This window comes from Phoenix dactylifera, chromosome 9, assembly GCF_051530095.1.
Source record: "Phoenix dactylifera cultivar Ajwa chromosome 9, Ajwa_hap1_PhDact_Kaust_v1.1, whole genome shotgun sequence".
Classification (NCBI taxonomy): Eukaryota; Viridiplantae; Streptophyta; class Magnoliopsida; order Arecales; family Arecaceae; genus Phoenix; species Phoenix dactylifera.
In genome coordinates, this window is record NC_143198.1 from 29798608 (window position 1) to 29942786 (window position 144179).

The 144179-nt window shown below is 38.6% G+C and overlaps 8 protein-coding genes across 21 annotated transcripts; 2 read left to right on the forward strand and 6 right to left on the reverse strand.

Annotated features, from left to right (window-relative positions):
• The first annotated feature begins 3553 nt into the window (after window positions 1-3553).
• Window positions 3554-9280, forward strand: LOC103708945 (putative galacturonosyltransferase 15). 3 transcript variants are annotated; one of them, XM_008794061.4, is made up of 7 exons: window positions 3554-3649; window positions 3734-4094; window positions 4192-4247; window positions 4943-5122; window positions 7493-8056; window positions 8143-8463; window positions 8574-9280. In XM_008794061.4, exons 2-7 carry the CDS (start codon window positions 3884-3886, stop codon window positions 8850-8852), a joined length of 1611 nt encoding a protein of 536 aa, XP_008792283.2. In that variant the 5' UTR covers window positions 3554-3649; window positions 3734-3883; the 3' UTR covers window positions 8853-9280. The 3 variants fall into 3 exon arrangements, with proteins under 3 accessions (XP_008792283.2, XP_088561045.1, XP_017698778.2); XM_088704919.1 differs by lacking the exon at window positions 3554-3649 and having other exon boundaries at window positions 3688-4094; window positions 8574-8854; window positions 8969-9280; XM_017843289.3 differs by lacking the exon at window positions 3554-3649 and having other exon boundaries at window positions 3688-4094.
• Window positions 9281-13727: 4447 nt separating this feature from the next.
• On the reverse strand, window positions 13728-14270 carry LOC103709022 (protein S40-3-like). The gene has a single exon (XM_008794176.2). It carries the CDS (start codon window positions 14268-14270, stop codon window positions 13728-13730), a length of 543 nt encoding a protein of 180 aa, XP_008792398.2.
• Window positions 14271-20026: 5756 nt separating this feature from the next.
• Window positions 20027-21145, reverse strand: LOC120112300 (protein S40-1-like). Its single transcript, XM_039131147.3, has one exon. The coding sequence runs from the start codon at window positions 21027-21029 to the stop codon at window positions 20688-20690; it is 342 nt and encodes a 113-aa protein (XP_038987075.1). The 5' UTR covers window positions 21030-21145; the 3' UTR covers window positions 20027-20687.
• Window positions 21146-28146: 7001 nt separating this feature from the next.
• Window positions 28147-66972, reverse strand: LOC103708947 (alpha,alpha-trehalose-phosphate synthase [UDP-forming] 1). Of its 10 annotated transcripts, none has more exons than XR_015969032.1 (18): window positions 65521-66447; window positions 65136-65233; window positions 64587-64975; window positions 61452-61566; window positions 61166-61267; window positions 58182-58332; window positions 56787-56875; window positions 53422-53470; window positions 49564-49664; window positions 43262-43449; window positions 41443-41560; window positions 36098-36277; window positions 35895-36017; window positions 35725-35812; window positions 35502-35632; window positions 32430-32658; window positions 31222-31320; window positions 28147-28912 (listed from the first exon to the last, which is right to left on the reverse strand). XR_015969032.1 is itself a non-coding variant. In XM_088704922.1 (18 exons), exons 2-18 carry the CDS (start codon window positions 65969-65971, stop codon window positions 28451-28453), a joined length of 2934 nt encoding a protein of 977 aa, XP_088561048.1. In that variant the 5' UTR covers window positions 65972-66037; window positions 66684-66972; the 3' UTR covers window positions 28147-28450. The 10 variants fall into 10 exon arrangements, 8 of the variants coding, with proteins under 8 accessions (XP_088561048.1, XP_038987076.1, XP_088561047.1 ...); XR_015969033.1 differs by having other exon boundaries at window positions 28147-28933; XM_088704922.1 differs by lacking the exon at window positions 32430-32658 and adding an exon at window positions 66684-66972 and having other exon boundaries at window positions 65521-66037.
• A 20886-nt stretch (window positions 66973-87858) lies between these two features.
• Window positions 87859-91885, forward strand: LOC103708948 (GDSL esterase/lipase At5g45670-like). Its single transcript, XM_008794072.5, has 5 exons — window positions 87859-88216; window positions 89634-89758; window positions 90533-90778; window positions 90921-91173; window positions 91375-91885. The coding sequence occupies exons 1-5, from the start codon at window positions 87961-87963 to the stop codon at window positions 91596-91598; spliced, it is 1104 nt and encodes a 367-aa protein (XP_008792294.1). The 5' UTR covers window positions 87859-87960; the 3' UTR covers window positions 91599-91885.
• A 1640-nt stretch (window positions 91886-93525) lies between these two features.
• Window positions 93526-95771, reverse strand: LOC103708950 (HVA22-like protein f). Of its 2 annotated transcripts, none has more exons than XM_039132160.3 (5): window positions 95617-95743; window positions 95006-95062; window positions 94815-94937; window positions 94464-94710; window positions 93526-94296 (listed from the first exon to the last, which is right to left on the reverse strand). In XM_039132160.3, exons 3-5 carry the CDS (start codon window positions 94925-94927, stop codon window positions 94270-94272), a joined length of 387 nt encoding a protein of 128 aa, XP_038988088.1. In that variant the 5' UTR covers window positions 94928-94937; window positions 95006-95062; window positions 95617-95743; the 3' UTR covers window positions 93526-94269. The 2 variants fall into 2 exon arrangements, with proteins under 2 accessions (XP_038988088.1, XP_008792295.1); XM_008794073.6 differs by having other exon boundaries at window positions 93527-94296; window positions 95036-95062; window positions 95617-95771.
• Window positions 95772-101118: 5347 nt separating this feature from the next.
• LOC108511379 (uncharacterized) lies at window positions 101119-110976 on the reverse strand. Its single transcript, XM_017843291.5, has 3 exons — window positions 110684-110976; window positions 110014-110602; window positions 101119-104640 (listed from the first exon to the last, which is right to left on the reverse strand). Exons 1-3 carry the CDS (start codon window positions 110713-110715, stop codon window positions 101596-101598), a joined length of 3666 nt encoding a protein of 1221 aa, XP_017698780.3. The 5' UTR covers window positions 110716-110976; the 3' UTR covers window positions 101119-101595.
• Window positions 110977-115072: 4096 nt separating this feature from the next.
• Window positions 115073-143875, reverse strand: LOC103708951 (serine/threonine-protein kinase 12-like). Of its 2 annotated transcripts, none has more exons than XM_039131152.3 (12): window positions 143386-143875; window positions 140002-140076; window positions 139787-139882; window positions 135073-135158; window positions 134819-134939; window positions 132524-132603; window positions 132282-132344; window positions 132031-132149; window positions 120533-120618; window positions 117579-117700; window positions 116747-116858; window positions 115073-115561 (listed from the first exon to the last, which is right to left on the reverse strand). In XM_039131152.3, exons 1-12 carry the CDS (start codon window positions 143587-143589, stop codon window positions 115454-115456), a joined length of 1272 nt encoding a protein of 423 aa, XP_038987080.2. In that variant the 5' UTR covers window positions 143590-143875; the 3' UTR covers window positions 115073-115453. The 2 variants fall into 2 exon arrangements, with proteins under 2 accessions (XP_038987080.2, XP_038987079.2); XM_039131151.2 differs by lacking the exon at window positions 143386-143875 and adding an exon at window positions 141755-142395.
• Between the last annotated feature and the right edge of the window lie 304 nt (window positions 143876-144179).

A 144179-nucleotide genomic window follows, 5' to 3' on the forward strand; every position in this document is an offset into this window, starting at 1 on the left:
AACACATGCCTGCACGGATCCTCACAAAGAAAAAGTATTCGACTCCTCCACTTTCATTGCTAAGACACAACATGGTCACTGTCAACTCCCTGGTTCAGATTTGGGCAAGGAAAAGCTACTACAGCATCCTGTTGCACAGATACCTGCAGCAGTAGAACCAGCTAACTAAGCTATACCCACTCATACAACTAAAATCCACAACCTGACAAGGACCATACATCATGGGTGATTTACAAGATTAAAATACCCTGTACAAAAGTAACATCAGCAGCACTGCTTAGTGTCAAAACAGCACCCAGTCACCCTATGCAATCAGCCATGTATCCCAGGTAAGTGCAGCCAGATTTAAGAGGTATAGCAGGGTCCCCTACTGCAATCAAATGGTGAGCAAGAACAGCTGTCTGCCCTTTGAACATACTCTTGGCTTTCCTAAGGAAAAGAGAGCCGAGCATATTCAGAGCAGTGGAAAAGACAGAGAGATGTAGAAAACCATAAAGGCAACCCAACCAGCCAGTAGCAGACGTAAGGAAACATTAACTCTCCCAAGCCATCAGGGGAGTTAAAAGCGAAACTACTGGCCAAGCACAACATACTGCCTTGAAAAAGTGCACATGACTGGATGGCCCCTTTTGTGGCAAGGATTTCTCTGAAAGAACCAAGCGGATGTTTCTTACTCACTTCGCTAGCTTGTTTTTTTTTTTTTTTTTGACTTTATTGGCTGCATTCATGCATGTGTCGCGTGAGGCGCCGTTGTACCAAAAAGAAAGTTTAATTAAGTACCAATGATGGCGAGCACTGACCCGGAACATATTGATTTAGAACCCAGATAAAGAGATCTGAATGGTGTATATGATGGTTAGTGCACTTACTATGAGTACAAACTGATGTGATGACAAAATAGGGTCCAATTTTAGTGCTACACATTGCCCCTTAAGTCGAAAATGTAGCTTTAATACCATTGCCCAATGACAAGTTTCCAATTGAGGCTAATATATATCCTCATTGCAGTATTTAGCCAATCGAAATAGGTTCGGTGCTGGAAGTGGTTGTGGCATTTTCTTTTTTTGGTTGAAAAAATGGGGCATGGCTATGTGCATAGGTGGTTGGCACCCTTGAATGCAAAAATTTTTGTGGGTAAACCCTAGTTTGCAAGGAATCGTTTGTGAGGATTAATTGTTGCTTCAGCATTGCATTTGCTCTTGACTAGGTGGAAATGTGTATGATTGGACTTTATAGGTGCCACAATAATATCTAGATCCTTCCTTAATTGGATGGAGCATATTCATTAAATTATTGCTCGACACAATGATACATTGATGCTCCAATGGCAAATCAGCTATATGCAAGACGAAGAAACACGACGACCCACTTGATTTTGTCTGTTTATTGACTATGATCTGTAAAACAAAGTTTTATGCCATGAGAACCCATATTATAAGTTATAACATCATTTGAGGCAATATTCTATGTCTATTGATAAAAACAAGCCACATGCTTCATAGTCAGGGCCATTCAGGGCCACCAGTTTTGTGATACTTTCTTTTGAAACAGGATGCAAATAGAGCTGTTTGTTTTGATATGAGTTATTGTAGAATTGTTCTTCCGGGAATAAAGATTGATTGCCAAGACATAAGTTATGCAGTGAGGAAGAAAATCCTAAGCATGAAGGCATACAATTAGGCAAAATATTACTAAAGGATTCAATGATCAAAGGTGGATGGCAGTGTTTGATGGCAACTTTGCTGTTTGATCATTTTAGGTTTTAAAATCAATATAGACAGATGCAAGGTGGTGTTACCTCCTTTAAAACACTTCTTTCAATTACGAGAACAAGCAACTTGTGAAAGCGAAGGCAACAAATTTGATCTTACAGCAATGAATGACATAATGCCATGTAATTTTAAAAGAATATCATACAGCATTTTACAGCTAGAAAGTAGTATTTAGAACAATAAAATTGGTCGATTTGCAAGGAGTTTTGGTACAATTGACATTATAAGAATTCTTGGATGGCTATATTTTGTTGCTTGAGCAGCTTAATTATTTGTTATTCAAACATTTGGTCTTACATTTTTACTTCTTGAGAACTTGGATGGGTTAAATGTCCAGTTCAGATTGGGTGAGAGTAGGATTCAAATCTAGGTTGTAGTATCAGTGACTTCACCGAGCCAATTAGCACCCTCATTGTCCTTATTGTGTCAAGTCACAATTTTGTAATACAAAGAATAATATTACCTCATACAAAGAATAAAACTCCTTAGAATATGAATACTATTTTGTATATTGAAGCAAATTAATTTGTATAAAAAATTCTTTAGGGCATCGATTACATGCACATGAAAGTTTCTTTGAGCCCATCAATTGTAGCTTGGCAGCTTCATAGTTAATTATCTCTGCATCAAATTTTGTGAGGTATGGAAATCTCACTCATGATGTCTATTAGGAGAATTTTTCATATCCTTAAAACGGGAGGTCAAAATATTACTCTTTATAAAATATAACTAAATGCTAACATTCCATTATATCAAGGCAACAAAAATTGTATGGTTCATTTTTCATTTTCAGCATTTAAATCTTCTTAGTAACTTGCACAGCTTCCCACAATCAGAAAATTTCTCCATTTATTCAAGTCCAAGAAATGATGCAATTCGCGAGATTGAGTTTAACTTTCAAGCACAATCGAGACAAATAATCCATGGACAATTATTAGCCATAATTCATTTACGATGGGATAAGATGCAATAGAAGCTGTCCACTTGGTCTCCCTCTCAAGACCCAAAGGTTAAAAATAAATTCCAGAATCGAGACTTGAGCTATTACCCTTAGATCTTAACCACAAATATAGCAAGGTGTTTCCTACCCCTCCCTCAAGTTGCCATCCTCCCATCTTAGGATTAAATTCCAAGTTTGATTCACCCTCGTATCATCAATAATAGTGGGTGGCTGCTAATCTAAGAACTCATTTTGTTCCTCGAAAAGAGAGAAGGAAAAGTATGGTCAACAAAAAAATAGAGAAATGCCTTATATTTAGTTGGAGTTTTTAAAGAAGAGGTGAAAAATGGTTTTTCTATAAGAATAAGCGCACATTTTATGAAAAGGAAAAATTTATATTAGATATGAAAAAGTTCAATTTCTAAAAATTAAGATAATTTTTAAAAAATATTTTTAAACTTTTAGATAAAATAAAATAATTTTTTTAATTAACGCATAACATATATTTTATATAATTTTTCTATAAATAATAGATACTTAAATAAACATAAACTATTTTACAATATGCCACTTTTTTATAATCAATTAAATATATAAATATTATTTTTTTAAGTATTATATACTGACACATCAGCTTTTTATATATATATATATATATTAGTAAAAAAAATTCTTGCAAGCATGGAGGAGCGTTTGGGTGTCATTTTCGCAATTTTGTCGGTGGACAAGCCCACAATTTTGCCAAATTTCAGGGGGCAATCTGGAAACCTGGTGCTTTTTGCGTCGAAGGCTCTCTCCACAATTTTTTTTTTTTTTTTTTTTTTATTTTTTAGCAAAAAAAAAGTGGGCTCCCTGCGGCTTTTGAACGCGGCTTCTGTCGCCCCCTCTCTCTTCCCATTCCCACTCTCCCCACTTAACTATACTTTCTAATCCCAAGGTTAATAAATACTCAATTCAACCCCCCTCTCTCTTCTCATATTCTTTCGAGATCTAATCTAGTATTTTTCCTATCGTTTTCCAGCTTTGGACAAGGGAATGCGGGGGAGGAAGAAGAAGCGGAAATCTCGATCGCCAATAAGTTCGGACCTGGTTTCCTTTTCTTGAAACTATTCGTGTTTATATTAGCAGGAGACGGGTCATTGGAAACGAAGAGATCGAAACGAGAAGAGGAATGCAGTTTTATTCCTGGTCGGAGGAGCGGAGAGTGACGATATCGAGCTTGGGATCTTGGGAGGTTATGAAGTTTAAGGGATCCAATCGACGGTTCTCCTGCCGCTCCGTTCTGCCCAGTGTTCTCATAGCAGGGATTTTGCTCCCTTTTCTCTTCATCAGAGTAGCTTTTCTCGCCCTCGATGCCGCTGCTTCCATTTGCCACCCCATCAGTATGCGATCCATCTCATTTATTCATTATTATTTTATCCCATAACTTGTTAAATTGTTTATGCAACAACTCATTCTTGTTTTTTAAATTGAAATTAGGTTGCTTGGGGTGGAGGTTTGGGCCAAGGTTTCTCAGAGGAAGCGATGCATCGAGGGTGAGTTCATCGTTATTATTACTTTTTACCACGGCTGTATAGTTTCCCCGTGGGTGAGTTTTATTTATTTTTTTAATTAGAGTTTTTTACCATAAATATCCACCTAAATATTAAATTTTGCAGCAGTGCCCTTCCAAAATTAATATTTGCATGTATACTTATATAAAATACTTAATTTATTATTCTATTATTTTTATTTTTATTTTTCAATATGTACCATGCTATCTAATATTATTAAAAAAATTAACGATTACAAATAAAAATAACCAAAATATTTTTAATGAGTAGATGTATAAAAAAAACATTTATAAAACGGCATGATATCTACGTGCCACTTGGCAACTTAAAGAATTATATTATTTTTATCTGGTTGATTATTTTTTAAATATGTTGTAGAAACAGAATGAAATAATAAAAGTAGCAGCATTATAATCCTTTTCTGGTACATATGCGTATATATCTTCCTTCAATTTTCTTTTATGCTGGCTTTAAATTTCTGATCTCGTGGGTGGGATAATTTTTTCCTTAATATATATGGAAAGGTTGTTATTACATATTCCTTTTTATTTTTTTCACTGCTAAAACTACCTCACATTTTTTTTTTGCTACATAAAATACTTCACTTTCAATTATTTGATTTGTTCTTGTTACATCCTTGGCTTTCATCTGATGCTTACAGTCACCGTGGTTAGCAGGAATTTGCGATGGAGTTGAGAAGAGTCTACGTGCAAGGGGCAGGAGGAGGAGGGTATATAGATCGAAAGGTGGTGGAAGCTGCACCGGATTCGTTGGAGGACTTGATAGCAGAAATGAGCTCTTCCTCGTCCTATCATCAACTTGACGTCAAAACATTTGTGTTAAAGACCAAGGCCATGGTACGTTCTCCACTTGAAACTCTCTTGTTTGGCTATTTGACGAACACTTAATCCAAACCTCTAATTAAATATATACCCTTTTGGCTCCACCTGACCAATTTTTTGACGAAAGATCCTTGCACCCATCTTAGTAATTAAGATGACCTGCATGCTACACTACGCTGGGTCATTGACCATTGAATGTTTTTGTGAAGGAATTCTCCTATGAAATGATGGACCAGCCCCCTTCATAACTTGTTTTATGATGGTTGCTAGTCTTTGGTAGGAGAGCAGCATTCACCACTGCAACATGTTTTTGGCGTGGGCCCTACTAGAAGAATTTTTTATACTTTTTATAGGGAAACTTGAAAGCAAGTTAAATGACCAAGGGCATCACCACAAACTGCACTAAACTAGTTACATGGTGACATCATATTCACCAAAGAGAACTCCTAAATCATGGAGCCGATGTGGTTCTATGCACAAGAAGCTACCCAATCAGTAACACTGTAGATATAGGCTGCCTTACAATATCTCAACATGGAGATCATGCATTTCAAATCTTTCAAGTTAGGGTGGATATCATCATGATCGGTCCACAATCCTGGGATCCAAGAAATGACTAACTTTAAAAGATGGTTAAATGAGTTGCCATGTAAGTTCTACTAGGCATGTCCCAATCCATTTTCCTTTCGGTACAGTCCATTACCCAAGAGCTTTTTTTTTTTTTTTGAGCAAAATAAAGTAAAACAAACTAAATTAACTAGTACAAAGTCAGTTATACATGGAAGATACGGTTTCTCTGAACATAGGACCATGTCTTACGATCCAACACAACCAGTGGTTGCAGTGTCTGTCGGATGGAGAACATCTTGAGTTGGTTCTCTCGGATTTATTCTAGGCAAAAGCTAGCGGGACCTCATCTCTGGCAGCATGGTCCATATCAACTTATGAGTGCTGGAGTTAAATTATATGACCAAGTAGACTGTACTCTGTACTGGAGTTTTTGCCAGTTTGATTAAATTCGCCTCAGATGACACTGCTGAGCCCCCAGCAGTTGGGTCATGCGATATTATTGTGGCATGAATCTACTAGTTGGTTCGCTCCATCAGGTAGTGCAAACACGGGGACCATGAAAATTATTTGCCCCCAATCAATCTATCTTGTCTCCATGTTGACTCCTTGGGGGTAGAGTTCTGCTGGATGGAGTACGGCACATTGGAGTTGGCCTGAGCCGAAACTTTGAACATGGGTTTTGTTTACCAGCCCATCAGAGCTCATGCAACGATATATGTTTTATGTGAGTCCTAATTTTGTTGGGAGCATTGTGTCAGACTTGACGAGTAGTTCAAAAATTTATTTCAGTCATATATTATGATTTTTGTCCAATTTGTTTAACATCATTTCTGGGCTCCGTAGACACAACTTGCATAAAAATCATGAACTAGTATGACCTTTTACAGACATGAACCAGATGAAATCCAGCTTTGTATTACGGGCTTCTTTTTCTTGTGCACACGGACAGGCTTTGCTTATCAAATAGTGATTGTGGTTACTCCAGGCTTAGGCCTAGTGCAAATAATCTTGAAACCCTCACCTCGTCGATGATTTTGCTGTAAATCATCTTGAAAGTTGTCGGAGGATGATCGATCTTTGTTGCACTGCATTTTCCAGACAATTGAAAACCAGTCTGGCAGTATGCAAATTGCAGGCAGATTTAAAATAGAAATATTTGTCGCTGAATTATGGGCAAATTTTTGAGCTATTCTTGCATAATCAAAGTGACCGAACAACATACAATTATCATGAATTTATGTTTCATTCATGAATTATACATGATAATTCAATACATTGTCTGTAAATCAGTTTTGCTATATGTTGTTGGTGATGGTGGTGACTTTTTTGTTGTTGTTTATCGTTCTTGTCTCTTATGTGCTTGTTTTAACTTGAATTAATATAGGATACTTCAGTTATTTTACAATTTTCAATTTATTTAAGTTTTAGTTTTCCGTATATGTTTGTGCTAAACTTTTGGCAAATTCTCTGTATATTTTCCCCCTCCTTCCAAGAGCCAGCTATTGTACGAAATGATCATGTTGAAAGAAGAATGTAACCCTTTTCTTTTCCCGTCATTAGTATCAGCAATGGAACTGTGTCTAGTTTTTGTATACCTAACCGATATCTTGAGGTCTTTATGTCAATTTGAGAGATGTAAACCAATCTGAATAATTCAAGTAGGCAAAAGCTTATCTTGTGTCTTAAAGCTGTTGAACTTGAACTATGCATTAGTTTTGGTTTCCTCAATAATGCTTTCTAAGTTGATCTGATAAGTTATTTTCATTCTTAATATTTAACAGTATGTATATCTAATGAGCTACATATTCCAAACAGCTTATGAAGATGGATCACAAAGTCCAATTGGCAAGGCGCCAGGCATTGTTCTATGGGCACCTGGCTTCCATTGGGATTCCAAAGAGCTTGCACTGCCTCAGCCTGAGGCTGACAGAGGAGTATCTAGTGAATGCTGTAGCCCGATCTTCACTTCCACCACCTGAATATGCCTCCTGCCTGACCAGTGACTCCTACATTCACTTTGCCCTTATAACTGACAATGTACTTGCAGCTGCTGTTGTTGTCTCCTCCACCGTCAGAAGTTCTGCTGATCCTGAGAAGATAGTGTTCCACATCATTACTGATAAGAAGACCTACGCTGCAATGCATGCTTGGTTTGCCCTCAACCCTGTCCCTCCTGCAATCGTGGAGGTCAAAGGCCTTCATCAGCTCGATTGGCCTGCCGATGTGGATGATATGGTCATGGAGACAGTCGAAGAGATCCATCGGAGTTCATCGGCCTATCATTACATCAGTAGAGCAGATGAAGAATTCAGAAGACTTGATGCATTGAAACCAAGCACATTTTCGGTCTTGAATTATCTGGGGATTCATCTCCCAGAGGTAAAACCATCTCATACACAATACATACTTCTGATATTTGAATCGTTGCAACATTAGAACTGATTGTTAGTGACTGTGATAACCAGCTGTTTCCGAAGCTAGAAAGGGTGATTCTCCTTGATGATGATGTCGTGGTGCAGCGAGACTTAACCCCTTTGTGGGATTTAAATCTCAATGGGAATGTCGTTGGTGCAGTTAGTGCACAAAAGAGTGATGAAGGGGGGGACAGCCATTGCATCGGGAAGAAACTTAGTGACTACCTAAACTTCTCAAATCCTATGATATCTTCGTTATCATTGGTATCGAAGAGAGATCAATGTGCATGGTTGAGTGGCATGACCATTTATGATCTTCAAGCATGGCGATGGACCAATATAACACCGGCCTATCAGCATTGGCTTAAACATGCAAGTTCTTATCTTCATCAATATGTTTTTATTGCCTCAAGAAGTTGCTATAGCTAAGGATAGTCTTTGTACAAGCTTTTTTATTTTATTTTTATTTTTTTGCTATGCAGAACCGTGAGTCCGGATTTGTGCTGTGCCATATGGGATCACTCCCTCCAGCCTTAATAGCTTTCAATGGCCATGTACACCCTATCGAACCATCTTGGCATCTGTCGGGATTGGGTTCAAGAATGCCTGATCCTGAGCTTCTGGAATCTGCTGCTGTTGTTCATTTCAGTGGACCACGGAAGCCGTGGCTGGAGATTGGGTACCCAGCACCACGAGAAATGTGGAGAGCCCACTTCAACCACTCCAATGAGTTCATAAGGCGCTGTAGAGTTGTGGAGTGAAGGTATATAACAGGCTAGTGAAGGAAAGAATCTCTTTCTGATCTCAATTACTCCTTGGTTTGCTTATTTGATATCATAGAACATACATGGTTGATAGTTCAATTTCATTTTGGTAGGCAAGAGTTAGCAGACTTTAGCAGAGGGAAGAAGGGAGATCCTTCAGTCTTTGCTCAGGCTAGCTTTGTATACTGGTTACTTGTATGAGTGAAATTTAGCGAAGTCATATATAAGGATGGAGAATACCCGATGGTCCCTTCATGGATATATATCTATATATATATGTATATATAGGAGAATACCCAATGCACCTTTATAAGATCTTCAGCTATTTTGAGGTGGAAATGCTCAACCGACGGTAATCCTTTCATTCATGTACTCGAATGATGATTCATATTAAGATTCTATTGTTATTGAATGACATTTTCATATGTAGTTTTTTTTTTTTTTTCCTTCAGTGCAAATTTGTATTCAGCTTGGGTAGAGGAAGTATGATGTAAGCCACTAATCCCCCTTCTGATTGCAAGGGTTTGAAGGGAGTCCTGGCAAACAAAAAAGAAAAGAAAAAGAAAAACATAAAGTGATGGGATGTGCGGTTACTGCATCTAGACCTTAGATAGCTCTGTCACACATTATCAACTTTCTATTCATAAACAGAACCTAGTAATCAACTAATATCGTTATCTGTGTTTTGATGGTTTATCGTGAGATTGCTTCGTTATTTTGTTTTCCTAGATCTTAATCAATCAAATATTGGTCAAATTTCTGCATAAGGATCTGATAACCTGCATGCTATCATTTTTTAATAGAGTGTCATCCAAACACCAATTGAAATACTGCTGGACCAAATAAAACTGCTAGGTTTGAGAAGGACCAGGCTTTATGCAATCATCCTGTTAAGGTGGTGCTGAAGCTTTAGTCCTATTGTTTAGCTGAGCCCGAGACCATCTTTTTCCTTTTCTGTAAGCTAATTACTGGTGAGGCCTGGCTTAAGTAGGCCGGCCTCTGCTTGTTCTCTTACCAAATGAGCTAGTATGAGCCACTTGGTGAGCTGAGTCTGAGGATTTCATAAACAGCTTGATTCAATCGAAGCCATATGGGCCACTATAAAGCTGCTTGGCGCTGCAAACTTTACAACAACCAATGACCAATTTATAAGACCAAATTCAGATGTGCTCTGCTTAGTGATCCAAGTTTCATTAGACAATGAGATAAGACCAATTTAAACACTTAGAAAGCACCTCCTAAGATGTGTGAACACAGAACCGGGTGCAACCGCTGAAATATAGCGAACTTTGTTTTACATTATTGTATTGAGAAGGACAACCTACTGGCCATACGAATTGAACTGATACCTCTGTCTAAAGCTAGACATGAAGCATGTGTTAGTACTGCTCTTAGCTAAATATATTTTAAGCTCTCTATTGAGATTGACAGTAAACTTGTCTCTTCTGTTGTTTAAGCCAAGCAAGAGCTCGTTAACATCATGCCCTTAAGCACTTCCCCACACGGCTTTCTCTGTCGTAACTTCTTGCTTGGGGGTTGGTTGTACCTCGTTTTTGACATCAAGGTGTTAAGAGGCTTCGAATATTTGGCCGTATTGGGAGCCCGTCAACAACTTCTGCTGAGATCGAAGAATGATATTAAGTTTTTGATGTGCCAAACACTGTTTTAGAAGGAAGAGAATTGGGAGCGCCAGTCACGTAAGCCAAATAGAATCAATCTTTTCAAACTTGAGGATAAGGCTGGGGTCGTTTTCAGGGCTATGTGGAGCTTTGGAATTGTACATTGTAATGCGGAATTCACTCAGCTTATTGGAGGAGAGGTTTCCTCTCGTTTGTTGAGAAAAAAATGGGGAGGTTAATACAAGTTGGACTCTTTGGATGAGCTAAATTTTTTAATATCATACACCCGAGTGGTATGTGCATTTATTTATTATTCATTACTCGAAGTATTCAAATGGAAGAGGATAGAATGGATTGTTAGGTAGAAGAGAAGTGAAACCATTACTAAAGTTTTTGTGCAATAGGAGGGGCAAAGCTCGACTCCAAATAGATTACATTAGCAATGTTTATGTCGTGGTCTACTAATGCTCTCTTAGCTGCCCTTTGGAATCATTTGGAAGAAAGTTCGCTAATATTAGTGTGCCGAAGCAAAGCTCTTTATCATTTTTCTTTTTTTGTGCGCGCGCCGGTGACGAACTTTTCTCACGAGGTGGTTTTATAGGGTCTTGCTAAACCAACCAAATCAAAGTAGCCATGACATTGCTTCTTTGAGGTTCAGGTTATATCTTTCGTGCAAAATAATGATTTCTCTTTGGGCAGAACGTTGACCATCGGATTATGCTCCGCACAAATCCCAAAGCACTCCAAACTTCTGCATTGATTTGCTTATAGAAATCTTAATGATCCAACGAAGGATTCATGCGAAAGAAGGTTTATTCCATGCAAAAGAGATGGTACCTATCTGCTTCTTTGCACCTTGTAAAATATACCCATAAGCCACCAACAATCAGGTGATATACTTGCTCAATGAAATATATAACCGATACAGTTTCGCAACTAAAGGTTTCAGGCAACCCTCATGACTGAGGTTTTAATCCAAATCAAATATTCAGAATCAGATTCAGTGTGCTTCGGATTCCTCGTCAGATTAGATTTGGCCCTGTCATGTTTAAATTGCACTTGGGCCAAATTCCACTAGCAGTTATGCTTTTGAACATGGATCCCATTATTATTTTTGTGGAAATATTAGTTTAACTATTTTATTTCGTGTAATATATTATGAAAAATGTAACTCTTATTGTTCGCCCCCATGAAACAAAGGAATTATGGTTCATTTGGAAGGGCAAAAATGAAAATTTTTCCAAACAATTCCATGTTTCCACTGGATGAGGTTGTATCTTTCATACGGAAGGATTCACCTTTCTTCATGCGAATCGACTCTTTGGATCGCCCACCGATCCCTTGAAGAAAAATGATGAAGTTTGGAAGATCTGTGTGGCGGGTGATCCAACGGTGGATTTGCACATACGACCCCAATCTGTTCCCCATGGACCATTTTTCACCTCCATTTGTCAGTCTTTGTGGAATTTATGGTGGCCGCATGTCAATGACTTTTTATTTTTATTTTTTTCAGTAACCATATCAATGATCTTTCAAAATTTGGGTTCAATATCTCTAAACGTAAGACTCATATAATCAAAGGAAGGGGGAAAGAAATTAAGGTGGATAACACCAATGTCACGCTTTGGCTTGCATCTTTCCCTAGGAAAAACTAGGTTTATTAATTCTCCGGCAAGATAACTGTGGGTCGCATATATATGATGTGTCCACGTGCATGGCATGCACATATAATTAATTGCCTATGTGCAGTTTCATAACTGTGGGCTGAGTTGGCGGCCTGAACGTTCAAATCAAAGGTAAATGAGTAACGTTATTCACAATCTCTATGACATTCCCTCGTGGCAACAACTTATCTTCATCTGACTTTAGTTGCTTAGCTTCAGTTGAGCTCCTCTCCAAATTATAATTCTGCAGGTCGGTCATATGTATCATATATATGCCCAAATAAATTAATCAAGCTAATGCTAAATGCTATTTGACCAAATTATGTCCCCCCCAAAAAATCCATCCAAAGTCAATTACTTCTGCTAGCCAGAGAGGAAAAGATTTAATTAGCTTCATAAGTTACATTTGGAAGATTGTCAAACCAACCACGTTGCCCATCCATGTCATGATCTAAAAGTAAATTGATTGGTTCTATATATATATATATATATATATATATATATCAGTTCTTCCCTTTTTTTTTTCTCATAAATTATTTTTATTATTACCACCGCTACTGCTATTATTATTCCTTTGTCGCATAAGCACCAGGTATTAGGCCACAAACATTACTCCCATCTCATAATAATGGGCGAGACTAGAGCTTATGGAGCTGTGGCCGGCCGTTGACGTACTGTATGCAGACGTGGAAAACCTCGAGGTCACACGTGGTGCTGACGCACGTGTAATACTTTTTGCCTAGTTTAGGCTGATTAGTTTTCACCTTAAACCAATTCCAGTCAAGGAGTTTGAAGTTTTGAGTCCAGAAGCCAACAGCAAATAATTAATTGAGAGGCCAACGCAACGATGGTAACTAGATTTTAGTGTTCCCCCTGAGACGAAATCCTCCCTTCAAGGGCACAACACCTGAGAGTAATTCAGTAAGTTTGAAGTCGTTCATGCCGTCAATCCATCTCTCACGTACGCGTGCCAAGTTTGTTTATAAGTAAAAGAAAGCTCGTTGAATGGAAGCTCTCGCAGCACAACTGTATTGCTTCCTTCCCTTTCTTCCCATCGACATATAGAACCTTAATTAAACCAGAAATAAAGTAATTAATTTACGCAGAAAACTCGCTGAATGGAAGCATTTGCTTGCTTAATTCCTTGCCTTCCCATAGCCAATAAAAAGATTACAATTTTAAACCATATTGAGACAAGAGCTAATAAATTAACTCAAAAATTCAAATGGTGCAGCTTGAAAAACTTCGTTGCCGCTTCAAATGAGATACAAAGATTCTCTACGCTGCATTTATTCCAAAGGAATTAATTACCATCCAAAAGCGGTTCATCCGTCGCTCACAATCAGATATTTATATGTAAGTCCATAATGACAGGATCGCATCATTAATTCCGTTTCAAAACTCTGTTACATTTCCTCACGCTTCTACATCTACATTCTTCCTAAACACATCGTAATAATAATAATAATAATAATAAACGAATACGAATGCTGACTTGAACCGTTCCACATATCGATAAGTATAAGCAAGGAAAAATTAATCACTATAATACAAAGTTCTCCCGTAATTTCTTTGGATTTATGCTATTGTTATCTCTCGAGGAACCCGGTCATCCGGAGAATGGCGTTCCTGACTCGGTAAAGATCCCGTCCCTTGAGCGTCCTGCCTTTGCCGACGCACACCGAGAACGCCATCTTGTCCGATGTTCTTCGGGCCACGATGATGTGAGGTGGAATCCTCTCATCGCTGCTGTTGTTGCCGAAATCATCATCATCATCATCATAATCTCCATCCATGCTATTGTTGTCAGAATCGTGGAAGCTGCACCGCGGCGCCCACGAACGACTTGCACCAACTCTGGCCTTGGGGGGGATGTCGACCGGAGCCGACTCCTTCCGTCGAGCTTGCTGCCGGGTGGATGGTTGCTTCTCCAAGACCGTGTCGTCGTCGTCCTGGTGCTCGCCGTCGGACCACAAAACATCATCCTCCTGGAACTCTTCCATTAATTGGTCTTTGGCTAAGAGGCTTTGGTGCATGGGGGACGAGGAGGGGAGTTTATAGAGGTTCTGGTGGGGCGGGGAGTTGGGAGTCGGCACCTTGGAGTCGTCGTGAGCACACTTCGAGCTAAACATGGCGTCATCCGGTGGAAGGAAGGGATTTGAGGAAGGGATTTGAGGAAGGGATTTGAGTGTGGCATCCGGCACCGTGGCGACGCTGCGTGGGTTCCAGCTCTTAGGTTGGGCCCACCTCGCTCCTAAGAATGGTCGCTGTTTCTCCGCTTATTTGATGAAGGAATAAAGGATTAAAGAGTTGCTTGAAGGGAATCTTCTTGGTGATTCCCACAGGCTAACGTTTCCACAATATAGTCGCTCCGGGCGTGGTCTTTTTTTAATCTTTTCGTGTTTTCTTGCAACGATGAGGTTTAAATGGCGTAATTGGGCTGTTCATAGTCCACGCCGAGTGGTATGCTGGACCATAGCCCAGCAATCTCAATTCTCCATTTAAACATCGTTAAAGTGGGCCCATTGATGTTTGGAAGGAAAAAGGGTTAAAAAAAAAAAACAGAAGACCGACTTGAGTCTTATTGCTTGGAGTAGGCATGGGTCCTGTGGAACCCTGAATATGCACCAGATCGACCAATTTGTAGGTCAAAAGCATATCGAACTACACCATGTTTGGCCCACTTTTTAATCAAAAAATTGGCAACGAGATTTATCATTTCTGTATCAAAATATTCTCATCATTTTATTTATTTATTTATTTTTAAAGATTTTAGTGGCTAATCCCTACCTTTTCTATCTTATATGCATTCGAATCAAGCAACCATGGGACTAATATGGTGGTGGCATTTGCAAGGGAGCATCGGATACTATCATGCAGCTAAGAAACTTGCATTTGAAGATATTGACCGGCAGGAAAGCTTATGGAGAAATGTTTGGGCAAAAGAGGAAAAGAAGAAATGTTTGGGCAAAAGAGAAAAACCAAGCTACACATAGAGACCTCCAAAGAAGAATAAAAAAGAACAATTAATTGACGCAACCCAACAGAATGATGGAAAACAATTAACTTATGGTTATGTTTCCAAACACAACTCAAGACTTCTAGTACATGCATTCCCACTAATTGCATGTAATTAAGAATGCATAGAAATATGAAGGGACAGTATAGAAAGATGAAACCATGGATAAATATATGAATATATTAATGATCGAGTCTAGATTAATTATGTATCTAGATTATTCCAACAAGAAAACTCAACTTTACTAATTTCAACATGCATGCCTTCTTTTTGCTAAATCAACATATATACCTTCAAGAAAACAATCCAAAGTGAACCTCCAAATGGGAGGACATCTATTAACTTCCTAGCAACCTAAGCTTATTCGGGGATTTAAAGTAGCCAACAGATTTGTGTCTCAATTTTTCATAAATGGGACTCCAAGTTCCAGCTTCACATATTTTTGTTTAGGCGGGAGCATCTTCTTTTGCTGCCACCTAGTTCAAACTTTTCATTTACAAATCCATGCGTGATATCTTAGGGACAATCATCTTTTCGGCTTCTAAGTAAGGTAGAGTTGTCACCATCCGTTATTAAGGCATCGTTTGACAACAGAATAACACAATGATCGATCATCTTAGAAAAATATAGATGCCTACCACGTCACCTTATAATTAACTCTGTCTAAAGCCAATAAACTGGAATAACAAGAAGGCATGCATCCGCAACTTCTTGCAATGGATTGAAGGTTGAATGTAGCCATTACTATCACTTTATATATCCAAATATTATCAAACCTAGCCTAGATCTTTGTTTCTCAGTTCTTTATACAAAACCTTGCATAAACAAAATATTTTATTATCAAATTAACCTAGCCTAGATCTTTAGCCGATGGAGCGCTGCTAGAGGTCTAAGTGTCAGTTATCCTGATGGCGATAGTTATCAACAAAATATTTTATTTATTAGCATGTAACAAATACTTTAATTATATATATATATTTTTATTTCATGCTCATTCATGGGCTGCACTTTGCTATCAACACAAGTGGTGGGGGAGCATGCATGATAGTTTGGTAGTTACCATAGAACATAGTTGACGAGTGACTCAAACTACGAAGATAGGGTCTTTTTTTTTTATATAAAAAAAAAAGAAACCTAGTCCCTCAATCTCTAAGTAGATTTTAAAGCATTATTTAAGGTAACAAGTAGAATTATTTTAAGCAAAGTGAGAATGAGAACTGAAGATATTTGGCAGGTCCAGCAGTATTCATAAGAACTCAGGAGGCTAATGAGAACTAAAAATATGTTTGTGTGGCAACCAAGTGGCTCGTCCGAGTCGGCGCACCCCACGGCCCCTGCCCCGGCCGCGATCCCTTCAGCCTTCCGACACCGCCCAAAGGAATCTCGGACGCCGGGAGCAGTCTTCAGAGCCCATCTCGTTAGGTGCCAACTGCTCACTGTTTTCGTGTTCCAAACTCTATTGCCTCCTCGAAGTCTCCTTCCCGTTTCTCAAGCGACATGCACCCAATGGCAATATAAGAAAACAAGCAACCACAGAAGGACATGGTGTATGCACGCACGCTTACTCCATGGCACAGCTTTGCAGCAACCCAACACCGCACACTTGGACGTCTTCTAGCTCAGGTAGAAGCGTACGGTCCACAGGAACCTACGGTCCACATGCAGGAACCCTTCTTAGCCCTTTTAAAGGAAAATGACCTTGCTTGCAATGATTGAATGTGAGATAGGGACTGCAGTACTCATTTTGAAGGGAAGACGCGGTTGATGCATGGAGAGCACGCGATGGAGTACTTCTCCTTCCCATAAATGTGATTCTTGCATCATCGGTTGTGAATTATTCTCTCTGCTTTTGTTGTTTTCCTTCTACAGTCATCGGATGAGAGGAGACGGGCGAATGCCGGCACTGAAACCATCCGGCTTAATACAAGTTCGTAGGTCCCCATCTATCAACACCGCTCAGTTCATCCATTTTTTGGACGAGTTATTTTTGATATGTGTTCATGCTGAAAACTTTGCATTTCCTTTCATTCTTCTTCTCGTAGAAACGACATTAGATGCTGTGTTATGCTGCAAATCAAGAGTCACAAATGCATAATTTTGATGATGGAAAGGGGAGGCAGAAAGGAGCCACCTGGCTTTTATTGAAGATTAATCATATTTACAATATAGATGAGTTATATTGTCAAGAGAAGAGGAACTGATACAAGAAAAAGAGGTTAAATAGTTCCGAACTAAGTGTCTGATGATCGGTAAAGAAAAAAACCTCATCCAAACCAATAAACAGAAGCATTTATTGCCAGAATGTTCCAAGCAATTTCACAAAGATTTTAACAAAAAAAATACCAGAATCTAGAATGGCCACAAGCTCCAAATTTTAGGAAAACTTGAGAAAGCCTTTGACACAAGAAACAACCGATTTTCCACCATCAATTTGCATACCACGTTCGGTACCTTCTCTGTAGCATAATATAATACAATCTGCTGGAAGACATGAAATGATGAACAGAAGCTGTAGCTGAAGAGGACAAAGTTGCCATCCTTCAATCATCATAATTAATCAGTATAGTAGAAGTTTATAGGGACCTCCATCCCTCCATAGTTTGTTACATCCATTTCTATTGCTATGTTAATAATATCAGAAAGCCGGTGGTTATTTTATGATGGATGCTATACATGCAATTCTTGCATGAAATCAGTTAATAATCAAAAGAGGTGATTTTTGTCCTTTGGTTCGATATTTTAGAGGAAGTAAAATGCAATTTAACACTCTACCTTTTCATCTTCCCTTGTCTTGGCGTCTCGTAGGTAGCTGAATAAATCAACTATTTTAATGCTTAAGGCACACGAATAATTTTGATTACATTCCTTTTTTGTCAAAAATTATCCAAGGATTTAAGAACTAGCAATACACCACAAACCTAGCAAGTGGCCATAATTGGCGACATTCTATCTAATCTTAATTTCAAATTGAATATCAATCACTCTTTCTTCTACTACATAAATCTTTTTATTTTACAACAATAGCCTCTATGATTAACCTATAATAACATCAAAGCAACATGTAGCTTCCATAAGCGATCATGGTTGTCCCAAATAGTCTTAACACGTAAACTTGATTAGTTCCTAAAAAGTAACGATTGGTTCCTTAAAAAATAGAGAAAAAGGGGATAGGTTAGTTTTTTTTTCCTTTCAAAAAGACAAAAGAAAGGGAGACCTATTCATATTAAAAAAAAATTAAGTCTAGAATTTATGGAATGCACCTTCCAAGAATCAAACTCAGAATTCCTAGTTGGATAGGTAGAGTAGTCTGATCACTTGCTCAAGCACCAATTCACATTAGTTAAGATTGATATTCATGTTCAATATTTCAAGATTAAAATCAGTAAGGGAAGGAAGATAATAATTCGAATTAGGATATTAATTTTTTTTAATCTAGAATAATGGTTCAAAATGGAAATATCGTTCATGTCCATCAATGTTGTTTTGTCGTTCGCTAGCTTGTCTTGTCCTCTCCTCTGAGAACTATTACTCTGATGGGACAAAAGGCGTACTATAGAGTCAAGGGGGACGCATCTACTCAAGATGACAATTGATGAGGTTCCCATCATTTGCATATTCGCACTTTGCACCTAATTGGCCTCATACTAAATAATTGAATAGGTGAATAATACCATAATAATTCTTTATTTACTTGCCTGTTACTCATTTGAATGAATAAGAGTTTGTGATATCCAGCTTAGTTATAATATTTGATCTTCTTGATCATCCATACCAAATTGGCAAAGCCCAACCCAAATTTCTCTCGATCATCAATGGTAATGGATTAAGCAGCAGCCTGTCCTACAAATAATAATAATTGATGACGACCCATTGAACGGCAAACGTTAGTTAGTCCGTCATGGTCGACAATCTTCTGAGTTATAACAAGGCTGCAAAGCAATGCCAAAATGACACGATTTTGCCATATTCTCGTTCAACCTCAGTTGGAGTCACCAGATAATGCCAAGTTTCATGCAATTAGTGGCCAACGCAGCAGCCTTTCATTTGCTTTTCAGCACAAAATTTTAGTGCTTTTGGGACTTCAGAGCTGCGGTAACTTGGTATCATGTCCTTCCCTTATTTATTCGAGGCCATGTCTCCATCTCTCTGCCCCCCCAATCAGGCAAGCAAAGTGAACAGCGACTAGGACCAGCGTCAGAAACTGGGACCAAGCGCCAACGCCAAACCTAGACAAACATGCCACACTGCTACACGTTAAATCCTCCATTTGGCTTTGTGGCCTACCGGACCTGAGCTCTCAGTGGCACGATGTCGACGTTTTCCTATCAACCGGCCCGTCTCCACGACCAGAAGTTCGGCGGAGGAAGGCTTTTCAAACAACACTAAGCAGAGAACCATGCATCAAACTCCCTATAAACCTTCTCCATAACTTCCTGTAACTCTTCTATCTTTTTTAAAGAAGAAACTGGCACACCAAGATACAGGACTTATATAGTTGCACAATAAAAATATAAAGATTTTTTAAATCACTTATAAAATTATTTATTTTTTTTTGCTAAAATGGATGTATCATACACGACAGGTACAAATACATCCAAAAAGATCAAAAGATAATAAGTTCCGAAGTGCATCGGATAATTCTCTTTTTTCCGGTTAAAAGGTTTTTCCGGAATGTTTAGCTACAAAGAAGGCTACCTAATCTACTGCCCCGTTAGCTTCACGGAATACATGCTTTGCCTGAAAAGCCATCTCCTACTCACCATCGTCCGAATATCTCTGAGCAGTAGGTGGCTGTCGCCCACCCCACCCACACTCTGCTAGATTCAATCAATAATTACCGCTGAGTCGACCAATGAGCCTACTTTTATAAAAAAAAAATTTATTATTTATATTTATTTATTTTTTGTAAATTCTTTATAATTAGTTTCCACAAATACTCCTTTTCCTAATGGGCCGGATGGCTTTGCCTCCTTTTTCATCAAAAAAACAAAAAAATATAACTTTCCTCCATTGCAAAAGCTAAAGACCTCGATGATATATATCCAGGATAACTTTTCTACCGGAATGCAAGCCCATCACGGGTGACAACAAGTTAAAAGAGTTCGAATCGTTCGCGGTCCAAGTTTAAACCAGAATGATCTTGTTCTCATCCACTACCAGTGTGTTGCAGAATGGTAGATAAATGTTTGGAATCAGGATGTACACCACAGAGTCATCAGAAATAGTAAAATATCGCGGAAAATAAAGGTTTGAATTATTCCCTTTTCCTCGAGAAAGGCTAGAGAGGGCTGCTTCCCCTTCCATTTCGTTAAAAAAAGAAGAAGCAAAAGCTCTGACTTAAAAAAAGGGGAAGCATTTTTTTTTAAAAGAATATTTTATCCATTAATTTGGTTTACTTTACTATACAGTACTTGAATTAGTTTGCACACCGAAAATAGAGCTCTCCACTCTTATTTTTGTTGGCCCGCTCTCTCTCTCTCTCTCTCTCTCTCTCTCTCTCTCATTGCGGTCTGGACTCTCGCGGCGAGCTCTATCCCTCGAGGAAGCCTGTCATCCGGAGGACGGAGTCGCGGACGTGGCTCAAATCCCGGCCCTTGAGCGTCCGCCCCTGCCCTGAGCACACCGAGAACGCCACCTTGCCCACCGTCCTGCTGCGGGACACCAGAACGTGCGGTGGGATCAGCTCCGCAGGTCCCTCCTCCTCCCCCAAGCTCTCCCCCGCCTGCCTCCGCCGCGCCCTCGGTATCTCCACCGGCGCCGCGGACGACGCCCTCTCCCTCGTCCTCTTGGGCGACGTATAGCCGTTGGATGCACCCATCGGACGGTCGTAGTTGTCCGGCCACATCACGTCCGCCTCGTAAAGCTCTTCCATTGCACCACCAATTATTTGTCGAGCTCCCGCCTCTACTGGAAGAGAGGGGGTGGCGCGTGGGGTGGTGGGGAATTTATAGCCGCTTGGGGCCAGCTTCGGCTATCGTATAAAACGCCCTTATGCTTATGGTGGAGAAGCATGCGTGACATTGGCCCTCCATGTGGTGTGGACCAATTTTGCCGGGCCACGTGTCCCATATGTCCTATACGGACATTTATAAAGGACCTTAAAATAATTGGAAGTGTAGGTGGCAGCATCTTTACACGATAAAATAAGTCGTCCCTCATGACACTTAAGATGGGTTAGAGCACATAGATCCATTAGTTGGCCGTTTGTTTGATTGATTACTTAAATAAAGATGAGGAGAAGGGGAATAAGATGTGTAAGAAGGAAGGTATAATGAGGTGCTACTAAGTAGCTAAAAAAACAACATCAAAAAGAGAGTTCTCATCCAATAAGAAAAGAGCTACCCACCATGGAATGGAGGACGGTAAGGTAAGATGGAAGAACCGTGGGGGTCATGCTCATTTGCGTCGAACCAAGCGATGACGCGTGTTTGCATGCAAGGGGCTTCTTCGAGATAAGATATTGTAATAACATCAATTGAGAAGAGCAAATGATAGAAGCAAGAGTAGAGAAGAGAAGGGAGGGGTCGCCATCGCCTAGCTATATGTATGGGGTTGGCTTTTCTTTACTCCTTCGGGACCACCTAATTATGTCAAAGCTTATCCGCAAGCTTAACTTGTAGGACTGATGCACCGAGGAGGACAAAGCATTTAGTGTAAGGATTTTTTTTTTTATTATACTAAAATAGATATTTTATACATTACGTGTACGAATGTATTCAATAGAGTCTGAAAACAAAAAATCACGAAGTGTCCGAGACAACTCTCCTTATCCGGCTCACTTGGTATTCTCGGAATGGCTGGCCACATAGGCAGCCACTCAATCCGCAACTCCATTAGCCTCTTTAAATATATGTTTGACCTGGATTTAGTATAAGGCTCTGGAGTTTGGTTTCTGTTTTGGCCGCTATAAAAGCTGTATATATATATATATATATATATATATATATATATATATATATATATATATATATATATATATACTTTGGCCAAGTATTAGTTAATGACGGTATCCCAGTCTGATCCACCAATATAAAGTACTCAATCCCTTATTGCCCAATCCAACAGCGGATAAGAATCTAACTCAGGTTGCAAAAAATATCGGCAATTATATATAGATAGAGACAGGGGCCGGGTAGGTTTGTGAGCAAAATTGAGGGATGATGAATGATCAATACGCTTTCTCGAGCTTTTGATGGGTTTGTTGGTCTGAGTTTTGACAAAACTGGCATGTTAGCGATCCCGATAGCAACTGCTATTTTTGGACTTTCTCGCGGTGCGGTGAGATGAGACGAGAGGTGATCCCTAAAATATTCCGCATGGATAAGTATTTGGAATCTCCAACATTGTGTCCTTTTGTTAATGTTGTCTTAATCTTGCTAAGTCTGCACCAATCAAAACGATAGCCTCGATCATGTCAATAGGCCATCCGTAAGGCTGACTTTGAAGGGGTGTGGTTTGTGTTATATGGGCAATAAAATCTTTTATTTCACAATGGCCTGGCTGCAATTAATTAATAATAAATTGTGAGATATCATTTTTTTTTTGATGTAAATGAAGGCTAACGTGGTTAACCGACCATATAGCCAGCCACCAAATTAAGTTTATTAACTGAGAAGAAGATATATGATTTTGGGTGCGATCATACCAACACTAACGCGCCAGATCTCATAAGAAGATATACCTTTTTTTTGAGTAAAAAAAATTGTTCATAAATTGACCATAACATCATGGAAAAGTGATTATCTACAAATCTATAAGCCCGTGGGAGGAACTCAGCCTACAGCGACCGTAAAGTGAATTTAGAGTGTACACATTTTGTATGTAACTCGGTACTTTTAAAACTGAAGTATTCGTTGCCTTGTCAAGCAAAGGGAAACTTTTTATCATTGAGAATTTTAGAAAGAAGTGATTTGGGGTTTATTCCAATATATGGTCATGTCCTTCTGCCTAGCAATCAGAACTTCAGGTTTCTAAGTATTGTATAAGGCATGTTAATGGGACTGGCTAGCTAGTAGTTCCTCTTTCTTAAATTCTTTTTGAGATAAAGAGAATGGCCCACTTACACTATAAATATTACATAAGTCCAAGCGCTTGAATCCTTGAGTTTTTGGTCTACTTGTGTCATATGGAGAGTGCTTTTGATAAATTCTTAGTAAAGATTATTGGAGAAACTCATTCTTCTAGTTATGAAATTTGGTTCAATTGGCTGTTCTGTATAATTAGAAAGTGTTGGAGGATTATACCTAGAAATTATTATATTGTTGTTTTTATAATTTTTAGCTTAATCACTTTTTACTTTTTTTTTTTATTGTATGTAGTCTTTTTATGATGTACATCTCTTGTTCTCAATAAAATTTGGGTGGCTTTTTTTTTTGGGCCTCACGTATTATCAAAAAAAAAACTTGGGCCGAGACCGTAACCAAGGAGAACGCCACCTTGTTCGACATCACACCCGAGGAAAATAGTTGATGCGCCTACTGATGCATGGGTGCGTTGGACAGTAATGATGATGCCTGAGAACTCCTGCCTAAGATGTTGGCACGTGAAATGAGAGTTTTGGCGTTTTACAACATAATTCCATCGTGAATCGCGTCAAGCCCTCATGCCGAGATTCCTTTATGTAACGATACTGGTCCATGTGTGCCTCGAATTTCCACTCGAACGCCATCTTTTAGAGATTTCTAAGAACATCTGCTGACGGTTCTCAGATTCTTATTAGTAGCTTGGTCTGATTCCAATGGATGAACAAAAATCCTTTAAAACGCGCATTAGAAAAATTCGTACGAGCGAGCTTTAATTTTTGTCCATTTATCTTATAACTTTAAAAACATAAAAAAAAATTGGGAAAACGCGTGTGAAGAGTTGAGGCTGTCTGCCTGCCCCCATTGTTTCTACCTCGTCGAGTCTCTCTTCATCCGTTCGTAAGACTTTTCTCCTCCATCTGTCTGTACAGTTTTTGATTCGAATGAAAATGAAAACTGTGAGCACCCGTGCGAGCGTGTGTTTAGTCCCACATCGGTTATTCGCTGGATAGATCTTGGATACTTATACAAGATCAAGGAACTCAAATAATACCCTCCAGCTAGCCATTTTGGATGAAGTTCTGGATTGTTACAAATGGTATTAGAGCCGATCCGGCCCATAGCCTATGTAGTACTGCAGTGTCCCCTAGTCTACATAGGCTATAGGCCAAGTCGGCTCTGATACCATTTGTAACAACCCAGGACCTCACCCAAAATGGCTAGTCGGAAGGTATTATTTGAATTCCTTGATCCTATATAAGTATCCAAGATCGGCGGAAACAGGTTATATGATGCCTCAAAATTATTGAGGCGAGAAAAGTACGAGGCGTTGCTGCACCTGGGGGCCGACGACAAATGGCCCCTGAAGCCCAAACCGGGGGAACCGCGAGGCCTCAAAACTATTCAGATAGCCGGCAGGACAACGGAAATGTGAGAATGTGGCTCTGGTGGTACGTGCATTTCCCTCCACACCTGCCTATCATGGTAGGCAAAGACGTGGCAATACCTTAACATCCATATATTTATTTTATGTTTCTTAAATCTTAATACATACCTACATACATACATGTATACATACAACCAGAAGAAATGGTTAAAATAAAGCGTTAGCAAGTCCTGCTTGCTGGATGGGGATGAAAGAGGCTTCGTTTACAAGCACAATTAAGCGGAATTCAATCCAAAATTTTCAACATAATTTCAACAGTTATCCGTTAGGATGGTTAAGTGGAATTCAATCTTGATTTTTCATGATAATTTCAAGAGTCGTCCATTGCACTTTCACTGTCAGAATTAACTGTACGCACACCAATTAGAATCAGCTGAGTCAAATACCTGGGAAACACCTCTCAGGGTTCACTGTTAGTTTAATCTGGCATGCCCAAAATTTGCGACATAATACGGTCATGCTACATAGAGATATGGCCTGCAAGAAGATGAAGCCCACAATCGTAATCAGCCCACAAATCCATCACAAATAAAGTATAGCACAATGATCCAACTCCATCATCTATCAAACACATCCAGAGCGACTAAATCTAAATTTAAATACCAGAATCTATAAGCTAAAAAATTTTAAAAGTCATCGACTATAAATTCATAGTCAATTAAAATACTATTTTTTTTTTTTTTACAAAATCGCCAAGCTTACTAATGTGAACTCCAAGCCTGAACCATTATTTATTCCTAGTAACTTTATTCATCTGAAAAAAGAAAAATAAAAAAAAATATAAACTATACAGCTCCGTAAGTAAACCTTTCACTATATTACCGAATCAAGTATAAGTTTTTACATGCATCAATAAATCATTTAAAGAAGACAACTATCATAAAAAAATAAATATTTTATAATAACAATATAATCATAAATTAATCATGCTATTGCACATGTATAATTCATGCAAATTACATAAATATGGTTCCCAATGTATCAACAAAATCATATGTCATGCTAACTTTATAAATGCATAAATCATTTATCATTTTGCCATATCATAATTTATATAATTTTCTTAAACTAAACACTAAAATCATCTTATACCTGTAACAAATATGCAATCAACATCATGCCAACTATTATAACCCGTTGGCAGGGTCGTATGCTAAGCTGCTACAATCTAATAGCGAGGGCCATATAGCAAGCTACTGTACCTCACTGGGGAGGACCGTACTTCAAACTATTGTAACCTACTGACGAGGGCCGTATGCCAAGCTACTATAACCCATCACTGGGCGCAGATTACAGATGGCAGAGTGCTCCGGTCTGGTGCAGTGGGTACAGAGCAGGTTGGAGGGATGGAGGGCGTCCTCTCTATCTATAATGGGAAGATTAACACTGGTCAGATCGGTGTTGGGGTCCATGCCGGTATATCTCATGAACTTTTCTCAGCCAGTAAGTAGTCCCATCACAGCGGGGAGGGAAGTAGAAGATAGACCTAGGCCTTACCTCAACTCCGGTGAGTGTTGGGGCAACAATTCTGGCGAGCACAGTGATCTTAGGCAGACGACGCTCAAGAAGAAAGAAGGGGAAAGAAGACGACAGTGGTAGGTGCTTGAAGGAATGTTGGGAGGGCCTTATATAAAGTGGACACTAGGATTTTCAAGCCTTCGGCAAAGTCCGAGAAGGAGTCCTCTTCATGTTCGAGCAAGACTCTGCCCTGCTCGGAACCTTCAACAGGCCTTCAGATCGTTCCAAGCCGGCTAGTGGATCAGGCCTAGTTTGGGTTTATATAGGCTGGGATTCACAATCTTCACAATATCTCGTGTAATGAAGCAGAACCGCTGGATCAAAATATTAAAAAGGAGTAGAAATGCAGAATAACATGTCATGCCTGCAGTCCGTGCAGAGACTCAGTACAGCTTCCCAATGGACAGGGAAGACTAGAAGATGCTTGAATCTTCCTAATGTTTATGACTAGCCCGCATAATGCCATGCCTGCAAAGAATTGCTGTGATATCTCAGTTTGAGCACCTTCAGAGTTGCAATACGCGTGAAAAGAAAAACATCTAACTGTGAAAAAGGATGGTTAAAAGCTATCACTATTGGAACTTCGATTAGACCGCAAATTTTCATCAGCCGTTTGAAAAAATTACCAAATTTGTCTTAGAGAGTGGACTATCATCTAAAATTTCAAAATTTCATATTATACACTTTGTAATATTTCTAAGTTGCCTAGGTGTTTTGATTATGCTTTATCCACCCAAATACCCCATATTATATTCCCCCACCTTCAGAAATCCATCCAATGAAACAGAGTTCGACAAGCACCTACCAATTTATTGAGGTACCAAACAACCTGGAAACCGGTAGTCACTAAAACCCTTGCCCCTATACATAAAATGTCTAACAAACAACCTCAAAATTCCCTAGAACATTACTCAAAATACTATATGGACTAGAAATAAACCCCAAAATACCACCTTCACTGGAAGAGAACAAACCTCAAAATACGAACACAGTGGCATCAATTGTGTTGGCACCACGAGCCAAGTGTTGACCATCCAAAATGTGAAGAATCACGAAGCCAATCGTCTCTTGCACTGAGAAGAATACCAAATTACTGAGTATAAATCTTAGCCATAGTTATGCAATTGTACAAGTAATTAGGCTAATATGATGTGTCTCGATGCAATTGTACAAATAATCAGGCTAATATGATATGGTCTCCTGAAAGATGAAAGGTTGAATAAGATCATGTCAAGGATGTTCAAATATTTTACTTAGAATGTCCTCAAAAATAAAATATTTTACTCAGAAAGTAAGCACCCCATTTGCAGTATTTCACACAATCCGAAAGTAGGACCATAATATTATCAATAGAGTTAACCTTATCTGGCCAAGAATTCTCTTGATTTTTGATACAGAACGACTCTCCTGTGAAAGTTTTAAGAATTTGCAGTATCCAGCTTCACCATCATTTTGATTGCCCCAATCATGGGATGCGCATAACCTGTTGAACACACAAGGAATTAGGGCAGACAATACGATCTTTGCCAGTCAATTCAGCCTGCCATCAATTAGAATCAAAACAGTATAAATAATATGGTTACCATAACCAGTTTTAGTACAAAATCTTCATAAAATAATAATACCCCTGTATCAGTTCCTATCTTCACTTCTGTTGTATTCTACAATTTTCTTTACACGACTATAATCTGGTCTGAGTGATCATGAAAGAAAACAACAAACACCAACAATTTCATCACACAATATTTTCCCCTGGTGATGAAAACTTGGATCAAGGTCCGTCACTATGATACAAGTAACATGGAGCTCACTATAGTATAGCCCGAATATTGCAATTATTAGATATAAGATTCAATAGGCCTATTAAAGCTCAAATAAACTTCCCTTTATAAAAACCACCTTGTTCTGAAAGCTCCTCTTAGGCATGTACATGTGCACAAGTATCGATTGCATTCTGAAGGCGACAACACATGATTGAGCCACCAACTTTGGCAGAATAGGCATACACAAATTGAGCTTTCATTTCATCACATGCATACTATACCCAGGACTCAGAATTACATCAGCAGGTCTTCATGGCACAATAAGATGCAGCACTATTCTATACAAGATCTTTTATGCAGTACTTCCAATGAAGGATCATGTATAATTTTTTCCATGATTTAACAAACATTTTGAGCCCAGTAAGACAGTTCAAATACTCTCTGCCTCTGTAGATGAACAGGAAATTGCCTCGGAAGACTGGAGGAATTAATATTTCCTTCTACCAAATGTTTCAGCTTTAACCTCTGCCCAATTTGATGACATCTAACCAGCATGATTTGGATTAGACATTGAGTGGACACCTTGACAAGCTGCATCTGCCAACTCCTTGACGAAGTAGACCACATCATCAGATGAGTTAAGCAGATACCTTGCATTTGACCGCTTCCGACCAACCGCACAAGAGAAGTAGTTGTCTCCCTTGAGATCAAGCACCGAGGATCCCTCACGCCATGACATGCTCTCTTGAGGAGATCGCCATCCAACTGAGGTGTTGTGATTTGTTGGCATTCTCCTTTCAGATCTGAGAAGAGTCCTTTGATTCTTATGACTTGAAGTCCTTGAGCTGTTCTTATAGCTGTTTGATGGCTTCTCTGTGAGCTTCTTGTCAGGAGGTGGCTTGTTACAGTCATCTGACTGCTTGTTACTATCATTTGATTTTGATCTTGAGGAATTTACGGGTTCGGATGGAAGTTCTGGCTCAAAGAAGGTATAGATGTCCTCATCCTGTACCACAGCACCCGCATCCTGTGAATGAAAATTATTCTGAAAGCTTGTGCTTGTCACGTTAATGCTGTTACCAAATAGCAATGGCAAGAAAACAATATTTTTCGTCGGCATTGGATGTCATAAAGGCTGTATTTCGAGGGTTGAAATTTCAATATCATGATTCTATCCTCCTCTCGATTCAAACTTCTTTTAATTTGGCAGCCGGAGACTATTTTAGGTGTTTGGTTGTCAAGAAAGTTTAAAAAATTTAATGATTGAGGGAAATGGCAAAATGGAAAATATTATGCAGAAGATATCTCAAATGCCTAATTTAAGAGAGTTTTGAATCCAACCAAGCAGTTAGTTTTAAAAAGTAATTGTTTGTGATATTAAAAGCATATAAAATCACAAAATATTTGGACTTCTTGTTTTTTAGAACAGTATTTTGACTTTCTTTTTTTTTTTTCCGAACAGCCATATGCAGCCATAAAAAAAGACAGTAACTAACCAAGCCAGTTAATTATCAATAAAAAAGTTAGAACTTTCATGAACAATCAGCTGTGGCAACAGTGCTTGTGAAAGATAAAAACTCAAAGGTAATAGACAAAATGTCATGATTTAGAATAAACAATTATGGTAACATGTAAGATTAATTTGATTTTTTTAATAATCATTGAATTAATCAACACTGACAATGAAAAGTTGTAACCAATGCCATCTGCTCTAACTGCAAAGAAGCATGCATCATATGCACTATCAGAGTAAAATATGAAGTTTATTTTTCCCCTTTTTTTTTTTTGGAGGGAGAGGCATGGATGATCCCTGGCAGAATTACCCCCATCCTAATACTTGGGAAAACACCTCCAAGTTTCAAACTCGGAATCTCCGCCATTTGGAGGGGTGCAACCACCGTGCTAGTTCCTAGTTCACTATAGCTTCGCATTCATCAGACGCAAACTTCTGCAAATGTCTAAATACATCCAATGCATTTTATGAGGAAGAAAGACAAGGATGACCTGACTCTAGATTACATAAATAATAATTATACCAAACCTTAAACTAGAGCTGCGAGCAGAAAAAATGCTATTTTGACATTAAAAAACTAGAACAACAATGAGCAAAACTTAAAGCTGCAGGTGTGAAAATCTGAAAATTAATACCAAGCTGAAGAAATTGAAACATTTTGCTTTGATAGTAGAAATAATTTATCTCCAACAACCTTTATGGCTTTCTAAGAATTTAGTCTTTAATAGTCTAGCGAGAGAGCAATGCCACAGCCAAGGATGATATGTTATCAACACAGGAATCACAAGCAGCGGAAACAACAAACAACAATAACAACAACAATAATTTTTTTTTTTAGTATCTTACCTAAAACAGGAAAAACAGTCTAATTTCTGTTTTGACCTTGTTAAAGCTAGTTAGTCAAAATCTAATTGTCATGGCACATATTCATAACCTTCTATATAATTTTCAAAATATCAAGTTTATGTCAAGCACAATAGGTGATATTATTTTTTTTATCCATTATGACCAGAAAAGGTTTAGCTTCTCAATTCTTTAAGTAAACCAAGAATTCACCAAATCCAGTATTTAAGCAACAAAGCGATCGTTTTCAACTTGTAAAAGCATTGCAGGAAGCCTAAGGAGCTAGTGAAAAGTAAAATATGGTCTCTAATTTCTGACCAGCCTTAGGCCCATTGCTCCAGGGTTTTCCCAAAGCTCACCTTGGGCTATGGGCAGGGTTAGTTGGAAATTCCAGGCTCAGAAATTTGTATAATAGAAAGAATTATTGAAGAGAGAGCGACCCTTGGTGCAATAGTAAGGTTGCTCTATTAGGACCTAGGTGTCATGGTTTTCTGAACATACAAACAGCCTTTCCACATGCTATGGTAAGGCTACATATGTCTAACCTTCCCCAGACCTCGCGATGGTGGGAGCCTCATGCATTAGGATGCCCTTTTTTAGTAAGAATTATTGAAGAAGTATATTAGGCTATTAGCATTGTTGCAAGCTCACTTTCATTTCAATCATCCCTTTTTATCAAACCTACTAATTGATCTTGAGCAATTGTTTATGCAAGTTATAAATAAAAAATACGTTTACTTCCTACGAGGATTAAATGATCTATGATTTCATGATTATAAACCAAGGGACGTAATGCCATTTCTTTTTTTCTTAAGTTTTTAAGGAAAAAATGATGTTATTATTTTATTTTTTCCTAACTTGACAACAAGAAAATTACATCGTTAAAAGTCAAATTAACAAAGGCAAAATTTCATCTACACTACCATGACCAAAAATCAACTTATTATAAGAAGAATTACCTTTCCAAGAAAATGACCAATACACAAAACATAATCAATTGGTGTGACCATGCTTCTGCTATGAACTATTTCTCCCAATATACGATCAATTGCAGCACCCTGCATCAACAAAACAGAGATTAAAAACAATGAGTCTTCTGAAGGAAAATATATGAACATCTTTCCCCTGATATTTTAGCTGCATATTAAATTCCAAAACTCAAAAAGCAAATGATTTAGAGATCCCTTACCTATGCACTCCAGAGATTTGCTAACTTTCAAATGCAACATACTTTTGGTTTGGAAATACAAATGTTGCTGAATTTAAGTTCAAATGTGTTTTAAAGATGTCTAGATCATGATTGACAATGTGGCACTGCTTGTTATTCATCTCAACACTGTTCAATTTAGATGATCCATCATGTATTTCCTACTGATAGCATTTGGGATTAAATCTCTCTCTCTCTCTCTCTCCCCCTCCCTCTCCCTCTTCACACACACACACACAAACATGCATGTGCTCGTTTGCTCCCTTGCCCATGTGTAAAATTACCCATTATCTTGCCACAAATATTAAGAGTCCTAAATCAAATGTCCCTAACTGAATCTAAAGAGAGCGATTCTCATTGGACTCAAATATGACAACCTAAATTCATCTTCAATACCTAAACAAAGCAATGGATTTTACTAAATTCATCCTTTCTGATTCATCCATAAGGAAAACACTATTCGCCTAAGCATTATCATCACAACACAAACTGCAGGATGATTTGCCAGGGACAAATAATTGCTGTTCAGCAAACCTAAAACGACACTTGAAGGATCAAGGTGATGAATGAATAGTTAAGATAGAAGAAACATGCTTGAAAGGGCTAATTGAAAAATTGCAAAAATCCCTTGCAAACTGTTTGCATAGGCATGGTCATCACAACAAAAACTGCAGGATGATTTGTCAAGGACAAATATTTTCTCTTCAGCAAATATCAATTTAGAAGTATCAAACATGAAGGATCAAACATGAATTACAAAAGGTCAGCTAAAATAGAAGTAACATGCCTGAAAGGTACAATTAAAAAAATTTCAAGAATGCTCTGCAAATTGTTTGCAAATGATAAAGTAATGGTCCATGTAGAATTTATGTCTTATACATAATATGTTTGTCCAGATAAAAATACTTTTTTGTGCGATTCTATCTTGTAACTTATGTAAATTTGTGACAGGCAACTTACGTCAGCATCAGTGGGCTATGATAGCTGCATATACTGCACTGTCGCCCTGTAATAGTTGATTTCTTGAGACATTCAACTACTGGATCTCTATGTACATAATATATAGTGAAGTGCCCTCCTGGGCTAGCTTTGATCAAGTTGCTCCTCAGTTGCCCCCAGTGCTTCAATGCTGTCCCCAATCACTTATAACCCGAACACCAATGGCTATAACGACCTTCTTTTCCTCCTCCTGGTGAATGTAAACCTCTCTTTAACCATTTGTGAACTATTGCATTTCTATCCAAAACCCCCACGTCTATGGCCTATAGAGAATACCCATTTCATTCTGATTTGACTATACAATCCTCAAATATCAACACAACTGTAACTTAAGGAGGAAGATCTGACGAGTTGCAATAACAGAAAAGTATACAATAAATGAAAGGAAGTGCGTACACCCAAAAATACAAGAATATATGATCTCATGTGATATGCAATAACATACTTCAATGCATTAGATTGCTTTTAATACTGTTTTCATTGTGCATGAAAAGCAACAATTGGAATTGAATGTTAAAATGAAAAAGCAAAATAATCATATAATATATCTAGACATGCCAAAAGCACACCAATACATTGATGCTATTGTGTGCCGGTCCATGCCATGTGTTGGCACGGTACAATATTGCATGTATGATGCCAATCCATGGCCAACACTTAGGGCTAAAACCGGATCGAATACAGATGGGTAATCAGTATATCCATATCCATGTTTGTTTTGTTTAACGAATACAAATATAGATACGGATATTAGTCAGGTGCAAAAATTCATATCCATATTTATTTAAACGGATATGGATACAAATCGGATATTGAAAGTTTGGATATAAATATGGATATAAATATATAATTGAACTTTATAACCATAAAATCAAAGAAATTACTAAGTGGAAGGTAAATCAAGTTAATAGCATGTTAATGTTGTCATTTATTTTTCTTAAAAGTTCAAAATTACTACATAAAATTAATTGGGAATACAAATAGAATCAAATATTTGGATATGGATTGGATAGTTGTCTATCCATATTCATATCCATTTTTTTGATGGATACGGATAGTAGTCAGATACTCAATTTTATATCTATATTTGAATAGATTCGGATACAGAAACGAATCTGGACAGATATTATCCAACCCACTTTCACACCTACTGACACTGGCACAATATGCGGCACCTAAATCCTTGGTCCTGCATCCATACCATCCAGATCCTTGCTCTCATCCACATCTTCTATCATAGCTATTGCTTCACAAATATATTGCCCATATATGATTCTTAACCTCTTTATTATTATTATGTATATTTTAATGTGCCTTTTTTATTTATAATGTATAAAGCACATCTTAATTATATATATTACACATTTTTTAGAAAAATTATATATAAACATGATTTAGATTTTCTTACATTCTTAGTTTTATTGGAATTCTGACGATCGGCCTAAAGGGCAGTTTCTTCCATGTTCTTTTCGGTGTTAAAAGAGAAAATCCTTTTGGATAGGCAACTAAACCTTAGTTCCTCTGTATTTCTTCTCTACAGCAGATTATTGAGCAATCAAAATCAATACGAGGTGAAATTAAGTCATTATTGAGTTGAATGTTGAATAGAAAATTTTCTTCAAAGTTATAAGATAATTTAAATATCGCGGAGCTCTCGATCTACACTTGTAATAAATTTGAGCATTTGAGTGCAAGCATGTTAATAAACCCAACATCAACATGTAACCAATCCAGTAACACTCTGAAACTTATGGTTTACTGTCAATTGTTTATTCCTTAATATATACCTTTTACTATATCTATTTAAAGCACATAAAGATTATGTATTTGCACAAAACTGAGATCGAACCAAAAAACTGGATCGATCATGGAATTGCAGAATTGGACTCAACCCAATTGGAGTGATCAAATATAATTCCACCCAACACATTAAGTGAAAAAAATTAGACCTTGCAAGTGCTCAAATAGAAGTTTAAGTCCAAAATGAGTAGTCAAGAGAGTGATTGCAATATGAGTTGAAAACATAAACTTAGACATATCTCAGGTCACATCTAGATCAAGCTAACTTGACTAACACCACCAGACAGATTCATATTGAACTAAAATTCAGAAGGACTACAAATCGACTTCGAAAAATAACATAAGCATGAACCTGATAATTTTAGCTCTTAATTTCAAGATTGTACTATTTCATACTATTTTTTCAAAAAAGAAAAAGATTCAATTTATCCAACTCTTTCTTTTTATTTAAAATAGAAGCCAATCCTTTTTTCATGGCCACATATTAGAAACTATATTTATTGGATAATCATGGAAATGCACATGCATTAGAACTAGTAATAGAAAACAATGAAGGACTGCTGTGTTTTATGGTTTAAATAGTACAATAAACAGGGACCAAGCAAAGATGTTGGACATCATAGAGATCCAGAGTACAAGAAAACATAGCTGTGTCTCCTGAAGCAATATCTATCCATTAAATCTATAAGATTGCATGGTTCCACTTCCTCTCCTTCTCAAACAGTGGCATTTAAATAACAAATTAACTAGTAATGGTACCAGCAATCTAGGGTCCTAGAGGGGCACTAGAGACAGACCTAACCTTCGGCCTTTTTTTTTTTGCACAAGTGGCTGCCCAAGGACTCAAACTGGCACCTTTGCGCCAATCAACCAAAGCCTTCTATCATTATATGCCCAAGGACTCAAACCCAAGTAATCGAATAACACATTATATGCCCCAATTTGATGGTATTACTAGAACTTGCCTTCTTGTAAGCAATAGCTGTGAATTGATTCTATTATATATCAGTGCATAAAAATATTCTACTCAGAGTGCAACAAATTCATGCAAATAATTAGAGAGAAACTACCATGCATCATATTCAAGGTAGAAAACATATATTTCCTGTGCATCATACATTCAAGGTGCTCTGTAGATCTAGTGCAGACAAAATAATTACTGGAACATTACTTGTTATACTTAAAAAATATTCTGATGTAACTTTGTCAAAAGGGATGCATATATTGACATACCTTTGTAACTCCAACAGATCGAACCTCAACTGATCGGCTACCTTGGACAACATCAACAGCAGCATTAGAAATTGGGCCTGTCCACAAATGCTGCAGCATATCCCTTGCCTGAAGCCTTCCGAATTCAACATCTGCAATGATAACAAGAAGAAAAGGTTGTATGAAATCATAAACATTCCATGCACTAGTATAACAATCATTTTACTAAAGATCAAAATCACACCTGCATACTTATAATTCCATACAAGTGAGGTCTCACGATGTTCAAAATGAGACCTAGGTGTTCTCTCGGTGAAATACTCAAAAACATGCTGGGAAATTTCAGTTAGCATCACAAATCTAGTTCAACCAAAGATATATCCAATGAAACAAAAACCTGAACAGCACACACACCTTTACACTGTCAACCCAATCCATATTTAGATGCTCTGGCATTGTTGTCATCCATTCTCCACCTGTGAGGCGCAAAAACATCCCATTTTCCGCTGCCAGCCACATGTTGTACTCTCCAAAGTTCTGGAAAAAACTCAAAAAATGTTATCCCGAAGATAACTGTTGGAAAATATAAAAACACAAACAAATTTCTGAAATTGTACATCATCTAGGACACTTCTGTCGCTTCCACTGAGAACAACAACAGTTGTCTGCTTATCATTGCAAAGAATTGTCAAAGGTACTTTCATATCTGGATGCAATTTAAGTTCCATCTCTTTGATTTGGTCGCCACCTCTTCTTCCAAAAGATTCAACTGGTTCTGTCAATGTTGCATTGAAACCCTACAATTTGGCAGCATACGCATCCACCAGAAAAAAGAATCAGATTTACATCATTTATGAACCTAAGTAAAGAAGAATTAATAATCAGCACTCTTGATATCCTCAATTCAGAATTTGGAGGGAAGAGAAAATAGCAACCAGATGATTTATTATCGACATAAGAGTGGGAAATGACTACTTCCATCATAGTTCTTTGAAATTAAGTGCATTGAAATTGAGTAAGAAAAATGAAACTTTAAGAACTACAAATAAAGGAAACAAAATTTCAAAGTCAAGAAAAAAAGGTTTATTAGCATGCAAGGTCAGCGGAACTGTCCCCAACCGGGCGGTTGCGGCCGTCCAGAATCATACCGGTGGCTCACCGGTACGGTTCCGGCTACGAAAATGGAACCCGTTGCCGAAGCCAAAGAAGGAGAAGAAAAGAGAGAGCTAGTGGAGGATGGAGAGAGAGAAGGTGGGATGCCGGCGAAGTCCGACGAAGGCCAACGAAAACACAACTTTTTAAGGTTGTGGTTAGCCCCTATTTCATTCGAAACAAGGGCAGCGGCTGCGGCCTCGCTTCACGCAGCCTCCGCCGGCCTCCAACCTCTGCCGGCATCCGCCACCCTCCTCCGGCCCTCCCTCTCCTGCTCGATCTCTCCTCCTCTCTCCCACGGTCCCTCTCTCGGTACGGGCTCAGCACGGCCCGCACCGAGTCATCCCGCGGAAAACCGGTACGGTGCCCGATACTGATTTCTCCGACCTTGTTAACATGTACACTAAAAGTCGAGAGATGACTTCAATTTCTCTCACCATTCAATCTATATATACTTCCAACCATGGCTCGCCATCTCAGTTTCAGACCCTATACCTGTACAATGCTGGTGCAGTGTCGGTATGCCCAGTATGGTGGCTAGTTTAGCATACCAAGAATTGATACAACCCCTACATCGAGTCTTTCTTTTGTACCAATAAGGTATTGTACACCCATGCATCGGTATAGCAAACCTTGCTTCCAAGACTAGCATCTGAGGTGACAAGGAAATATCTGAAACCCCATCGATACAACCTAGACCTAGATGGTTATCAGATGGTGGCACAGGTAGCATAGATTGCCGACATATTATTGCTTTTGCTCACCTGGATCTAACCAAATAAAAGGAAAGAGAGAATGGTATTTCTAATAGGATCAAAGTAGGGACAATAAAAAGGATGGCATTCATCTAAAGTGTTGTGCGAGTAATAATCACAATTGAAAAAGAAGATCGAAACAATTTAAGGATGAGCATCATAGGCCAAAGATGGAAGGCAAATAAAAGGGATAAGGTTTTTTTTTGTTTTTTCCTAGGAGAGAAATGCAGTTAGTATAATCAAAAACATGTTAATGGGGTATTGTTTATTTACCTTTTTAATGGAGTTGGCACAAGTTAACCACTTATCCACTTCTTACAAGTTAATTTCTTCATTAAGTCCTCGTCCTACAGCATTTCTTGTTCAACAGAAATAAATGTTCCACATCAAGTTCAAGATAAATACCTCCCGTTCTTAATGTATCTTATAATAGTTTGACCACCCTTGTTATATAAAAAAAAACCTTCTTTCAGTCCATAGTAGATTTTTTGTAAAGATCCATCATATTTCCAAATTGAAAAGCTTATATTCAATCATAATGCTTATGGGAGCATCATCCTGATGAAGCATAGCTCATATTAAACATTTATAATGGTTTTTCCACAGCTTATGCAAGTGCTCAAATTTTAGCACATGATTCTGGCAGTGTTCATAGAACCTTTATTTGTTTAAGGCATGACCATGGCACCAAACTTCTTGAATGCACGAAATTAACAATTTTAACTCGCGCCAAGCTTGAAAAGCATGTACATGTGTTGGGCAAGTCATGGGTTAAAATGCACAATGGGGTGCTTTTAAGTGCTTTAAGCAATTTGCTCATGGTATTTTAGTAGATATGCATGTTTAAGTCAAACTAAAGCATGCACATACACTAATGGCACAAATATTATCAACCATGGTCCAACCTTGACATAAGTTGTGGAATGAACATGTGGATGGAATGCAACATGCCTTTGGTATAGGCTCATAATTTTCAATACTAAAGTTCAATCTTGGTACAGGAAAGTTCACTACATTCCCAGATATTTGCAGCATGACTAAGAAGTCTTTGCATACTTGACATGAGGTTGGATGGTCCACACATCTAATCAATAAAAGGGTCCACTAGGTGCAAGGAATTTCAAGTGAAATATCAATTAGACAGCTTAAGGCTACAAGGAATGCGATTGTGGCCCTTGCACAAATAGCTAGGTCGATTGGCCTAAAAGCAGTCCACACACATGCAGCATTTGATCCTGGAGTCCATGCAAACATAGGTAGGGGTGTGAAAAAGACCGGCCAAACACAAACCCGACCCAGACCGGTCTCTTCGGTTCGGTTTATATTATTTTTTTTTAAATTCAATTTGGTGTCAGTTTGTGAAAGTCTTGAATCGAAAAATTCAGTTTGGTTTTGATTTGAGTTTTCAGAGAACTAATTCAAGCCGACCCAACCCATGTGTAAATATATATTCAAAGTTTCAAACCGACCCAATCACAACCAGACCCAATCGCAACCAGACCCAACCCATATGTGTGTGCCATTCATTTAAAGCTCTCTTCCTCAAGGAAGAGACATCAAGGAAGTAGCTTAGGCGTATCTAGGAGATACCCTGTGATTTGAATATCTATAAAGTATCCAAAACCTTTCTCAAATTTTCAAAAATAGGATACTCAATAAAAGTATCTGACATGTATAAGTACCCAACAAGTATCTCACATGCATCCTAAAAGTATCAGACATATCAGATACTGAATAAGTAGCTGACATGTATCCTAAAAATGTCTGGGAAGTATCGGTATCAGTACGTATTTAATACAGACATGGCATATAATTGAAGCATGGATACAAATCTAGTATTGGTTCTTGGGGAAGCACCACAAGTAAATGTTAGAGTTGTTATGTGCGTGTAGAAGTAGGAAACCCTAATTCCTCAGCCCTAGCACAAAGCATTGTATCTTTCTTTTAATTTAAGGCATGCAAAAGCACCTACAGAATGGAGACTTTCAACCAAACATTAGCACCTACTGAGTTTGAGCTAAGATTTTTGATTTTTCATCACAGACTTGCAAAATTCAGATCGACCTTCTCACAACTGGTTGCATATCCTACAAAAATTAAGGACTACAAAGGGGTGCACATGTGGGTGGGGGGATGTAAAAAATGGTTATATGCTTCTTCAATCTCCATCTTTTAAAATTTTTCATATCTATAAATACATTGACTCCTTAGGGAATGATCCATTATCGTTCATCTTCTAGAGATGCTTGGATTAATGATTGTGTGCAACAAGGTTAAGCACTTTTTGTTGGACCATAGGGACAACAGGCTGGGACCAATTATGGGCCAAGGATGGGCCAGGACATCCTTAAATTGAACAATCCCAAATTGGACATGAGCAAGTTTGGCTTGAGCTCCTTAGAGGCAACCCAAAACTAGCCCATACAAATATCTCAAAACCCGATCCTAGCTTAGATCTACACGATCAATTTAAACTCAAAGCATGGTTCATGGAATTTGGGAACTAGGTATGGTCAAAGGCTTGCAACAAATGAGAGAGTGGTTAGCTAAAACACCAACCAACCAATGATGCTGCAACACACATAAGCAAATGTGTATTTGTATCATGGAGTGGTAATAAGGAGCCCATCAAGGTGATGGTAATTGAAGAGAACAAAAGCATGCGGACACATGAGAGGAGGATAATGAGAGGATAGGGGACAAGAGGAGAGAGAAATGGGAATAAAATGAGGATAAAAGATGAGAATATGGAAGATATAGACAGCGAAGAGATGATGATTCATAAATCTGTATTTGAGACAAGATTAAGCAGGGATAGATTGAGGTAGGGGAGAAAAGTTTCTCTAGTTCAACAGAAAATGATGTATCTGGCTTGCAGCCTGATTTCAATTCAGGACTTCATCATTAACACATGGCCCAGCCCAAGGGTGACCTAAGGTCCAACAAAGTGGGTTTTAGATAGGCTCAGGCCTACTTCCAGCCCTAGACCGAGCTATGTTGTGCACCATTGTGTAAAAGACCAAGAAAGCAACCCTTCCTTGCTATTGGGACAAATTAAGGAGAACTTGAATACCAAGATGCATTGCTACTTGCCATGTCTAGCCATTCAAACCTGCAAAGGTGCTGATTGCAATTAGTTCTTTAGTCATCAATTGTCTAGAGATCAAAAAAAAAGTTGATGAATCTGCTCTTTACACATCAATCTTGTCGTGCCAACAACTAGCCTCAAAAATCATCATAATTGCTACTGCTCACCTTCAAAATGGATTAAGAGAATAAGGGATCTTCAATACTTGAAAGACTTAAAAATAATCTTCCTCCATCTCCCTCCCTCCCCCTCTTTGTTATGTCGATACGGGCCTGGCATGGAATGGCATGGGGGTGTACCGAACCATGCCGTTGGGTAACCAATACGGTCACCAGTATCGGCATAGGAATCCTTGGAACAACTATAAGTGTATCCTAAATAATGCACCTGTCAGTATTTTGAAAAGGTAGTGTTCTATTTGAGTGTCACATGTTTACTACCTACACTAATCAAAGTAAATAATCACTCCTCATTCTTCTTGACAGGTTCTAGAGTGTTTACATCTCTGTGAACATTGACAATGACAATTATGATAATAACGTATAGATAACTTTTTCGGGAAAATAACCATTTCTTGAAATGCGTAAGGTATGGATGTGCTATGGAACATTTCGGTTATATCATTCAATTGTTTTGCTATCCATAATGGGCAGTGAAAATCGATCTACAACATAGTTGGAAAGTGCAAATAAAAGTTTGAACTTTACTGCTGGTATGAAAAGTAGTTAACTTTCCATTTTTTTTAGTGTGTGCCAGGACATTACTTCTCTATAGGCTTGATTATACAGAAAGAGGCATGTAATAAGAAACATAGCAAAAGCAGGCAAAACATTTTAATAATTGATAATTACACCTAAAGTATCTCTATGTGTCCTTCATACAAAAGGATGAAAATGAAAGGAAATACAGGTCATGAAGTAATTGTCAATTCAAATAAACAAAATATATAACATTAGAAGGAGAGTACCAATATGAGTAATCGATTCTTAGACTGCAAATATCGTCCAATTGCTATCTGGGTAGGAAGTACAGGGGGAACTTGTCTTGTTCTAATTTGAGCTTCAACAACTGTATCATTTAGTTCACTGAAGGAGAATGGTGAAATGGTAAGAGCAATTTCAAAATGAACCACAAGACAGGTATGTTCAAATATAGAATTTGTAAAAACATATATACATGTTCTGCAGAAAATATAGAAGAGAAAATTCCATCAAAGGACTTGTTAAATCACCACTAGATCAATCAACAAAGCATATAAAAGCCTGTGGTAGCATTACAAGTGATCAAATTAATGTTTTGCAATATAAAAGGTCAATGGCCCATCCAAGTCGATATTAATAACTAGTTAACTACTATGCTGTAATATATTGTAACAACATTTAAATAACTAAATATAGTTGAAAAAGAAAAAGTAAAGACTAAAGACAAACTAACAGAAGACAAGTCAAGAGTGGATCAGATGAAGCCTTCTAAGGTAGTTTAGGGATGAGGAAGATTAAAAAGTTTTCATCTACTAAAACAGAGTCAAAGGCAAATTGAAGTTTGGAGGACTTAAAAAAAAAGTCATGCAAAATCAACAAAGTATTATAGTATATACTTCAATCAACAGTAGGTTCACAAAAATATCACCCACTACACATATGGTAGATATAATGTTGAGATGATGTTCGTGTTTATCATAAGCTAACATGATAGTTTTAGTTCATACTATACCATGTTAGACAAAACATGTTAGTTAAACCTTATGTAGGATGTGTAGTAAGCAACAATAATCTACCTGATATGAGCTAATATGCAAGATTGGATGTGCATTTTTGTGCTCAGGTTGCTTTTTGTCATTTGTTTATTGATAATTATATGCATGCACATATATTTCTCCAGACAGACTCTTATCTAGAAAATGAAAAATTTCTTACAACTTTGCCTTAGAATCTTATTTTCCTTCTTTCATCCAATATAATGTAACTTTAAGTTAATTACTGTGTTTTGACTTCTTCTTTTGTACCATAGTGAGAAGATTGGGGCATGTTTAAAATACTTAATTCGTTAAGATGGGCAAAAATCAAGTTGGAGGATCTAACGTGCATATTTACTTTAAGAAAATAGTTATAAACAGCACGAATGGAAAATTATGCAGCTGTGTCAAGTGGACCACTAAATCTGGATTGTAATCACACGACATCAACTGATTGGACCACGATAAATTTCAATAAATCCAGATATAGCATTTGGCTTTCCATATCCTTCTTTAAAGTGTCCATCAGCAACTCAAACCAGGAAGAAGATGTTGCTCCAGAAGTAACACTTTTAGGTCTTGGGAAAATTGCTCAGGCTAATTGTATGAACCGTTTGATGGAGTAGAGCATATTGTGATAAAATTTAGGATAATGCTGGTTTCTCTCCCATTCAATGGTAATGAGTGGAAAATGCCAGAAGTAGTCTCATTTTTGTTTCTTGAGTTTCAGTGGATCAATGCAAGAATGTGAGAAAGTCAAGTCTGAACCATCAAATAGTGCATAGAAAGTTATCATTATATCATAATGGCAAGCTAATATGGATGTTTTCTATTGCTATCAAACAGAAGAAAAAATATATGATCACTCTCCGATGCACACCAACCACCACACACAACAATCATTTTCCACCTTTTTCATTATGCAATTACCTCTAGATATGTCAAGCAATAAAAAAGAATGCACTCATCTGATCATAGGCACATATTGAGCAATGTCCTTACAAGAAGACCAGATTGCAGAGTATGATTTAAGAAATCACTGGATCCTTGCCTTACAAAAGTTTCTGCCCAATCTTGGGCGGTGTGTGTAGTCACATGTGCATAATTATGTCTATGTCGCTTTTCTCTCTCATCAGCAGGCATATTCAATGCATAGCCAATTGAGGCAGCAACTTCCGTGATGTTCCATGGATTTACAAGGAGGGCACCAGCTCCTAGAGATTGAGCTGCCCCTGCAAACTATATATCAGACTAACATAAGGCCTAAGATAACTTCAAGAATGATGCCAAAAGGAAATAATGAGAACATGGAAAACAGGGTCACAGAAGAAGAAGGAAAATTAAGATTATCCAGCGAGATAGCGAACATCATGATATTAAGTCTTAATAATCCATCAAGAATAGTGAGCACAGATGATTATACTAACATTGATATACACATCCATGACACATGCACCGACAAAACTAAGAGTTACCAGAACTTTAAAGATGAATGAATAAAACACAGGTTATTGCATTCCATATCACATTTTTCATCATCTGTCCATAGTAATGCAAAGCTGGATAACAAAACTTAACACAAAAATGAGATAGAAAACAAAACTATAGAATTTCATGCAGAGATTTCCTAGATTTCCTGTGTTTGTTAAAATTTCACCAGCTTTTACAGTTTATCCACCGGATATCCTAAATGCATACTAGAATATTATCATTATGGAGTTTCTTTCAACAACTTAAGCAATTTAACATAGATTTATTTTTCACTGACATGGGCCAAGATGTGTGGATTGGCTTGGTTTTGGAGAAGTGGTGGTCGGGGGGGTGTGGGGGGGGGGGGGGGGGGGGGGGGGACATACAGATGTTATTTCTCACAATGAATTCAAGATAGCCAAAATTTCTTTTAACAGCAAGGCTAAAACAATAAACATATGCATGCATATAATTGTATAATTATGACCATTAAAAAATACCTATTATATCGAGTTGAACTTAAGGACTCTAGGTCATTGTTGCATTAACTGGCTGTGGCTGTAGTCTACAAATCTGAGGTGTTGCATACAGTAAAATACTAAAATGTGATGAATTTTTTAAAGAACATCAGATAATTTCCAAGCATGATGGCATAAATCTAGATGTAATTCAACCTAGGGTAAAAGGGCATCATATTAACTCTTGAAAGAGATAATCCAATCATTTTGAATAAGATTCTTCAAGGTGAACCAAATCTTCCTGATCACTGTTACTACAAGATGTAAACAGAAATACATGCATAAGAAAAAATTCCATAGCACTATGGAACAAAATAAGAAAGCCCAAGGTTGACCGAACCAGTACTAGGACCAGTACTAATTGGCTTCAGGTTTGGTATGATACCGATTTAGTGTTGTGCCAACACATGGTACACAGTGGGATGCCAGTTCGGAACCGGCACGCCATCGTTTTGTTTTTTTCAATTTTTTAAACTTTAATGAAAAGCAATCAATTTTTTTTTTTTGGTTTTTTGAATGATTTTAAATATAATTTGATGTTTGTTGATGTTTTTTAATGTTTCTATCATCCGATACATCCTAAATAATGCTTCTTGATATTTTGAAGTGATTTTTCTCCATTACTGTGGTACTGCTTCGAAACAATACTACTTTGGAGAGGCAAAAACTTGGCACAAATGCATTATCAGGTTCGCTACCCCCGGCCTTTTGTGTTAACGTCATACCGAAACAAAAATTTAAAGAAAAAAGCTAGTGATCCTGTCTTTGCATGTTAGGAGATGCAACATGAAATATTCTAAAATCAATTAGTAAGATACAGAACATTCAATGATAAAATCAATTATATATATTTAAAGTACAACATACATACCGACATCTAGATTCTTGTTGAATGGTGATATCTCTGATAAATATCCGAATCATTAGCATAATCAAGAGGCACATTAGTCTACCCCTCGAATCAAGCGACAACATAGTCCTGTACGCTCATCCCATAAGGTATACACTTTGAGTTATAATTGGTCTCGGATCTCTTACTGAAACTCTGGCTCTGAGAGCTATCCTCTGACTAATAATACGGTTGTGAAGAGCCCATTCGAATATGTCGGCGGAAAAATCCGATCTGTAAGGTGCTCTAGGTTGCGTTTGATAATAGCCTTTGGAAGATGATGTCTCAAACGCACCATATCCATATCCGTATGGCTCATAGGCCGTTTGTGGCTATGAGTAATAGGATACGGCATATGACTCGGAACTTGATACGTCCATAGATCCTACTCCACGTGCGAGATCATCTATAGCTGCATCTTATCCTCCTGAACAACTTCGAGAAGCCCGTCTCTTGTATACAATCGTATCCTTGCAGGCTCTACCAGCTCATGCACCATGATCCCTATCCTGTGTGGCATGCGTAAAATAAAACTCACTAGTAAATTGAGAGCCATCCTATAACTATGTCTCATGGTGGTCTCATATCCGCTCCCTTTATGGCCACCAGGTCCATGATTACTAAAATTGTCATCGCTGCTCTTCCTAGTCTCTGAATTTAAGTAAACTAACACCACTCTCCATCGGGGCTTCAACTATCTTTTTTTTTCTTTTAGGCTACACTAAGCAGCTACCTACTTTCCCTTCATGTCTCTCTTTACTCGGCTATGCTGGAAGGATGGATGTCGCCCTCCTAATTGAGTCGATCAGGTAGCATGGTAGCCTCGTCTAGGCACTCTTGATCATATCTCTAGGAGAATGCCTTGGGCATATAGTCATGTGATGGTGACCCCTGTGGCATAGCTGATCAGTTGGAAATATGCATGGAATGTTACAATCTGATTATTGCTCTACATCTATCTTAGCCTCGCTGGCTATAAAACCGGATGATCGTGGAAACAATCTTGGCTCATCAAGCTCCAGCTCATGTTGGCCCACAAGCCATCCGATCATGGGATCATTCTCATCTTGAATAGAAGCATTGTGGATCGGATTTGTATACTTCAGCTTTAATTCCTCCCAAATGCACCTCAGCCTTAATCTCAGATTGTAGTCAATATATACGAGGTTGTTGAGGTGTCTTTGTGTCAGACAGTTTCTCTGCTTACTGTGGGTGAGGGCGAAGATAGACCGATTGCATTTAAAGCCAACTCGAGGAGACCATTTGAGAGAGGATCTGGATGACTAGCTGCTGCTTAAGATTTCTCACCGACAACCAAAATGAATCCACCATTTAGCTGCGAAAGCATTAAAAAAAATTATATGCATCATATTAGTAACTATAAAACTACTTAGATTCATATTTTTTTTTTAACTTATGAAAACTGCTAAGACTCCAAAGCTGTCAGTGCTCTCCCTAAATATTGTCGTCTATGAAAAAATGTGTTATAATATATTAACGATTGAGCATACGAGTTAACTCACACATGCAAGTTAAGTTAACTTACCTCCTGTAGACAGAGCTGTGACTTTTGGATTAGGCTCCATCTTGTAGATCACATTATGCAAGACAGCCAGAAGTTTCTTGTCCATATTAATCCGAGGTATGGTGTATTGGAACCTCGATTTAGGTAGTAAGCTGTAGATAGAGTTCGTAATTATTTTAGTAAAATTGTACAAACACAAGAATAATTAAATTTTTAATGTTCTTGCTTACCTATTAGATACAAGTCACTACCTATCCGGTGGTCCCAACGCCGCTCAATAATGTTGATGTACTCCTGAGCATGCTTCGAATCTGTCTTTCTGATATGATTCTTTGTCCTCTCCATCATATGATATAGGAAGCCATCTAGGGATACCTCTCATTGTCTACAGCTCGAAGCACTTCGTATAATGGCTCGATAGCCTTCATTATCTTCTCGACCCGCTGCTAGAACATTTGTCTCATTACCAAGTTCTCCATATGGCTCCCCTCAATGCCGACTATCGCAAATCTGCTCTCTTGCCACTCGATACTACCAAATATATGATGCAAGCTTACTTTCCTTTTAAAGAGGCTATCAAGTGCAATGTAATTAATAGCAAACAGTGTCATGCTTGGTCTAAAGATCTCCTTGCCTACGTATCTCCTCATCAGCGATGGGACCTATATGTGGTTATAAATAACTCTGGTAATGGAATCGACTCTCTACTGCCCATGAATCTTCCAAATCTCTATTAACATGAGATCGATACAATATGCATCACATGAGATCCAAACAATATATGGTCACCGCTCCATCAAGTCTTTCCAACGACCTTATATGGTGGCCCGTTATTAGTGATGACCTGCACAATGTTCTCCTCTCCTACCTAATCAATCATCTCCTCCATCAATCTAAGGATGCACATGGCATTATGCACATGATCGAAAGCATCAACAGACTTCTAGAAAACAATCTTCATATCATAATATGTCAAGAAGTTGATTCGTCTAGCAGGACCAGTCCAACCATCACACATCATCATTAGTCCATATGTGGGCCACTTGCTCTGGTATGAAGCAATCACTTCTGTAGCTCCTTGTTGTTGTCAAGAAGCTCGCCATAGATGTCCTTCGATTCTAGAGAATTTACACCTAGACCAGCAACTTGTACATGTTGGTTGTCGCATTTGCTAGGATGTGGCTAAAGTCGAACTAGAATCCAATAGCTTACCATATATATTTTTGCTTGTCCTTCATCATAGTATTAAGTATTAACCTTCTGCTGCTTCGAAACTCTTTGGGGGCAGGCATGTAGATCTCAATCATAGATGGTGAATTCTGGTGGAATCTTTCTAGAGAACTTCTTCCTGCTACCAAAAGCTTCCAACATAAACGCAATACGGCCACTTTTGATGGCCTTCCTAACTGAGATCCCTTTGAACTATAGATCTGCCCTGCCGGTCGCAAAACCAGAGCTCGATTTGCACTATGAGGATCCAAATTGAGCCTTACGTCTGGCCACCTCATTCTGCTGCCATTGATCATTTAGGCTCATCTAAATGGGAGCCTGGATCTATGCCTTATCATTTAGAGCGAAGGTCTTCTCTCTTTAAAGTGATAGAAAGGTGGCTCCGCTGTTTGGCGGTCCACCGCCTTGTAGAAAATCCTCTCCTTTCCTGCACTGAAATCAGCGAAGTACTTTCTCATCATCTACTGGACCTCTTATAGGCATTTCTGACATATAAATACGTCGAATAACCACCAGCTAGGCGTTGCTTCAACCTGATTACCCCTCCTTCCTTGAGCTATGTATTGCACCAGTTATACCTTCAATGGTGCTAACCCGAGAATATTTGCCCATGATCCTAACCAATATCATGTTCTAGATCCTTCTTCCTCAATGGATCCATTCCCGCAGGTTTATTAAGCATGTCAGTTTATTAATTAATTAAAAATAGTAAAATTTTGTTATAATAAAAAATATTTTTTTACTTCAAAAAATACTTATAAATTATCTAATACTTAGTACTATTTTGAATTTTTTTATTTTATTTATATATTTTAAATAAATTTTAAATTAAAAATAATTTAAAATATAAAAAATTCAAAAAATATTTTCTACTTCGAAAAATGCTTCTGAATTATCTAATATGTAGAAATAATTTTTCATATTTTTTGGATTGATTATATATTTTTAATAATTTTTAAAATAAAAATAATTTTTTAATAAAAAAATATCAAAAAATTAATTTAAGCTTAGATTCTTGTAGAACCCTACTATGGATACTATATATTTTCTCAGCCCTTGGGCATACATCGAAGGCTACTTATTTCTCAATTTTATTCAAATTTGAGCTTAGGTCACTATGCGCAAGATCATCCAAACTTGAATAAATGGGCACCAAATTTAGATGATGAATAGAGTGCAATACCCCTAAAGAAGATTCTAATTTTATGTTCATGTTTTGGATTTTAGTTTATTTATTTTATTTTTAATCTAAATATATATATATAATTTAAAAAATTATAGATTTAATAAACATTAAAGAATTTAGTCTCATTATGTAGATCATCTATAGATCTACAACATATCATAAATCATGCCAAAATCAAAAATTTTGGTATGCCCTTACCTTATTTTCTAATTTTGGGGGGGGGGGGGGGGGGCAAACCGATTCAAACTTGTGTGAACCGAGCTAGTTCTACTCCAAACCAGCTGGTTTGGAGGGGTTGGTGGCCTTTCTCGAAAATACTGGCTAAATCATGCCAATTTCGTGATGGTTCGGTTTGGTACAGGGTGAATCAAGCAGTTCAGCCATTTTCAACATACTGTGGCAAAGCCTCTTGCTATCTAAAGTAGTGTTCGTGCATCACTTTGAAAATTGTGACTAGGTGGAAAAAAGAAAACTAATTCAATTTATGAAATGAAAAATTAGGCAAATGCAACCGGATGAAGTTGTTGATACTTACTTCACTTAATACAAGAACGCCTTTCTTTTCGCCCTGGCATGCCACAAACTCATAACTTACAAGATTCATCCCATCTCTCAATGATGTTACAAGTGCCACATCTATAAAAACATATAAAGGGTAAAAAAATTACAATTCAGACATTAAGCAAAAACATCACCCTAGGACAGAAACACAAACCAGAGTCCAAACACAGCTATGACTAGCAACATTAATGTCTAGAAAACTGATGTGAACAGTTAAAGGCAACCAATCTAATCGGACATTCTATTCTCTAATGGTTGGATGGTCAGATGGTCCAAGAAATGACAACCGCTGTAAGCATTAAGACATATTGGAAAGGAATTTTGGTCCCATTTCATATGATTACTCCTTATCAATACAACATACAAAAAAGGAGGCCTACCATAACTGGTATTCACTGGATTTCTTTCTCCATATATCATTGCTGTCTAATTTATCTATCTTATGAACAAACATTAACTAGCAATCTAGAAAACTTTCTCTACAGATTAGTACCGGGAAGTACAGGATCTTTCAACTTGCAGATTTAAAGCAAAATGACTGCTTGTTTATATATCAGATGTTGAAGCGAAATAAAACAAATATTCAATAATTGTATTAGCAAATAATGGACACTGATTATGTTTTAGAAAGATGTAACCCAATTGATCAAGTTATGTATTTAATTGGTGAAATCCAAGATGTCTACAACAAGACATGAGTGTAAGTGATAACGCATCCATAAGATAAAACCATGTTGTCCTAGAATGAATAAATAAAATGCAAGTATCAATTTATTGCATGGAACCAGAGCTTTACTTTCAATATGTAACATAGAAGCAAAATTGTCATCTATAAATTTCACCATCATTATGAAACTCAAGTATTGCTGCAACTCAGTTGGATAAACTTCTCCATATGTTCACTGTCCTGAATTGATACGGACACTTTCACAGTGTTGTACTGATTTCCATTTTGTCTAACATGGGGTGAATGTGGGCTGTGTCATGGCTGATAGCCACATTATGCATAAAGGTGACTGGAGCCTATTTGAGCGTCAGGTGACTACCATATGCAATTGCTAGGGAAATAAGTTAGGGAATAAAATGAAAAAATTGTTTGTTTATGAATGGCCAATTCCCCTTGTGGGAAAAAAGATAGAACAGGTTCAGGCAGCAGACTTGTTCTATTTTTTTGAATCCTTAATCCTTTTCTTCTTTCTTCCAATTTCTTCTTTCCTAATATTCAACTTCATTGCTATTATCTTCACCAACAAATCTTCTTATTTGGTGTACATATAACCTATGCATGGATCTACTGACAAATCCTTCAAAATCAGCAAAAATCCTTCCCATATAGCTTATGCAGTTCGGCCAAGTTCAGCAAAAGACTCTTTTCTTGCTTTTACCATCATCCTGTTGTTATTCAAGACCACTTTTAATTACCAAAAATTGTTCCTTCTAATCTCTTCATTTTCCTCTCTTCTTTGCACTTGTGCTTTCACCTTTCCACTCTTTTCCCCTTTCTTCTCCACTATATCCTCTCTATCAAGTAAAGTCAAATCGTGCTGAACCAGCTGGATTAGGGCATTACTGAACCGGACCAGTCGGTTACCAGCATAGTTTGCTCTTCAAAATAGCTTAAATACGCATCTCTCTCTCCCTAGTTCAAAAGTTGAAACCCTCGTCCCCGTTCGAAGACGAATCCAATGAGTCTCTCCCCGTCTCTCCCTCACTCGCTCTCTTAGGGTTCCTATTGCCAGATCTGGAGCTCCCGAAACTCTCCATTGATGGATCCAGTGAGTCTCTCTCTCTCCCCTCTCTCTCTTTCTCCCTCTCCTTCCTCTCCCTTCTCTCCCTTTTCTCCCTCTCCCCCTTCTTCTCCCTCTCCCCCTAGAGATCCTTCAAATTAAACCATTAAATAAGCATATTTCTCAAATGACAATAATACATATAGGCATATTTCTCGGAAATCCTAGCTTCCTTTTCTTATTTTTCCAGAGGTCTCTGAAAACCAACCAGATAGCATCACTTCAAGAAACAAAGCGTTGGACTTTTTTTCATCAGATACCATTACAAGGACCACAATGATATGACATTATTGTCTATCCTAAACATCAGAAAATTATTTTTAAAGAGATGACATACATATCCATTGATGGAAAGTTTAATTTCCTTTACACACTAAGGGCCTTTGGCATCATTGTTGTCTTTATGTTTTTGTTTCTCTACAGATTAGTGAAATATCACATGGAGATTGATGGTAAAGATAGAATTTGCACAAAATCTGCTATCCCTAGCTTCTATTTTCACTCTTTTTTTAAAATAATAAACCTTTACTTCCCAAAGCTCTAAAAATTTGACAAACAATTTTACAAAAAAAAGGGTTCACCATAAACGTTTAGTCTACTTCATTTTTCTTCTTCAGTTTTCGAAAACAAAACAGAAACCAAAAGCAATACCAAGCATGCCCTAAATTTTTCATAAAGTGGATAATCATTCAATTCAGGAATGCTAGCATCCATTTTACCTCATCATCAAATACTAAGTCCACCGGCTCTTATTTACTATACCCAAGCCTTCTAGTGAACTTGATATCAGAGCTTCAAGATACTCATGGCAAAGCATAGTTTTGAGTGATTACTCAGGTCCTGTGGACAAACTAAAATGTGATAGGAGTCCCCAAAGTTAAAAGTCTAAAACCAGCATCTATAAGATGATAGTTTAAATGCTCAGAATATGTACCAGTATTTTGCATATTTAAAAAAGGATAGTCTGCCCAACCCTAGTTGTCGACCCGCTCAAGTGCAAATCAAACAGATGGCAATCCAGTCATAACAGATGTTTGGTGACTAGAGAAGTGTTCTTTAAAAACTACAAACCGAAAACCATATCATCAGAGATCTACAGGTGAAGGATCCAATGAATCAAGGCCCACCAGTTCAAAATAACAGCCAAAGATCTTATAGTTGGATATCGACATGTGGGTACATGTTTCGACAGGAATCCACATCTTCAAAAGTTGCCATGTAAAAAGCAAGAGCAATAGCCTCTTATGAAACAATAAGAGGGGATAAGTTATCAGTTAGAATCAAGGATTTAAAAGTGTCAATAGCCAGGATGGCATCATGCTAGTACACATGCCAACATCATGCCGATATAAAAATAAAAAAAATGACTTAATCTCCTTTTCTAATTAGAAAATGTTATAAAAAGTAATAGGTGACTTCCCAACCAGAGGTGCCAGTAGCCTGGCACAGTATGTGCAGGTCAACATAGACCAGCACTTAAAACCTTGGTTGGAGTCATAGTTGAGGAGATACTATGAAACAATTATTCATAAATCTTAAATATATATGGGGATGTATATATGGACACGTCACAAGAAACCATAACTAAGATTTCAACACCCTAAAGAATCTGAGAGGATCTCTTAATACCAAGCAAATAACAGGATGGGATATCAGCCATCTCTCTTCATCAATCCTACTTGGTGGAATTTATTCTTCTGGATAAGTTTCCATTTTAAGAATTTCAGGGCTATGATTGCAATAATTATCTGCATAATATATTTAAATGCTTTCTTGCATTTCAGTGATAAGACCTAAAAATTGCTAAAGCTAACTACCCTCTATAGCAATTAAGATTATAGAAATTAAAAAAATATATTCAAGGAAAGAAATTTCTTTTATAATCATAGGGTGGACGTCAAAGATGACACCTAATGCATGGCCATTGTCAATTTTCATCCATGAAAGCTAAATTCATCTTCCACCCTACAAATTCATTGAAATATTAGACACGCAAACCAAGAAAAGAAAGGGGGCCACAAATTTTAAGGAGCAAGAATAATTACCAGTGACAGCATACAGAGCACATAATGCGTAAAAGTCAAGGGAACGATCCTGTAAGAAAGAAAACATTTCATAAGAAAACATGATACTTCACAAACAAAGAAACACAAACAGAGAGATTAACACCAATAGTTATTATATGAGGCACATGCATTAACAGTATAAATATGAATCACAAAAATAGCATACACTACTTTCAAATAATTGAACTGCATTAAGAACAACTCAAAGTACTCAAAAATAAAAATTACAAACCTGAACAACCACCCCAAACAATTATGCTCAAGTTGACTGCATGCATTTGCATACGAGCAATCTAAAGACCATTTCGTTGAAGTTTCAAAATGAGCTGATTGAGACATTAAGGGTTTTTATTTCTTTTTGCATTTAACAATTCTTTCCTATCAGCAAGGGTTAAGATGCTCGTATAAATAGTGAATATGGCACATATACATCATGCAAGTGCCTTACCAGCACATAGCACTGTCTAGATACCAGCCGCATGAAAAGGTTTTGCACAATGAGGTGCCAGTGCATGTCGAGCACTAGCACAGCATCACACATGTTGTTACAATGCAAGCTAGCACATCACTGTCACAAGATTCCTCGATCCTAGCTACCACTCCCAATGGAAAGACTGAGTGAGTTGGTGCACTCAACACTAGTTATTTTCTTACTAGAGAGACAAATTTCTGTTCTTCAAAGCAATAAATATTTTAACATGGTATCTTGGCCTCACTATATGTGAAAAATCTCCTCCCTACAAACCAAAGCATCATGTAGATGCAAGATTCGCCATCTCGATACCAAGTACCATATTAGTATCTTATTGGTTAAGTACGTCAGTACAATACAGTACACATTCTATACATGAAATAGCTCTCTAATCATTTTTCTCAATTTTTATCTCGGAACACCTCGATATAGGTCATTACGCTTCGGTATGGATTGGTACACATCTCAATACACCTCGATACGCCTTGGTCAAGGTCGGCACACCACGGTACAGGGTGGTACGGCTCGATATGAGGCAGTATGGAACTTATACAGACTCAAAATTGAGTTTCGTACCGATTTTCTTCCAGTACGGTATGGTATGTCCTGTACAAGGCGGTACGGTGGACCATGAGTAGATGAATGGAATTGCTTGACCATAATAAAAAGAAAATCTTAGTGATGTCACGCTTGGAAGTTCTAATACCCCCAAGTCGGCTCACATATTTCAAATGAGAGTGTTGCATCAATCTTTGAAACTTGATAGCATGAGGGCAGCAACTATTTAAAAGAGTTAAAAAATAATAGAAGATTATGCATGAAATTAGAAAATGGTTGCAATGAAGGACCCACAATCAAAGTTAGAGGGAGAGAATGTCATGAGAAAAGTTGATGAGTTAGAAAGGGAAGATAAGAAGGTGGTAGCACTACATAGGACAAAAGACATAGTCATGGCAAGGTTTCATCATGGGCATGTTTAGTTAGGAGGAGTTGGACTCTAAAATGGAAATATAGGAATGAGTGACTCCTATTCTAGCCGTTTGGTTGTGGGGAGTCCCATACCCATTATTCTAGAAGAGAATAGGAATGCCTCAATTCTCTAAAATCCAATCTTGACTCTTCCCTAGTATTCAAATCCCACTCCAATTCCAATCACAAGCCAAACGCGTCGAGAATGCCGCCGTGCTTGTTTCCATTCCAATTCTAATTATGAACCAAATGCACCCTATATGTAGACAATATATAATTTTCTCTGAAGGATAAAATCTATCATATAGATTTATGTGAAAATGTTGACATGAAGTTTGTATTGGGTCACAGGATTAGTCAACTGAGAAGGAGAACACCCAATTAGTTATGCTTGTTTCAAGCTATGCCCTCATGGAATTTATGCTCCAATTTAAAGAAAAGAGTAGATGCAAATCTACTCTTTTCTTTAAATCTGTTTAGTTGATAATCTTACTATAATGCTAGAAACTCCATCTTTGTATAATGGAAATCAACTTCAGCATCTTATGGGATGAGCGCACAAGACTATAATGTCGCTTGGTTAGAAGGATGCCTGATGTGCCTCCTGATTATACTAATTATTCGGATATCTACGAGAGACATCGCCACTCGACGAGATTCTAGATGTCGGTATGTTTGTTGTACTTTAAATATATATAATTGATTGTATTATTTTATGTTTTGTATCTTACTAATTGATTTTAAGATATTTTACATTGATTCTCCTAGCATACAAAGCCACGATCGCTGACTTTTTTCTTTACAATTTGAATTTGGCCTAGCGCTAACACAGATTTGCCAGATTTTTGCCTCTCCAAGGTAGTATTGTTTCAGAGCAATGCCACAGTGATGCAGAAAAATCACTCCAAAATATCAAGAAGCATTATTTAGGATGTGCCAAGGTGATAGAAATATCAAAAAACATCAAATTACACTTAAAATCACTCAAAAAAAGAAAAAAATGATTACTATTCATTCAATCTTAAAAGAAATTGAAAAAAAATATGGCGTGCCAGTTCAGAACAGGCATGCCACACTATACCGTGTCAGTACGGTACCAACACTAGTACCATACCGAACTGGTTGCCAATCGGTATGAGTTTCGATATCAATTTGGCGAACCTTGATCAGTAGAAAGAGAAAAATAATTGAATGTCCTCTTCACATGTAGAATCTCTATATGCATTTGCTAGATATGTCAAAAATGAGATCTCATATAAGAAACACGATCGCCCTTCTTTAAACTAGAAATCTTGATAACTGTGTTTCATGGTGGATATGCCTAGTATTTAAATTCTTTAAAATGAAACTCTTGTAAGAAAAATGGTCGCCTATTCTTTATCAATTGTAACATATCAGCCTTTGCTATTCAGTTTGTTAAATAACCAAATGTCCACTTCAAGTGATTTACCGTCAAACAATCACCCTCTCCCAGCAACTCTGTTAGATTGTCATTGCTTTATTCGCCGAACCAATGCATCATGCTAGGTTTTGCTAATTCAACAGCCTAAACAGTAAGAAACTTGCCAACAATGAACACAATCAGAGATTAATAAATCTTAGCCTCTCTGGAAATAAAATGGAATAATGGTAAAGACCGACATCTAAAGCCTTCAGCTATAGCATTAAGAAACTGCAACAAACTATTCGCACGTATAAATAAATAAAAAATGGAAGGCTTCAGTAGTTCAGTTTGTACTGCATTAAAAGTAAATATAACTCAGATCTGCAGAAACCTTTAAATAAGAGTTCAATTTAATGATGAGATTGGATCCATTTAATATCAATTCACTCAAAACAAAAATTAAGATGCCTTCAATGTTTCAAGACAATGAAAGCTACAAGGACAGTGCTATGGACAAACCAGATGGTGTATAGGAACAGCAGTTAGTGTTCCAAACCGGCCATTTATCCGTCCAACAATTTCATGAACCTGGCTAGTAAGCTTTTGATCTGGTTAACAGAAACGAGATAATTAACAATCAATATGCAGTCCGCTAGAAAGCTACATTATTTTGACAATGGCAAGTTCAGTTCAGCAGAAAGAACATAAAGTTAGCAACAATCAAATGTTTAAGGTGATTTTGCCATTTATGCAAGTTAAAAAGGTGCATTTTCATCTCAGCATAAACTTTCTATCCCAATTACCCTTACAAACTGATGCCATATAAGAAGGAAATGAAATGAGGTTTCATTTTGTTATCATTCATTTGCAGGAACCTATAAAATGTCCTAAGATATCTGATGGAAGAAATTCAGGGCTCAGTAAGTATCTCTGCATTTCACTTAGATGGACGTGGAAATAATGCAACTAACAATTTTTTTCACAATCATATACAAGAGAAAAACAAGATTATACAAAATGATCAAGGGAAGCATAAGCTTAAAAACACCATGCAGAACATGAAAAGCAACTCAAGCGTAATTGCAACTTAACTTTGCAACCATCAACCATGGTTTTAAGTTTAAACTTTTAAGTCTCCATATGGGGCCCATATAGGCACCTAACCAGTACGAGACAGCACACCTGTGTACTGATATGGTACAGTACTGGAGTCAGCACAGCACCTATACCATGTACCAATATAGGGGCCCACCTAGCCCCCATATCATACCAGCCACCATACCCGATCAATATGGCATGCCTCGTACTGCCCAGTACAGATTGATACTTATATATACAAATTAAAATTCAGTGTACAAGTAGCATAAGACTTAGAAGATACTAAAAATAAAATATATAGACAATGAGTCCAGCATATATCTAGATTCTCTCTTTTTGCAGGGGGGGTGGAGGGGAGTTTCTACAAATTCAAAAATAATTAGTAACACATAACAAGAATAAATGAAAACAATTATATATATATATATATATATATATATAGAGAGAGAGAGAGAGAGAACGAGATGCCATGACTTGAAATAATTTAACAATCTTTCATAATCCACTGATTGGTAGGATTTAATTACTATTGAACAACCATAACAGGAAAGTTGAAACATTATTTGCATATGTAGATTCTATATATCTATTCGATTTGTAATTAATTTATTGTCAAATTTCATTGAGGCGATTTGCGGCTTATGTAAGTATTTAAAATTTTGTTATACATTTGTTATTTTTTTCTAATTGTAAATAGCTATAAATTGATAGAAAAATTGCAACACTAAGAAAAAAAACTAAAACGGTCTAAATGTCATTTATCAAAAAAAGGCTATAACTAAAGATGCACAAACTACGTATAAAGACGATGCATACACTCAGGAACATCAGTTCTCGTTGGCACAGCAATTTGCAGCAACACTACTTTATCACGCCATGTTGGATTTTCCTCAAGAAACTTTTCAAAGGCCAAAATCTTTTGTGGAATCCCTTTAATCATGTCAAGACGATCAACACCCAGCATTACCTATCATATTTAAATCAAATAAGTAACAATGATGCAAAAATAACAAGCAATAATACTAAATATGAAATAAACGTCTATGGCCTAACAATCAAAAGGTACACAAATCCACCACTCAAGTTGAAAAGAAATAAACAACTTGAACAGTAATCGCCATTAAAATTCTAAAGGGATAAATACATACCTGTACACATATATATTTATATGTACACATATATATTTATACATACACATACAGGATGAAAATTAGAGCAATGTAACCATAGCAATATCCATTCAGGCCAACCTTAACCTGACTATTCGGGTTTAGCTTTATGGATCCTCATTTGCCAAGCATTCATATTTACAGCAACTTTTAGTATCATGATCAAGATAAATATCGGAACTCGGAAGTCTTACATGAAATTTGAGGTCACAGAGTTTTTTTCAATATATAAAGCTTCATAAAAGCCATTGTATTCATCTTCCAAAAGAAAAGAAAACGTCAAATCATCTGCAGCTTCAATGAAGTTAGGAAAATATTGGATGCTTGAACATAGGAATATGCATTAAAGCCACATCACAAAAATAGAAGAGCACAGAGTAATATAAAAACTAATGCAACAGACAAGCACATTAATAGATCAAAAGGACTTCATACATGTTATTTGATTGTCAAAAATAGCATGATTAGTTTATTTCATGGATGTACAAAAGAAAGCAGCCCAGATAGATATATTAGATCGTCACGGTCATATTACTACTTTCACAACATGATAAATTCAAATGAGGATGCGCAAAGAATAAGATGGCAAAGCCATCATAAAGAATAGTGTGACTATAAGTAGATGGAAAGCATAATTCTGAAGGTTGTTGAACAAGGATTATTGATGAGATAAGGACATAAGATCTATTAATTCCACACAGGTACAGCAGATGTATAAGAGAAAATTCTAAAACAAAATAGAAGGATACTATATTCATAAATCCCAGTCGTTTATTTAGTACCACAATGAAGTTTTCAAGAAGCCAAAAGATAAAACTTTATAGATGAAACAAAACAAAATCAAAAATACAGACAGAGACAAGAAAAGATAATTAGCGACTTACTACCAGATCATATAATGAACAATTGATTTAAGAGGAAGGACTACCTGATGGATGGATACGAGTATATGACTCATCAAACAATAAATGTTTGGCTTTAGGACCATATTTGACATGTATTTGTGTGAATTGCATAGCATGCATAATGCATGCGACTGGTCCAATGAGGAGTATATGAGGGACGGCCATAATATATAATATGTAATGCAAATGTTTGAATCAAGTGGAAGAGTGATTAATTAATTATTTTGACCCCATCGAAAAGTACATGTTTCAGATTAGAGAATAACAGCAGAGGCATACCAATCATTTCAAAGAAATGATGCAAGAATTACCCAGGTCAAACCACTTGGGGAAATACCTCCCAATGTTCAAACCCTAAACCTCCTCAGAGGAGGGGTGCAATGAATGACTTGAGTATCTGGAAGTCTTTTGTGATCCCGATGCTTAAATTGGTTTTCTTTTGGCATCAGATTTTCCTTATTTTTATCTATGTGAATTGACAAATACACTCCCATTTTAAATTATATAACACTATAAGAAGAGAGATTTTTCTCTGGAAAAAGGTTTTTATCTCTAAGTGCTTCACATTTCTCCTCATGCAACTTCCCCATTTGGCTTTGCCACACGCTGACATTTACACAAGCAAAACCAGCAGAGAGACGTTTCTTTTTTTGAGCATTCAATATGCATAAGCAAGCCGACAGTTGTGCAGAAGATTCACCAAAAAATGCCAGGTTCTCATATCACAAATATTGAAGCGATAATGATGACTACATAATTAAATCTGAAAGATTGCAGTATTCTAGCAAATATTGTACCAAAGAGATTTTAGAATCAAAAAGATAACAAAGAATCAGAGACTCCAGCCTAATATTTCTGACCATCAGGTAGAGTACTGCTTGAATCACTTCCATTATTCTCTAACATAGAGAAAAAAAAAGTCCAGGCAAACGACTAACTTCAAGAATTATAGATTAATATAAAATGTTTTTAAACAAATGTTCCCAACTAGTGAAGGGACTGCACTAAAACTTTTAGAACACTATACAGTCCTGTTACAGCATACTTTCAAGGAAGGCAAAACCATCCCGAATTGCCTGATTCAGGCGTAATGGATCAAAGTGGTGCAGCATAGTTCTTGGCTTAGGTTTGGGCAAGCCAAGAACTAGTCCAAACTGAGCAGGACCGCCCTTTTCCACTTGGTTCACCTTGGTTCAGACCAGTTCATGCTGGTTCTAGGCCTATCAAGGGCTAAAATAGAAAGGAAAGGCCATTCTGATGCCTTTCTCCTCCTGTTCTCATCGACCGACACTGGCACGGTACCACACCGTACCAACCCAGACCAATCTAGCACACAGTACCGGTTCAAGAAACCTGGATACTTAAATATGAACAGCAATCAAACAAGTAATGTGAAAGGCCAACCTATCTGTTCAAGTAATTACTGGAAATTCATTTGGCAGCTTGTGAATAATCTCTTAAAGCATGCAAACATAAAAGTGGAATATGGTATATAGATCATGATAATATTAATTAATGTGATGTTCATACATGTAATATTAAATATTTTATAGAATGCCGGTGGTTCGCTGTTACCAACAAAGCAAGCAACCTCTCTAGTTTCAAATAAACTCTCTAGGCTATAGTTATTAGTTATGCAAAATACTTATCAGCACCTACCAAATTTATGATTAATTATGAATTAGTCAAAAATAAGGAACTCATGCCAGATGATTATGCTTCCTACCTTCCGGCCAGCAAATCTCTGAGTCAATTCATTGATGTGTTCCTTGACTGCTGGAAGCTCGAGTGCTCGTTTAAACCGGTCAGAATCTATCCCAATAGGAAACTGAAATTTCCAGATCAAAGATCAGTGCAACAACACTAATTGAAGCAAAGGATCATTTTTGGAAGTATTAATACACTAAACATGGTTGTTGAAACTTCACGTGTAAAGCCAAAGGTAACTTATGCCAAGGGTTACTTTTTAAAGTACCAAACTAAATAATGAATGTAACAATTCAAAAGTATACCGCTGCCACTCGAGTCAGCCTTCCTTGATCTTCCACCCCTTCTGGTGTGCCCTCTAGTCCAAGAATACGGGTGCAAGCACTAACAAAGTGCCTTGCATAATCATACGTGTGAAAACTGGACTATCAACTTAGTAAATATAATCATTCAAGGAGAAAGAAGTTTTTCATGACAAAAACATAGCTCTGGTCAATAAAACATAAAGAGCATTCCTAGATAGTAAACTTAGATATAAACAATAGATACTCAAGATTAAAAGAATAATAAATTCTGTTTCAACCCTCAAACAAATACAAATGAAGCAACAATCAACTATGAGACATGTGGAAGTTTGCCCAGCAAGCAATTATATAATGTTATGAGACAAATGAATCAACTGCAATGAGCAGAAATTTGCAGCAAACAGGAAATATATCATTCATCGAACAAAACAGGAAATATATCAAACTTTGTCATAGATATTAGATTAAATACTATGCACAACTATTTATATAATATTAGTGTGGAAATGGCATAGCTAGCATCCATTGTGGAAAAACATTTAACAAAGTGCTGGCATGAAAGCCAGGAAGACAATGACATAGGAATGTAAAGCAGTCCCGATGCGCACCCCAAAACATCAATAGACTTCAACTATGGAACAAAGGCATGAACTTCCCATGCAATGTCATTAGTCATGCTTGGCTGCTATGGAATTGTACCACAGAAATGCAACTGAAACCAACTAATGCAGATAAGGCCATGAGGATCAAGCCAAAGATGTATAATTATTGACATCAAAATACATAATGAAACTGATGAATATAGTTGTTAAAGTCATGAAAACAAATCAGCGGATATGGCGGTTTATCATTAAAGAAGATTTTATTTAAAAGAATGAATGAAAAAATATGAGCACAACACAAAGAAAACAAACGAAAACAAACAAATCAATGAAAACAAACAAGTCAACGAGGGCTAACGAAGGCATCCTGCAATTGTTTTGGTGGCTCTAGCTTGCCATCCCTCAAAGAGACACTAAATCATTGTAAATATTATGCCAAAAAATTTATTAAAAAAAACTTATTCAGCAGAATGAAGGTAAAGGTACACAAGGTTAATGCATGGGATGCAAAGGGGTAAAGAATAATGCAACAATTTTTAACACATAAATACAAATGAATAAATTTAAGAGGTTACAGATAAGATATGAAAGGCTAGTCAATGAAAGCAAAGGGAAGAAACTATTGAAATTGAGAGTTGTCAAGCTAGAGAAGACTAAGCATACCAAATTACCGGAACAAGAATAAAAAATGTCAAAGAGTACAAGAAATTGTCATTTTAGCCTTTTAGCCCAAGATTCTTTTTTCTAATGTAGGCTGATAAAGCTAGGTGTCCCTAGATGGCTGTCCCCTTAATATGATCAAACAAAGTTCAAATGGTTAAACAAATTGCTTAAACAGCCTACAAAATTTGTTGTCCCTTTTCATCTTGTCTTTTTCTACAAATTCCTTCAAAGTGATAGAGATCTTTATAGTCTTTTGAGTTCCATTCACTAATACCTTTTTTTTTTTGCCCAAGCTTTTTCTTTTCCCTTTAAGAACCTACAACCTGAAGTCAGGCAATAGTATAGCTGCAAGGTACCAAGCTAGATCAAGCATTACATTGGGGAAAATTAAGGACATTTGACAGCTAAACTAGCATTTTTAACACAAAAAACCCCAAGCACAAATAACAGATTAAACCTCTATCATCTCTCTTTAACCTATTCAGCTACCAAAACCCTCTTTATGATATTATTGAGACATCCTTCTAAGATCAAACACAGCCCCATCAGATCTCCATGTACTAGATCCAATTGTCTGGTTGACCTGCAACTCTCAGCCCCAATACAAAGGACCACACTTGTAAGTTACAGCAGTTATGTAAGGGAAGTCAGCTCCATCTCCATCGTAAATCTCTGCAAGTTCCAAAAAAAGCTGGATAAATTTTAGTCCCCCAAGTCTAAAGCTGCAACTCCGAAGAAGGCACTCATCCAACTAAACTGACTAAATTTTCTTCTATCTTCATACACACCCCGATAGAGTATTATAATTGTAGCTAAAAATGAGAAGCAATGGGAATGGAATATCTTCATCACTAAGGGCCTTTTTGGGAAATCCAGCAAGATTGGGCTGGATTTCCTACAAGAATTGGGTCTGTTGGCCTGCCCAACCCATATTCTTCTAAAGGCCCGTCATAATCTTAGCCTAAAGCTAGATGGTTTTACATTATTCCCTCCTTATAGATGTTCATAACTTGAATATGTAGCCTTGATAGCTTTTCTGCTTCTAGATTATATGTTCTTGAGTCTATTATGCAATGTTTTTCCTTTACCACCACTTTTCTTTGTCAACTTTTGAATTTCAATATTGCTCATCTCTTCAAATGCATGTCTTTTGCATTTTAATTCCCCAATATCTTCTCTAGAAATGTGTTTAATCAATATGCCATCTGATAGAACTTTGAACATATGAAAATGCTTGATTGTCATGGATAACGTAATTGGCTGCAAAGATTCAGCATATAATTAGTTTTTCCTAGGAATCTACAATGATATACAAATGTCAACCATATATCTCAGTAAAAAGAAATACAAAGGGACAGGTAAAATTATCTTATTCCAACATCCTTTATTGAACGTGTTTGATAGGCACAGTTTTTCAAAACTCAAATAACCATCATTATAATTGAAAAAGATATATAACGTTACAATATGGTATTGCGAACAAAGAAGATACTATCAAAAAGCATTGCCAGATCAAATGAAAATGAGAAAACAAAGCCACTGTATAGCGCACGAGTTCAGCAGAGCAGACCATAACTCCATGAAACACCATTAACGGTGCTCAATCCACTCAGTCACACGTCATATTAAGGCCAAATAAACCATATAATTTCCATATGACCACACCATATGTTCGTAAGAGGGAAAGAGGAGTGCATGTGTGCATCTGTCTTTGTTGTCCACATTTAATTTCACAAACATACAGATTCTTCCAACAAGTGTGTCATGTGGCCGAAAAATTGATTGTTACAATGGAATGCAATTTGATGGAGTGTCAAGCCATGTGCAAAAAACACACTATCTAAAGTATCAAACGAATAAATTTGCTCACCCTACTAGATCAGCTGCAAGAACAGATCTCAACAGCTCTGAACGAGATGGTAGGGTCCTGTGAATTTCTGAAGATGGGAATGGTGTGTGAAGAAACCAACCAACTTTCATGTTGCTGTTGTACTCCTTGAGGTATTTAGGAAGGAACATTAAATGGTAATCATGGCACCAAACAACATCCCCCTCTTGATAGTGCTGGTTCACAACATCAGCAAACATCTGGTTTGCCCTTTTGTATGCATCAAACTGGGACTGGAAGCTGCGAGTTGTTGCAAGCCGATCTTCTTGTGGAAGCCCGAGGTAGTGAAAGAGTGGCCACAAGACATTGTTGCAGTAGCCATTATAGTACTGATGTACTATCTCTTCATCAAGAAATACTGGAATGCATCTCTGTTTCAAACAAAATAAAAGCATTCCAGAAGGCATTTCAAAAGGCAAAAGCATACACTGACAAAAAAATTCCTAAGAAGTCTACCAGGCAACGCTATTTTATCAAGCTATGAAATAGAGACGCCTCCAGAGATAAATAAATAAATACAATTTAAAGGACCTTCTCAGCCAAAGCCTTTGTAAGTGCCCTCTGTCCCACTTCATCTGGCACATTTACACCAGCCCATCCAATCCATTTAGCATCAACATCTTTCACACCTGCGATAATAAAGAAATTAACAAGCATAAGCATTCTTTTTTTCCTCGCCAACATTCATCTTTCTATCCAGAATACCGAGTTACAATTGAGACATTCTTGTTCCTGTCATGCATGAATTCTACATATATCATGGACTACTTCTCTGTCATGGAATCTTAAGTATAATCTCAAAAATTGAAAACAACTTACATACTCCACTCCATGTATAAACCATTTTATGACTAGCAATGATCAATAAAAAAAACATGGACAGGTATGAACTTAACCTTCAGAGGAAGCCACTTACCAAGAAGAGCACTGACCAGCCCACCAGCACTGATCTCCAGCGCCCATGAGTCCTCGCCCTGCCTGACCGCCGAGACCGGCAGCCTATTAGCCACAACCAGCAGCCTCTGCTTCATCGCCTTCCCATTAGACCTCTTGCACCGATTCCCCGACATCTTGCCGGCCGTCAGGCCTGCCTCCCCATTGGGGATGGTGCGGCATTCGCAATTCAGCCCCCTGGCACCCCTGGCCTCCCTCTCCGACACTCCAGGCTCCCTCCCGCAGCTCCCTCCATCATCATCATCATCATCGCCACCGCCGCCATGACTGCTGCCGCCATCGTTCTGTTGGAAGGCCCGGTTGGACTTCCTCTGCTCCCGCTCCCGCAGCAGCCGCTCGACCCTGGTCGGGTTGCGGCTGTTGTACTTGTTCCCCGGCATGTGCTCGGCCGGCGGCCTGGAGGCCAGTTTCATACACCGGCTTAACTACCGCCGGCGCCGCTCTCCCGCATTCGAACAGCGCCCCGGACCATCAGCTGGCTGGCACGCCACAAAGAATAAAAACAAATCACCAAGAAAACAACAAAATCCAAGAAGAAGAGGAATAAGAAGAAGGCATCGTCTCCAACTGAGCCTGGGTTAAAGAAAGGTGCGCTTTCGTGCTCTCATCACTCTCAGTCCTCGCCGTAGTGGTGCTACAGTTATTACCAAGATCTCTTTTGGACTCTACTGAAGGAGCAAGCAACTCGTTCTTGCGTGGGCCTCATAAAAAAAAAGAAACGAGAGGAAGAAAGACTAAATAGAGGGTAGAGGGAGAGGCCAGTGGGGTGGGGGGTGGGGGGCCGGGAGGGACAGGCGCCGGTGGTCCCTCTCTTTCTTTGTTATTTTTGTTGTTTATCACACAAATCAATGGCGATTCGCAGATCGAACCAAGAACCCAAATCATCCCCCCACCAACGACATTATAAAAATGTGCATAAAAAATATGATGACGCGAGAAAGCAGCGGCAAAAAAAACAAAGAAAGTGGTGGCGCCTCCCACCGGCATCGAAAAAATTACTGCAAGAAACGCGGTAAAAGGGAAAAGTAGAACCAGAAACCAAGATTAGGGCTTGAATAAGAAGCCTCGGAAAGAAAGGGAGAAAGAAAGAACGAAAGAACGAAAGAAAGAAAGAAAGCGGATCACCTGGATTTGGATCGCGATACGTCGTGGTGGGGACGGAGTGGGAGGGTCTATTCCGGGAGGGTTTGGACGCGGGTTTTAGGGGGATAAAGAGACGGAAGTAGAGGATGAGAAAGAGAGGATAGAGAGGGGGCTGGGATAGCACCGCCGATCGCTATCCGTCCAGCGGAGCGGCGATAGCGAGACCCGAGGATCTCCATCCACCCCGAGTCCTTCGTATAACTCAGCGACGCATGCAGAAGCCCGCCACGCGCCGATTATAATACATGAATGTAAATAACCGCCACTATCTAACTTCTTAGGGGCTGTATATAATAATAAAAATAACATTCATTATTTTCTCCTTGCGCTGTTCTTCTAAGCAAAATAATATTTTTCAAAAATTTATTCTTTTATCGATTTTTCTTCCAAAGATAAATTATCATATTCAGAACCATGTTCTTACATTGGGCGATACTGATGGAACCCATAGCAGCCCTTGCAATTGTTACATCGTTTAAACGATTTTGTTAGTGTCCATCATGATGGGATAACACCAATATAATTTGGATTATAGGATATGGTATCGAAGGTGGGATATGATGGTTACCTGGTATAGGTGGGAGAATGGTATAAAGGTGCCAATAATGATTGATTATTAGCTGTACTCCAAACATTAAACGGCCCGAAATGGAACAAGGGATATACGTTTGGAAAACAGGGGAGAGGAGCCGTAAGAGGCAAAAGTTGTAGGATAGAGACCGGATTCTCTCTCTCTCTCTCTCTCATACATTGTCCTTCAAAGTTAAAAAATAAAATACACCGTAAAAAATTCTCTAGTCTTTTGCACTGTACTTCAAAGTCAAAAAAACAAAATACACGGCAGAAGTAAAAAAATAGATATAAAGTGGATCCAAAAAATCTCTCTAAAATTACAAACGATAAAAAAAAGGGCCTAATTAGAAGTTTTGTTTGCAGTCTGCAAGACGCCATTCTCGTCTGTGGATATTAGAGTCGGCTAGCAGGGGAATGGGTTCGCGGGGACCCACCACCCACTTAACCCAGGGGCGTCGGGGGAACAACGTGAGCTTTTGAGAGAGGCCGGCCGGGAAGCGCAATCCTGGGCCTTGCGATTCGAACGGTGAATATTTATCCCCGGCCCCCGGGACGTGACTGGAAGTCAAAGCTAATTCTATCACGTAAAATGCTTGGGGGCACGCGTGGATGCACATAAAAGAACTCTCTGGACCCACTTATTGCATGATTTAATATCGGGTCACCTTCTCATCATCTCTCTCCTCCTTCTCCTCCACTTTTTTTTCTTCTTCCTCCTCCCTTTTTTTAAAACGGCATTTCATATAACTCTAACTTAAGTATATCCAACCATATTAAAAGAAAGTAAAAAGTATAAAGTAAGAGAAATATCTCCTACAGATATCCATGTGCTCTCTCCGGAGTGCCGGGCAACAAATGAAGCAACCTAGTCTGTTGCACTGTTCGCCTCCCGAAAGACATGTAAAATCTGAAAATCGCTCGGCTTCTGAGCCAGTCTCCAAATCTCACGGATGAGAGGATGACCATCACCGTATCTGTCCACTCTTCGAATCCAATCGATCACCACAGAAGAGTCTCCCTCAAGGCATATATGCTCAGCACGAAGTACCCGCCTCGCATGGGATATCCCCTTCCAGGCTGCCCGCAGCTCCGCCCCGACTGCAGTAAGTTCCGGCGTGCGACGGCCACCAGCTGCTATCAACCTATCCAGATGGTCTCTGATGACAAAGTCAATTCCTTCTGACACCCCATCCACCGACATACTACCATCGAAGTTCACTTTGAGATGACCAAGGGATGGGGGTACCCAAGAAACTAGGGTGAACCTGGGTGATGTGACAGCGAAAAGAATATTCCAGGTATCCCTGGCCATCTCAGAAGAGAACCTAATGGCAGTTGTAGTAACCTCCCTCGCATGAAGCATGGCTCTGTCCACTACCATCCGCGGGGGTAACCGCCTGCCCTCAAAGAGGCCAGCATTCCTGTCCAACCAAATAGAATGAGCCAAATATGCCCACCGAATCCCGGCCTCAACAGTGCTGGGCCTCCGCATGAAGACTCCCAGGCAATGAATCAAATCCTGTGACGACTCGACTGAATGGGGCAACAAAGAAGGTGATCGGCTCCAAATCCCTCTAGCTCTGGGATACTGCAGAATAAAATGATCAATTGTTTCCTCGGTCTCCGTACACTCCTTACAACACTGAGTAATCCTCACCTCTCGTCGTACTAGCAAGCTCTTCGTCGGTAGGCAGTCCCATTCCACCTTCCAGATGAAGAATGTCATATGCGGGTGAATCCGCATCCTTCAAATCCATCCTCACTCTATCCGCTGGGCTGGTTCTCGGCTCAACAACATGTAAATATCTCTGGCTCGCACCTGTGATCGCCCTATCGACATCCAGACTAGTCTATCCGGTCCCTCTCGGGCAAAGACAGTTAGGATCAGGATCATCTCTGTCAACTGCTTCCCAAAACTTTCCAATCATCTCTACTGCACGGAAGTTACACTAACCTTTTTTTTTCTTTTTTTTTCTGACACGTGGCATAAAAAAAGCTTTTGGTGAACATATAAAGACTGTCTCGTCCAACCATTTGATCGTTACAGCATCAGCGGTCCAATCAAAAAAAGCGATGCATGAAAATGCGAGGATGTATACATCTTCCGTACAAACATGCATTTCTCAATCATACCCCTGATCGGACACTGTATCAGATCATCAAATAGTAGATGATCATCCGGCCCAGCATTTTCTCGGCCGAGAATACCATCATTTCCTAACAAAAAAGAAAAAAATAATACCGTCATTCAATGCTTCGGCAGTGCAAGGACACGAGATGCTCGTGGCAATTGTTGTTGAGATGTTTTAGATGGTTGGGACCGGTTTCAATCTTGGGCTTTTTGTATATAGTTTTTTTTGCTGGTGGTATAGCTGATTGTGCCCATGCAAGAATAGTATAAATAGCAAATATATGTGTTGCTGAAAACTGGATCCGGAGGCGACCACTGGCTAAGAAGGAGGAGCTCCGATGGGTGGTACGTCGGCAGGCTGCATTCTTCGGAGAACCTGCAAGAAGCCGGTGACCGGAGTTTCCGACGCCAGCCCTCCGATGCTTAAGTCAGAGAGGGCTTTTGTGGAGAAAGAGAGAGTTTGTATATACAAATCAAAAGTTGGAAGTCAAGAAAATCCCCCCTTGAGAGAAAGAAGTTCCTCTTTTTATAGGAGGGGTGCCAGGGTTATCTGTGATGTGATTGGACAAATTAATGGGTTACCGTCATGATTGGGCGTGATCGTGTGAATTAATGAGTTGCCGTGAGTGACTGGATAAGATTGAGTGAGATTGAGTCCAGGTGGCGGAGGTATGACCCGTTTCCATCATAGAAGGAGATGTCGTACAACCAGAGCTTGCTTGTGGCGCGTAGTGCAGTCTATTCTTGGGAACGATGAGGCGTTGACAGTCGTAGCAGGGTATGGTCCCTGGTTGATATGTCGTGGCGTGCCCGGCAAATAAAGCATGGTGCGATGAAGCTGCTGTAGGGCATGGCCGTAGCATGTGGACGACAAGGTCGGTCTGCGGAGCTCGGCAGCCTTCTGTGTTTGGCCTTCTATGCTCGGCATCCTTCTATGCTCGGCCTGCGGAGCTCGGCAGCCTTCTGAGCTCATGCATGCTGAGGTCGTGCATGTCGAGATAATGCTTGCCGGGGTCGTGCATGTCGAGATCATGCTTGCCGGGGCCGTGCATGTCATCGGAATCGGGTGCTCTGATTGTATTTGTAGGGTGGTCCATTTTTCTCCCCAACAATATATATAAAAAGAAATTCTTGGATATCTTAAGCCTCCTTAAGAGACTGACAATAACACGAGATTCTTGCTGCTTTATCATCAGAAAACAGATTTAGTTTTGGAAACAGAAGACCTTTGTAGATATGCTTGAGAAATTGTTCCTTGGATACGGCATGGTTTAGAGTAAAAAAATGAATATTTACATTTAAAGAAAACATTATTGTTTTATAGATAATGCAATAATTCGTGTTTAATTTGAGTTGAATAATACAAATTTTATTCGCTCTATATGAATTTCTCTAAAGGAGAAAACAGTTTAAAGTAGTAAACAGATAAATAAATTGTGAAACAGGAAAGATCTGTATACAGCGTGGTTAAGTTATTCTAAAATATTATTATCAATTTTGGTAAACCATTCAAAAATCAAAATTATAAAGACAGGGTAGGGAATAAATTTGGAAGTTGCTGTACTGAAATGTAGAAATAAGTATGTCGAAATAAGTGTGTGTACTATATGTGTGTGTGTGTGTGTGAAGGATGGAGGCACTTGCAGATTTGATGAGATCAAGCAATGGATCAGAAAAGAATGAAATCGGCATTATAACAATAGAATGATCACAGTCAAACCCAATCATGAATTAATAGAAGCACTCTTGTTTACTCCAACCGTGTCACAAATCATCACTCAATTGCTAAGTAGGTCGCAATTGATCCAACTCTACATGCTGCATAATTATGTTAAATCAACTCAAATAATATTTTGAGGATAATGTGTTATCGCTACTAAGTTCGCTGGCCACACTTGCAGAGACAAAGTCTTCCCCTTGTATCACATGAGTGAACACTTGCTCTCGCTGCCCAATCCATGACAAAAAGGTGTTGTAGAATTTGAACTCCTTTCCATGCCAAAATACTGAAATAGTGATGAAAAGGGGGAGTAAGATGATCTAAAAGTGACCACAAAAGAAACAAACGCTCTCCTTCCATTATCAATGCTCTTCACGATAAGAAATATTTATTGGCGTCTACCATGTCGAAGATAAGGATGCGGGCAAGTATCTTCTTTCCAAGTGTGCTTCTTATCCCCTCTTTGCCATGCGTAAGCCTTAAAGATTAAGATCGAGCGTGAGAGAAAGAGATGCTTAGTTGATTAGGACACAGATCCATATTGAAGGAAGTGAGATGGAAGATGAGAAGAAAAAGCTGGGAATTTGATACCGAACGAAAACGGCAGCATGCATGCATGATTATATATTCCTTTCTTCTTACTGTTTCGAAGTAGTGGATCATGACCTTCCACATCCCTTCGAACCATCCCATTTCTTTTCTTTTTTAGTACGTAGAAGTAATTTTTGGGAGCTTTTTTTGATCATACGTAGAGGTCTATGGAAGATGTATACACACAACGAAGCTGTAAATTTTCCCACAGTAAAGATTCTAAAAGATTTCATCTATTGCTTTGTGTCATGGATGGTCCTTGTGCTCACTTTTCTTTTCTTTTTTTTTTGATGAAAGGGAGGTCAAAATAAGCACCCATCATTTATTAGAAATCAGAAACAATGTACATCAGCTGTGAACAGTAGGTGAGAGTTACAGCGATACTGAAAGAGCCTTAATCTCCCATTAGTTGAAAGGTGGGAAACGTCGATGTCACTTTACAGCTCAGAGGAAGCATGTAAACAAAGAAAATCTGATTACTGATTAACCTCGAAAGTAACACATCCGGAAAATATGACTCGCTTAAGCTAAATTAGGACATGAAAGTTCTTTGATTGTGGGTCACACAAGACCTAACAATGCATTTGAAAGTCAAAGCAAGCACTACAAGAGCAAATCAGAAATTACTGGTTGGACTAGATCCTTGTATTGCTGTTACACATAAAAAAAAAAAGAGAAAAGAAAAATTACTATTACACTCGTTGCTTTATGGTTGAACTGATCGGTAGTGGACATGGTCCAACTAATAATTTTTTGGAGCAAACATGGTTATTGGCATATCTTTCCGCTAGCAATATATTTTTGTGAATGCATGTGTTCCTTACACATGTAAACTATTTTAGAAAACTGTCAAACTTCAATAAAATATTTCAAGTACATGGCTCATGCCTACTTTTCCCAAGGAAAACTGTTACAAGATTCACGTTACTCTGTTTATATGACTTGAGCAATACATAGTGTGACCGCCTGACTCAATCTACATCTCTGGCTCCTGACAATTAAGGTGACGGGAGGTCTAAATTTTTTATAACGAGGAATTGATATGTCTACAGTGTCAACGTGTTGAAAAAATATTTTTAGGGGAAAAGTGTAAGAACATTGATTATACTAATAATATTGGCTGGAGAGGTATTAAAATTAAAAAGGTTTAGACTTAATGGGAGGTTTGCAAGAAGGACAGGAACATGCTAACTCTTATAATCAAATTACCAATGAAACTGGCGCACATCTCAAAGTTGTACGTTCAATAATTATAATAGGGAACTCTTGCTTCTGTCAAAAATAGAGGGGATCCCCTCTAGTTCAAGGTTGAATTGGAGAATTGGGCAGGTCCAATTCTAAATTACTCACAATCTGTGCATTACAAAACCATCACTAATTAATTGAGCGGTTCCTTGATGCATGGATGCTAGCTTTTAGTTCGTTCATTGGCCATACCACAATATATAAGCAGCAGGTGATTTAAAATTGAAGCTCTCCAATTTAACCTTGAATTGGAAAGGATCTGAACTTGATGATCACTAGTTTAAGGAGGCAAAAAAGTGCTCCATACATCGATAAACTATGTGGAAAAGCTAAAGATGACTATTTTTCTTGCAGGCGATCTTTATATTTCCTTAGCACATTTGTTGCATCATCATACTCAAATTCTAGACCATGCCAAGAGGTTCCTCTCAGACGACAATCATCACTGCACTATATGGATTGCATGGTTAAGCGTTGGTACTAATTTACTTTGAAAGAGTTAGAAAAGATGGATATATATATATATATATATATATATATATATATATATATATATATATATCTTCCTCTTGGCTTTTGCCAACTAGACCCCTTTTTTTTCAATCATACATTTTTTGACTTATCTAGCTCACAGCTAATATTGCATACATATTTGTGTGCGAGAACAACTACGTAAGGGTATCTTCATGATATTCCTTTTATATGATATTGACTGCTTTTAACCATGGGCCCTCTTTTTTTGACCTGCTCTGGCTAGCATCTTAGCTAGCATCCAAGGCCTGTTGCTAACCTCTAAGATGCTCTACAGCTGTATTGAGGGCCCTTGAAATTTTAATGCCATTCGAGTGCTTTAACAATCATGTTAACTAGAGAAGGACATCAACATCTTTGCTATGTCCAATTATGGAGCTTGGATCCCTTTCAATTGAGGGTTGAAGTGGAGGTCCAATGTACAAATCACAGTTGTCAATATATTCCACGATAATTGTAAATGATGAGTAGTCCAGTGTGATACGTGGAATAATGTGTTGTATGAAACCATGCGAAACCACTTAAGAGCAACTATCATGCAATATACATATGATCATGATAATTAGGATGCTCCTAACTCCCAAACATAACTCTTCTAGACCACTATGGCACCACTTTTGCCCAACATTGCACATTGGTGGAGTTATAACAACAACGATAGTTTAGCAACACCTTGGGAGATGCACTATGAAGCTTATTTAGCTATCACGTTCGGTTCGATCTACATTCTGCTAGATCTAATCTTCTCTGATATTGCTTCGGAAGGGGATCCTGAGGAATTTTTTTTCTTCTTTGAAACCTAACAGTAGTGAATATTTTTTTTCTCCATGTTTGTACTTGTTGGTTTGCGGCTGGACTAATCCACCATTGAGCTAGTAGATCTGATCCAACCAATACCCCGCTCGCCCGTGTCAGATTCTCACATGTTGCTAGTGTTATGAAGGTGCCTTTCCAGTTTCAAATATTAGAATCCTTTCCTTGGTAGCTAAGTTAATACGAACGTGGTTAGACTCCCATGGTATTTGTATTATCCTGTAAGCAAGAGGCTTTAAGGATTTCCTTGTAGAATTTTATTTACAAAAAAAGATGCAAAGTTGAAGCTTTAGTGCTGTCTGCTGTGTCAAGAAGGCTCTGATGCCCCAAGGCTTTATCCCATAAATACGTTGCAAAAAGGTTCTGGGTCAGAATATCTAGGTGCTTTCTTGATTAATTGCCTTAGTAAAAGCTTCAGCTTTGTCCCCTCAAATAGATTATTAAACATCAATATGCGATATAAATTGAAAATCATGCCAAAGATTTTTTGTTATATATTTGATTTGGATTCGCTTAATATCATAATGCTAGGCTTTTTTTGAGCATGATTATAGTGCTAGGATTTACATAATGCTAACCACATATAAGTAACAAGGTTTCAAGAGATGTTGATTGCAAGGCAACTTTGAGGGGCAATAGAATAATTAGCCTTTTGATGCAATCGTCTCCAATTTCTGTAGTGGACTGGGAATGCTTTATTTTGCAGCCATCGATCGGGCGCACTTGTATTAATTCAACTCTTTGACTAGTACATGAATATATCTTTCATCAAAAAGGAAAAAAGACTACTAGATAAACATATATATACTAATTGGATGCGTGACACTTAGCATTTGCCTTTCCACTAAAAGGGGAATACATGTTTTGGAATTGCCGTGCTTGCTCCAAATGTCTCAGCTTTTCTCAAAATCCTCCGCCTTCTTTTTTTTTTTTTTTTTTTTTTTGCTAAAGAAAAGGGGTAGGGGGGAGGAAGGGACAAGCCCACCCCCGCGTAGCAGCCCCCAACTGGGCCCCCGCCCCGCCAGGAGAATGTTCGATGCGGGCAGAAATGGCCGTGTGTTGAGCACCCCGACCGGTTTTACTCATACCCTCCCCACCCGTGGGCCCGGCTCAGCTACTCCTCTGAGCTCTGGCTCGAGTCTCACGTGTGAGTACGTCACACCCGGCACCACCTCGGCTACTAGCGGTTCAAGAGCGGTCCTACACCACAAGTCCAAGCAGTGGCCAAAGTAGTAAGCTCCGGTCCACAATTTAATCGTCGCCGCAGCGATTCGAACTTGGGACCTTGTGGTTAGAATTGCTGCCCAGTACCACTAGGCTACCACCTTGGTGGCCCGCCTTCTTATTTTTGGTAAAGAAACATTGCGCTGTAACAATTGGGGACTGTGAGTCCATGATGCATCCTATCATAATGAGAGCTTTCATAATTTTTTACATTGTTCATCGCAAAAATAAAGTTTCACATTATGGCATTTTCCTATGTTTGTCGAAGTATGAAGGAATAACAAGCAAGCAAATGAGAGAGCAAGAGAATGTCCGACTGTAGTAACTAGTAAGGAAGAAGTACAGGAGGCCTTCTCTCTCTCTCTCACTCTCAAAAAAAAAAAAGGTACAGGGGTAAATTATCAGCCACCAGCTAGGCTAGCATGAAAGCCACACAACCAACAAAACATGCTTTGACATGTCGCCCATGGGAGTCCAATCATCCACCATTCCACCCAATTACTCCTCGTCCTCTTTTAACTCCAACCCAAAGTTGGCAGCCTCAGTGCAGCTGTGCAGGTAGTCCTGAAAGCTCCTCCCATGTCTCATGGCTCATTGTTTACTTGATCCCAATCACCTGCATGCAGCTGCACACTGGCACGTGGCATGCACACACACGCGCGCGCGCGCGAAGGGACACAGGCTTTCCATTCGTGCATCATATATACTGTTGTGGTTCAAATTTGGCCTAAGGGTGACCATGCCGGAGGAGTCGAGAAAGCTGCCGGAATGTCGAGGAAGAAGGCGAGCCACCTCCCGCGCGACGGTGTACCTGCACGAAGCCTCACCGGTGGTTCCGGTGAGGGCCATCCGACGATCAAGTTAGAAAAGTGGATTTAGGATGGATTTCCCAAAAGTCCCCACAGGCGTTACGTGATGGGATTATTTATAGCCTCTGTAGAGGTGCTCAGGTGGCGGAGGTATGACTTGTTCTCATCATGAGATGGAATAGCTTTAAGCCAGATGGTACGTAGCTAGGGCTTGCTTGTGGCACGTAGTGCAGTCCGTTCTTGTGAATGGTAAGGCGTTGACAGTCGTAGTAGGGAATGGCTGGAGTAGCATGGCGTTGTCCTTCATTGTCGTTGGCCAGCAGGTAAAGCATGGCGCGGAGGTGCTGCGATGTACAGCCACATAGGTGGGCGTGAGCACACTCGTAAATGCGGCTGTGGGTGAGGCCGAGCTTGTTGAAAGGTCGCATCATATACTTGGCGAGGTCGACTTGATGAGCGTTGAGGCTGGCTCAGCATCCCCAATCCCAATATGTGCTCGATAGAGTGCCCCGAGCTCGAGGGTCGAGGCACGTTATTGGATAAAGCACCTCGAGCTCGGTTGGTGTGCGTCGGTGAATATAGAGGTACCCTGAGTTCGGCCGGGGCGCGTTGTCTATAAAGAGTACTGGAGCAGCTCGGTGGAGAGTAAGGTACTATCCGCTTTGGGGGAGCATGCACGTGCTTAATATTGTGCGCGGCTTGTGCACGGCAATTTTCTCCTCACAGCTTCGTCCCACGAGGGGCGCTTTGCTATGAGCATCAGAGAAGGTCGGCGTATGCTGTAGCAGCGGAGAGACCCGTCCAAGGTTGACTGAGCCCTGGATAAAGTTCGAGCTCGAAGTGACTCTTAACAAGACCGAGGCCTAGCTCAACCATCGTCGGAGTTTATTTTAGCTAAAATTGGGTGGCCATACTGTAGCGAGCTGGATGATTCATTTTGGCCCTATCATATACGATTTAGGTCATAGCTTATACATGCATAATCCGATATCCTATCATCTATTATGTGGGACAACTGCATCGATTCCCATAAGATTGCTGGATGCTTCAGCATGCAATATAAGGTGGTGTGCACTATGGCTATCTGCACTTGTCGCTGGCTCCCATGGCTTGTCCACATTTTCAGATATGATAGCTAAGATTCATGACCCACCTTTGGATTCTTTTTCATGACAGACGCAGGGCATTTGCAGGTAGCGACGACCTAGCACTACAAGAGATTAGGCTTTTGCCGACTCTTTCCCACTGGCGCTAACAAAAAGCGTCGGCCAATTTTGAAGCAGGGTTGAAATTGGACGACGCTTTTGTATAGCGTCGGGTGAGATTTAAATAAGACGATGCTTTGAAGCGTCGTCGGAGGGAAAAAGGGCAAAAGCGTGCGGATCCCTCCTTTTTCCTCCCCGATCCCCTACCTCCCCCCCCCCCCCTCTCTCTCTCTCTCTCTCTCTCTCTCTCTCTCTCTCTCTCTCTCTCTCGCACGCGGAGAACAAACCCTGACCCATCTCTCTCTCTTGCCACCATCATCTCTCCCTCCTTACTCTCCGATCCAACTTGGCTACCCCTCTCCCCCCAAACCCCCCACCGAGCTTGAGATCCCCCTCCCCCTCCGAGCTTCGAGGACGACGGTGGCCGTGGTTCGACGAGATGAGCGGCCATGGATGCAGGCAGATGGAGGCTAGGTTCGTAAGTTTTAAGGCCTCCGTCCATCTCGTAAGTTTCATCTCCCCCTCACCTCTCCATCCACCTTTGCAGCCCCATCTCCCTCCAAGAACTCCTCCTCTCACCCTCCCCTCATCGGAGGCCCAGGCTGTGGCACGTGGCAGAGGAGAAATTGGATCAGGCTCCGAGGAACGTTCAAAGGGCTCGGAGACGGCTGGAGAAGGAGATCGTGAGAGAGGAGTATGTTCTGATGTTTTTTTTAGTTCTTTTTGGCATCCAAAGTTTCATTTTAATTGTTAATGGTTTTTTGTTTTTCATTTTCTTGATTGTGAAGCCCTGCAGATCGGCGCATCTGAGGATGATGAAGGTAGCCAAGGAAGCTGGTGCTCTGCTCTCCTACAACCCCAATCTCTGGCTGCCCCTTTGGCCGTCGCCCATGGAGGCTAGAGAACAGATCATGAGCATCTGGGACGCCAAGCTGGAGTTCCTGACTGGCGAGGCCTCCGTGGAAGATGAGGTTGCCATGAAGCTCTGGCGGCCCACCCTGAAGCTTCTCCTGGTCACCATCGGGGACAAGGGATGCAACTACTACACCAAGGTATTTGCAACTCTCAGTAATTAGAATCAGGCTGGCTCTTCAATCGTGGGTTTTGCTGGATCGATCTTGATTTGATTTGTAGGATTTCCATAAAACGGTCGGATCCTTTGTCGTCAAACCTTTGGGGACACCAAGACCTCCGAAGACCTTTGGCGGTCCACCCTGAAGCTTAAGCCAACAACCATCGGGGACACCAAGGCCTCCGATAGAAAATAATTTTTTTAAAAAAATTAAGGCTAACGCCGACGCTTATAAGCGTCGGCTTCGAGGTTTTTAGCGACGCTTCTAAGCGTCGCTACAAATCGACCTTTTACAATGCTTTTCAAAAGCGTCGGGAAAAACTTTTTCCACTCGGATATCGCCGACGCTTCAGCGACACTTTGTGTAGCGTCGGTCGGATCTTAACTGACGCTTATAAATGTCGGTAAAAGATGCAAAAAGCGCCAGAAAAGACCATTTTTTGTAATGTAGGCCTGGTCCATAGTTTTGGCACTACGATGGTGCCACGCTCTGTGTGCATAAATTACTATTGTTAGGGCTTAAGGCGCAAAGTTGGTATTAGATTCTCCCTTTGGACGACACCCATGCAAGCCTGTAACTTTACTATCGTCATGCATGTATAAATAAATAGTTGGAACATAGCCGTGTCATTCTCTATCATATATAGTGCATACAAAATTACAAAATGCTTCTATTATGTGACGAAGATGCCACTGTTGCATTTGATGGAATCCCACTCAACTTTCTTTGTTTTTTTTAATAAAGGCTGTGGGTCTGTGCCGCTGTTCGTAGCAGGAAAAAGCTCGACCCTTCAGATGGAATATGTAAAACGTTTAATAATGTTTGGACCTGCAAAGAAAGAGTTTTAGCCAAAGCGTAAAGTGGTACGTACGTAGGTGCAGATGACGTCGTCAGTGGGGCCGTGTGGCCTATGGCAAAGCGGTGGTCCAAATTTCGGCAGGTACAAATGGGTAATGCTGCCGCCATCGAGCTTAGAATCCAAAATGTTTTGGTAGGAGACAAGCGTGCTCGTCACCGGCCGTGCTTGGTGGAGTGTTTCGGAGAACACCTGTGCGTTGAGGGGAGAATCTGACATCCCGAACACATTATTAATTGTATAGCCGTCCTCGTTGAATCTGCTCTGGATTTTGAAAACTCGTTCTGTGCTCCGTATGAAAATTTAATTTTTATTTTTTATTTTTTTAAAAAATAAATATTCTATTTTTATATTCTTGTCAGCCTTCTTTTTTTATTCAGATGAAGTGGCAGAAATGTTTTTTAGAAGAAAAAATAATTACTAATCCTTTTTTTTTTTTTGACAAAACACTAATTTTTAATTCTGTTGGCAGGACCGGTCTAGTTATATTTCAATATTTCATTATGAGACGGAAATGCTTCCGCCCCTATTAATTTTTTATTTCCACCGAAGAAGAGGAAGAAAAAAGGGGTTGATCGAAACAGCCAGCTGTGGCCACGGCCTGGCCGCCTCCCGAGCCCCCTCCCACGGCCGCCACGGCCCTGCATCCCCGAGAATGCCCCCGCCCCCACGGTGGGGAGGTGCCAAAAAAGAGGAAGAAGAAGGGGCGCCCTCTCTCGGCCGGCGACGGCCGCAGCCCGGCCCCCTCCCACGTCCCCTGCGGCTGCCGCCCACCTCACAAGAGGAGAAGTGTTCTCTGCTGGCCGGCCGCAGCCACCGCCGGCTGCGTCCAGCCGCCTTTCGGGCCCCCTCCCGCGGCCCTATTCTGTGACCGCCTCTTCTTTTCTTCCGGCGTCGTCGGCCTCGCGGGAGGAGAAGAAAACAGAAGAAAGAAGAAAGAAGGAGAAGGGAAGAAGAGAAGAAAAAAGAAACGAAAAAGAGAAAAAAAAAGAAAAGGAAAGAAAAAAATAAAGCTGTTGCGTTGGGCTTCCTCCTGCGGCCGCCACGGCCCGGCCCCCTTCTGCCCCCACTGGCCCGTGAAAATAAAAAAAAGGAAAAAATAAATAAATGCATATATATATATATATGAATGAACAAATAAATAAATAATTAAGATAATAAATAAATATATTTCAATGAAATAAAATAATAAATAAATAAATCAATAAATAAAAATAATGAGTAAATGGTAAATAGTCTGATCTTTATAATATTGATAGATACAGTGGATTTGTCACCATTATAATTAGTTAAGTAAACTTATAATTCAATTCATATAGCATGTACCTAATTGAGTTCCAATTTTACTTAACTAATTGCAATGATGATAAATTCACTGTACCTATTAATATCATAAAGATTAGATTACTTGCCACTCACTCATTATTTATTTATTTATTTATTATCTTATTTATTTATTTATTTATTCATTCATTCATATATATATATATATATATATATTTTTATTTATTTTTTTTTCTATTTTCTCCTCATGTGAGGCCAGCCGTGGCCGACCGCGGCCGTAGTGGCTTTATTTATTTATTTATTTATTTTATCACAACATTTTTATTTATTATCTTATTCATTTATTTTATTTATTCGTTCATATATATATATATATATTTCCTTTTTTTTCTTTTATTTTCTTCTTCTTTTTTCTTTTCTTTTATTTTTTCTTCTTTCTTCTTCTTTTTTCTCCTCCCACGAGGCCAGCGACGCCAGAAGGAAAGAAGAGGCGGCAACAGAATAGGGCCGCGGCTGGCCAGCGGAGAACTCTTCTCCTCCCACGAGGCCGGCGGTGCCGGAAAGGGGCTGGGCCGAGGCAGCCGCCGGCCACGAGACGCGGAAGGGCGCCCTCTTCTTCTTTAGCACCTCCCCACCGTGGGGGTAGCCGCATTCCCGGCGGTGCGGCAGGGGGCTCGAGAGGGGTTCGGGCTATGGTCGGTGGCGGCCGCAGCTGGCCGTTGCGACCGACCCCTCTTTTCTTCCTCTTCTTCGGTGGGAATGGGAGATCAGTAAGGGTGGGGGTATTTTCAGTATTTTTTAAAAAATAATAGGCTCCCAAGGATCATGAATTAAACTTAGTGAAGTTGTTGGACTGAAGATTTTAGTTATGATGACTTTTTGTTATACAGAATTTTTTTTTTGAAGGTGAGGCATTAATTACCCCTTTTAGAAAATATTTTTTTAGATGAGTGAGAAAAAATAGGGTGCAGCAGACGATGATCTATGGAAGAGACCCAAACAGCTAAACAAGAAGGAGAGATTGGAAGAAAGGAAGACGACAAGGATAAGGTGAAGTGAGAAGTTCATTTTGAACCTCCCATACCTAATTGGATAGCATAATATTTCTTCCAATTTTATGTTCTAAATCCACCCGAGCCTATGGGCGGAATTTATATCGCGGGATAAAGGAATATCCTCCGCAGCATACTCTATATTGGAGATGTAAAAGGAGTGTTTGGTAGGATAAGTCGGGGATAGTGGCTGTTATCCCCCGCTTGTTCTACATCCACACACTGTTAAAGTACACCCAACAAAGTTATCTTAGAGATAGATTAAAGATCACTTTTAACTGTAAAAGCAAGAGAAATTTGAGATACCAAACAAAAGCTAGGCACTCTACTCTGGCAAATGGATTAGCTGCTAGGCCTATATGAGTAGAGATGCATCATATCAATGAATTTACATGTAGGGTCATATACCTCAAAACACATCTTAGATTACTCAGTTTTCATTAATCAATACTTAGGAGCCATAATTAACTAAGCAAGCAATAGATATTTGAGATAGATTCACACATCATGGAGCCCAACAATCTCTATTTTCATTGAGCAAAACTTAGGGGCCAAAGTTGACAAAAGGAGGATCGCGATCCCTTGATGGTACGGTCGCTTTGAGTGGAGATCCATCTCAGGACATGAGTGACGGACACGACATGAACCTGTATCTATTGATGTAGTCTTTTTCTTACGGCCCTTGGAGCTATCCATCCCTTAAAAGATCAGCCATTCTCGTCCGGACCTGTGGAAAAGATCCCGAATCAGCCGCTCCCCAAGTTGCCAAAAGGAAAAGCTGCGTCATTTGGCCCTTTTTTCCCCCTAAAGCAAAGGGGCACGCATCCACCCAAGTGACCAAACTGCAAGTGGGAGGAACGCAACCATTTCGTCCAAGGGATACAGATCATAACAGCTTCACACATTAATATATCTTCTACCTTCTGAAAAGCATAATATTTTACTAACATAGAAATATCAATATTATTATAAAAATTATATATTTCTGGAGTAATATAATATACAAATAATATTTAGTTGTTATAGTATGATATGTTCACCTATTAATATAGTAAAATGCTATGCTATTGTAACATAATATTATAATATAATTATATTTTTTATTAACGTAGCATTAGAATATAACTATACAATGTATTTACTTTGATAATATAATATAATATAATATATGATATCATATTTTAATTTGATATTATCTTTAAATTTTTAATATTATTGTATAAGATATATCGTAAGGGTAGTTTTGCCATTTCAGAAAAAAAATCAGTTTATTCTAATAACCAAATAGAACCTGGTATAAACATTGGGTATAGCTATTCCTCGTGGCATAACTTTCACTATTCCCGTTTTCCTTACGCTGCCGCCGAGTGCTATCTTGGAGTGTTATTCCTTCCTATAGTCTTTCGGACAATATGATCTGGATTCATTAAATGATGATTGATTTGGGGGGACCATCGGGATTCTCACACCTGCTCCCTAACGTCACTGTGCATTATGGGCCACAAAAAGTGTGGGCCTGGCTGTTCCTGAGAACAGTCTGTAAGTAGCGGACCAGGTCTAGATTCTGTGCTTGGCTGGACCGCAGATCTGTCAGGGTCTGAAAAGAATAGCTACATTGCAGGGCATGTTTATATTTGTATCTATAATTCCTATGTTTTGGGTAATTAGCTGCAACTCCAACTCCAACCTTAATGAAGGCACAATCAATATGGTTCCACCATTTTTTATTCTCTCTCTCTCTCTTTCTCTCTCTCTCTCTCTCTTTCATGAAGGCAGGATTCTCTAATAAAGTACAGGCGTCCATGAGGCAAGATCATGGAGTCCAACCTATTTGAAAATTTGTAATTGCTCTGTCACAACCAAATTCATCAACCTTTTACAGTAGAAGTGCGACGAGGCATTTATTAGGCTAGCTAGCAATCTGCAACATATTTTACAAAATAGGATCTATTCTTCATCTTTGTCGCATATCCATGGGATCCTACATTGGTTTGGGAATGTTTGGACCAAGTTTGGTGATCGGGCTTTAATGAGCGAATGAGGCCGATAACGAGCCTATGATCGTTGAACCCACAGCGTGTAGAAGTGATGGGCCTTCTGTTGTGGCCCAGACGTGTATATTTTCTTTTCTTTGTCTTTTTCTTCTTCTTTGTTTTCGTCTCTGGTAAACCGAATGTCCCAGATAATTGCGGGATTTAAGACATCCATAAGAATCCTCGTAATTTCTAAGCTCCCAAGGAGGAGAATAAATCTATCGGCTGCAGAGTTTGCTTCTCGGTAGACATGACCTTCCATGACAAAATTCTCACCACGGAAAACCAAGGAACTGGAGTGCGCCGCGCCGGCCTGCCTCATCTGTGGCAATGAAGAAGAAACCATAGACCACCTCTTCCTTACCATCTTGTTTCGCCTGCTTGGTCCGGCAACAGATCCTCCCTCCGCTCACCGATTCAGTCGAAGAGCTATGGATAACTTGGAGGAGAACATATATATTAGATGCAAAAGCGTGAGCACAACATGGGACTGTTTAGTTCCAGTTGCCCACCGGTGTCTATGGAAGGAACGAAATAGCCGAGTCTACAGACGGGAAGCCACCACCCCATGCAAAGTCTTTCAACAAAGTCTATACTTGCCGCAAAACCGGACATCTTGCTACGTAGACAAATACATATCGCGCATCTCGAAGTTGATCGTCGCACTAAACAATGGGAAACCGACGACCAGCCTTTCTCCAGCTGCTTGTCGTAACTGAGACTGGAAACTTGTTTAAACCGACCTAAAACACGGAGGAAGGAGACCGATTCATCCCATCGATAGCAACTTCTGAAACCCTGCTTCTTCAAAAATCTATCCCTTCTATCTCATCCTCCCTTCTACTCCCCTCCTAGGGGTCCCACACGGTGCAGGTTCCTCGACTCTAGGCATTGAGGACCACCCTGCACCATAATGTAAATTATCTTCATATTTAGAACTCCTAAATACTGCCAAATATAGTTGGATTCACGTTGGTGCTTTTGAGTTGCTGCCTGAGATTGGCTTTAATTCTCGAGCTGAAATAATTAACAACTGATTTTTAGATATTCATTCTGTCTAGAAGCACAGTAGTAGGCTAGTAGCTGAGAACAATCTCATTGAAACGCCTCTGCATTGTCAATGGACGCCTTTGCTCGAAGAATGCAGTTGCCAGCAAATAACAGATAAGAAATAAGAGCAATGGTGGTTGGTTGATAGGCCATAAATAGAGCTGATCGTGGTCAGGGTTATTTAAAATTTGATATTTACTATGCTCAAGCTCAGCTATGATCAGCTATAGCCTTAAGCCTTCTCTACTCTAAACAAAAAAGAAGTAGAAGAAAGAGAATCCCAAAGAAAAGATAGGCGATAAACCTCCTCTCTCCCAATGCTTTGTGTAACATCTGAGATAAAAGATATATATAAATAATAAGAGAGGACAACCTTAGCGTAGCCCAATAGTAAATATGAAGGATATAGTCGGTGTTCCATTGACGATTCTTTAACGTATATAAGCACCCAATTAATCCAGGTATCATGAAATTCGGCAATTTGAAGAGCTCGGGTAAGGAAATCCCACTACACATGATCGTAAGCCCATTCCATATATAATTTAATTGCAATCAATCTAGCATAAGAGGCCCCCTTCTCTTTACCATGATTTTAGCAATAATCTTATAGACAGTCGTGCATAGACAAATAAGCTGGTAATGACTAGGTTCCACCATATCAGGTCTCTTTAGATCCATGTAATTTAATTAACTTCCGACTCTGTTGGCATTGAGTAAGAAAGAATAGCTTGATGGTAAGAGTCACCTTCTTGATAATAAGCCACAAGGATTGCACACCTTCTATCTTAGTTTTTCTTTTTGAACCTTTTGCTAATTGGGAACCGGTAGTTGAGTAGTTGCAGCTCTACGTACAAACACCCAGCTTGCATCTCACCTCCCCACGTTCTTCCCGATATCAGATGTCATTTTCTTAGTAGGTGTGTATTGTGATGCTTGTAATGGCTGCAATTAATTTCTGCACGTCACCAAGTCATGCCAAAGGTCCTATCGAGTTAAATGGCTTACTTTATCTCCCCTCTCTCTGCTCACAGCCAAGAGCTCTATCAACTGTTCACTTGTAGGAAACTAATTAATACCTCCTGTTTCTAGCCAGCAACGATGTAACTTTCTCAGCCCGGGGGTCCCTCTTGGTGTAAGAATCTACTGTTTTGGGCTTTCCACATCGTTTGGTCTAGAAGAGCAGCAAATGGTTAGCCTTTTATTTCACTAAATCAAGGAAGAATCCTGCTTATATTGTTTTGCAGACTCGGCATTGATGATGGTTCGATGGCCTCTTAAAGGTTGGACAAATGGTGGTGGGTTAGGTTCCCGGATGGACTTAGCTGCCGTATTTATTGAGGAAGTCACGTATGATTCGTGCGTAGATATTTAGCTCTTTTTCATTGAATAAAGAAGATGCTGAACCAGCAGTTAGACTGTTTGTGGCTTTGTACATCATCTTTTGTGTCCATGGTTGTGTTAGATTCTTTTGTCGATGAATTCTCAGACATAACCGTAGTTATTGGAAGAATTTCTCAAGAACTCAAGTATGAAATGGTTTTGCATTCGTCGGTTCTTTTTATACTTTGGCACCAATTGTCTGTAGCAACAGGCATGCATGCACCCCCACACACAAAAGAACTCTAGCAAGGAGAAATCATAAAATAGCATCAAGAATTCTTCACCAAAAAATTTGTATTGAAAATATTATTTGAAATTACTTGTACTATTTATGCATTGATGTGGTTTATATACAAGTTGAGCCCCCATATACTGTAAAATACAACAATAAAATTTTATGAGTATGGAAAAGATATAAGAGATCAGATATAGTATAATATAACAGCAAAATCTTATGATATGACACAAATACTAAATTTGAATATGACAATTAGATTTTATGATTTTTAGAGATTGATTTAAGCTAATATATTAAGATTGTGCATGCAATATGTGATAGTTATGATCCAATATCATATATACTATAATAGATAATATTATTCATGATTCTAAACTATGATATTATTCACACCAAATACCTGTTTGCTTGCCCCTCTTTGCTACTCAGGCCCTATTGGTGTTAAAATGTTGGGCTACGTCAAGCCTCCTACGCTTGCATTTTTTTTTCCCTCCCTTGCGATCATTCAACCTTTTTTTTCCCTTGCGATCATTTAACTTGGTAGGACTATTGGGATCATTGGTAGGCCTAATATGAAATATCACCCCCTCTGCATTATTAGGAAATCCGAGGTTCGATTAAATGGGCCGCATATGAATTTATTACCATGGTTTCTGCCGTCGGTAGCATCCGTCCCATCACTGATCAATCACGCTTTTAGCCTCTTTGGATCACAGCATGCCCTCTTTGAATTCAAGAAACATAGAATGCATAAACTTCCAGCCTTCTGCCCCTATTGATCCTAATGGACCTCATCTTACCATGTCTTCTGTATAATTTACCAGGTTTTCACCCCTTAAAAACTCTATTATCGTAGCGCACAAACGTTCGAGCTTTCAACAGTTACAGGCACTGTTTTTTGACTTTTTTTTATAATGGAAAGCAGAGGAAGTGAGGAACTTCCCCCCATCTACTATAAAAGTATTAAAAATTTACAATAATGTTGTACAAGAGAATATGAGAGAGAAGAAATATAAAGTGAATAACTAGAGAAAATATGCCACATTGAAAATATCCATATTAAACCATGCAGCTTCTACAAACCAAACATCCGTCTGGTATACATCAAATAAAATGGCGAAGGCATATACAAATACGGACGTACTAGCACTCTCATAAGGGCCACGTAGTTTCCCCAAGTCTCGGCCTTCACTCCTCGGCTCAGTTCCACATGACCCACCGTTTAAGTCCGGGAAGCATTAAATGCCAAGACCAACCCCAACCCAACCGTCCCTCTTCTAACCAAAAACCTAATCCTGTCAGTCCAGTCCTGACCCTTTTCTCTTCCCTATATATACATATATGTAGATATAGATATATATATTCTCCCTATAGTTTATTTTAATCTCCCCTTCGTTCCTCTCTTATTCCACCTTCATCCCTGTTTTCTTCTCCTCCTCCTCCTCCTCCAAATGGCTCACGGTGAGCTAAGGGGAATGCTGTGGGTTTGGTGGTTGATGCTATTGGCTTCAAGCTGGTTGATGGGGTCGGTCCGGCCGGACCCTCAAGTCCCATGCTATTTTATCTTTGGGGATTCGCTTGTGGATAATGGCAACAACAACGACATCGCCTCGTTGGCACGGGCCGACTACATGCCCTACGGCATTGACTTCGCCGGCGGCCCAACCGGAAGGTTCGGCAATGGCTTGACCACCGTCGATGTCATCGGTAAGGCCTTCATTTCTTTATTTGCCTCTTTGTTTTGTTCGTCAAATAGAATCTGCCGATATGACTCGGATATTCTATGAACTGAGGCTTGTTTTAGCAGGCCTTCTTGGGACGTAGGCTTTCAAAGACAAGAAAATCTTGCTAATACTACTCTTTACCTTAGTGCCCGTGCTAGAACTAGATTTCAGGTTCAAATCTGAAGGTCACATTCCAACTGCTTTTTTAGATCAATTAAATTTAGACGATGTCCTCAGTGACTGCCAGATCTGAGCTAAAATTTACCTTAGTGCGCGGCTAATATCTTATATATACTTTGTTGGGTTGAGCTAACTGCTTAGCATCTTAATCGTACAACTTTAGTTTTCTTTTTCTTTTGTTTCTTCCCAAGCTCTTCCCCTTTCTTCTCCTGAACTTTCTCCTCTTCTCAGTCTTCATTCCTTTCATCTTTAACAAAAGAATCGTACCACTTTAGCTGGCTTACGAGTGTGGTGCTCTATAATTTATTGGCATCTTCCGGGAACTTATTAATAGCTGCCTGTTGGTCTAAAACGTAGCTACAGGACAGCGCACGTAATGACTGAGTACCTCACCTAAAAAAAGGCTGGATGTAGCCACGATCCCTTCTATAGGGGTCACTGGATTTCACTTCTTGCATCCAAGAGCCAAGGTGTGTCTTTATGAGGTGCGAACTCGTATCCAAGTTTGTGACCACGCTTGGATATCTGGATCAAAAATACTCTTTATCTTCGAACGAAATTGACAATTAATCATCCTACAAATTTTGTTTTCATATTTTAGAGAGATTTTTTTTTTTTGAAAAAGAATTAATTCCCATGACTTCTTTAAGGATGCGATGTCATAAAAGATTATGTGAAAGTATCTCTTTCGCACAGCAAAACAAAATCCGCGGATTGAAAGGGTGCAATCAGCGCCTTTCATTCGCTTAATAGAAGAAGGATTAAGCATCCAGCCTAACCGTCTTGGAAAAAAAGGGTGCAGCTAGCTAATTGTCTCCTTGAAAAGGAATCTCTATCTTATGAGCTACCCTATGTAGTCTAATTGACTTGTTGAGTTCAATTTACTTGCCGAGGGTCATGTCTTGCCAAATGGGTCACACTACTGTACCCTGTTAGAAAGGAAATGGGAAGCAAGAGAACCACTGCTTCCATGCAGCCAGACGTTCCACACTAACTCTAATAAATGAGAGCATATGAGTGCACTAAGTTTTGTCACTTCACAACCTATTTGCAGCCAGGGTTGAACCGCTTCTGAAAGGCCAGACTATCAAACGGGCTCAAGTGAAGTCTATCTAAGCCATGCTACATAGTTTATAGTGGTTGATGCCATGCATTGATGACTATGTTTTCTTCTGTCATGGTGACTATGTTTGATAACACGTTGTTTGATGCATGTGCAGCTCAACTGCTGGGCTTTGAAGACTTCATCCCACCTTATGCTGCTGCAAGAGGCCGAGCACTCCTCACCGGCGTAAATTTTGCATCTGCAGCTGCCGGAATAAGGGAGGAAACCGGGCAACAATTGGTACGCGTGCTCTTTGTGGGCTCCCCTATATATCCTTCTAACAAGAGAATAAGATAGAGCACTACTGGAATAAAAGTAAATCCTGATTGTTATTTGCCGACACTAGAAAAAAGTATCGGCAAGTTATGTACCGCGCCAATATTTGCTGACACTTTTTATTAACGTCGAAAAATAATGATGATTAAAAGCCCCGGCAATGGAACTCACGATTTTTTCGGCATTTTTTTGCAAGCGTCACCGGAAGCCTTGAATTAGCCGACATATATAAACGTCGGGAATATTCAACGGAAGCATAACCGACGCTATAGAAAGCGTCGAAAATAAATCTACCGATGCTTTTTCACGTAGGTATATACATTACAAAGCAAAGAGAATTTAGATCTAACTTTAATAAGAAGAGAGAGGCTTTGCTTACTTGAATTCCCATAAATTTCATCCCTCAACCCAAAATCTTGATAACTACCCTTCCCTTCCCCACTTTCTGAGTTTTTTTTTTTTGAATCTACTTTTTTTCGAGTGGAACCAACATGCTTCATTCCCAACAGTAACATGCAAAGAGGAGGCAAAGTTAAAAAACCACGGTTAACCACATCAACAAACAGAAATGGACAAGTATATATAGGCCTTCAGTCTTGGTAAATTCTGAGGTCAATGGTTTTCCAAACCTGAGAACTTGATGGGTGACCAATTCCAGCATTCTCTTACTGCTTATTTCTAATCATCTATATACAAATTCACCTGCCGATGATATTTTGGCTGCCATCGTGTCTATAGGGTGATCGAATTAGCTTCAGCGGGCAACTGCAGAACTATCAGGCAGCGGTCCAAGAGGTAGTGAGCATATTAGGTGATGAAGACTCTGCTGCTAATTACCTTAGCAAATGCATCTTCTCTGTTGGTATGGGCAGCAATGACTACCTCAACAACTACTTCATGCCTGCCTTCTACTCCTCCAGCAGCCAATACACTCCAGAACAATACGCCGACGTGCTCATTGAACAGTATTCTCAGCAGATAAGGGTTAGTATATCATTGATTCATTGTTAATTATCTCCCGTAGTAGCTCTATATCATGGATAATTGCATTAAAATATAATATCGACTTCCAAAACTTCAGAACATTCAGGCTGACATTAGTACACTATTTATGCTTTCTCTGCAGACTTTGTACAATTATGGAGCTAGGAAGGTGGTCTTGATGGGAGTGGGTCAAATTGGGTGCAGCCCAAATGAATTGGCTCAGAATAGCCCGAATGGCCAAACCTGTGTTCATAGGATCAACAGCGGAATCCAAATATTTAACAGGAAGCTGATAGCTTTGGTGGATCAATTCAACACCTTAAACCAGGCAAATTTCACCTACATAAATGCCTACGGGATATTTGAGGATATCTGGAGAAACCCTTCGAAACATGGTAATCCATTCCAATTACCCATGCCTCTCTTTATAACTATTTATAAATTGTTGTTATTAGATCAATTTATCATACTTATAGAAATATAGAGTAGCCGCTAATCACACTAGATGTACTCTACCGGTTGTATTTATTCTAGATTGGTTTAATAAGACCGATTTACCAAAAATATATTTATGATTTTTATTTTTTTTTCTTCAGGTCTAACAGTTACAAATAGGGGATGCTGTGGGGTGGGAAAGAACAATGGCCAGATTACGTGTCTCCCATACCAAACTCCGTGCCCAAATAGAAACGAGTATCTTTTCTGGGATGCCTTCCATCCGAGTGAAGCAGCCAACATAATTATTGGCAAAAGATCTTACAGCGCCGAGTCCTCATCTGATGCCTACCCCATGGATATTCGTCACCTTGCTCAAATTTAGTCTGAGGATTGGGACCATGCACGTCAAGGTGATGGCTTGGTTGACCCTTATCATGAAAGATTGGGTTCTCTACCTGCCTGCCCTCTTTGAAATTGTCTTCCTGCTTCTTTCTTTTGTTTTCGAAGCCTCGTATAAACATTTTTAGAGAGGGTAATAAAGTGCCCAACTAGTTAGCTGCTAAGGGTTATTGGCACGGGTCAACATTTTTTTTAAACACTGGGGGGCGATTCTAATGAGTTGGAAAATTTATTATATGCAGACTTGCTTGAAGTACTGATTTATGGAAATCTTAATGTCTCTTCTCTATAAATAAAAAAAATGTCATGTGTCAAATATAGAAGCCAGCATCGCAGGTGCCGACTTTATACTGGTCAAGTCGGAGCCCGCATAAGAGCTGTTATGCGGTCAAACATCAAGTCGGCAATCGACTGCTTGTTATCTCGCATAAAATTATCACTACTCTATATGGGATCAGCTAAACTCGAACACGAAGTTTTGCGGGATTGCCGATTTTATATGGATTTAGTCAGGGCCGGCCTCATTCTTAGGCGACTGAGGCGGTTGCTTAAGACCTCGGCCTAAAGAAGGCTCACCGTAGGAAAGATTTTAAAGACAAAATATAAAGAAAAAATGCCTCTCTTAGTAGTTTGCCTTAGGCCGGCCCACTGCAGGAAATGTCTTAAAGACAAAACAGAAAGGAAAAAGATCCTTCTTACTGAGTTCGCTTTAGACCCCCAAATATATTAGGCCGCTCCTGAGTTTAGTCGGGCACCGCGTAAGAATTAAGAAGCGCAGTATACCGACTTTTCATGAACGGATAGGGTTTGTACGTTGGGAGGGACGGAGGGTTATCGAACTCTGTGGAGAACGTGATGAGGAGCTATGGAACCCCTCAGAGATTGAGGAAATACTTTGCAGGGTCAACACAATTGATTGCACATCACACTGCTTGGAGGAACCTGGAAAAGGCAATGCAGAAGCTTGGGGTCTAACATCTCTTTACAAGGCTCATCTGTACATGGGCGTGAAAATGTTATTTAGTTGGGGGACTAAATCTCAATTTGATCGCTTAGAATTAGTCTGCCATAATTATATTTGGCAGAGGCAACGGTCTTAGAGTTCTTGATGCCATTTGGTTCATGCCCATGGCTGTGTACGAATGTTTTAGTTGGGAGACTAAATATTTGGTCGCTCACATACACTTAGCCTACCATAAGTGCATCTGGCAAATTGATGGCTACATAGGCCCATATGTTGACTGCGTGCATTCGTTTGAAGTTGAGTCTTCTATTATAGAGAGTTTGATTCCATTTTATAGATAATTTCAATGAGAAATAGGGAACTCCAATACCATAAAAACTTGATATATATTGGAAACTAACTCCATCTAAAAAATTAAATCATTATATTTTGAGCCCAATTATCTGTATCATCCCTATAATAAAGTAGGTGAAACTTGCCTCCTCTCCTTTTTTTCCGGGTTGGGAAAACAACAGTAATTTATAAACTCCCGGTCATCAATCACACATTAAAAAAAAGGAAATGCTTACAGTATCATCACCTTGGCGAGCAAGACACGTACGTATTCCAATCATAAACTTACAGTATCATCACCTTTTTATTTTTTACTTCTCTGTCTCTCCCTTTACGTGCAAGAGAACTGTTGGACGTATCGTCATGGAAGATATGCGTGCATATGTTCTTTCGGCAGCATTCCTTCGTTGCTGTTCGCCATCGAATCCAACTTGTACCGAGATGCTTCCCGGAGGCCAACTTCAAACCCCACCAAGCATATACCATATTTAACATGGAGAGATTCGAGAGTACTGGGTTGCATCAAAAAAAAAAAAAAACCAAAAAAAAAAAAAAAATTAAACAAAAGATTCGTGAGAGGGTGTTCATTGACTTCATTCCCTTGCTCTCTTTCTCGTATTCAATCAACTATATGGAAGACGCGAACAGCAATATATCTATATATAGAAGCCGTGGTAGTGCCGGTGGACCAGCCCCGTTTGTGGTGAAGACTTACCGGATGGTTGATGACCCGATGACGGACTCCGTCATTGCATGGGGGAAGGAGAACAGCAGCTTTGTGGTCGTCGACCTCTTCGCCTTCTCAAGTTTCCTTCTTCCCTTCCACTTTATGCATAGAAACTTCTCCAGCTTTGTCCGTCAACTCAACACCTACGTGAGTATTTCTTCCACGACGTCTAAACATAAATTTTTATATCAAAGATGACCATGAATTGCATGTGGTTCGAATTACAACAACTTTTGCTGCAATTAAGAGTAGGCCGGCTACCGTTCCTGAAAGGAAAGTCACTTGAGAAACCGACGGCAGAATAAGCAATCATCAAGTGCTGCATTAGGACTTTTCAGAAACTGCCAAGGAAGTTAATTATATGCTTGAACATCTGGAAAGATAGTTGCTTGATTTTCTTTTTAAATCTTTATCGATATATCGAAAATAAACAACCTGATCGACGCATTCTTAATGCACAATCACAACCTCAGATCTTATTTACAGATTCTTAAACTAGCCGTATTTCATTACAACTGGTTGTTTTGACACCCTATAATTTTGTCACACTATCATAGCTTCACCATACATAACGGTATTCTCTTATGCTGACAAAGGAACGTTGAAGTGGGAGAGCATCCTTCTCTATCATCAGCGTTTCTTGGCCTCCTTGCTGGCCTGCAGCATTTGAAATTTAATTAGAAATGCCATGATATAGCAACGAACAACGTGTGCTCGAGAGAATCAAAACAAAATGAGAACAGCACAAACGCAGCAACAAGAAAAAGCTTGTCTCTGATGCTTTCAGGTTGAACTCCATTGCACACTAGGGATCTCCTGCTTACCGCTTGGACGACCCTGTCGAAACCTTCTGGTCCATATTTCTCAATGTATCGCTCCACCGATTTTCTAGCATCAAGGCTCAACATCTGCAGCACTCTCTTCTGTTCTTCTGGGTACCTCGATCCCACAAAATTCCCGATCTTGACATACCTCCTCACACAATTTTCATAGATGTAGGCAGCTCCATTGAAGATTGGTAGCACCAGCCACAAGCAGAATACAAGCTTCATATAAGGCCAAAGCGGAAACCTGTTATCATGATGGTTACGTAAACCAAATGATTTCATGCCTTTCTTCTTCAATTTGTGAAATAACTGACTGCAGGATGAAGAATAGTATATATATCAAATTACCATTGGAGAACTTTCCAGCAGGAGAGTTCAAAAAGGGTGATTAACGAATACAGCATCCAATATGTCAGCCATTGTTGGTCATCTAGCGGAGAAGGGCTCTCAATTGCACGCATTGATGCGTATCTGATCACCATATTGGGTAAGAGTTTATAAACGTGATAACTGCTACATCTTTAAAAACGATTTCTTACAAATGCTGGGGTCATCGATCGAAAGCTTACAGAGGATACAGCAGCATCACGCCTGGGCTGATTTGAAGCACACAAATGAACCGTCAGCTTCAATGCAAAAATAAACATGCATTTTTTTTTGATAAAGAGGGAGGCAAAGCCACCCGGTCTTTATTAGAAAAGTAGAGTTTACAGAAACTATTTACAAAGAATTTGTAAGAAAGAAAAATACAAAAGAGCAATAAAAGTAAAAATAAACAAGTAGATTCTAGATTTTTGTATGTAAAAGATAAATCTGATCAAACAACATAAGAGAAATGGAATGTAGCTTCAAAAAATGCAAAAAATCTGGCTGACCGCTGCATTATAAAAATATAACAATAAAGAGAATCATCTAAGGTGGTAGGCATATTAATCTTGAATTATGTTTATTTAATCGATCTGGATTCTCTGGAACTATTGGAACCTCATATACCAATGATAGTTCTTGCCTAGCTTCTCTCCAAGGAAAGCGGGGAAACTGCTTTGGTTATCAAAGTTCATAGTTGATATCAGCATTTAGCTACTGTATGTTATTTGCATCAATAGTTCTGTTGGATGTTCATGGTTTATTTTGTGAACTGTGTGCTTACCCAATAAGTGTATTGCGAAACCAGGCGATGGTTCCTAGAAATCCCATGAATTTTGACCCTTCTGCACTCCACGAACAAGGTGAGAAGGAAATCTTGAGAGGTTGAGAACTAGGATCCTAGAGAGAGATTGGTGGCTTTTTTAAAGGGATGTGCTGGGGGGATGAAACAAGTAAAGCATTCTTACGAGTATTGTTCGAAGTCTTCTTTCCTCCCTTGTCAAGAAAGGAGAGATACAGTAGTTCGAAAGGAAGAGAAGGATCAAAAGACCACGATGCTTTCTCCATCAACTTGGCATATGTGTTGATGGCGTACGGCAGAACATAACGGAATGTAATGTTTCAGGTGGCAAGTCTGTTAGCACGTATCAAAGATAAACCTCATTTAAATAGTGATTTAAATCCAATCAAATAAAAAGTTTATCATGGTTTCCGTGATGGATGGAAACTGTTATAGATAAACTTTATAAACCTTATGGATAAGGATACAGGTCCCTAACCTAGCAGTATGAATAAGCTTGTGGATCCATCATCTAAGGCATTCAAGTCCTGCATAGGTTAGAAGATCCGGATCTCCTCTCTCTTGTGGAGTCTCTTTTCTCTTTTTGGTATGACAACTTCATGCTTGAACAGCATGGGTGGAAGTCAGTAAAAAATATTTATTTATTTATTATTCCGTTGCATATGAATATATGTATGTGATGATTTACGTACATGTGTTCTTGATTTTCTTACAAAGTCTAGATTCCATTCATTGCAAAAGCACAAGAATGGTACCCTGCCATTTTTTCTTTTTGCGACAACAATAAAGATTTTCTTTTCCAACAGACAATTCAACCATAAACCTCGTTTCATCAGTACATTCTTCGTCACCCCCTGGTTTGCTCTCTCTCTCTCTCTATATATATATATCTATCTATCTATCTATTTATCTATTTCTAGGTACAATGGGCTCAGCAAACCTGAAATTAGGGTTATAAGTGCGAAGAAGAAAAATGACCCCCTTAGGGTATATATGCCTCATCATGTAACGAGCATGAATGAGTATGGGAAGCAGCCATCTCTGACAAATTGTACATTTTCTGAAAGGGTTCTCTCAAGAACAGTGGCAATATTCTGTTTGACCCGTTTGTCTGACATGAAAATGTCTTTTGAGCAAACATCCTGTCTCAGATCCGGGTACGAACAAAGTTATGTCGTCTAGTTTTTAATTCCTAACAAGGTTTGGGTGGGAGGTAGGTCAAATAGAAGATACTAACTACAGGCAGCTATCCAACCTAAGATCAACCTAAACTAGTGTTTTGCCGCTTGTAATATTTAACATCGTTGTTTCCTTTTTTTTTTCTTCTTTTTTTTTTTCGGGCCAAAGGTATTTGATGAGCAATGAGCATAATTTACAGTTGTCACCTCAATAATTTGGTTGAGGTGGGTGAGATCTAGGTTGACTAAATTTTATCGAGGTCAATTTAAGATATTTGATGTTGTTCAAAATTCAGTCTTCCTACGCCCCTCCTTTTCCCTCGCTTTCATGCTTTGCCCGTCCCAGCACTCGCTCCATACTATATTATATCTACTCTCGCCCTCAAATTTAGTGTTACCATTGGTTTAGTGCATGCAGTAACGGCAGTTTCTACGTATGGAATGGAAAACGCGCAAGAATCATGGGAAGCGATACCATCAAATCTTTTTAATGTGATGGTTTGGAGTTTAGACTTTACCAAGTGAAATGCGATTCCCTTTGGACTTTGTATGTCATACTTGCATGGCTGGGCTGCTTAATTTGATGAGTGAGATGTGTAGATGGAATCCAAGCCATAAGGAGGGTTATATCATCTTGAGTACTCGTGGTTATTTTATATGAGACTTTCCCGTTACCCTTGCACCAAGATTTGAATAAGCATATATTATAACAGCCATTTCAATAGCAATTATTTCAATATAGGAAAAAAGTTATTATAACAGCACGGTATAAATGTTTTTGACTGTTTTGAGATAAATAACGGCTAGCTGTTGTAACTATTATAACAGTGACGACTTCAGTAGAGCTCCATTGTAACTGCAAACCTTGCTCCGAGCTGCTTGAGTTCAATATTAATCCTCGTGAAATAACATATATTTTTATCTATTCGAAAATTGGTTCAGCAACTCTGTCATGATACGTACAGCATAATGGGCGCTCACCAATAGAGAAAAAGAGAGACCAAAATTCTCTTTTTTTTTGACTACTAATTCTTGTGTTATATATAATTAATGTCTCCATTAGTTGCTATTGTGGTTTATAACAGCGTATTACACCAAGCCCAAGGTAATGATGTTTTGAGTTTCTCCCCTTCAGGTTGCTTGAAATATTTTGCATTCAAATCACTATTAGAACATCAATAAATCATCACTATATGTTTTGGTCTGCCACTGTTTTGATGGTTATTTTGCTTATATGTTTTTAATGTCGCATTTTCCCAGAATCACCATAGCAAATCTTGTAACTTTATAATGGCAATTGTCAAAAACCATTCCTTCAACTCAAATTAACGACAGCTTGTTTGTTATATCATGGTATTAATTAAATTTGCGAATATGCAACTTGCAACAACCAAGATTTGTATGGAAGAGAATGCTAGGCTTTTAACAGTCAGACAACTAAAGTTTAAGTTAATACTCATGACTGTCATTCAAAGTCCATAGTGCCATATAATCAAAACGTGCAATGAGATTCATTTCACCATGAGCAAGCTGGGGAATAGCTAGCATTATGCCTCTTGCGAACCAGCATGGGTCTCTAGTTGTAGGTCAAAAACCAAATATGGGTCTCTAGGTATCATGCCTTCATTGGGTCGCCCGGCGGGCGTGCCCTTACCCACCCGAGAACAGGGGCGTTTTCCTCATGTTTTGTACGCTAATGGAACCGCAAACGGCCTTATCTCATTTCCTTCAATCCCTTGTTTTCCACTAGCGGAGGAGGCACGGGTGTTGCCTTTATAATTAGAGATCATGAGTCCAGGTTGATTGTGGTGGAAGGGTGGAGCACCTTCGAGTCTTTTGTTCTGAGGGCCATATGGGAGAGTGTTTCCTATACGAGGTGAGTTCTTGAGGCCCGATGTATCATTCTGCAGGGAGTCTCAGTACATATGGTTGAGTAGATTCTACAGAAGGGGTCGGGGGATACTGACCATCCGCTTTTAGAGGACATCCAACGGTTACCGCAGAAGTGTGACGTCTTTCAGGTTGTGCATGTGTTTCGAGAGGCGAAGAGATCTGCTGACTGGATCGCTTTCTTTGCTGCTAATCATTCTAGAGATATTCTCTAGATCTGGTGTGTACCTATCTCTCTACTACCATGGAGTATTTTGTTCTTTGATTCAGTAGGTAATGTTCATACGAGATTAGTATAAGCCACAGGTGGTTAAAAAAAAAAAAAAAAGAAAGAAGAGAAAAGAAAAGAAAAGAAGAGAAAAAGGGACGCGCGCCGAGGAAGCAGAACCGCGCCCTGTTCTTTTATTTTTACCGCACGCGATCCACGCCGCGCCTCACCCCGCTCGACTGCCTCTAGCCCTCTCGTGCTGTGTTTCTCCTTCCACCGCCTCATCCCCTTATTCCGCCGTCCCTCTCTCGCTCTCTCTTGTTCTTCTGTTTCTAGAGTCGTGACGTTGTGCTTCTTTCTCTTCTATCTTCCTCTCTCCGTGTCCGTGTGTGTTTGGGTATTATGAGGTGAGAGGTCCCTCTCTTCCACCGACTCTCATCTCTTCTTGTTTTCCTCCTTCTCTTCACCCATGTCTCTCTCTCTCTTTCTACTGTGAATCGCTCCCTTGTTGGTCCCGATGGACAACCATCTTCTCTCATCCTTGGAACGTATTCATGTCTTCCTCTCTACAGGCGGCCGGGCATGGCGAACTCTGGATGGTCTGCTGTTAGGGAACCGAGTTTTAGCCTTTGTTACACGCGTTTCTTTCCCTTCTCACTCACCGTCACCTCTTCTTCTCCGGGGAGAAAAATGTGGCAAGCTTAGTGTTGGGGCTTTAATTAATTTAGAAATTAAGATCTTCAAAATTTTAAAATATTACAGTGCTGCTGATTCGTTACATATGGTTTTGTATTATTAGGTTTCAAAAAAATCTCTGATTAGATTTATTTAAGTTTTTTTTTTTTTGGTATGTGCGAAGTGAGTGACTTAACGCTTCATACCATATTTTCTAATATATTTAAAAAATTATAGTTTATATTGCTTCATAAAGTAGTTTTGCTGATTTCTTCATCTATTTTAATTAAATAGTCAAGCATGTTACATCTTATTTTTGAAAACGATACAAGAATTAAATGTGTTTTTATACTTCTAAAAAAGAGCTATTTTGATTGCATATCTTGTTTTGGAATATTTGACTAGGTAATCTATGAAAATATGTTTATATTTATATATTCAGTTGGGCTATGATCTAATTTAGTCTACCGCCCTGTGGATTTATAATCTAAGAAACTAGTTTCAATACTCTACCATCGGTGGCAAGAATAATGATATTTTGGCATTATTACTTGTTATCTATCACCTGTTCATTGACCCATGCCACTGGGTTATGTGGCTATGGCCAAATGTTAAATTTAATATTTGTTTATGAACAGTATACTTTTGAAAAAAAAAAGAGTAGTATTCTTTAGTATTTGATAAGAATGAAATTTAGCCTAGTCAAGAATATATTATTGTATTTGATTTGTTATCTAATGTTATGCTCTGACCTGATCTGAAGTGTTATGTTGCTTATCAAGTTAATGTAACTTATTATTCTTTTTTTTTTGTTGCAAATTCTGATCTATGGTTTGCTGTGGGACTTGGGCAGCACACTAAATTGCTTTGAGCATTTGGTAGATTTAATTTTTTGAGCATCAAGGTTATCTTATTATTGGTTTAAAATTATCATGAAATGATCAGTAGCCTTGCATGTATGTTTGGTTTGCATTGGAGGCATGCTGTGTTTGTTACGCGCTCTTGGTTTTGGGTGTGACATCATGTACAGTATAATGTTGAAGATCCTTATACCAATCAAAGACAAAGGAAAGATAAGAGAGCAGATGTTGAGGCATATAGAATAATCTAAGGGCTAAGTACCTTTATGTCTTAGATTATATTGAAGAAACACTTAACGATGTGCAGTTAGTTGGACATATAGGTTAAGATCATGTCATCAACAAAAAAATGAGGATGACAATCTATAGGGAATATTTAGGAAAAAAAATGAAGTTGATTTACAAAACTAAAATTATTTATAGCAAATAATGGTTATAAATCAAACATGAAATAATTGCTTAAAACCACCCCTCAAGTGATATAAGCAACAAAACAGATATATAAATAAGGCAATATACAATGTTTATCATGTGGATAACATGAATAAGCTCATGCTTGGTATTTGCGTGGAATGATTTCATGGTTAAACAACATACACATAATAAACATAAAAAAAAGAAAGAAAAGAAACCAATAATGCACTTGGAGTGACAGAGGAAAAAGAAAAAATCATGACTTTGTAAGTTCCATACTTGAATAAATATAGCATGAGCAGTGAATAAAATAAATACAAAATAAGCTGGCATTGTACTCTCAGACAAAAAAAATATCAAGACTTTAAAAAGAAGATACGAATGCCAAGACATAACATACTATTATATCAGATTCAAAACAGGGAGATTGAATTCTAGGAAGAAAATCTAAATAACCCGATCACAGCTTGAGGTTCAAATTGTTGCAGCAGCAGAAGCTTTGGAAAACCCAAAGATAAGCAGTTAAATAATGTAACATTGTATACACTTGCTTTTATAGAGCTGCGACCATGTAATGCTTTCCTTCCAGACCAGAAACCGATTTCACCTCGTTAAAATCAAAAAGGAACCATCACTGAAATCAGAAGTATTCACTTGACAGGAAGCCATTTAAGTGGAAGATAAGCTACAGAAGAAATCATTGCTTAAACCATCCATTCTAGGTTGTGCATGCCCGCTAGAACCTGTAAATCATTGTTGATTTCTGAGCAACTGGAGCTGTACAAGAACTAGTCCCAACTGCAAAAGGTATGGTTGAATGAATTAGTCTAGAATTATCCTTATCCATATTTTGACTGGGCTTTAGTATATGCTTTGCTCCTGAACTCAATTTGACAGGTCCTGCTGTTGTCCCAACAGAATGGTTTAAAGAACTAGAGCCAGAAGAAATTGTTAACCCATTTTTTTCGTTTCCCATTACCGGACGACCAGCATCAATGATTTTATTAGCCAAAGCCGACATTTCTGCTGATCTTGCATCATCTGATGAACAATCATTCAACTGTTCTCTCCTTGGGCCTGCTGGAACAGAGCTGTCTTGTATTCTTAAATGAGGCTTTTTCGCTGGTCTCATGAATCCATCAACTTTAGCTGCAGGCCTTTTGTTACTTCTGTCAGGCCGATCCAGACTTTTGAGATTCATAAGATTGCATTTTGTTCCATCCCTATCTTTAATCTTGTTTCTAAAGTTTGAATTGCCTGGAAAAGTGGATTTGCTTGCTGGATAGGATGGGATAAATGAAGAATGAACTAATGAAGCAGAGCCACAGGTGTGCAAAGAGCTGGTATTATAAGCAGGAGAAGATACAATGCATGTGGGATACGTAGAAGGAAGCAGAGGGAGCTTACTTCCAGATGTTGTGCAGGGGTGACAAAGAGCAATAGGATCGGAACAAAAGGGAAAAGGAAATTTGTTGCTCTTCTTATGCTGTCCTGCATTTAGCAGCCACTGCGGACAGCAAAGCGAAGATTGAGCTGATGATGATTCAACAAAATTCCCACAATTCTGATTTAAAAATGCAGGATGGGAAGTTGATGAAGTACTAAAAGAAAAGCTCTGGCTATGCTTGCGATGTGTAGACATTAGCAGCATATGCTGAATATTTTGAGGATGGGTTACAGAATTTACTGTAGGGTTGAGTGTCTTATTCAGCATTGTCTGAGAAGGAGGTGGATGGCTAGAAGGATTCAGCTTGGAGGCATAATCTCCGATGGTGGATGGAAGGCCAATTCTTGATATCCACTGCTCTGGGCAATCAAGATGCATATGATCAAATCTTGGTTCAAGTTCTGGACTGCAATAAATGCTTGATGAAGTCCCTATTGTTTGTATAAATCTTGATGCCTCAGAGACGGGCTGTTTGAAGCACCCCTGTTGAAGCCATTGCCTTGGAAGTGATGTATCAGACAGTCCAACAGAGGGGCTGTTTTCAGTTACGATTTCCTTGTCTGTCCAAATCTCTCCATAATCAAAACTGGATTCTTCACTTCTTCTGCCGACTGCAACGTTTTTACCCATCAAACGCATTGTTGGTTGGTTAGCAGGCTGAACCCCATGGTCCAAATTCCCCTCTGCTTGAAAATTTTCCCTGTTATTCCAACTACAAGCTTCGCAACTAGATTCTCTGCACCCATAGCAAGAAACTTTCGTCGAACTTGGTCCATGATGGAAATGTTGATCTTTGTCCCTCATTGATACATGGTTTTGAACTTCCATCCTTTCAAAACCATGCAACTGCATAATACCTAGCCCAGAAGTTACAGGCACGCTAGCAGGATTGTCACACTGTTCCGGGTACGATCTTAACCCATCTTTCATGTACCATGATGCAGCAGGAAACTTTCCTGTCATATTTATATGATTCAATGTACTTCTTGGCTCAACGAGATTACAAATTGGGAAGCTACGGCAGGAACCCAGGACTGTGGTTTGCTCCTTAAATAAATCCCTAAGACCAAACCTACCACTGGAATGCAACTTAATGAGTTCTCCCTGTGAATTAAGAGGCAGGCCGATGAAATTCTCATCACTATACTTGTCCCTGAAGGTGGACATCTGATCTGACATTATCAGCCCTGTTTCCCCAGATCTTTTTGATCCAACTGAAGTGCATATGCTTCTACTCAAATCTTGACGAGTGAGACGGCACATAGGTTGAATCTCTGAAACACATCTATCAACATCAACCCTGGGCCCTAGTGCTAAATGCGGTTGCCTCTCATTTGCTTCCATGCTCATTACTGAGCAGGTTCTCGAAGGCTGTGAAATTAGATTCCTGGCTACGGTTAGCGAACTCATTGCTTCAGATCTTGAGCCACTACTTTCAATGGGAGTAGACAGACTTCTTCCAGAATCAGATATCCTAAAAATTCTTCCATCTGAACGAATTCCTTCACCAGAACTTGACCCTTCTTTACCATAAGAATTCAGAACTTGTTGATCGCCTGAATGCAGGTGACTAGCAGAAAAAACTGAGGTGCCAAAGTGTAAACAATTCGAATTGCTGGAGCTCTGTATTACACTATTTAAGTCCACAGCTTCATCCAAGGAGGATATATCTCTACCGGGATAGATCCTGTTATTGGGAATAATAAACTCGTGGGGGACAGCACGACTGTGAGCATCACTCAACTGTGCCTTGTCACACCCGGCTGTTCCCTCTGCACCACCTGTCGCAGCATCTTTCTCACATTCATTCACCATGTGAGATCCCTTACTAGGAGATGGAAGTTTATCACCTTTGCTTAAATCACCCGTAGCTGATGATGCAGCCAAGACATCTGAAAATATTTTGCAAAGGCTTTGCAATTGAGGCAGCTCCATGGGAGAAACGCTCTTGTCGTGTCCAAGTATGTCATCCTTGCCAGAAAATGTGACATGCTTTTCTGACACACGAGAAGGCTTAAAAGAATTTCCACCTTGTGTATCAACAATCAGACTTGACTTTTTGATGGAAGAGGCTTTTGAGCGATCCTTGAGGATGCCATGAACTTGCAGGACCTTTGCTACCTCCTCCTGGTTTTTGAAAAGCAACTTGGAATTTTGGATTAATTTGCGATTTTGCTTCTTCAGTAAACTTTTCACCGTTGATGGTTTGTTCTTTCTGACATCAGCAGCATCCCTCAGAGTCAGAGCCTTTCTGAACCTCTTCTTACTCACTGAATCATGAAGTAACTGAGAAATATCACGTGAATATGATGCTTTGAGCCTATAATTTTTCCCCTGGGACAGAAGAGGCAGCCATACTCTTCAGTTAGGAAACAAAAGAAGCCAGTATTCTTCTCTCTTTAAGGAGAATGATGCAATCAAGCAATGTGAATCAAGTCAGTTTTCTTTTCTCCCTAACAAGAATGTAATCAGTAACAATATTATTCAATTGGTATAAGTCTTTTTGTTCAAAGCTTTCCCCTGCTTCTTTTAAGCTTATAGAATAGTAATGAATATACCATGATTCTTGACGTGCATTTCATGACCATCTTTTCACAATATCGTGTCCCATTCTATTTGGCATCATGTCAGCTCATTATAGTCTGCAAACTTTACCGCTTCTGATCCAAACAAACGATACCTTTATTGTTAAATTACAAACTTTCAATTGCAACCTCCCCAGTGCAGTATATTTGATTGAGTCATCTCGCATGGGGGTGGGGTGGACTGATTTAGTATATACTAAGAAAGAAAATAACATTCTTGAGTTTATATCCCCTTAGTATGAAGGCCTATGCCGGCACCGTAGGCATCATTTCTTCATCATAAATTTTTGGCTCCATTTTCCCTTCCAGTCACACGGATAAGAAGTCAAAATTGTTGGCATATGTGGATTAATGTGTCAACTGTCAACGAAATTGTCCCCCCTATGAAGACTATTAGCTATTCTTTTAATAAATATCTCTATGTGTAAACCTTTTCCCTTAAAACTACAGTCTATACAAGAAAATATTGGTATATTTAGTTTTTGTGCTATTAAATCTTCTTCTGGTTTTATCCATACACCAATAATATGATGTCTTATCCATCAGGTGTGACTGTTCAAGGAGCCACTCCTCAGTTTTGTTGACAACACAATATTTCAATGCATATTAGTGAACAAAATCCATCTCATACATTGAGAGACATTCTGCAATGGACATGCATGGACTTGAAAATAGTTGTAGGAATATAGAAACTGTCATTACAAATGGGCCTAGAAATGAAAATTCTTTAAAAAAATGATGATGATATGAATAATAAGAGCAAACAAGGAAAACAAACAAAGCATATAGTACTGCTCTAGGACAGCTCTAGGACAAGGGGTGGCAATGGGTTGGGTCAGGTTGGATTCAGATTAGGTCAAGCTCAGGTCTGGTCTATAAAAACCCTTTTAACCCAAGCCCCGCCCATCTATAATTGTGTTGAAAAGACTTAACCCATATTCACCCTGCCAACACAAGTATGATTTCATTTGTTAATTGTTTACCTTAAAAATGAAGCAAAAATAGGGTTGAGAAGAGAGGATCAAGGGGGCAACGATATAAAGTGAGAGAGTCAGAGAGAGAAATGAGGGGAGAGGGGAACAAATAAACACGGAGATGCTTGTAGAAGAAAATGGCCCTTCAGTATATTTTGTTCTTAAATATGTTGTCACTTTCTCTTCAGTATATTTTGTTGTTATTTTTAACCATTAATTGCATGGCTTTCCTAAATACCGAGCTAAGCTTTGATTAGTTCACGGCCTGTAACACCATAATTACCACCATCGTAAGGAACTAGGGATAGTTTAAAAAATATCCATTCCAATGATTCAATTAGTACTCTAGCTGGGAGATTTTAGTGATGTTGAGAACATACACAATACGTGAAAGTCGTCCAATGCGATTTTTGTTTAGTGCAACAAATGATAAGTAACATATATAGTTAATAATTAGCATGAAGCACGGCCTACTATGTGTGGGGTGAAAATTAAGTCAAAAATATCAATTTAGTTCAAAAATAAATATCATGATTTGTTTCAGTATGAACCTCAACTCTCCTGATCAAGCAAGGGGGAGCATAATCTAGGAGGAATAATCTAACTCTAACCATATTCAGTGACCCAGACCAATTCAATGCAACCTTAGCATTTACAGCTCTCATTTTTGTGTTTTCAATGCACATAGTTTGCATGTAAGAATGCATATAATACCATAATCATATATACATATTCTATATGCACACCTCATCTATTATCAAATATGAGCAATCTATAATGCATATTAAGCACCAGATATATAATTATGGATGTATTAAAGTTAAATTGTTTTGGTCCTTTCTGGATCTATTAATTATGACGTAAGAGGCCCATTTGGGTCTTTGATCAAAATAACAAGTTAAAGTGAAACCAAAATATTTAACCATACTTGCCAATTCTTCTAGGCATTTTTTTGACTTAGTGAGCTATTTATCCCATTTACATAATAAAAAAGTTAACCTAAAAAGCCTTCAAATATTTAATTAATTACGGAAATAGAAAAATAGCTTCCATTTACCATTTAGTGGCTTAATCCAAACAAATAATGCCTTTCATTTAGCCCAGATTGATCTGCTTGATTCAGAGCCAAACAATTTCAAATCAAGACCATGCCTAATCCTTTTAGTGTTCAACGATCTATATTGACATAAGCATGTCTATGTCTTAATAGTTCTCCATATATATATATATATATATATATATATATATATGTAAGCACATTATATAAAATGCTTATAGATAAGAATCAGGCATATAAAACTAACATATTTATATGTAAACCTTAGACATGCATACTAGACCAGATGTATTGAATTAATACGAGCTAGATAGGCTTAATCAACCAACCAATTTTGTGGGTTAGATTTTTGTTTGACAAATGTAAAGACTGAAAAATTTAAAATTTTAGAAAATAAGTTAAATATATCAATTCTTTAAAAAGATATAATAGAAGAATTTGATATTGGTATTTTACAAAAATTTTCTGAAATATATATATTGGCTAGAGGATATTTGATGGCAATTGTTCACACAACTCAGACAATCCTTGATCCAAATTGGACCAGATCAAACTCAGTACAGGAGCCTAACTTGATGCAACCTTAAAACTAATATGACTAGTAAAATAAAATTATATATGATAGATATTCTATGCGCATAATAAGAATTAATGAGAATATGCCAACATGTAGCATAAAAAGTTCAAATTAGCAGACTAATTATTCAAGCTATTTATTCGAGAATATATAATAAAAATCATTTTTATTATCAAATAAATGTCAAAAATATGTATAGTTAGAATGAAATATATCTAGCTTTTAGATTACATATAGCATATACTCCATTGAGCCGAGAATAAGTATGCTTTCTTTTTAATAGTTGCAACCTCTTGACAGCAAGCAACGAGAATGGAGTAAAAGATAAATGTTAGGAATATGAAAGGGTTTTTTTTTATTGCATTCTGCGTACCTTGCAGCACAAGCACAGATGTAATTTTAGAATTCAGATCGGTCAATTTATCATTAGAACTAGTTAATTATTTCCTTCAAGTTAATTACATAGTGTCCAAATTTAGCGATAATTGCACAAAGCATGTCAACTTCTTAAAAACTAATAAATTGTATGATGCAAGATGGTACTTTTCAGATTTATTATCTATCAGTTTAACTTGATAATGAGGATTTTACATCAAAAAACTTGATAATGAGGATTAGTTCTCGTCAATTAGGTCTTTGATCAAAAAGACAACATAGTAAATTATAGTAAATATATGGAAATGGTGGTGGACTTTAAGCATCAAAATGTGATGATTAATCACTTAAATGAAATGATGCATTCGTGGCATTCATCAATTGAGAATCTGACCCAATTGTTTTCTTTTTAAATTTCTATTTCCATAATATTATGGACGTGATGTTGGATATTCTTGTTTTAGGTGTTTCAAAACACCTCAAAATTCTCGTATTCTTATCTATCTAGAATCTAGCTGTTATATGCCTATGTCCATAAGGACTATTACCATTGTATATTCTGAATGGTCGCTATTGTTGGATTGAATGGCCATTTTCGTTGACTAGACTATCATAAAACCTTTTCAATAAATATGTCTCTTCCCTTCTCATTTCAAACATATCTCTCTTTATTTCTTTTCTGAAAAGTCCTTTCTGTTTCTGTTTCTCTCTTCTCTTCTTTGCAAAAGAGCTCTCTATTTTTCTCTTTCATTTTTCTGCAACATACCACCAGATCTTCAATCTTGAGGTAAAGGGCAATCAAAAGCAATTCAATCAAGCCTTTGGAATTGGAAGTGCATCCTTACAACACTGCTACTATAGTCAATCTCTGACTAATAAACATGTTGGGATCCTTCGTGCTGAGTCATTAATTCCGAAAAAAGACAAAATCTACCTTTAAGGACAAAGCTATCCACGTGTCTCCATAGCTACATTTTTCTATTCAATTTATTTCTATTTATTTATTCTTGATTACTTATTTATTTGTGATTATTTAGATTTATTATAAGATTTTGCATCCATTGTCTTAAAATTCCAGCATGTGATATTTCAAAGTTTCGCCCCAACAAAAATGCATCGAGAGAAAAGTAATGATTATTAACTTCATGTCCATCCCTAGCAAAGGTAAGTAAAATGAATGCATCTTCACAAATGCCTCCATTGATCACCAAAAACATATAGTCCAAGTGATGGGCATTTCATAATTGTATAAAACTACAAGTGATCATCACAAACTCTACTAGAAATCAAAGCTGAAGGAAATGAGAAGGAGATAAAATCAAAGTGCAAGTAAATTTGTAAATTATTATTTAAAAAGGCATAAATGTTAAAAGGACACCTCAATGGCGGTCAAAAAAAAAAAAACGAAGCGAAAATGGAGCTCAAAATCCTTCCATTCTACTCTTCTAGGTAGAAGATTAAAGTCAGGAAAACAATGATGAATGACAGCTTAGCATGCTCATCATCAAATTTTCGATCCACAACAACGAAGTAACATGTGCATCAAGGAGAAAATAAATTCTCACAAGCAGTGACATCTTATCTAAAATCTCATCACTCAGCGAACAAAAGCCCCAACCGGAATCACATCAAAGCGTCCTTGGATAATTTTTTTTTTTTACCCATGAAATATAGGTTGATAGGGCCACTGAAGCACAAGCCGCATTCAAAAGATCATCCCAAACAATGACATCATGTACGATCTCGTGATCAATTGCTTACACCTACGATCTAAAGTTCTCTTTTTTTTTTCTTTTCTTTTTTTTGATGGAACCATCTATTATAGTAAAGTTGAAGACTCCATCTAATCCTCTCCAGAATCTTCTCTGATTCACAATTTAGTTTCTCCTATTTAACTCCCAATAAACTTACAACATTCCGTTCACAGTTCCCCATCAATAATCTTCAGATAAAAGCATTCTAAAGAAATTACTGTACGTAGTTGAGTCATGACTAACAGCAGCAGAAAGAAAAAAAGAAATAAACGCATAACTAGTTTTTTTTTCCCCTTTTGCTTGAAATAAAACAAATCTACCCTTTGGTTTCTTCAGAGAAAGAAGAAAGAGAATAAACACGTCTGAATAAGAATTGGGCGCATACCTTTTTTGCAGCACATGTCTCGGCATTTGATTTCTTCTTCTTCTTGCTCTTATATTTTATCCATGAATTCTCCCTCGTTTTCTCGATTTCCTTCACCCTCTCTTTTCTTTCCCTCGGCGAAGAAACACTCACATCCGTACCGCCGCCTCGATCTCCCCCTCCCGAACTCTCTTCGCCTCCGACTTCCTTTTCTCGTTCTCTATCTTCGACGGCTCCTCCTTTTCCTTCCTCTTCATCGCCGTCGTCAGTCTCGTCTTCAGCGGCCTCGATCTGCGGAGACACCGCAAACAGCTCCACGATGGACCTCTTCTTGGGCGCCCTTTGCTTCGCCTTCACCGGCGTCCTCATCTGCCTGCTCCCCTCCTCCGCCGGCGCCCGGGCTCTCTCCAACTGGAGCTCCTCGGCGGCGCCATCGGGCTTCACTCCAACCGAACGCTCCGCCTCGAGCTCGTCGAACCACCATCGGAACTTCCGGGACGAGATCGGTGGCAGCGGCCTCCCCATCTCTCCCTCTCTCGTCCCATCCCCATCCCCACCGAATGGCCAGCATTTGCCCGAGTCCACGCTCCTCATCTTCGCCGCATAGTCTCTAAAACAAAAGGAGCGGAAACAAACATGAGATCCAAGAACGAGAAAGCAAGGAAGAAGTCGAGAATTCACATACTATTACCGAATCGAGAAGCTTTCCAACGCCACCGCCATCGCTTCGGCCTCGAAGAGATGAGCAAGAGAGAGGAACGGTAGAAGGAGAACAAGACGGGGATAATGTTATTCCCCTCTCGAATTAAGAGTAGGGAACATGGTAGTGGGGAAGAAGGTCAGAAGGACAGAATAATAGAGGAGGAAGAAAATAGGGATAAAACCCGCAACCGCTTGCCTTTTTCCGTCATCTCCGTTACATTTTCCCGCTCTCCTCCTCGGTATTCCTGCCCTCTCTCTCCATCTTACTAATGCGGATAGCGACCTGTGATTACAATATATATATATATATATATATATATATATCGTAAAATATAAATAATAAATAACCCATAAACTTCCACGAATCATGCTGCTTCCACTCTCGATGATGGTGATGATAGTCATGATGGAATGTCATGGCATCAAAATCATCGTCATGGCAGATGGCAGGTAATGGCATGGGACGGTGGGGAAATCAGCCATTCTACGGACGAGATCCAATGTCGTTTACACTCCACTGGGTCGGACGGAGGAACAGGACTTTGATTTGAAACATTGCCACCTGGGGTGAGGTAAATAGGTTCTCCCGCCATGGGTCCCGCCTCTGCCCCTCGACACGTGATTGGGCAGCAGATCTCGTACCATAAATGGATTGGCTTTTTATGAATATGATCCCAAGTAATTTTGTTTTCTTTTACCATAAATGGGCGCCTCCTCATGCTGCAAATGGGTCGGGTCACAGGAATGCTGCAAATGGGTTGGGTCGACTCGTGACCCGACCCGATCCTATCTAAATTTTAGGACCGGCGAAGCCGAGTCAGGCTCACCAAATCTCGACCCGGATCCAAACCCGACCCGATTAATTTTTTTTTGGTCAGATTTTTTTTTAGATGCTCTTGGGACCGACTTGTTGAATTTAGAGAATGTTGGATTTGAACATGTGAATATAGCTTATATAGTAAAATATCTATTTTCTTTTTCAAAAAGAATTAGGACAATAATTGCTCAATGTTATTTACTATTATATAATGGAACTTTGAATATAAAAATACATAGATCCAAACTCGATCCGAATCCGACTCGACCCGAATGACTCGTCGGGTCAAAATTTGTAGGCATGAATCCGATTCGATCCGATCCGATCCGATTTTCAACCGAATTGGGTTTAGGTCCAAAATTAGGACATGAACAAAAAATCGGGTCGGATTGGGGTGACTCGGGACGTGATCCGACCCGATCCGTTTGCAGCCCTACTCATGCTATCAATAAATAATTATTTAAATATAAAAATAACTTTATTATCTCTTTATATTAATACTCTAAAAGTATATTTAAAAATAAAGTCTTTCCAATACAATGTAAATGTTAAATTTCTAAAGGAATTAGCGTAAAAAGATAACAGTGTTCATTAATATCATTAGCAAAAAAATTAATAGGAGGAGATTTCACATTAAACGCGTATTAATGTTTGTTTTTAATGGTTTAATTTATTAGATGAGATATAAGTTGGTGAAGCGACATTCGGAAAGGCGAGTCGGTGGGGCCACGGGCATCACTATTATGAAAGGATGTGCGGAGAGAAATAAGGTTTCATGAGTCAGAAAGTACCCATTTTCAGCCAGGTGTATTGACTTCCATCTCGATGACACCGAGGTGGTGTTCAAGTTTTCTCCCTCTCTTTTGCCGACACTAAATGAAGGTGGGGTAATCTCAGCCGTACATGGCGAAGAGATTGGTCCAAAAAAGTCTACATCGCCCTCACACGAGGACGGAAAGCTAAATTCCAAATTGGCCAAAAAAATCTTAAGAAAAAAATTATACCTAGATCGCATGCATGACAACGATTCCTCTTATTCATCATACATATACTTATCTCTATAATTTAATTATATTGGTGTATATAATGTAGAGTATAATTTTTTTAAAAAAATCTTCGGCTATCTTTGCCGAGAATTCTAGTTTGGAGGGGATAGGATTTAGATTTATTCGTAGTGGTTTGTAACCCGAGGTTCTTGTAACTCTTTTCCCCTCCCTTGTTCTCTTTGCGTCGTGAAGCTCATGCTTTTGCTCCGGATAGAATAATGATAGATGGATCGATTAGATCGATCCAAAAGAGTGGACTATGCCCGTTTGTCTGGCCTTAAGTAGGAACAGATAGAGTAGGAATCTGCCAGTGCCAGCTGTCATTAATCATTATATCCAGGTAGAATTAATTTGGTTCGTAAAGGAACGGTACATGTCCGACCTTGAATTTTGCAATTCGTTGCACACCGGACAATGTTTCATTATGGCGGACGTTGGTTCTGGAATAAGAAAAACTGGAGTTGGAATAATTAGTCTTACAGGAATAGTTCATTCTATAATTTATTTTTTTTGGAATAGTTATATTTGGCATTGGCGATTTTGATCAAAATAGTATTTCTTAATTATAGCTGTTTTTGAAAAGCTATTTGCTACGCTTGTTTTATTTCCTTACAAGACACTGTATAAGAGCATAGGGACTTCAAACTTTGCAATATTAAAAGATGACAAATAAAATAGAATCATTATGGATGGGGACTTAAAATAGTGGTCACCGGGATAAACGGGCGGGAATCTTCACAATATCCTATCATGAGGAAACTCAAAAAGTTATGTTCGACCTTATAGATTTCCTTGCCTTCATGTTCTCAAGAGGCAAATCAAGCTGCAGATCATTTGGCAAACATTGCATGGGTTGGGTAAGAAAAGGAGGTGTGGATGGAGGAGTTTAATATACTAATAAATATATTAATATTTTATTATCATATATTTTATAAAATTAATAAATTATAATTTTAAAAAATATATCAAAAGTAGTTTTAGTATTATATGGTCAATGATTTTGAATTTTTATAAAATACTAAATAAATTACTCATGTATACCTTAAAATCTTTAATCACTAGAATATGGTATGCAAAATGTGGTGATTTTAAATTATCGGAGATCAGATTACTCTCCAAAAAAAAGAAACACCAATAATTTAAGATCATTTTTGATGATTATATTTGAGTCTCCAAGTGCCACCTAAGAGTGCAAGTACACCTCGATCAAGATATAAAAACATTAACTCCACAACTAAAAGTGGCGCGGCATTATAGTAGAAGCAAGTGCTTCCAACCATCACTCAAGATGCATGCCATAGCAGCTAACCCTTTCAACCACCATTCATTCAAGGTGCATACCCCACTCTTCAATTCACTATTGTCACTTTCGTGGTATTTTGATGTCCTTGCCGACAGGTCATCATCACCGCAACCACCACCAAAGGAGAAATATCATCTTAATACGTGCGAGGTGGTCCATGAAAAGCGTCGGCATCTTGGAGGCAATGATGGTCCTCTCTGAACTCAGCTTGTGGATGATGGTTTGCAGAGTTAATATATTCACCTCCTTCCTGATGTCACTTGCCAACTGATCTTCCTTTTCTTTTTCTTCTCTCTTTCTTTTCAGAAGGGGGATTGCGCTGAATCGCCTGATGCCTCTTGCCATTAGAAATAAAAGAAAGGCTTTCTGCTGATTCTATCTTCACTAATTAAATTAGACTGCTTGAGATTTGAGTCCTCCAGAAGTCCTAACAGACGTAAATGATATTCATGAAATATGCTAATATCGATGTACATTGGTGATATCAAGTTCAGGTATATTACAAGGTCAATCAATCTAGCTGCTGATAAATATTATAACATGCGCAAGTCTTCTATCAGTTCTCAGCATTTACTATTGCCTCTTTTTTTTTTTGGGTACATTCACTTACTATTGCCTTCATCGCTAATTTCTGAGCGGAGGCAGGATACTATATTTGAATTCCTAGTTTTCTTTTGCTTAAAAAATGGAAATTTTGATAACATTAAAAAAAAAAAAACTTAATGGGCATACATTGTTATTAGATAAGCTACTAAACTCAAAAGAACCAAAAAGTGACACTAATATAAGAATTCCATTATTTGCAATTAGCCAATTGAAGGATAAAAATGTCACAAGAATTATATCTGAAACAAAGCCATAAATTTAAAACTGATCCTTCGATTCCGAAGCCAATAAGATCAGGAGAATCTGAACTCAAAGCCGTTTAACAGAGCTAGGATTTCAACATCAGCCCATATCGTATTAGCCTATTAAATTTTGATTTAGTTGTCTATATACACTCTACATAGATCCAGGTCATCATGGCCCTGCTACCGCTGTAAACACAGACAGAGACCCCCTTATGCAGGAGACCTCAATTACCAGTGCAATGATAATGCAACAATATGGCATTCAACAAACTCTCATACGGCCAAGAAACATAATTGCGATGTCAAAGTTTGCTATCCATGCAGAGAGTAAAATCTGATCAATCCCACCACTTAAATCCAGTAAAAACAACCAGCCATGGAGCCATTTTGGTTGACACTACCATGACTATTTTGACATTTCAGAACCAGAAAGCATCATGAGGTTCTCGTACACAAAGTCATGGGCCACATGCTGTTCATTGTTCATTTTGTAACAAAATAGACGTTCATCTGACAGTAAAGGAAACCAAATGTAAAGGTACCGGTACAGGTGAATCACCTTAATCAAATATAAGCATCCACTCACAATCAACACTCAAAACCTTGAGCAAGAGATACCATCATGGCACATGATTGGTTAATAAAAAACTAAGACTGTATGTTTCTCTGCCCTATATTGGATCACTTAGATCAAGCAACCATATGGACAATCAACTTTCACAGTGACCATATAACACTCCTGCTAGACGAAATCAGAAGAACGAGATGAGCGAGAGCGGCGGCTGCTCGGGTTAGAGTGATCTTTCTTAAACATGGCCTCTAGGTTCTGAAAGCATTTCAAGGGTCTCACCTGGCGAACAGAAGTATATGAAAATACGAAGCATCAGAGTTTTATGTTAAAATTTACTGCAATGAATTATGTGGTGCCACAGCTACAGTCCAAGAAATGTCATCAGAAACATAAAGGCTGTAATTAGGGGCTCTCACTTGTAGGCCAACAAAAATGTCTGATTGATACTCATAAGAAAGCTACATCAATGCAACGCTCTGCTAAAACACTCTCCCATCAAAATCAGTAAATTTGGGTAATATCCTCCACAAAGGATATGGAAAACAATGACCTATGGTACTTGACAAAGTATCAAAGTACAGTATTGGTTTTAAGTTTGCTGTTTTTAACCAATTCAGTATGTCAATACTGGACATGATATCAGGATATCTTAGGAGTCGGAATTAGATTTTGCTAACAGGATATTATTTGCTGCTTGTAAATCTAGTAATAAAATATAAGTGATTTCATTAATAATCATATCTTTGTGTGTCTTTAGCAAAAATATTTACAGACCATCAAATAACAAACTAGGAAGCCATAACTTATGCAATGCTTCAAAACAAAATCCACATGTTGATCATCATCCAGACAATCTAAAATACTTAAACAAACTGAAATAAAATGCTTACTGATGAACATTACCTTTTCATAACATGCTCCAAAAATAAATGGCTTTCTGCTGCGTGCAAATTATCTAGTTCTAATTCATGTTAATTTAGTATTTAAGGGGTAGAGATAATGACACATGATCCATCTGTGTTAAAAGTAGGGCAGTAACTTCATCACTTGAGGCCTGAACATACTGAAACTCTCCTGAGAAAAGCACACGGGCAATAGCACTTGGATAGGATTGACCTTTACTAATTAAGTAAACATGTGGACAAGAGAAGGATACAATGTTCGACCCAATTTATTTGTTGATTTGGCAATTTTAACATAGAACTGGAAAATACCCATCAACTTTTAGTGCCTCCTTGTATTACATTTCTTTCCAGTTAACATATTATCTATTACACAGTTTACTGCAACGCATCCTAGCTGATAGTGGTTTGCTTAAAGTTTGAAAAGAACAATAGGCCTTTTCTATGATACTTTATGCAACAACTACATTAGAAAATATATACATTTAAAACCACTTGGAATGAAGGTGGAAACTTCATTCTCAAAAAAGTGTCAGGCAGAGTACGAATTTAAGAAACATACCTTCCAACGCCTCTTATGAGCAATGTGGGCCTGAATAATGGTTAACCGACCAATTATCTCTCTGAATGTCGGTCTGTCAGCAGGGTTCTCACTCCAGCATTGCTCAATTAACCTACACAATATGATCTCTAAGATTCAGAGTTTCTAACAAAAAAATGAAAATAGCAAAAGTTGGCATGCTTTTTTTAAAAGCATTCAATCTTTTTATAATTACTTATGACAAGAACTCAAAAAATTATGCTTCAAGAACTTTTTAGTGGGCAATCATTTGAATGAATGGATAAAGAAGCAGGAATAGGAGACATCTGAGTATAAAAAATGAACCATGAAAAGAATGTACCATAGTTTTACAACAACATCAGAAACATCTACTAATTCCACTCCAATAATACAGCAGTATAACATTTTAAAAGATAGAACGAGCTTTGGTGCAAAGGTAAGGTTGCTCCACTTTGATCTAGATGTCAAAGTTTGAAACATGGAAACAGTCTCTTCTTGTGCAAGTGTAAGGCTATGCAACCCTCTCCAATCTGTACAGTGGTGGGAGCCTCATACATTTGGATGCCCTTATTTTTTTTAATTTTTAAAACTTTTTAAAAGAAATGTCATACAAGTAGATGAGAAACATCTTCTCCACACTCCAATTACAGACAACAATATTTCCCATATCCTTCATCAAATGGGAAAGATGTTCAGGTTTTTAAGAAAGATGCATAAACTAGAGGATGCTGAATGATTTAAATACCCAACATGGCAAAGAGAGAGGAGTCAGATGACAGAACATATTAAATCTGCCCATATGAGAGGACATTAACACCAGTGAAAGACTTACTCTTTTAGCCCATGTGCATACAGTTTAGGTGAAGCTCTAAAAGGTGGTCGTTCTTTAGAAGCATATGCTTTTGGGACTTCATTGTCTTGTATACGGGCAAATGGAGAGCACCCTTCAATCATCTGTTAATATCAATAAAAAGCGTTTGAAATATTAGAGAAAAGCTAATCCTCACATTCTTCTTCTCAAGCATGCAAACATGCAGATAAATTATTGACAACATATCAAGTGGCAGCTGCCACAAGCAATTTCATAAATGAGAATCTGGCATTTCGAGCATACAAATGCAAATCCACTTTTTAAGCAACTACGATACATAGCATATCAAAGCAAGTAATGGACCAGACTCAGAATTTTCAGGCCAAGGTAGTTTCAGAATTGAGTTAGGCTGCCCTTGGCTTGATGAAGCCCTGATGGAGGCCCACGTCCTATTATAAATCACACCTGATATATATTTTAATATATTCATCATAAAATGAACCCCAACCACCAAGATTCTCCCTTCCCATCCCTTTCCTGACCTTCTCTCCTCTCCTCTGATCCTCACCTCTTGTGCTACTCTCCACCACCCCCCACCACTGCCACACTAGTTGGGAGACCAGCCCTCCCATGTGTGTGGTCTCAACCAGCCCCATACACTAGCCAAGTAGCATGCCTCTGGCAGCCCCAAAAGTCTCACCCTTTTGCAATAGTCAGGCTCAAATCAGCACAGTGTGGAGCCAAGCATGGCATGTCCTGGATAGGTTGGCGCATACCCAGGCAAGAGGTTGTCTTAAAAGAACCGACCAGCTTTAAGCCCCCTTAAATGGAACATGAAATTATTTATAATTTACCATTGATCAATCATATCGATCAAATTCAAAACCGGCAAGTTTGTTCAAGCTAAACATTACATTTCAACTATATTCATTTACATCAACCACTAATTAAACTAGAAAAGTGGCATTTTTTTAGCTACCTATATTAGTAAGTAGTGTGCAATATAGCAACTTCATTATGTAAAGCAGCTTATATGAATCTGCATTCCAACATGCTGAACTATATAATTACTTGTAACATAAATTAGTCATTTATGGTTTATAATAACTTACGCTTTTCAAGTACTTAATATCTAAAATTAATCTGTTCAAAAATAGCAAATTCTGTCAAAATCAACAAAGCATTACCAGCCTTTGAAGATGATTTTGTATAAGATAAAAGAAATAAAAGATTAAAAAAACAAGACAAATGAGACAAACTGAAGAGGATATGCAGCCATAAGAAGCAAACAAATATGACAATTTTTGCAACACCAGAAACCACCCTCAAATTGACCACAATGACAAAAAAAAAAACAAAAACAATGCACTATGACAATGGGAGATAAAAAGGAGGCTTACAATTTAGTGATAAAAAAATGGATTCATGACAAATAACAGGACTCAAGTAGCTGTACAGGATTATAAGAATATTGATTTACCTTCAAGTCTGAGAATGAAACCAGGATGCAACAAAGCAAGATCAGATATTCTCTGCAATGAAGTTTAATAGATATTGTGATTGTAAACCCAGCTGGGCTTCATGGAAATTACGTCAATATCTAGACAAGGTTTCACCTCCCACCTTTTACATTTTCAATTTGCCAAGATGAGAAAATGAAGGTTCCTACGAAGGGTGGCTAACACCGGCATGGGAAATAAGGCAAGGACTTCGATAAAAGGATAGCTGTTTTGGTGTGAATTCATAGTGATTCCTACTGCATGGGCATGCATTTTCCAACCTAGGATTACCCTGAGGAGCAAACATATACACTAATCAGGTCTAAGTTCAGTTCTCAGCTCAGGTCGAGTTAAAACCCCAGAGGCCTGCTATGTCACATCTAACATCAAGTCATGTCCATTCCTGGACAGATTAAGTTCTACACAATCCACAGAATAGACCACAAAATTAAGTGGGTCTGGTTTTGGAGATACTTGACCCAGCACATTCATTTACCTGGTCCCAGTCAGGCCTATTAGCATGTGGGGTTGGCCCAACCTGTATGCACACACATACAAGAGCGAAAACAAAGAAAAACAGAACTTCAAAATTGTATGGCCACAACATTTCAAAACAAAATAGCTTGAATAAAAGCACAGAAACCAACTTATAACAGAAAAGAGTGAATGATCACTAAAACTAAGACCCTAGATGGTTTAGTCCTTGCTCCACAACGACATAAATAACTCCATTGTTCTGCACAAAAATATTTATTTTTGTTCTTCATAACATCTAGCATGTCAGAACTGTGACTGCAGAAAGTGAAAAAACCTAAAAGGGACAATACCCTACTCCAACTGGAGCACTAATTTCATGAAATTCATTTCATGGTTCACAAAGGTTTTCAAAATGATGATGATTATATAGTAGATTACATAAAAGATAGTTTCAACTGAACCAATTATAGATTAGCACAAAAAAGCAGGAAATACAATATAGACAAACCCCATATGATACCATAAACAAGAGAAAAGATGGCAAACCAGCTCGCCATGTTAGCAAAATCAGTATAGTTCAAACAAGCAATATATTAAATTGGAATCAAATATCAAGACTAATCACAATCAAGGTTTTCACAATCTGACCATACTGCAGTACATACCACCACATACCGAGGTGTCTACCATACATAATGCATGATGTGCCGTGTCATATCAGCAAAATGAGTAGATACAGGGTTGGACTGCAGTACATACTACTGTTATGGTGCGTGATCCATACACACTCCCCCCTACCGTGATAATTCAAACATTGATCTCAATTCATACAAATTTCAACCCCCACATACTGTTCAAGCATAAGAGATGGAATAGTTCATAGATAAGATTGTTTGCAAAATCCATGAAATCGTTGAGCTGCTACTAGTTAGTAGAAAATATTTTTCATACATGTATTTAAGAATAGCATGCTTATATGTTTCTAGACTGCAATTTTACCTCCTGTAGAATCAAAGAAAATGAAAAGACATCCACTTTCGTATCGTATTCTTCATTCTGAAAGACCTCTGGAGCCATATACCTGCCTGTTCATTAAAAAAGAGCAATGATAAACAAAGCCTGCGCATTTAGAAAAATATTACAAAGGGTGCAATTAAACAGCATTTAACTGGTGAACCCAGTTATGCAGAAGTGTGACAAGAACTTCATGCAACTATTTATCTAGTAGAAATTTTAAAAAAACAAATCAGAAACTTGCTCCAAAAATTTATGTAGGTATTCTTCAACAACATTCCTCGCAAATATCACCATCAAGAAAAAGCTAAGATGTTCTGCCTAAATAATCTAGTCTGCACAACGCACACCATAGAATGAGTTAAGTTAGCCAGCTCAACTGACTGATTAAGCAAAACTTTCTGGAATCAAGATTCAAACAATGTGCTATCACAATCTCCCAGAGAATTTTCATCCTAGAGATTTCAACTCCTAGATTCATTCATCTTTCATGTTTGTCTTCTCTTCCACATGAAGTTCTGCTCATGAACTAAACATATAGTGACACATACTCATGGATTATGAATATTAGTCTAAAGATGGCACTAACATCTTCTAGGTATATGTACAAAGAATACCTCTTTCAGTTTATAAAGTTTTCTCTCTTCCATGCTTCTGTTTCATTTTACATAACACTTCATAGGATGAACAAATAAAAGCTGACAAGGCTGATTAATTTATGCATGTTGCGAAAAATTCAGGTTTATCCCTTGAGGATGATAGTGTTATTTTGATGATTAACAAGTAATTATCTAGAGCATGCTATAAGTTAAATTGATACTTCATTTATAAGTTCATTACTCTCAGTACATTTGTTTAATTGAAAATATATATATGGTCTTGTTCATTTGGATGAATCTAACCTTGAGAATGCAGCAAAGTGTGGATTGAGTCGACCCATAGGTTGATTGGGTCGACCCCGGCACATCTAGGAATCATCTGGCACACTTCTGCAAAAACAGCACAAATGAACAGTGAGTTGGGTCGACCCAAGGTAAGCATGAGTCGACCCAACCTCCAAAGAACCTCAAAACGCAAAGGAAGAATGCTCACTGGATTCACTGAGAGGGTCGACCCACACAGTGGTTGAGTCGACCCAAGCTTGAGTCGACCCAAACTCTGAGAGGGTCGACCCAAAGGGCAAGACAGAAAGACAGACAGAAAACGGTTCTCTGGAATTACTGAGAGGGTCGACCCAAGAAATGGTTGAGTCGACCCAAAGAATGGTTGGGTCGACCCATGGGAAGAAAGGCTGAAATTGAGGTTTCTGTGGTTACTGAGAGGGTCGACCCAAGAAATGGTTGAGTCGACCCAAGGCAAAGTTGGGTCGACCCAAGGACAGGTTGAGCCGACCCAAACACGGGCTAAACAGTAACGGCTAGTTCTGCAGATGTACTTTCTGTCCTTCCCAAGGTATGTAACGGCTAGTTTTTCAAATCTGACGAATGGGGCTTGTCCAAGGAAGGTTGAAAACTATTTAAAGGGGCACTATTCATCAGAGGAAACAACTTTTGAGTGGAAAATCAAAGAATACACAAGAAAACCAAAGAGCCCTAATCTCCTTCATCAAGAGCTTCATTCAAGAATCAAAGAAAGGGATTGAGCACATTCAAAGAGGCATCAAGAGCTCCTTCCCCCCTTGAAGAGTGAAGCTTCTTTGAAAAAGAAGAGCAAAGCGACTTCAAAGCGATAATTTCTTTCTAACTCTTCTTTATTGTTCATATTGTTTTATATGCTCATTTAGGAGTTTAAATCTTTTCTTTTCATTTGCTTAAACACTTTGTAAAGGTTCGTTGGTAAGCCCGCAAAACCAACAAAGGTTTTTGGTAAACCCGGAAAACCAAAGTTGTATAGGTTCGTTGGTGAGCCCACAAAATCAACAAGGTTTTTGGTGAACCCGGAAAACCATAGTTGTAAAGGTTCGTTGGTGAGCCCGTAAAACCAACAAGGTTTTTGGATTGTGAGCCCGGAAAACAATCCAACTGTAATCCGCGAGATTATAGTGAAATCCCAAGGGTACGCTTGGGGAGTGGACGTAGGTGCTAAGGAGAGCACCGAACCACTATACATTGTTGTGTTTGGATTGTGCTTGTGCTTTCATTCTCTCTTGCTTTTTATTCTTGCATTAGTTAACTCACACAAATAACCTAAGAAAGCATCCACCTCACTTAATTACGAAAGTTTTAAAAGCACCAAAAGTTTAAAAGAAACCAATTCACCCCCCCCTCTTGGATTGTCACCTTGGGCAACAAGTGGTATCAGAGCAAGGTGCTCCAATAGTGCTCATTGATCTAACAATCAAGAGTTAAAGATCATGGCAACCCAAATGGGAGGTGCAATGAGTGAGGGGCAATCCACGAATAGACCACCTCTATTTAATGGCACAAACTATGCATATTGGAAAGCTAGAATGAGGATATTCATTCAAGCTTCAGATTATGAACTATGGCAAATAATCACTAGAGGACCTCACACACCCACACTCAATATAGAAGGCACTATCATACCCAAACCAGAAATGGATTGGAATGAAAATGATAGAAGACTAGCACAGTTAAATGCAAAAGCCATAAATATACTTTATTGCTCTTTAGATGTAAATGAATTCAATAGAATATCCACTTGCTCCACTGCCAAAGAAATTTGGGATAGACTTGAGGTCACACATGAAGGGACCAATCAAGTCAAGGAATCAAAGATAAACATATTAGTACATAAGTATGAATTGTTTAAAATGGATTCTACCGAGTCCATAACTGATATGTTTACTCGTTTTACTGATATTATAAATGGGCTTAAAAGTTTAGGAAAATCTTATTCTAATTCTGATTTGATGCGAAAAATTCTCAGGTCTCTACCAAGAAATTGGGAGGCCAAGGTAACCGCCATACAAGAAGCAAAGGACCTCAACACACTGCAGCTAGAGGAGCTTCTAGGATCACTCATGACCCATGAGTTGACTATGAGGCAAAATTCTGAAGATGAGGTCAAGAGAAGAAAGCCTATAGCCCTAAAGACTACCACCCCTAGACAACAATCTGAATCAGAAGATTCAGATGATGATGAAGATATTGATGAAGAAGGGATGGCAGTTCTTGGGAGGAAATTCAGAAAATTCATGAGAGGTAAGAATAGATTCCATAAAAAGAAGCCCTTCTCTAAAGGTAACTCAAGCAAAGAGAAGGGTAAGGACAAAGAAAAGGGTAAGAACAAAGAAAAGGAGAAAGAAACCCCCATTTGCTATGAGTGTAACAAACCCGGGCATTATAAGATAGATTGCCCAGATTTGAAGTGGATGGCAAGAAAATTGAAAAAGAAGAATTTTATGGCTGATTGGAGTGAAAGTGAGGAATCAAGTTCAGAGGATGAAGATCATCAAGACACGGCCCAAATATGTCATATGGCCAATGACGATGAGGTAGATTCTGAACTTGACTGTGATTTTACTGTTGATGAATTACATGATGCATTTTTAGAACTCATGGAAGAACATAAGAAAGTAATTAATAAAAATAAAGCTCTAAAAGAAGAAAATCAATCTCTCATTAAAGATAAAATAAAACTATCTAATAACTATGAAACGTTAAGTAGGAAACTTGAAAATGAAACCAAGAATCTAATTGCTGAAAATATTAAGTTAAAAGAAGATGCTGAAAAGTATAAATCCTTGGTAGATAAATTTACTCTTAGTTCTACCAAATTGAATATGATACTTGATAGTCAAAGAGCTGTATATAATAAGGCTGGTTTAGGTTATAGAACAAATACAAAACAAAAATTCTTAAAGAATATCTTTGTAAAAGCTAAAAATGAAAATGTTACTTGTTATTGTTGCAATAAGATAGGACATAGAGCATATGAATGTAACTTTAGAAAGTCTAGTCAAAACAAATCAAGTAATAATCAAAAGATTAAATTCAAGAAAGTTTGGGTTCCAAAAGGAACATGGAGTACTAACCCTAAAGGACCCAACTTAGTTTGGGTACCTAAAGTTTCATCTTGATTTTGATTGCAGGTGTGTCTTGCAGCTGATAAAGTTGAAAAACGTTGGTATCTAGATAGCGGCTGTTCAAGACACATGACCGGTGACGAAGATCAATTTGTCACCTTGGAACCAAAGAAAGGTGGAGTAGTAACCTATGGAGACAATGGTAAAGGGTATATCATTGGAAAGGGTAAAATTTTCATTGCTCCATCTGTTTTTATAGAAAATGTTTTGTTAGTTAAAGGTTTGAAACATAATCTTCTTAGTATAAGTCAATTTTGTGATAAAGGATTTAAAGTTACATTTGAAGCATCTGTATGTATAATCACAAATCCTAAAGATAATAGCATTGTACTTGTAGGACAAAGGCAAAGAAATATTTACTTAGTAGATCTTCATGAATTAGGCAAGAAAAATGGTTTATGCTTAATTACTAATGAAGAAAAGAAGAATGAAACTAGTTGGCTTTGGCATCGAAGACTAGGACATGCTAGTATGGAATTAATATCAAAACTAGTTAAAAAGGAATTAATAAAGGATGTGCCAAAATTGATTTTTGAAAAGGACAAAATATGTGGACCATGTTCATTAGGAAAACAAACTAGATCATCTTTTAAATCGAAAAATGTAGTATCAACAACTAGACCATTTGAACTCATACATATGGACTTATTTGGACCTACTAGAACTACAAGTCTAGGAGGAAAGAAATATGGACTAGTCATTGTTGATGATTTTTCAAGGTATACATGGGTTTCATTTTTGGCACATAAGAATGAAGCATTTTCAGAATTTTTGAAACTATACAATAAAATCATAAATGAAAAGAAACTCACATTGGTAGCAATTCGAAGTGATCATGGCACGGAATTTGAAAATCAACACTTCGAGGAATTTTGCACTAAAAATGGAATATCACATCAATTTTCAGCACCTAGAACGCCTCAACAAAATGGGGTTGTTGAAAGGAAAAATAGGACATTGGCAGAAATGGCACGCACAATGTTGTGCGAGTCAAATCTTCCAAAGTACTTTTGGGCTGAAGCTATAAACACTTCTTGCCATATTCTAAATCGAGTTTTAATACGACCTATAACTAAGAAAACTCCTTATGAACTTTGGAAGAATAAGAAACCCACTGCAAAATATTTTAAAGTGTTTGGATGTAGATGTTTTATCTTAAATAACGGCAAGGAGGACTTAAGTAAATTTGATGCCAAGTCAGATGAAGGTATCTTCTTAGGATACTCCACATCTAGCAAGGCATACAGAGTATTCAACAAAAGAACCTTAGTAGTGGAAGAGACGGTCAATATTATATTTGATGAGTCTGATAGTGAGTCTGCTAGGAAAGAAAACTCTATTGATGATGATACAGGAATTATCGATTTTGAGAAGTTAAAAATTGATGACGTACCAAATCAAGATAAGGGAGATGATTGCGTGCCACCACAACCCCAAGACGTGTCAAAAGAATGGAGGTATGCACATGGACATCCTAAAGACTTAATTATTGGTGATCCATCTCAAGGGGTAAGAACTCGATCCTCTCTTAGAAATTTAAATGATTATCTTGCTTTCGTTTCACAATTAGAACCTAAAACTTATGAAGAAGCTGAAAAAGATACTAACTGGATAAATGCCATGCAAGAGGAATTAAATCAATTTAAAAGAAGTAATGTATGGACATTAACTGAAAGACCAAAGCATAATTCAGTAATTGGAACAAAATGGGTATTTAGAAATAAACTAGATGAAAATGGAGTAGTTATAAGAAATAAGGCCAGACTCGTAGCTAAAGGATACAATCAGGAAGAAGGAATAGATTATGATGAGACATTTGCTCCTGTAGCTAGATTAGAAGCTATTAGATTACTTCTAGCATTTGCATGTTTTATGGATTTTAAATTATATCAAATGGATGTGAAGAGTGCATTCTTAAATGGTATTATTGAGGAGAAAGTATATGTAGAACAACCTCCAGGATTTGAAAATCATGAATTGCCAAATCATGTGTTTAAACTACATAAGGCATTATATGGATTAAAGCAAGCACCTAGGGCATGGTATGATCGACTAAGTAAATTTCTGCTTGAAAATGATTTTTGTAGAGGAAATGTAGATAAAACTTTATTTATCAAAAGAAAGGACAAAAATCTATTAGTGGTACAAATATATGTAGATGACATAATCTTTGGTGCCACTAATGATACTCTATGCAAAGAATTTGCTGATTTAATGCATGGAGAATTTGAGATGAGTTTGATGGGAGAACTAAGTTTCTTTTTAGGATTACAAATCAAACAAACCAAAGAAGGCATTTTCATTCATCAAACTAAGTATACAAAGGAAATACTGAAGAAGTTTGGGAATGAAAATCATAAGAAAATTGGCACTCCAATGAATCCTACTAGTAAGCTAGACAAAGATGAAAAAAGAAAAAGTGTTGATATTAAGCTTTATAGAGGACTAATTGGATCCTTGCTCTATCTTACTGCTAGTAGACCCGACATTGTATTCAGTGTAGGGATATGTGCTAGATACCAATCGGATCCTAAGGAGTCACATTTATGTGCAGTTAAGAGAATCCTTAGATATTTAAGAGGAACTACCACCATTGGATTATGGTACTCGAGAGACTCATGTCTAGATTTGCTTGCATACTCAGATGCAGATTTTGCCGGATGCAAATTAGATAGAAAGAGCACAAGTGGCACATGTCAATTCTTAGGAAGCAATTTAGTATCATGGTTTAGTAAAAAGCAGAATTCAGTGGCACTATCCACAGCTGAAGCTGAATACATAGCTGCTGGTAGTTGTTGTGCCCAAGTATTATGGCTCAAGCAACAATTAGAGGACTATGGAGTTAAACTAGATAATATTCCTATTAAATGTGATAATACTAGTGCTATCAATCTCACTAAAAATCCAGTTCAGCACTCTAAGGCCAAACACATAGAAATAAGGTACCATTTCATTAGGGATCATGTGCAAAATGGAAATATATGTATTGAGCATATATGCACAGAAAAACAATTGGCCGACATATTTACAAAACCATTGAGTGAAGATAGATTCTGTATGCTCAGGAGGGAATTAGGTATATGTGATCCTTTTATTGAATAAATATGAGAGGGAGCTAGTAGTCTCATGATACATTCCTCTAACTTCAAAAATCCCATGAAACATGAGTCAAACTTGTTATCTATAGATTTCTTACTCATGTATCATTGTTCCATAAAGAGCTTATAAGGATTGGAAGCAAGGAAAACCTTTTAGAAGCAAAAAGGGAGAGAAAACAAATTTCTGCACTTGGGTCGACCCAACGTTGAGTCGACCCAAGAAAATTCTTGAGTCGACCCAACGTCGGGACCCCACTGTTATAAGGGGGCCCAAAAGCTCATCTAGGGCACTGTTTGCCCTTTGTCTTCTTCCGAAAAGCCTAGTCCCCACTCTCCAATCTCCACTAAACTCTTCCAAACAGTAGATTTCCTAAAGATCTTGGAGAAATGGGACCCAAACGAGCCGTAGCCAAGAGATCCGGAAGAGTGACCCGAGTCCAACAAGAGGAAAGGCGCCCTACCGAGCCTTCTCCCGTGTCTCCACGACGTGAGGCACGTGCGGAGGTCCCTCCTCCTCCTTCCCCCTCAGTGATCCTTGCAAGATTTGCGGGGAGGCCGGTTACTACCGGAAGAAGGATCCATTCGGAGTTTTTCAACCAAGAAGGATTTAGGATTTGGGAATGGATCCAAAGACAAGGTTGGGAGTATCTTTGCTCCCTTGATGTGGTGGTTTACCCCGGGTTGGTCCAAGAGTTCTACGCCTTCCTCAAGACTGGTATGGGAGGGCTTATTTCAGATGTTAGAGGGTTTCGGATCCGTGTATCCGAGGAGAGCTTGAGTGAGCTACTACGCCTACCCTGCACAGGAGCTACTCCGGAGAGGCCAGAAGACAAAATGGGAGCCTTACGATTGATCATGGAAAATGAGAACTTCGACTTCTCTCAGAAGGTAATAGCTAGTTCTCTTTCCGCCGAAATGAGATTATTGCTCAACATGATCAATAGGATTTTATTTCCAAAGACCGGGATATTCGATCTCATCTCAGAGCGAGATCTTGCAGTTATGGAGTGTATAATTCGGGGGATTCCCCTAAATCTTCCGGCCATGATATTGAGGCAGATGAGGAAGGTAATATGCAACAACAGGGTATCACTACCTTATGGTATGATACTTACATTGATCTTCCGTCAGCATGGGTTACCTCTCGAGGAGGAGGCATTCAAGAATCTGCATCCCACAGACACGTACACTGCACGGACACTCATACGCATGGGATATGCGAAAGTAAACGGGCAGTGGATTCACACCGGTGCAGGCATTCAGGGTGAGGCACCAGAGGGAGAGGCACCAGAGGATGAGGATGAGGAGCCTATGGATCATCCTACTGCACCCTCAGAGGCTGGACCATCGTCATCTGCTCCTCCGACAGATACGGATGACTTCTGGAGCAGGATGACAGAGCTCATGACAGCCCAGGCGAGGACTATTACTGACGGGCTCACGAGCCGATTAGACGCCCGGTTGGATGTCATGTCTGCTGATATCAGTGATCTGAGGCAGCAGATTGGAGCACTCCAGAGAGAGAGGGAGACACATGGACCATCTGTGCCACAGGCTGCTGAGTCAGAGATATCGGCACAGAGTCATCCAGCTCGACGTGCTCCACGCCAGACTCAGTCTCACCAGGCTCGACCTCCCCTCGCCACGTATGCTAGGAGGATGAGGACTAGATCCCAGCCATTAGATTCTCCCTAGGCTGATCTTAGTATCTATGTTTAGAGCCTAGGCTAGAAATCTAGTTCTCATATGTATCTTGCTTTTCCCTTATATCTTTAAATCTTGATTGAGGAACATTGTACTTATCTTTATTTTGGGCATTAATGTATGAAAATGTTCCTATTTTGATCAATGAAGTCTGAAGTTTATTCTTTATTGCATCTTTTCCCATATATATGTTTTTGATGATAACAAAAAGGGGGAGAAGAGAAGGAAAGAGTATATAAAGGAAAGAGTATATAAAGGAGAAGAGAAGGAAAGAGTGGAGAAGAGAAGGAAAGAGTATATAAAGGAAACGAGAAGAAAAGAGTATATAAAGGGGGAGAAGAAAAGATAGAGTATTCACTTCGAGAAAAGAAAGAGTATTTCATTTGACAAGTTAAGAAAGAGTATTGATTTTGGGAGAAGCAAAGATAGTGTTTAAAGAAAAGAATATTAATTCTGTGAGAAAGAGTGAGTAAAGAAGTTATGAAAAGAAAAGAGAAATAAATGGGCAAACAAATTGAAAATCATATAAGAAAGCTTATATATCTAAGGGGGAGCAATTTGTAACAATGAAAACCATCAAATCAAAAAATTTCTATCATAATTCAGAATTTGGCACATATAAATTCAAAATTTGGCACGCTCCTCTCTCACCCCGATACATAAGCTGAAACTCATATTTTATCTCAAATTTTTGAAGTTTCATTGCTAATGAATTATAAATGAAAGGGAGAGCCATTCAAAAAGTCACATTGGCAAATTTTGAATAATATAGGGGGAGATTTCACAAGTATATATGAAAAGCTGAAATTCTGAAATTCAATCCCTTTTATAAACTAATTTTAAAGACAAGTATCAATAGGCTTATACTCTTTATTTTGTAATCATCAAAAAGGGGGAGATTGAGGATGATAGTGTTATTTTGATGATTAACAAGTAATTATCTAGAGCATGCTATAAGTTAAATTGATACTTCATTTATAAGTTCATTACTCTCAGTACATTTGTTTAATTGAAAATATATATATGGTCTTGTTCATTTGGATGAATCTAACCTTGAGAATGCAGCAAAGTGTGGATTGAGTCGACCCATAGGTTGATTGGGTCGACCCCGGCACATCTAGGAATCATCTGGCACACTCCTGCAAAAACAGCACAAATGAACAGTGAGTTGGGTCGACCCAAGGTAAGCATGAGTCGACCCAACCTCCAAAGAACCTCAAAACGCAAAGGAAGAATGCTCACTGGATTCACTGAGAGGGTCGACCCACACAGTGGTTGAGTCGACCCAAGCTTGAGTCGACCCAAACTCTGAGAGGGTCGACCCAAAGGGCAAGACAGAAAGACAGACAGAAAACGGTTCTCTGGAATTACTGAGAGGGTCGACCCAAGAAATGGTTGAGTCGACCCAAGTGAACTTTGAGTCGACCCAAAGAATGGTTGGGTCGACCCATGGGAAGAAAGGCTGAAATTGAGGTTTCTGTGGTTACTGAGAGGGTCGACCCAAGAAATGGTTGAGTCGACCCAAGGCAAAGTTGGGTCGACCCAAGGACAGGTTGAGCCGACCCAAACACGGGCTAAACAGTAACGGCTAGTTCTGCAGATGTACTTTCTGTCCTTCCCAAGGTATGTAACGGCTAGTTTTTCAAATCTGACGAATGGGGCTTGTCCAAGGAAGGTTGAAAACTATTTAAAGGGGCACTATTCATCAGAGGAAACAACTTTTGAGTGGGAAATCAAAGAATACACAAGAAAACCAAAGAGCCCTAATCTCCTTCATCAAGAGCTTCATTCAAGAATCAAAGAAAGGGATTGAGCACATTCAAAGAGGCATCAAGAGCTCCTTCCCCCCTTGAAGAGTGAAGCTTCCTTGAAAAAGAAGAGCAAAGCGACTTCAAAGCGATAATTTCTTTCTAACTCTTCTTTATTGTTCATATTGTTTTATATGCTCATTTAGGAGTTTAAATCTTTTCTTTTCATTTGCTTAAACACTTTGTAAAGGTTCGTTGGTAAGCCCGCAAAACCAACAAAGGTTTTTGGTAAACCCGGAAAACCAAAGTTGTATAGGTTCGTTGGTGAGCCCGCAAAACCAACAAGGTTTTTGGTGAACCCGGAAAACCATAGTTGTAAAGGTTCGTTGGTGAGCCCGTAAAACCAACAAGGTTTTTGGATTGTGAGCCCGGAAAACAATCCAACTGTAATCCGCGAGATTATAGTGAAATCCCAAGGGTACGCTTGGGGAGTGGACGTAGGTGCTAAGGAGAGCACCGAACCACTATACATTGTTGTGTTTGGATTGTGCTTGTGCTTTCATTCTCTCTTGCTTTATCTTTTATTCTTGCATTAGTTAACTCACACAAATAACCTAAGAAAGCATCCACTTCACTTAATTACGAAAGTTTTAAAAGCACCAAAAGTTTAAAAGAAACCAATTCACCCCCCCCCCCCCTCTTGGATTGTCACCTTGGGCAACATCCCTGAAGTTGGAGAAGAAGGATTACTAAAATGCAAAACTCTGTCCATCTATACTGTAAGCTCCAAACGTAAATAGTGCAAATCAATGACAATGCAACAAAAAGCAATTTGAAGTAGAAAAAAATAAAAATAAAGCTAGAACAGGTATCAGCTACACTTACATGCAGTGTCTTGACATGTCAATGGTCTGTCCTCTCTAACAGTTTTTGCCACTTTTAACAACTTGCTGACGCCAAAGTCTGCAACTTTCAAATGCCCGGAATCATCCCGCAAGATATTTCTGTTATCTTATAATAGGCAAATCATGTTCAAACAGATTCAGACTATTCAGACTATCCCACAAGAAAAATTTAGCTCTTATAGGAAGAAGAGAAGTGAAAATATAAAAAACATGATACATGTAATCACTTACGAAGGCTCAAGATCACGATGAATGATGGCTTCTGGTTTATGCTCATGCAAGTAATTCATTCCTCTAGCATATTTTTAGAGCACAAATTAGAACAAGCATGAAACGCTCAAGAGTAAATGAAATCTAATAAGTGTAAAAAAAATTAATATGAGTTACAGAATTAAAGAGCATTTTTTAGAAAATATTTCTCAATGTATCTAATTGAGAAGCACAAAACACAAAAACAGAGAAAGTCAACAAACCTTGCAATATCAAGTGCAAATAGAACTGCCAATGCTGGCTTTAAAGCTCCCTTTCGTTTCAAAAAGTAGCAAAGATCACCCTGGAACCCAGAAAGAATTAACTAGAGAAAAAGTAAGCCAAACTAGTTAATGGATATGATATCGAATCTACAGATTTACAGTTATGCACACACATTAGAAATTTTAAGCATACAGACACATTGATGAAATTCCATCCCCTTCTTGTGCAGGCCCTACTTACCCTTCTCCATAAATTTGTCACACATTTACATGCTATTTACATGAATGATGCGTGTTGAAATTTTTCTGTGGAGAAACAGCCCCCAGCCTTTCTATTTCAGTGATGATTAATGCCACAAACACTAAATCACTATGGTCATTTCTGCACAACCCCTTCCAACAATTCTTATCTTTCAGTTGCCCTTGATGTCCAACCAGCACTAGACTCACAGAATTGGAACAACAAGGTCACATGAACACGCATGCAAGCATGTGTGTGCCCACACATGCACACATGTGCGCGTGCGCACACAATGAAAAAAGGAAAAGGTGGGAAATATAGATAACAGAAAGCATTACTCATTCCACCAAGATGACACCATCACAAGGTCATGCACATAAAATATAGATAACAAAAACACTCTCCTTCCCAAACGCTATCACCATTTCAGGAAAACAGGTAATTGTGATAATGGACCATATATGGCAAAAACCATTACTTCTACAACAGAAAGATAAAGGAGTTGCATTTTTGGAAAAGAAATGAAGCATTTTGTAACGAATTCCAGAGAGACCTAAATATTAAAATATGTTACCCATTTTATAGAGATAAGGTCTTTACAAAGTCATAGATGCGTATAACAAAGATATAGATAACCATATAATTAATATGAAAACCAAGAAAGATAAGAAAATTATCAATGAAATTTCCCATCATTAATGCAAATTTTGTGGATGCCATCAACTGTTAAATTGTTCTTCAAACTTGAAAAGCAAATGTTGGAGTAGATGCAGCATCACATTAGTGCCTGCAGCCACTTGTATATGCTAAAAGAGAATACCCAATAAGCATGTCACTGCACAAAGAGGTTCAGATACAATATCTAAGTAAACATGACATGTATAAAATAAATTACATAATAAAAAAAGCATATAAATCGCATGTACAGATAAAGAGAATATTCAATACCTCCCTGCAGATTCTAAGTAGATATCCATACCTAGAGTTTGCCACCAGAATCAATCACAACTCATTGTATATCCCTTGAAAGGCAAAAGGAAGGTCAAGGAGGTCATGTAGCTGCCAAGATATAAGTGGTTAAAGTCGACATACATGCTAAGTTGCAATTTGCACCAGCTGGATGTTCGACAATACAAAGCCATTAGGAGGGGTTATGACCCTAATAACACATGAAGCAGTCGAAGTTTGGAGATGATATATAGAAGACATATATCTGACCGTCGCGAGAAGGACCATGAGCAAATTAAGATGGACACTGAAAGAAGCAAAATGGCACCTAAGCAGTAGGGAAATGATGCACAATGTTAATAAAGTGTAACTCCACAGCAATCACCCCAGTCACATATTGGAACAGTCTTTTTTAATCTGCCCATGTATCTAGATAGCAGGTCCAAGAAAATGTAAGGGAACTCTGATGTACTGCTTGGGATCCATTTTAACAAGGTAACATTTGTAATCCTCCTCATAACGCATTCCATGTAGTCCTTTTGGCTAAAATAATTTATAGAGCCCTCCAAAGCAGTCCTCCTCTCAACTCATAAATCATTACTAGAACAAGATCATAGATCTAATTGCCACAACAACACTTCTAGCAGAAAAAAAATCTAAATACCCAACTTATGTGCATAAATATAAGCATACCGACAATATCTCTAAGATGAAGAATGCAAATGTCCTGTCAAAAAAAAGGGGAACCTTATATTTGTTTCCAGTATGAACAAAAGAATATCCCCTCTAATAACCCCAACTAAGAAATATATACAAGGGATACAATGCTGATTGCCTGATAGGGCACGAAGTTATAATTTATAACTTCATATTGAAAGCAAAGGGTATTGTAGCTATAGCATCATCAATCAGACTAAAAATTGGTCTTCTTAATAACATTTAAAAAGTCATAGGTAAGACTGCTAAATAGGCAGATATTGATAATTATACAGAAAAAAGCTTCACATAGAAAGAAATAATATTTTAAGCTACTTAAGTTTAACAAGGACAAAGTTGAGTAATTTTCATTATCCAAGCAGAATGACATTCAGAGATTTAGCAACCACCTTGGGCAAATATTCTGTGACTATCATCATAGGACTACTTTGAGTGACGGCACCCAGAAACTGGACTACATTTGGATGCCGTATTTGCTGAAGCAATGCAAGCTCATCCCTAAATGCTCTTCTGCAAAATTCATAGATAGGTTAACGATGTCAGATGGAAAATGGTACAGGATGAAAAGGAAAAATAGATGGCAAGTAGATATGTTGATAAGAAGCAAGCATCAAAATATGTAGACAGTGTAGGACCAACCAACATTTTATCCTCGTCAGTAATTACATCTTCGTCAAGCTTTTTAACTGCGACTTGAATTCCACGCCATGTTGCTACACGAAATGTTCCCTGAAAAAAACGAAGAAACCAAATTCATATAATAAAGAAACTTAATAAAGAAACATCTAATATCAACATTTCAACAATTGTTATTGCAAACAGTTCAGTAACTAGGAAACAGGTCCTCAGCGATTGGCTGCATCATCATTGTTTGGTTGCGAAAAAAATCTCTTGTATGGTAAATTAGGAAAACCCTAAGCACAGGATTCAGAAAGTATACAAATATCACATCCTTTTAAACCAACAAAACTAAAGAGAATATATAATGCAACAATGAGATTTTTAATCTAAAATTAAAGGAATCAAAGCTCAATAAACAAATTTTGCAATTCAGTATTGCTAGCATAACACAGAAATCTCACAGAAAAAGTTACATAACTGTCTTAACTCTGGAAGTGTAGCCCTCCAATTGTCCTGTTTTCAACTGAAAAAATACTTGCCAACAATAAAAGAACTTATCATCAACCATGCAAATTTTTTATAATGAGATTTTTTGGTTGTCACAAGATTATGCCGCTAAAACATTTCTCTTTGCACAAACAACAGATCTCGTGAAACTAATAAGGCGATATCAAGTTATTAGTTTAGAGGCTATAAGATGTTCAATTCACTGTATTATTCCTTATTAGAACCGTATTATTACTTATTAGAGCAACCCAATTTGGATATGATTTAGATCGCAATTTGGAGCTACATATCCTGGAGCCAGATCGGGTATAGGTAAAACAGCACCCGTTTTAGCTAGATGAGACTTCACTTGTTCAAATCATTAAGGCTCAGTTTGAGATTGCCTTTAGTAGTAGAGCTTTTGGAGCTTTTGAAAATAGAATTTTTGGAAGTAGAGCTTCTGAGAAGTAGAGTGTGAGGACCGTGCGGGCGTGTGTTTAGTCCTACATCGGTCATTCGCTGAATAGATTTTGGGTACTTATACAGGATCAAGGAACCCAAATAATACCTTCCAGCTAGCCTTTTGGGTGAAGTCATAAATTATTACAAATGGTATCAGAGCGGACCCGGTTCATAATCCATGTGGACTAGGAACACTGTAACACGGATCCATTGGGGTTGATTATGAGCCGATCGTAGTGCTTTTGATTAGATTTGAATAGATTTGAACGCTTAGCCTGACAAAGACGTCAGGGCTTAAACGGAAAGAGTATGTGAGGACCCGTGCGGGCGTGTGTTTAGTCCTACATCGGTTACTCGTTGGGTAGATTTTAGATACTTATATATGATCAAAGAACCCAATTAACACCTTCCGGCTAGCCTTTTTGGGTGAGATCCTGGGATATTACATAGAGCTTCTGAGAAGTAGAGCTTTTACAATAAGTTGTTTGCTATTTGGTAACTATATTTTTAAAGTATTGTAAAACTTTAACTTATGTTTGGTAGCCAAACTAAGAAAGTGCTCTTGGTATGATAAAATAACAATAAAGAACACTATATGGTATTATACAGTAGAGTATAATACAATGTATTGATATAATATTACATATTATTATATATTAAAATATTATTCCACAATATCATATTATTATAGTGTAATATAATGTGATATAATATTGTAATGTAATACAATATTATATTTATAGTATAACAATATGATATGATATCATATACTATAATATAGTAATGTATTATTATATTATTATAATAATATAATGTAATAATATAATATAATAAATATATTTATACTATAATAATATAATATGAAGTGATATGATATGATATTATGGAGGTAATTATGAGATTTGTTCGTAGGTATTTTGGCCACTACAAAAATTTTATTAAAGCAAATTAGCTTCCATGTTTTTTTACCAAACATCATTATACCATCCGAAAGTGTTGTTAGAGGGCAAAAAAGGGCTTTCTGGCACCCCAAAAGTTTTGCCAAATTGGGCCTAAAACAATTTGAAAGCTCTGTCCTAGCTCCAAAATTTAGATTCAGCCAAATCCTCTGCATGAACTGATTTGGATTGCACTCACGGTTTTCATCTCATCCAAGATCTTAGTTAGTATTGGTACCGGTATGCCTTGATATGATATTTAGGAAATCTCAGCCTGTACCATCTCAGCCAATATAAACTGATAAATTTCAAGATCTCAACTAATATTAACATAAACATATCAGCCAATATATTTCAGTCACCTTTTTACCTCTCCAAACATGTTTTTTTCAATAATTAATATCAAAATCAATGCTTCAGCATAGTTGGTATTGATTTCAAAATCAATGCTTCAACATAGTTGCCGATGTTGGATTTGCTATATCAGCCAAGATTTCGATACCTCAGTCCTAAAATGTTGACAGAGAAATCAGAAAATCTTGGCTCTTTCCAAATTTTCCTAATTTCCATATCAGTCAAGATAAACCAAGATCTCCATTCATCTTGATCTTGGTCACTCACCCAAGGCAATCTCGGTTTTTCAAAACCAAGATTGCATTCTAGGGAACATCAAATACAGGCTTGACCAGATCCATTACCCCTAAATAACAGGATTAAAGGAGAGTGAACAGATGGAGTAGGGGTGGTCAATTTGGAAAAGTGAGAAGAGTTGAGAGTATTGAATAACTAATTATTGTCCTGACCTACATAATAACATGATGCAGACCACCCTATTTTGGCTTTGTATCAATCAATACAAAATTCAAAGGCCATCATGCATACCCTAGATTGGATGCAATCTGGGTCATTTCATGCAATTCATGAGGTTGGGGTGTTTTTTTCGAGCCAAAATGTGAATTTTGCTATTGGCAGTTCACTACCAAACCAGCATTGAGCTCATTCTGAGGATGTTGTTGGGTGCACGTAACATGTGGCTACTCATTTTCTAAATTCAAACCTGACCTTTGATAATTTTTCTCCATATAGCCTCAACGGATAGGCCACTCATGTCTCATAAAATTATTTCCATAACCCAATTAAATCCCGGCAATCTAGGTCCTAAGAGGGGTGGACAGGGAAAGACCTGCCCTTTAGCAATTTTTGCACAAAATGACTGCATAGGACTTGAATACATACCATTGCACTTGTCAGCTCAAGCCTGTTACCACTGCACCAAGCAATGGCCCTTTGTATCTCAATTTATTAATGTAGACTTTTTTGGCACATCAACAAAATCAAGTATCTTCTATCACACATCAACAAATCGATTGAAATAGTCCATTACAAGGAAAACAAAATTTGATGACAAAATTGGTTCCAATAACTGAAGATTACTGGTCACTAGAGGCAAATACAAAAAAACAATAGATATGATGTGCCCTGTATAGATACCGACTTATGTTGAATAGTAAAATATTTTTTTATTAATTCTAGAAAGGTAAGATAAGTTGTTTTATAATTGAATTGGTAACTATAACTAAAAGTTAAAAACGCACCTTATATTCAAGCTCAAATATTTTCTAAAATATTCAATTCCAATGCCCCCTACATTACACTAAAGTTATCGCTTTAATAATGCTACCTAATATTTGTGGGGAAAAAAGGCTACTTTCTACCATTGCCTTAATTTTCACCAACTGAGACCAAGATGATGTTGAAATCTCGGTTTACATCGACCGAGATGCAAAGTGGAGAAATTTGGAAAGATCCATGATTTTTTCCAAGATCTTAGCCACTATTTAGGACCGAGAAACCAAAACCTTGGCCGATATGTAGCAATTATTTTAAGGCATTGATTTTGGGGCTTGTTAATTAAAATATCCATTTAAGGAAGTAAAAGTTGATAGCAAAATGTTAGTCAATTTATCAATATCGAGATTTACCGTAGCGGTCAGTACTGTACCATACCGAGCAAACCATATTGTACTGCTACTGAACTGGTATGCAGTCTCGTACCGTACCAATACTTGGTACGTCTCGTTGTCTCATACCATACCGCAAACTGACACTGTAATACGATGGTACTAGTACAGGATCCGGTATCGAGACAATGAACCTTGATCGATATCATATCAACTGATATCGCATGGCTTGTCAATTTACATCTTCTAAGATAATAGAGGCCAATTTTTGATATATTCAAATCAAGGGAAATCTGATACTGATATAAACCAAGATCTCAACCAAAATGAAACTATTGATTTTCACTAGATTTTTGGAAAAGTAGATTTTGATATCTTTCTAGCAGCCTTATTAATGACATAATACGGCACTGCTATCCTAGAAGTCTTTTTCTTTTTTCTCACTTATATTGTTTATTTTTAGAAGAATAATTAATTGATTTATGTATACATGTGTCTATCTCAGTAGTCCATATCAGGATCCTGCACCAATGTGAAAAATTTAAAAATGCTTGGTGCAAATACCTGGGAAGATATGCACCCAATATACAAACATATACACATGAGTGATTGCGCAATGAGATAGAATATGCTAGAAGGCAAAATTGAATTCCAATGTAAAGTTGCAAAAAAGAACACAAGCAAGGAGTCAAAAATTAACTGTTAATTTTATACAATAGCAATGCCTACTTCATCCCACCAAAAAAAAAGAAAAAAACAATGTTTACTGCTAATCTAGTTCAACCATTGATTGAAACATTACCAGAAAAGCAAAGAAAAAAATACTATAAAAAAAATCAAACAAGATCAGGACAAAAAGATAGTCATGGAAAAAGCAAGGGAAGTTTACCTTAGTTATATCGACACTGTTTGTGAAATCAAGTTCACTGGGGTCTATCTCATATTCTGGAACTTCCCGGTAATTCTTAACGTGCATTGGAGCAATCTATATAAATTTAAGACGAAAAAAATAAGTAATATAATAGTTCATGAAAAACGAACAATATCCAATTGCCCGATCATCTCATCCAAGCCAAACAAATTGACAAAGCCTGAAATACACACCGGAAGCTTAGCGCCATGCTTTTCCAATAGCTTGATCACTTCATGATTTTTGTAGTGTATTGCATCTGCAAGTGGCTGTTGATGAAACAATAGTTAAAAAAATCTGCCTAAACTGAGTTTAATTGATCCATGTGTGTTGCACTAATCAGAAGAAAACAGTTTGTGTCAGTTTATGTGCTGCAAAGAGAAAGGAAAGGAAAAGATGCCTACAGATGGAATTAGACTAATTTTATTATTCTATGATTTTTTGATGAATTTTTTTTATTGTGGGTTTCGTGTTATTGTGGGAAATACCTTACAATAGCACGGCCATATCATACTTCGGATCTGGGGCATGACATTTTATGGTATCAAAGCGGGCCTGGCTTATGACCTATATGGACTAGGGAACATTGCAACACGAGTTCATGGAGGCTGATTACGAGCTGATCGTGGTGCTTGTGACTAGATTTAAATGAATTTGAACTGTTAGTCTGGCGAGGTTGCCAGGACTTAAACGGAGGGAACATGTGAGGACCTGTGCAAGCATGTGTTTAGTCCCACATCAATTATTCGCTGGGTAGATCTTAGGTACTTGTACAGGATCAAGAAACCTAAATAATATCTTCTAGCTAGCCATTTTGGATGAGATTGTAGCTTGTGACAAATGGTATCGGAGTGGACTCGGCCTATAGCCTTTATGGACTATAGGACAGTGTAGCACAGGTTCATGGAGGTTAACCACAGGCCGATCGTGGTGTTTATGATTAGATTTGAATGGATTTGAACTCTTAACCTGACGAGAATGTCAGAACTTGCATAGGAAAGTATGATAGGACTCGTGAGGACGTGTGTTTAGTCTCACATCGGTTCTTTGCTGGGTAGACCTTGGATACTTATATAGGATCAAAGAACCCAAATAATATCTTTCGACTAGCCTTTTTGGATGAGGTTACAAATGGTATTAGAGTGGACCTAGCTCATGATCTATGTAGACTAGGGGACACTACAACACGGATTTATAGAGGCTGACTACGAGCCAATCGTGGTGCTTGTGACTAGATTTGAATAAATTTGAACCTTCAGTCTGGCTTCGCTAGAGCTTAAATGGAGAGCACATATGAGGACCTATGCGAGCATATGTTTAATCCCATATCGGTTATTCGCTGGGTAGATCTGGAATATCTGTACAATATCAAGGAACCGAAATAATACCTTCTAGCTAGCCATTTTGGGTGAGATCCTAGATTGTTATACTCACAACTCATCAAACAATTTATATAAAACTAGGGAGCGCAAAAAAAAAACCTAAAATCTACCCTTAATAAGAACCAATATAATTGATTATGATTTTGTGCAAATCACAATTGTATCATACCCATTTCACATCCCGTTTCAAATCGACAAATTGAACCTCCAAGAAATCAAATATATTTTTTCAGACGAATCTCTAAACCATGATTTGACCGCTTTGATGACTGCTGGAAAATCATTTTTCCGCACTCCCAACAAACCTGCTTTTTATAATATTTCTATCGCAAATCAAGACCCAGAAACAGAGTTCAAAACCATCAATATCATTCTTTTTTAATTGCGCTTCTTAAAAGACAGCGATTTTTCCGTACATCTTTAAAGAAAACGATTTAAAGGCCACAAAGAAAACAATCTAAAACCCAGCTCTCCACCAACTCATCAGGAATTGGAGAGAAAGTGGAAAGAAAACGGAAACCTTAAGAAACCGCAACGATAAAAGAAAGAAGTGAAGCACGAATACCGTACTGCCCCACCGATCTTCCGGGTCCACCTTAGCGCCGTTCTCAAGCAGCAATTGAACAACATCGGAAAGCCCCTGGCATGCGGCGACGTGGAGCGCCGTCCGCCTATCGATGTCCCTAAAGTTCACGTCGACCCCTGACGCCTGGAGTTCCCGGATCCCGGCCACGTCACCCTCGTTGGCGAGGAACATGAGGCGGATGCCGGATTCGATCTCCTCCGGGACATCCAGCCCGTCGACAGCCCCCGGCTCCCCGTCGCGCTCCGGCGCGAGGGAGGACTGCTTTCCCAAGGTGAAGCGCCCCGTGGACTTGGACTCCATGCCCAAAGCTTCTGCCCTGGAAGGGTTTCGAATCCGGAGCGCTGGGGATTGGAGCCTTAAACCCTAGAAGGGGAAGAGGGTTGATAAGGGTTCTTTTATTCTAAGCCCGGGTTTTCTTTTTTTTCGGAGAGGAATGGAGAAGGAGGGTAAAACGGCCGGGCGGAGTTCGGACTTCAGAAATTTGAGACGCGAAGGGATTAATAAACTAATAATAAAGTAATAAGGGGCAAAACGAAATGGCGCTTCAGTCTTCACTGGCGACAGTTGGATCTTGAAAGCGAAATAGAACCGTATCATTCAAGAGATGGCACGGGGAAGGAAGGGCGAAACTTTGAAGGAAGCGTGGGTTGGAAGTTTCGTAGGCATGACCTGTGCGACTGCGACTGGCCGGTGGGACCCGCCGGATATACATGACTTTAGGCTTTGGCGGCCCGATTTTTTTTTTATTTTTATTTTAAAAAAAGGGCATTAAAATTGTCCATACACTAACAACCTGCCAGGTTAGAAGCAACCAAATGATATAAGAAAGGGGAACCTCTGTGATACTAGTCCAAAAGAGCTCTCCAGAGTGACAAGCTACGTAGGAAGCGACCCAATCCGCGACTCTATTCGCCTCCCGATACACATGCGCTGTCTGGAAAAAAGCCAAACCTCTATCCAGTTTGCGAGTCTCATGAATCAGTGGGTGGCCGTCCTCGTATCGGTCCACTCTCCGTATTCAATCGATCACCGTAGAGCAGTCCCCCTTCAGGTATATCTTGTCTGCATTCAGTACTCTCCTCGTATAGAAGATGCTCTCCCATACTGCTTGAAGCTCCACCTCAATAGCCGTCACCCCGGGAGTGCACCAACCTCCTGCCCCTACTAGTGTACTCTGATGGTCTTTGATCACAAATCCAACTTCTTCATATACTCTATCCGCCGACCTGCTGCCATCGAAGTTCACTTTGAGATGACCAAGGAATGAGGGCACCCAAGAAAACAAGATAAATTTGGGCGCTAAAATAGCGGAATGGATGTCCTAAATATCTCTGGCTATCCCAAAGGAACTCACCGTAGTTGCCACAGTGATCTTAGCTGACTGACGAAAGGCTCTGTCCACCACTGCCCTCAGAAATGATCCACTCGAAGAGACGGGCATTTTTATCTAATTATATATGGTAGGCTAGGTCTGCCCTGGGAGACGATCCACCCCTCCCCCGGCGGCAGCTGCTTTTTGGCCCGAAGCATTTGCCGGTTCAAAAAAAAAAAAAATAGACGTAGAGACCCGTCCTTGTACAAATTATGTCCTTTAACTGATACTATAATACCTGACACGTGGATAGAGCTGGCCACCTCAGCCAAAAAAGGCCTTCCACTTCCCTCCGCCTCCATCCATTCACCTGGCGAGCCCCCGCCGTGCACCCGCCAAAGGCTTGACTGCGTCGCCGGCAAGACCTCTGGCTGAATCGAGTTCTAGAATAACGCTGCCTCCTCCGACCGCCGCCGTCGCAACTCCTCCTCCACCTTCTCATATCAGACGGCAGCCTTGATCCGGAGTGGTTCGTCAAGATTGGGCTGCCGAGGCTGCCGGACTGGGTCGAGACCAACCTGGACTGGATTAGCTCAGTGCTGCAGGAGGGCGAGTGGGACGAATCGGACGTCCGCGAGATGGTTGATGTGTCCGCCTCCTCCAACTTCTTCGACGACGACGGCGAGGCGAAGGGTTTCGCTCGGCAGAGATCGAATCGGACTTTTTTTTTCCCCGCTGAGGTGAGGGGTTTTTTTTTGTGTGTGGCGGAGATCAGTATAAAGGTGGCGTGACAGCTGTGAAGAGAATAAAAACTTTGGTGCTTAGGTTGGGCCTGTAGCATGACGCGAAATGGTTGTGGCATTTTATCGAGCGCGTCTACTGCGCGTAGTTTTCCCTTCCAAACTGTCGTGCTTTTTCGATTCAGATGCCTTTAGGCTTCATTAGCGCCATGACTGATGAAAACGAAAATGGCAAGCCTTTGAGCTGACACTTAGCCCCGGAAGCAGGTGTCGACAATGAGCGTATCGGTCCCTTGGATACGGGTTGGGTGCATGGTGTGCATCCTTAGAACCAAAGTTTGACGAACCGGCC

What these genes read in the sequence shown, in the direction of transcription:
- LOC103708945 (XM_008794061.4), top strand. Translation starts at nt 3,884, where the DNA reads ATGCAGTTTTATTCCTGGTCGGAGGAGCGGAGAGTGACGATATCGAGC. An exon ending in TTCCATTTGCCACCCCATCA is followed by an intron (nt 4,095 to 4,191) that starts GTATGCGATCCA and finishes AATTGAAATTAG; the next exon opens with GTTGCTTGGGGTGGAGGTTT. An exon ending in TGTTAAAGACCAAGGCCATG is followed by an intron (nt 5,123 to 7,492) that starts GTACGTTCTCCA and finishes TATTCCAAACAG; the next exon opens with CTTATGAAGATGGATCACAA.
- LOC103709022 (XM_008794176.2), bottom strand. Translation starts at nt 14,270, where the DNA reads ATGTTTAGCTCGAAGTGTGCTCACGACGACTCCAAGGTGCCGACTCCC.
- LOC120112300 (XM_039131147.3), bottom strand. Translation starts at nt 21,029, where the DNA reads ATGGAAGAGCTTTACGAGGCGGACGTGATGTGGCCGGACAACTACGAC.
- LOC103708947 (XM_039131148.2), bottom strand. Translation starts at nt 65,971, where the DNA reads ATGAAACTGGCCTCCAGGCCGCCGGCCGAGCACATGCCGGGGAACAAG. An exon ending in GAGAACTGATGTTCCTGAGT is followed by an intron (nt 56,876 to 58,181) that starts GTATGCATCGTC and finishes TCTGTTAACCAG; the next exon opens with ATCAAAAGCTTACTAGCCAG. An exon ending in GCGTTCTTGTATTAAGTGAA is followed by an intron (nt 43,450 to 49,563) that starts GTAAGTATCAAC and finishes TCTGATATATAG; the next exon opens with TTTGCAGGGGCAGCTCAATC.
- LOC103708948 (XM_008794072.5), top strand. Translation starts at nt 87,961, where the DNA reads ATGGCTCACGGTGAGCTAAGGGGAATGCTGTGGGTTTGGTGGTTGATG. An exon ending in AGTATTCTCAGCAGATAAGG is followed by an intron (nt 90,779 to 90,920) that starts GTTAGTATATCA and finishes CTTTCTCTGCAG; the next exon opens with ACTTTGTACAATTATGGAGC. An exon ending in GAGAAACCCTTCGAAACATG is followed by an intron (nt 91,174 to 91,374) that starts GTAATCCATTCC and finishes TTTTTTCTTCAG; the next exon opens with GTCTAACAGTTACAAATAGG.
- LOC103708950 (XM_008794073.6), bottom strand. Translation starts at nt 95,663, where the DNA reads ATGGGATTTCTAGGAACCATCGCCTGGTTTCGCAATACACTTATTGG. An exon ending in TTTCGCAATACACTTATTGG is followed by an intron (nt 95,063 to 95,616) that starts GTAAGCACACAG and finishes GCTTCAAATCAG; the next exon opens with CCCAGGCGTGATGCTGCTGT. An exon ending in TGCTGGAAAGTTCTCCAATG is followed by an intron (nt 94,711 to 94,814) that starts GTAATTTGATAT and finishes TCATGATAACAG; the next exon opens with GTTTCCGCTTTGGCCTTATA.
- LOC108511379 (XM_017843291.5), bottom strand. Translation starts at nt 110,715, where the DNA reads ATGGCGGTGGCGTTGGAAAGCTTCTCGATTCG. An exon ending in TTGGAAAGCTTCTCGATTCG is followed by an intron (nt 110,603 to 110,683) that starts GTAATAGTATGT and finishes CTTTTGTTTTAG; the next exon opens with AGACTATGCGGCGAAGATGA. An exon ending in AGACATGTGCTGCAAAAAAG is followed by an intron (nt 104,641 to 110,013) that starts GTATGCGCCCAA and finishes CTTCTGTCCCAG; the next exon opens with GGGAAAAATTATAGGCTCAA.
- LOC103708951 (XM_039131151.2), bottom strand. Translation starts at nt 142,075, where the DNA reads ATGGAGTCCAAGTCCACGGGGCGCTTCACCTTGGGAAAGCAGTCCTCC. An exon ending in ACAGTGTCGATATAACTAAG is followed by an intron (nt 135,159 to 139,786) that starts GTAAACTTCCCT and finishes CGTTTTTTTCAG; the next exon opens with GGAACATTTCGTGTAGCAAC. An exon ending in CTCATAAGAGGCGTTGGAAG is followed by an intron (nt 115,562 to 116,746) that starts GTATGTTTCTTA and finishes TCTGTTCGCCAG; the next exon opens with GTGAGACCCTTGAAATGCTT.